This window comes from Lampris incognitus, chromosome 10 (assembly GCF_029633865.1).
Source record: "Lampris incognitus isolate fLamInc1 chromosome 10, fLamInc1.hap2, whole genome shotgun sequence".
NCBI classification, from domain to species: domain Eukaryota; kingdom Metazoa; phylum Chordata; class Actinopteri; order Lampriformes; family Lampridae; genus Lampris; species Lampris incognitus.
Window position 1 is genome coordinate 57,076,572 of NC_079220.1, and position 123,966 is coordinate 57,200,537.

The following is a 123,966-nucleotide window of genomic DNA, read 5'->3' on the forward strand; positions in this document are numbered from 1 at the left end:
GCGTTGCGCTGGCTGCGTCGCTCCCACGTAGAGCCACGTTGTGTTCGATGTGCTTCGTTATTTTTGCACTTGTTCAAAGTTTGGCACCCGGGACATTGTCGGACCAGCATTGCTTTGTGTTCTATTTGTAATGAATTATGGCGTTCTAATTTACGCTTGAATTCGCCTATTTCCTGCACTAGCAGATGGCAGTGTACGCCTTGTAGTATGGTGACTGACCGACTGGCGATGCTGTTTTTGACACGAAGAAGTCTCCAGTCTTCGTGACGCGAGGAAGCTGATGGCGGAGTGCCACGGTAGGCTTTTTTTTCTAGGATGAATCCGGAAAGTTCCCGCCCGTAGGCGTTAGGATTGGCCAGATATGCCTGTCAGTCAACTTTCCGGAGTCATCCTAGGAAAAAAAATATTCGTTTACCGTACACACAGTTAAGTTGTCACAGTTAGCTTGGTTGCAGACGTGGCTAATGACTAACAGCTAGCTAGCAAACGTGGCCAGAGTTAGGGTTGTTGCGCGTTCGCATCGGCCTTGACTGACAGGCAGATCTGGCCAATCCTGGCGCCTGAGGGCGGGAACTTTCCGGATTCATCGTAGGAAAAAAATCTTTGCCCACGCTAGTCTTCTTGTGTTCACGGTGTGGCCGACGTTTAAATCCAGTTTATCTCATCGGTCGTGGACCAAGTCGAGCTGCATTAATGTTTAAGTGGCGACACATTTTTCATTCAAACCTTCACTGCACTTGGACAGATGCGTTGCGCTAGCTGCATAGTTGCCAGACCAGAATTACTTTGTGTTCTTATTGGAATGATTTATATTGTTCTGATTTACGCTGGAATTCGCTTATTTTAATGTAAAGATAATTTCCACCAGGAGATGGCAGTATAGTCGTCGTGATATGGTGACTCACGATATTTTTTGACACGAAGAAGTTAGTCTTCGTAACGCGAAGAAGTTAGTGGCGATCGTGTGTGTAGACCATGCTACGGTAGTCTTCTCGTGTTCACGGTTTGAATAAAGTTCCGTCTTCAAAAGTGAGAATACTTGTCGTCGTCTCGTGTGTAACAGAAGCATTAATAATAATAACAGTATTAAAAATACACGAAGGAGCTTCCCATCGCTTTATAGTATGCTGCTTTTTCTTCTTCTATTAATGGCGGATGGTAACTGGCGTTTAGGGCGCATTACCGCCACCTATCGTGCTGGAGTGTGGGCCAGAGTACTAAAGCCAAGAAAGAAAGAAAACCTAATAATTCATTCACCACTCGGCCGTATATTTGCGCGTTGCTGTCATCCATGAATCTTGACCTACTGGGCGTGTCGAATTGCGTCATATCGTGTTTTTTGATGCTAAATGAATGTGCATTTATATAGCACCTTTTCCCAAAACGCTGTACAGTTAATGCCTCAAACACGCACACACTCACACACACACAAACATTATCTATTGCTTCTGGGGACCCATCATTTACTACATTCATTCTTTGGCCCTTCACCCCAACCTTAACATCATAACTACATGTGTAACTTTAACCCTTATACCCTAACTTTAACCTAATTCTAATCTTAACTCTAAACCCAAGTACTAACCGTAAAATAGACCCTTTTCTTCATTGGAGCCCCTAAAATATCCTCACAAGTTAAGTGGTTTCAAGTTACTCTAATTTAATAGTAATGTCCCCATTAGGATAGAAGAACCTGGTGTACACACACACACACACACACACACACACACGGCGGTGTCACCCGTGCAAAGTAACAACCAGCTCATCAGCGGCAGTTACGGGTTAGGTGTCTTGCTTGGGGACACCTCAGCATTTTTGCCAGGAGGAGCCGAGGCTCGAACTTGCAACCCTCCAGTTACCGGACGACCTGCTCTACCTCCTGAGCCACTGCCGACCCTTTTATACTACGTTGTGTTTTACTGTGCTGTGTACGGCACATTTAGTAGCTCGTAATTTAAGATGCTGCAAAATCAGTCCAACAAAAGCTTCGTCAAAATACTGTCTCCGCAGTTTAAAGTCCCCACAAACTGGGTTGTTGTAAAATCCAGGTTGTGTTTGTGTTCGTCGCCTCCACAAACACAATCTGTCGTTTCCTTTAGTTTGTCACTCCATGTGTCCCTGCACCACTGAGAATAGTTGATGCTCTGTATATCCATAAGCAAGAAGAAGGTTTAATCTTGAATTTGCATTTTTTTACTTACACGAATATGTGCTTGTGAAATCCGTTGGAAGCTAATCTCCATCCATCCTTAATAACGGCTGGTTTCTCTCAATTTCTGCCCAGTGGAAGTTTCTGCTGTAATTCCAAAGCTGTGACATTTACATCTAAATGGTAATTGATTCAGGGGCAGCTGTTAGTATGCAGCTACAATTTAACAACTTCTCTCTCGGGGCAGATCAAGCCCCGGAAAGAAGAGACAATATTTTTCTTGTTGTTGTTGTTGTCGTCACTTTGCAGGGTTTGACAAAAGCTACCCGTGTGGCTCTACACCTCAGAGATGGCGGTGAGGTTAAGGAAGGAAATGGAAGAGATCCACGTTTTGTTTACCGCCCGGGGAAGCTGGCGTGGTAAGGCCGTTATTGATTGGTGGCCAGTGACGGAACGGGTTTTGTCCCAGGCTGGGTTCACTGGTGCGTCACAGTTTCACCTGCAAAGTCGAGGCAATAAAAACAACAACAACAACAACGGCAGAAACAACAACAGGGACTGACAAGCAACAGTAATCCTCCCCAGATGCCGTCTGGCCCGGTGAACAGAAACAATGGCATTGCATCCTGTGCACCGACTGTGTGCAGGAACCCACAAAATTGCGCAGGTTGTCATGTGTGATTGCTGCTCGCGAGCCCTGGCCACAGACCGTTAGTATGATGACACGCCAGCGGAGAACAAACGATGTGATGATACTGCGGCCTGCAGCAGCGGTCGTCGTGTGAGCCGCTCCTTTAACGTGAATGGATGCTATCACTGAGCACGGGCGCCTCATTAAAACCTCTCCAGAGCTGCTGGCAGAGGACGAGCAGGTGTGGCACCTATTGCATAATCCCAAGCTAGACAAGGCACCGTCCTCTATTGTGTGTTTTTGGGAAAGCTAAATTCAGCTACGAGTTGTTTCACTATAAAACGAGCATCCATCCATTCATCCATCATCCAAACTGCTTATCCTGCTCTCAGGGTCGCGGGGATGCTGGAGCCTATCCCAGTAGTCACTGTGGGCGGCAGGCGGGGAGACACCCTGGACAGGCCGCCAGGCCATCACAGGGCACAGTGTCCGACAGCAGTGGCGTGGTGGAGTTCTGCTGTGAAGAACGCATTCTTTGGCTCCTCATATTTCAGGATCCTGACATAAACGCCCTCATGGTCTTGGCAGCTCTTGGGGCCTTCAAGAATGTACCCAAAGGTCATCGAATACAACCATGGCAAACCTTCGACAGGCCGTATTCTCATATACAATATTGACAGTTATGCAAGTCAGTAGCTGCAAATAAGCAATAAAATCCCCCAAGATACGGGTCCACTGGGACAGAATCTTACAACAAGGGAATCTACAGACTCATAAGTACATTTTAGGGGGTCGGTTAAATGAAATAATTTGAGAGCCAATGTTGCTTTTTTCTGTCAGATCTCCCCACAGTCATGAGAATTGAGAACAGTGAACAAGCAATGACAAGGGAAATTCATCCCACTTTGTGAGAACATGAACACCAGTTTTCTGGCCGGCTCACCAGTTAGAAAGACTGGCCAGTTTGATTTCATCCAGCGGTTTCCAAGAACCAAACCCAGACAGGATCTGGATGTGGGCCACTTCAGGCAGTGGTGCGGCACTGCTGGCCCTATTCGGGCCCTGACAAAATGGATGTGAGCCTGAAGTGGCCCACATGTATAATAGCAAATATGGCTCAAATATGCCAAATTAAATGTGGGCCTTTTTTGGCAAAGATGCGTTGCTCTGGGCAACATGTGATCTGGATGTGACCCTGAAGTGGCCCGTGTGGTAAATGGTGAATATGGCCCAAATATCACAAAACAAATATGGACCACCCTTGGCAAATGTTTGGCACATGTGGCTTGGTTCTGGCCCAGATCTGGCAAACGGGAGCGGACCGCCCAAGTGCCATCATTCCACGCGGTATGTGGGCCGGATGAAGTGTCGGGTGTGGGACGGGTCCGGGCCACAGCAGTTTTGCTATCTGGGTAGTGAACAGCAGAGGGAAAATGAGCCCCGCGGTGACAGCGCTCACTGAAGGATTTACCTCCTCTTAGAAAGGACCGTTCTCGTGTGTTTGGACCAGTCTGTGCTGCGGGACTTGGGTGGAACAGAGCTGCGGTGTGTCTGTGCTGCCGTAATCCGTTTTAGAACTCAGCCTCCTCTGCCGAAACACTGTCAGTGTGAGACACACACACACACACACACATACACACACACACACACACACACTTACCTTTGCCCCCCCCACACACCCCTGCCTATACATGCCCCCCCCAACCCACACGCATATCCCTGCCTACACGCGCCTGCCCCCCCACACAAACACACACATGCCTGCCTACACACACACACACCACACACACACATGCCTGCTCCCCACACACGCACACTAACACACACACGCCTGCGGCCTGCCTACACACATTTACGCACACACACACACCAAGCCTGCTCTCTCCTTCCCTCAACACTGAGTTTTTATCCGTGCTTTCATATTTCCATCTCCTCCCAGTAAACCTTCATTCATGACTTTCACACCTTCCACACTGCAGTACACTTCGTTACACACTTCTTCCACACTGTGTTACACTTCTTTACACACTCCTTCCACACTGCAGTACACTTCTTTACACACTCCTTCCACACTGTGTTACACTTCTTTACACACTCCTTCCACACTGTGTTACACTTCTTTACACACTTCTTTACACACTCCTTCCACACTGTGTTACACTTCTTTACACACTCCTTCCACACTGTGTTACACTTCTTTACACACTCCTTCCACACTGTGTTACACTTCTTTACACACTCCTTCCACACTGCAGTACACTTCTTTACACACTCCTTCCACACTGTGTTACACTTCTTTACACACTTCTTCCACACTGCAGTACACTTCTTTACACACTCCTTCCACACTGCAGTACACTTCTTTACACACTTCTTCCACACTGTGTTACACTTCTTTACACACTCCTTCCACACTGCAGTACACTTCTTTACACACTCCTTCCACACTGCAGTACACTTCTTTACACACTCCTTCCACACTTCAGTACACTTCTTTACACACTCCTTCCACACTGCAGTACACTTCTTTACACACTTCTTCCACACTGTGTTACACTTCTTTACACACTCCTTCCACACTGCAGTACACTTCTTTACACACTCCTTCCACACTGTGTTACACTTCTTTACACACTTCTTCCACACTGTGTTACACTTCTTTACACACTCCTTCCACACTGCAGTACACTTCTTTACACACTCCTTCCACACTGCAGTACACTTCGTTACACACTCCTTTCACACTGCAGTACACTTCTTTACACACTTCTTCCACACTGCAGTATACTTCTTTACACACTTCTTCCACACTGCAGTACACTTCTTTACACACTCCTTCCACACTGCAGTCCACTTCTTTACACACTCCTTCCACACTGTGTAACACTTCTTTACACACTCCTTCCACACTGCAGTACACTTCTTTACACACTCCTTCCACACTGTTACACTTCGTTACACACTCCTTCCACGCTGCAGTACACTTCGTTACACACTCCTTCCACACTGCAGTACACTTCTTTACACACCTTCCACACTGCAGTACACTTCTTTACACACTATCGAAAGGAATTGAATCAAGTGTAACTGGACTTGGTATATATCCGTGAAGACGTTTCACCTCTCATCCCAGAGGCTTCATCAGTTCGTACCTTTCTGACTAGACCAAGCTAGTCTGACTGGCTGGTTATGAAACTCAGATATTTAGCCTCTTTTGGGGTTGCATTGGCCTCTGGCCAATTCAGGGGCCAGTTTTACAGACAGAAACACAGCTGTGCGATGGGCTCACCAGTATCTCCCATTGTGGCCAACTTATATATGGAAGAGGTAGAACACAGGACCCTGAACTCCTTCAGAGGAACACCTCCGACCCACTGGTTCAGATATGTGGACGACACATGGGTCAAAATCCAAACACAAGAGGTGCAAGCGTTTACCAAACACATCAACTCAGTGGACAAGAACATGAAGTTCACAAGGGAAGACGTAAAGAACAACAGTTTGCCCTTCTTGGACTGTGACGTCCACATTGGGGAAGACAGGAGCCTCCACATTGGGGTTTACAGGAAACCTACACACAGACCAATATCTACTTTTCGACTCACACCACCCGCTGGAACACAAACTGAGCGTCATCAGAACTCTGCAACACAGAGCTGACAATGTGCCCAGCAGCACTCAGGCCCAACGGGAAGAACACAAACACCTGAGGGAGCTTTAAAAACCTGTGGCTACCCCAGTTGGACCTTTGTGAAAACTGCAACATGTTCCAGAAAGACCAACCGGGTGAGCGATGAGAAGAGGAACAGAAGGAATAACATAGTCACCCTGTTTGTTTCTGGGGTCTCCGAGAAACTCAGGAGAATTTTTAACACACACCGCATCCCGGTATATTTCAAACCCAGTAACACACTCCGACAAAGACTGGTTCATCCCAAAAACCGTGTACCACACACCCAAAAAAGCAATCTGGTGTATGCTGTACAATGCAATGAGGACTGCACTGACCTATACATAGGAGAAACCAAACAACCACTACACAAACGGATGGCCCAACACAGAAGGCCAAACTCCTCAGGACAAGACTCAGCAGTCTATCTACACCTAAAGGAGGAGACACACTCCTTTGAGGACAGCAACGTACACATTTTGGACAGAGAAGATAGATGGTTTGAAAGAGGGGTGAAGGAAGCCATCTATGAGAAACTGGAAAAACCATCCCTCAACAGAGGAGGAGGTCTGCGACACCACCTATCTCCCACTTACAATGCCGTCCTTTCATCTCTACCCAGGAGACTCAAGAAGCCTAGCCTCCAAGAACAACAGTCGGTCACTAACGGCTCCAACTACTCATGACCACTGAATGGAGCACTAACGAAGTCGAAACTAACACCTCCAACGACTGTCGTTGCTAAACATCGGAACACAAAAGAGCCATTGACATCAATAGCTCTGATAACGACTCCAAAGAGGATAAATATCTTGAGTTTCATCACCAGCCAGTTAGACTATCTTGGTCTGGTCAGAAAGGCACGAACTGAGGAAGCCTCTTGGATGAGAGGCGACACGTCTTCACGGATATATAACCAAGTCCAGTTGCACTTGATTCAATTCCTTTGGATAACTATGACCTGGATGAATGAGAACATTCACAGACTTCTTTACACACTCCTTCCACACTGCATTACACTCTTTCCAAGCTCATTGATCAGTATAGAGTGGTGCAGTGGTTAGCGCGGTTGCCTCACAACAAGAAGGTCCTGGGTTCGAGCCCGGGGTAGTCCAACCTTTGAGGTCGTCCTCTGTTTGGAGTTTGCATGTTCTCCCCGTGTCTGCGTGAGTTTCCTCCGGGGGCTCCGGTTTCCTCCCACAGTCCAAAGACATGTAGGTAAGGTGAATCGGCCTTACTGAATTGTCCCTAGGTATGTTTGTGTGTGTGTGTGCGTGTGGTCCCTGTGATGGCCTGGCAGCCTGTCCGGGGTGTCTCCCCGCCTGCCACCCAATGGCTGCTGGGATAGGCTCCAGCATCCCTGCGACCCTGAGAGCAGGATAAGCGGTTTGGATAATGGATGGATGGTCAAAATAGATAAGTTGTTTAAAAATACAGCACCAGCGCCTCACAATCTTAATTTTATTTTGTACAAAGGTGTTTTCTTTTTCTAATTTCCCCTGACTACAACATTACTTACATCATGTCCATTGATTTTTCTCAGGTGCGTCTCTTTCTTGAGTGTTTTCTAAAGGATGCCTCAAGTTGTGTTCCGTCAAATCATCGGAGTTCAGATCAATAGTCTGAGCGTGCCCCCCTTCCCCGCCCGCATCACAGGACATTCGGGTGTTTCAGATAGATAAGAGCTCTGCAAAATCAACAAGCACAACACAGACCGGCCCTCAGATTTATTTTTTTTAAGAAAAGAAAGAAAAACACTCCAGCTGTTGGAGAGCCAGCTGTGCACCTCTGCAGTGGTTGAGAAAGAGAGGAAGAGCCTCTGCAGCTTTGCTTTGTCAGGATCTGCTGTCTGTGAAAAGGTCACATAGCGCCCAATGGCAGGCCTCAACATCATCTACACACAGGCAGCATGCAGTCTGTCAAGGCGCTGTAAACTGGGATCACTCATGTAAACCAGTGCATCGCTTGAACTTATTAATGTAACCAGTGGCAGCTGGTGCTAAAAATGTGTGTGTGGGGGGGGGGCAATTTACCTTGACGCAGCACACCTGACAGCTGCTTTAATGTCCACACAGTCACAGAGTAATTAAGAAGGACAATGTAGCCTATAGATTTTATCAGGGTTCGTAGACAGTGGATGATTGACAGTTGAGATGAGGCGTCGTGGAGGGTGTGAACATGATTGACAGCCACGAGAAGTGTCCAATCATATTAGCTCAAAAAAGTCAAGTCAAGTTTATTTATATAGCACATTTAAAACAACCAAAGTTAACCAAAGTGCTGCACAGGCTTAAAATACAATATAAGATAAGTGACACATATGAATATAAAAACATGTGTAAAGAAGACAAAATAAAATAAAGAATATGAAATATAAACAATAAAACATAAGAGTAAATGTATATTTGCACAATAAAATCATGGTGTCAAGATCAACTTGAATTGAATGCCAGCGAGAAGAGGTAGGTCTTTAACAAAGATGTAAAAGTCTCTAGGGTCTGAGCAGATCTTATGTGTACTTGTAGATTGTTCCAGAGATCAGGGGCAGCCACTGCAAAGGCTCTGTCGCCCCTATTCTTAAGCCTGGATCTGGGAACATGTAAGAGCACCTGGTTTGTTGACCTGAGTGCTCTGACTGGTGTATGATGATGTATTAGCTCAGATGAATAAGGTGGTGCCAGCCCATTTAAAGACTTAAAACAAGTAATAAAATCTTAAACTGGATCCTAAAACAGACAGGAAGCCAATGAAGGGGGGCCAGTACAGGCGTTATGTGATCACATCGTTTCTTTTGTACAAGCTGCAGGTGACGAAGTGACGACTGAGCTACACCAACAGACAATGAGTTACAATAATCCAAACTGGAGGTAATAAATGCATGAATTACCCTTTCAAGATCATGTGGAGGGAGATAGGCCTTTACTTTTCTAAGAAGTCGTAATTGAAAAAAACTTTTTGATGACTGAGCTTATTTGTTTATCAAAGTTAAAAGAGTTGTCAAACAGCACACCAAGATTCCTAACAGAAGAGTAACTGTAGGAAGCTAAAGGGCCAGGAGCGCTATCATAACCATCCAGAAGATCAGGTTGTCCATATGCAATTATTTCAGTCTTATTTTGATTTAGTTTCAGGAAGTTTAACTTCAGCCATGTTTTGACATCCTTTAAACAACTCAGCAAAGCCTGTATAGAATCTCTGCTGTTTGTTTTTATAGGCAGATAGATTTGCAAATTATCAGCAAAACAATGAAAAGACGTATTATGTTTTTTAAAAATTGAACCCACGGACAACATAGAGACAATGAGAAGGGGCCCAAAATGGAGCCATGAGGGACCCCACAGTTAAGTGGGGCCGCAGCTGAAGAGAATTGGTCTATATGGACAGAAAAGCTTCTATTTGACAGATAAGACTTGAACCATTCTAGGGTAGTACCTTTAATGCCTACACACAGCTCAAGACGTGATAAAAGAATATTATGGTCAACCGTGTCGAAGGTAGCAGTCAGGTCCAAAAGCATCAAAACAGCAGAGTTCCCAGAGTCCACAGTTAAAAGAAGATCATTAAAAACTCTCAAAAGGGGCTGTTTCAGTGCTGTGACGTGATTTGAAACCAGACTGGAACTTTTCAGAAATGCCATTAATTTCTAGGTGTGTTTGTAATTGTACATAAACTGCTTTCTCTAAGACTTTTGAAAGAAAAGGCAGCTTAGAAATTGGCCTAAAGTTGGAAAGAACAGAGGGATCAAGATTGCTCTTTTTGATGAGGGGCTGTACTGCAGCATGTTTGAAAGCAGCTGGAACACAGCCTGAGAGAAGAGAGGTGTTTATCAAATTTATAATACAAGATGCAACAGTGGTAAAAACATCCTTTAACAGTCTGGGTGGAATACTGTCAAGGGGGCAATGTGAAGGCCTCAAATGCTTAACTAGCTCAGATATAAAGGAGAGGCACACGGGCTCAAACTGCTCTAAGACAGCTGGACACAGAATACGCAGCAGGATCTGAGGCCGAAGAAGATGGTGAGGCCCTAATAGCAGAGATCTGTAAAAACTTTAAGAAATTCTTTAGAGCATGGGTGTTGGCACAATGCAAGGAGAATCACACGGATTTATAAGAGAGTTAATAGTATTAAAAAGAACCTGAGGCTTATGACAATTGTTGGACACAAGGTTTGATAGAAACTGTGTTTCTGCAGATTTAACAGCTCTCTGGTTCTCTGATAAGCAGTCTCTTAGAATTCCTACGGAGACATGAAGTTTGTCTTTCTCCCACTTTCTCTCAGCGAATATACATGTGCGTCTAAGAGCGTGGGTGGTGTCATTGAGCCATGGCTCTGTCACTGGTTTTGGGCGTTTGGTTGCAACAGGAGCAACCAAGTCCAGTATGTCAGTACAGGTAGAGTTAAAAAGAATGGTAATGTCATCAGCACTGAGATTACAAGAGTCATCCAGGGTTGAAGCATAGAGTCTTTAAAAGCAACAGAAAACTGAGACGCACAGAACTGCGCCCCATGGAAAATCTGAAGAAACCAATTAGACAGCAGCCTCAGGTTACCTGCTTGCCAAAAGTTTGAGTGCTTACATAAGGTATCGTTTGACTGGCGCCCCTCACCCAGGAAGTATATGTATTCAGACAGAAATCAACCAAATACCATTTGGAACCAATATTTAATGCTGCTGACAGGCGCTCACAGACTGAAAACCCTTTTATTTCATCATTATCTGCATTATACAACTGCATTATATTTAGCATGTATAAGTAGATTTTCATCTCTTGATGTTTGAAGGGGGCGGCGCCCCAGTGCCCTGTACTGGCCAGCCGCCACTGCTGCAGACAGACAATGTTTAGGGAAAACACTGCTTCTAAGGAGTTTTTTTTTCTCTCGCAATTTTGTGCTCAGCTCTAGTGCTGAAACATGTTGCGACTGCCTGGCCCATTAACAAAGGCAACCAAACGGACCCTTGAACAGGGTCGATGTCAGAGGAGCGCAATTCCCCTCTGCATGAGAACTGGGGCAGGCCTTTTGGTTGGTGCTCTGAGCTAAGCCAAATCAAGACCCACATAAATTCCCTGATTGAAAGAGAAAATATAGACCGACTGGATAACAGAGAGAATGTGGGCCATATTCACCATACTAATCAACGTGACAATTATAAGACAAGTGTTTCAACGGCCTCTGTGTCTGTACTTTGGTGTCATGCTATTTTTTCAATCGCGAGGCTGTTTCACAATGCTGTCACAGAAAGGGCGACTCCAGGCGCCAAATCTCACAGCATCGTTCGTGTTTTCCCCCCATTCCTCCGTTTGGAAGTGTGGACTCATTATTCCTCAGCCAGTGTCAGCCCAGTCGTTACCTGTCAGCGCTTTCTGCTGAGGCCAGCTCTGTGCTCTCTAAGCTGTTAAACACAAATGGACAATCCCTCTTCCCTCTGCACCCCACACGCCATCTGATCTGCCATTTTGACTGACAGAGGAACAGAGGGCTAATTTGCAAATGCTGTCTTCGAGAGCATCCAGTCAGGGAAGGCATTCATCAAAAGAGTTGCTCCCTTTTTATTGCCCCCCACCCACCCTTGTCATTTTACATGCAAAAAGCTGTCAGAGCCATTGCAGAGTTTAGCCCATTTGATTCCAGAGACCACCCTGATTTTAATCATATAACTCCTTCCAATTACAGCATGTGGAGCTTCACAGGCCTCCCTCTCCCACTTCTGTCCATCACACACACTGCGCTGAGATTAGTGTTGCGTTCAGCTTCCACGAGCCACTTTTATCTGCAGGAAGAAGTTCTGATGTGTTTGACTTGGAAATGTCTCTACTATCTATCAAGTCAGGTCAATTTTATTTGTATAGCCCAATATCACAACTTACAAATTTGCCTCAAGGGGCTTTACAGCAACACAACAGCCTGTCCTTAGACCCTCACATTGGATAAGCAACAACTCCCTAAAAAAAAAAAAACCAACCCTTCAACGGGGAAAAAACAGGAAGAAAGCTCAGGGAGGGCAACAGAGGAGGGTCTCTCTCCCAAGGCGGACAACGTGCAATGATGTTGTGTTTACACAATTTACACAACACAACATTGAAAGAGGATAACACAATTATAACGGAATTATAAAATACATGAAGAATATGATGAGGAGGATGCCAAGCAGTGTCCAGACGCCACCGGAACAGCCCAGGACCTGAGCCACGCCACCACCATCACCATGTTAAAAAAAACAAACAGGATTTATAAGAAATGTGATGAGGGGGATGCCAAGCAGCATCCAGGTGGCGACCACCGTCACCACGGAGACCAGGGAAGAAGACAGACTGCACGTGCACACAAGGGAGACTCGCATGACACCATTCACACACACAGAAGAAGAGAAAGGAGAAGACGTTGTTCAGAGAGAGAGAAAAGACGTGAGAGAAGAGAACAGTTTGCAGTAGTCATACTCTATACGCTATAATCTATTTATCAGCGAGGGATTCTTCCTCTGTTATTGACCGAGTATGGGCAACCTATAGAATCATGCATCATCGTCATCATCACCATCAGCATCATCATCATTGACGGTAATTGTAGCTTTGAGGAGGAAGAACAAAACAACTATAATGAATCTCTCATTTCCCTGGCCCAAAAAAAAAAAAAAAAAAACGACATCGCAACATGAAAAATAGCAGATGGGGGTACAGATGTCTTTTGGGTAACCGTCACTTTATTCGGGAATAGTATGCAGGGCTTATTTGAATCGAAGTACATGCAAGATGAAATCAATAAGCATGTCAGTGCTTCACTGAGAGGTATCAATAGGAACCAAAGCTTGCCAGAATGTTTGAACGAGTCTATGTTTGGGAAAAGAGTCGGGATCAGGAGGTCAGTGTAACATTCTGATGTGCTACTCAGCATAACCTTGGTACCTTACAGCTTGCCATAGAATAGCGACATCGGCAAGTCCCGCGGGGTTGGAGCCGTCAGGTATGTGATCCATGAGGGTGGAGTGAAGAAGACAGTGCTGAGCCGGAATATGCATTTATCATTGTATTAAGTTGATCATTGTGCCACAGGGCAAATACCTCATGGTGTCAGAGTAGAGGTTTGACTACCCAGACGTCGCCGAGAAACTGGAATCTTAGGGCGTTCCAGCTCCACGGATGGGCTGGGATTCGGTGAAGCATGGAGACGGTCCCGGCAGCACGCAGTTGATGTTCACAGGCCCCCTGTGCGAGAAGACCGAGGAGGAGCAGTGCAGTTCCCTCCTGTTATGGATTGGGGGGGGGGAGGTGGGGGCGTGATGTGCACAACACCTGGACGCTCGCGGGAGAAGAAGCCAGGAAGCTTAACACGTGTTACGAGAAGTACACCACACCAAAGCCTGACCCCATTTATGCCAGGTATAAGTTCCATGAAACACATGCAGGGTGAGCGCGAATCGTTCGAGCAGTTTGTAACAGAACTGAAACTGCTGGTAAGACTGCGGCTACCCGAACAGCGAGGAAATGGTCCGAGACCGCACCGTGTTTGCCGTGAACTCACCCCGCGTGCGGGAAAAACTACTCAGCCAGGGTGCAGAGTTCACGCTGGAAAGGGCCATAGACATTGCGCGTACCCCGCCCAAGGGTAGGCTTTACTCTCTGACAGCCCCTGAAATGGAGGCCATGGACAAATATATTAGGGACGCTTTGTCTGCAGGCATTATCCGGCCATCCTCTTCTCCAGCAGGCGCAGGCTTCTTTTTTGTGGAGAAGACCATTCCCTCCGGCCTTGCATTGACTACCAGGGCCTCAGTGACATCACAGTTGAGAACCGGTCTGCATTGCCACTTATCGCCTCTGCTTTTGAGAACTTGCAGGGAGCGACCATCTTCACCAAACTGGACCTCCGCGACGCTTATCACCTGGTGAGAGAGACGAGTGGAAGACGGCCTTTATAACGCACCCAGTGGACAATATGAATATTTGGTCATGCCTTTTGGTTTAACGAACGCCCCTGCCGTCTTCCAAGCCCTTGTTAATGACATGTTGCGGGACATGGTTAATCAGTTTGTCTATATGTGTACCTGGATGATATTCTCTAAGTCTCCTCAGGAGCATGTGAGGCGGGTCCTGCAACGCTTACTGGAGAACTAGCTGTATGTGAAGGCTGAGAAGTGCAAATTTCACCAAGACACTGTCTTTTTAGTGTCTGCTGGGAGGTTGGAGATGGACTCCGCCAAAGTCAAGGCGGTGCTAGAATGGCCCCAGCCCACCACCCCGAAGGAGCTTCAAATGTTCCTGGGATTCACGAATTTCTATGACATTTATACGCAGTTACAGTTCCATTGCTGCCACACTGACCACTCTTACTTTACCCACGATTCCATTTTCCCGGTCAGCTGCTGCAGAGGAGGCTTTTTTTCTAACCTGAGGAAAGCCTTCACTTCCGCTGCTATCCTCATCACACCTGATCCTCAGCTCCAGTTTGTGGTTGAGGTGGACGCCTTCGATGTGGGAGTGGGGGCTGTCCTGTCTCAGCGGTCTCCCAAGGATAATAAGCTGCACCCCTGTGCTTTCTTCTCTCTATGTTTGTCTTCCACAGAAAGAAATGATGACATCGGGAGCTCTCATGTGTCAAGATGGCATTGGAGGAGTGGAAACACTGGTTGGAGGGGGCGGAGAAACCATTCCTGGTTTGGACAGACCACAAGAACCTGGAGTATATTAAGACAGCAAAGCGTCTCAACTCCAGGCTGGCAAGGTGGGCACTTTTCTTCTCACGTTTCAACTTCACCCTCTCCTTCCATCCAGAAATGTGAAGCCGGATGCCCTGTCACACCAGTTTGTCAAGGAGGGGGAACCCCCTGAACCTGACACAATCCTGCCCAGCCAGTTTCTCTTCACTACTGCCCGGTTCTCTGTTGAGCAAAAGGTACTGGAGCACCTCCGTCAACATCCGTCCAAAGGGAATGAACCTAAAAGGAAGCTGTTTGTTCCTGTGTCTGTCCACTCCCAGGTTCCCCAGTGGGCTCATGCGTCCAGACTGGCCTGCCACCCAGGGGTCTCACGCACTTTGACTAGTCTCCGCCAGAGGTTTTGGTGGCCCCACATGCAGAAGGACGTGTTGGAGTATGTAGCTGCCTGCCCCAACTGTGCCCAGCAGGACTACTAAACCTGCTGCCCATTCCACAACGACCCAATCACGCTAGCCCTGGACTTCATCACCGGTCTCCCGAATTCTGAGAGTAACTCGGTGGTCCTTACTGTGGTTGATCGTTTTTCAAAGGCCGTGCATTTACATTCCACTTCCTAAAATACCCACAGCTAAGGAAACTGCTCAACTCCTAGTGCAACATGTTTTTAGGATACAGGGCCTGCCTACCTCTGTGGTCTCTGACAAGGGACCTCAATTCACCTCTCGTTTTTGGAAAGCCTTCTGTACTCACAGGTGCTTCGGTCCAAGTGTCGCCAGGTTTCCATCCACAGACCAGTGGGCAGACTGAGAGGACCAATCAGCACCTAGAGAGCACCCTCTGCTGCATGGTCAGTGAGAACCCATCCTCCTGGAGATAGCGCCTCCCATGGGTTGAATATGCACATAATTCACTGCCTGTCTCCTCCACGGGGCTCTCCATTTCAGGTTTGTTTTGGGTATCATTCCCCTCACAAGAGGAGGAAACACTTGTGCCCTCTGCCCAGACTTTTGTCCGCAGATGTCACCGGATCTGGCGACGAGCCCGTGCCCAACTCCTGTGGTCCTCAGCCCGTCAAAAGTAACAGGCTGACCGCCATTGTCCGGCACTTCCCGACACCGGAAAGGACAAAGGGTCTTGTCGTCGTCCAGGGACCTGCCCCTCCGGACTGCCTCCAGAAATTTGACTCCCAGGTTCGTAGGCCCATTTCCGGTGTCTAAAATTATTAATCCCTCTGCTGCCCATTTACAGTTGCCCAGGACTCTTTGGAGAATCCATCCCACCTTTCGTGTTTCCTGTATCAAGTTAGTACGCACCTGTGTCCTTGCCCCACCCGCCAACCCTCCTCCCCGGCTCATTGAAGGTGAAGAAGTTTACACTGTCAATAAACTCCAAGTCTCGACGCCGGGGAGAGGCATTCAGTATTTGGTGGACTGGGAGGGCTACGGCCCTGAGGTAAGATCTTGGGTTTCTGCCAGGGACATCTATGATCCCACCCTCATCAGGGAGTTCCACCATCTGAACCCTGACCAGCCCAATAGGACGCCTGGGGGCGTCCGTAGAAGGGGGGTACTGTCATGGACTCTGCTGAAGCGTCCTACTCTTCTTAACCACCTCCCTCTGCCCATCCTCCAATCAGCATCTGCCAGCTGTTCCCACAAGTAAACTGTCTCCACCCATTGGCACTCCGTCAGCCTATCAGTCTGCCACACGTGTTGCTTGTCTGTTCGTTACCCCAGTATATATTCCGGTCCGTTGGCCCTTGTTTGCCAGATCGCAGTTCCTGCTCCCTGCCTGCTTCGTATCCCGGCTGATTGTATGTATTGCCTTAATCAGTAAAGTCACTCTCTTGCCAAACTCCTGCCTCTGCTCCGTGATTCTGCATGTCGGTCGTCTCTGATCTGTGACAGTTAGGATTAATAAAATAACTAAAGTACTACCGTTACTATCACGATTTTAATTGCAAAAAGATTGTTTTACCTGCTTGTGGATGTCCGCGAATCGAACCTCGCTGATGACGTCATGACCGTTCAATGTGATGCGTGGTATTTGGACGCATCAGCTCTCCACAGAAGAGAATGGAAAGGATTGGCGCACCATCTGCACGCAAAAATGGATTTTGGCGCATGCATTGCACGCAATGCGAAGGTGTAATATGGTGTTATTTGTACGCAGATTGGTGAGACCGGGCTCCTTTTCTAGAACCCTCTCTGACTACATTCATTCCCTTGCACTGTGCGCTCTAACCTCCACCCTGAACCCAACACTTAACCCTAAAATAGACCCCTGAAGAAGTGAAGAGCAGACAAAATGTCCGCAGTCTGGTTAAAACTCAAATTGGTGCTCACAAAGAAGTAAAAGGACACATGCACGCACACGCTGAGACTGGTGGTGTCAGCGCATGCACGCACACGCTGAGACTGGTGGTGTCAGCGCATGCACGCAGCTCGGGTGCAGCGCTGCGCGGATTGACAACCAGAGCAGCGACGTCGTCGTGCCCTGCAGGAGGACTCCTTACATGCAGGTCTGTGGAGGGTCCATCATAGTTTGTGGAGGGTCTGTCGTGTTGACTGTGGCCTGCAGGCGTGGCCGCACACCTGGCTGTCAGATGTGGATTGATAATGAACTGAGGTGTCGCCACCTGAAGTGGTGACGTAGAGGGCAGTGGTTGGAGGGGTGGTAGTGTATGTGTGTGTGTGGGGGGGGGTGAGAGAGAGGATGAGCTTTAGCGAGTGAGGCATATGTAGAGAGAGAGAGAGAGAGAGAGAGAGAGAGAGAGAGAGGGCGGGCGGAGCGGTGCGAGGTCTCGGCTCATGCCTTGCAAAGGCTTCTTTGATTCAGTGGCAGTGCTGAGATAACCCCCCCTTCCTCCGCCTCCTCCTCCTCCTCCTCCTCGGGCATCGTTACCGGGTAAGTGCTCATATCTCTTACTGTGTTCTCCTGAAAGTTAATATTTCTGTTTCTATGTCGGAGGTTGTAAACTAGTGGAAGAGGGGCGTGAAGCCCGCGTCTCTCCGCATGTGGCTGCAGGGTGAGGGTTGTCTGGGTGTCCGGGGGAAAGCCGTTTGATTCGGCATGGAAATGATGTGAAGGAAGCAGATCTGGCCACCTTCCAAACATCTTCCTCAACGGGCACAGCTGCGTTATAGCCATGCCATACTTTATGGTGACCTGTCAGTATACTGCAGGAAGACACAAGTGCAGGACCCAGCCGGCAGGGCTGCCCAGGCTAGTTTCTACTGTCTGTTTCTGGGCTGTGAGCCCACCAGTTTATCTGCTCGGTGTTTAGGAGGGTTTTGCAGTTTCACCGCGTTTCGACGACCAAAAAAAAGGCTAATAATGATTTGCACGTGTCCTCTTCCACAGGACCAACTCGGACGTGTCCTGCACAGCAGCTGCGCGGCTTTCTGCTGAATGCACATTTTAAGGACGTTTGTTTTTTGATCACGTGTCTGAAAGAAGAAGAAGAAGAAGAAGAAGAAGAAGAAGAAAAAAGACCACCGACAGACACTTGGTCAAACCACCTCCCCAACCCCCCCCCCCCCCCCCCGATGACCGCCAACTCCACGCGCCCGGAAGATGCGCGATGTGCCGAAACTGATGCGCGAGGCATCCACCCGACCTCCCGTCCATCCGTCCAGCCGTCCGTCTGTCCAGCCGTCGAGAGCGCGAGTTAAGGGCGAGCCGCTGGGAAAGGGAGGGCATGCATCTGCAATGAAGTCCCTGCAAAAACCGCCGGGAAGAAGACAAACCTGCAAGGGGGGGTCCGGGCGGTGAGACGCGAGGAACCGCAGGAGCTGGAAGAAGACGGCGGAGGAGAGCAGAGAAGAGAAGCGAACAGACGGAGCATCCGAAAAGCGGAAGAGAACGCGGGAACCATGGGGACCAAGCATCTTCTTCTTCTGCTGATCTACTTAGACCCGCTCGGCGTTCTGTGCGCCGACGCGCAGAAGAAGAGCAAAGGCGCGCCGAGGAGGAACCAGAAGATGCGGGAGGCGGGCGTCAATAGCACCGCCCTGCCGCCGGCGCGGGTGGTGACCCAGGTGCAGGCGCCCTCGGTGGGCGCCCACGACACCTGCCTGGGGTACTACGACGTCAGCGGGCAGTTGGACAAGGAGTTCGCCTGCAACAACACCGACCACCGGTTCTGCTGCGGCAGCTGCTTCCTGCGCTTCTGCTGCGCGGATAAAGGGAAGCGGGTGGAGCAGAAGACCTGCACCAACTACAACACGCCGGACTGGATCAAAACCCAGCCCCCGTCCCCGGCGCCCACGGGGGACGTCTACGACCCGGAACTGGACCAGACCAACACCACGGTCTACATCACCTGCGGGGTCATCGCGCTCATCATCGCCATTGGGATTTCCGCCAAAGTCGCCTACGACAAAGCCACCAAGCCCCCACAGGAGATGAACGTCCACAGGTGAGTCGGTGTCTCCCTCTTTCTCTCTCTCTCTTTCTCTCTCTCACTCTCGCTTTCTCTCTCTCTCCTTCTCTCTCTCTTTCTCTCTCCCTCTCTCTTTCTCTCTCCCTCTCTCTTTCTCTCTCTCCTTCTCTCTCTCACTTCTCTCTCTCTCTCTCTCTCTCTCTCTCTCTCTCTCTCTCTCTCTCTCTCTCTCTCTCTCTCTCTCTCTCCTCTCTCTCTCTCTCTCTCTCTCTCCTTCCTCTCTCTCTCTCCTTCTCTCTCTGTCAGTTCAGCTCAGCTCAGTCCAGGGAGCGTTGCTGACATGAGGCACATGTGCAACATGTTGCCAAAGCACAGATTTGAACATAAGTGAAATAACGATAAAAGAAGATGGAATAAAATGAATCGCATGATAAATCAACAGGTTCTGCACATAACTTGTCCTGCGTAGTAAGTGATGGTTCTAACAGGCACAGCACGTGCTTCTTAGACAATAGTGCAAGTGATCCCATTGTTGATGTGGCTGACGTGACGTCGTGCACTGTAAATACAATACCACGCTTCTGTTAGATTCACCCCAAGAAGAGTACACCAGCTTCCATCTGTACCTACATCTTTGGACCTCTGTCTCTGTCTCTGTCTCTGTCTCTCTCTGTCTCTGTCTGTCTGTCTGTCTGTCTGTCTCTCTTTCTCGCTCCCGCTCTCTGTCTGTCTCTCTCTTGCGCTCTCTACCTCTCTCTGTCTCTCTCTCACTCCCCCTCGCTCTCTATCTCTGTCACTCTGTCTCTCTCTCGCTCTCTACCATGCTGTCTCTCCCTGACTCCCCCCCTCTCTCTCACTGTCTTGTCTCTCTCTCACGCTGTCTCTCTCTACCTCTCTCTGTCTGTCTCTCTTTCTCGCTCCCGCTCTCTGTCTCTCTCGCTCTCTCTACCTCTCTCTGTCTCTCTCTCACTCCGTCTCGCTCTCTATCTCTGTCACTCTGTCTCTCTCTCTATCATGCTGTCTCTCCCTCACTCCCCCTCTCTCTCGCTCTCTCTCACTCCCCCTCTGTCTGTCTTTCACTCCCCCTCGCTCTCCATCTCTGTCACTCTGTCTCTCTCTCGCTCTCTACCATGCTGTCTCTCCCTCACTCCCCCCCCTCTCTCACTGTCTGTCTCTCTCTCACGCTGTCTCTCTCTACCTCTCTCTGTCTCTCACTCCACCTCTCTGTGTCTGTCTCACTCTCTCTCACTCCATCTGGCTCTCTATCTCTCTCACTCTCTCTACCATGCTGTCTCTCTCTCCCCCTCTCTCTCACTCTGTCTGTCTCTCTCTCACGCTGTCTCTCTCTACCTCTCTGTCTCTCACTCCCCCTTGCTCTCTTGCTCTTACTCTGTCTCTCTCTGTCTCTGTCTCTCTTTCTCACTCACCCTCTCTCTCTCTCACTCCGTCTCTTTCTCCCACTCTCTGTCTCGCTCTCCCTACCCCTCTTCTCCCCAACCCACCCTCTCTGTATCTGTTTATATATCCACCCAGCTCATGTCTGGTTAATCCTGAGTGCAGTTTTGCAGTATAGGGTATTGTTTTGCATTGCGTGCATCACTTTAGTTGGGAGGGAGGGAGAGAGAGATTTTTGATTTTCAAAAGTACACTTATTCAGCCCAGCAGCTCATATTCAGAACATATACATCTTATTATAATCCAATACATTTTACTGTCTCATTACGTAATTCAAAATAAAAGTATCCATACCAATAAACAGGTTCCAAACTCAAGTCAACTCTACATGCATGGCCCAAAATCACAAACACACATTAAATACAAGAATTAAAAAAAAACATAAGCCAAATATACAGCCAGGGCTCACCCTCGTTAAACAAATCAGAAACAGAAAACCCGGTCTTCATCATCACCCACTCAGCTCAACACTCCCCCTATTGCCCGTTTAAGGCTGAAAGCCTCTAAATTGTCTACCATTTTGTAGTAGGAATACTCCACCCTGAACCGAGCCTTCAGCAGACCTTTAAGAACCTGCACAGGGTCCACACAGCCCCGCCCGAGCCCGGTTCTTACGGCTCAGCCAGATGGCTGATTTGGCAGTGGCTGATATAAAATGTATAATTGTTTGCGCACTTTTCTTCCCAGCTAGGTTTTGGGACTATACACAAATAACTGAAAGGAAAAAGCCTCCCCCACGCCCCAAAACCAACGCCTTAGCAAATCAAACACACCTACCAACCTAGGACAATAGCACGAATAAATGCATTAGAGTTTCACACTGTGAGCAAAAAAGACTCCCTGTGATCAGGATCCAGGTGTGCTCTGAGAGAGACCGACAGACAGACAAACCGATAGACAGACAGACAGACAAACCGACAGACAGAGGAAGAGCGACGTCGTACTGCAGAAGCAAAGCTCGCCCACCCTCAACTTCACACCAGAGGGAAATGAGAGAAGACCAGGCAGATGTAGACATACCTCTGTATACCCCAGCATGTCTTTAAGCCTTGAAATATGTACTTACCTGTGTGTGTGTGTGTGTGTGTGTGTGTGTGTGTGTGTATGTATGTGTATATATATATATATATATATATATATATATATATATATATATATATATAGGATTTCTTTCAGTTTCCATGAAACTGAAGGAAAGGATTGGCAGCATAAGACATTTTTTGACCTGATCTCTGAATGGGCCCTGTGTGATGGTCTGGCAGCCTGTCCAGGGTGTCTCCCCGCTGGCCGCCCAATGACTGCTGGGATAGGCTCCAGCATCCCCGCCACCCTGAGAACAGGATAAGCAGTTTGGCTAATGAATGGATGGGTGGATGGACATATATATATATATTTTTTTAATTATATATATATATATATAATGTCCTTTTTTAATCCCCCAATAGAAAATCTGCCAGTGTTGGACTCTACACTCGGGTGTATTGGAAATGTTGTGGGTCGGTTGCTCAAAAACTAAAATTAATATTTCATTTTGCTGTTTTCTGTTTTTGAGAGTTGCCTTGGTACTTTTTGTTATTGCTTCCAACTCTGCTCTTTTTTCCCAAAGGGGATCCATTATACACATTTGCCACGAGTGAAGAGTTGACTGGTAGTTGGGAATAGACCTGCCAATTCTGATCATAATGACGTTCTAAAAATGTACACAGCAATCTCCTCAGGAGGTCCTTCTCAAATTGTGAGCGTGCTCTAGACCTTGGGAGACTATAGAGTTGTTTGCTCGATAAGTATTAAGCATAATTGATCGTACATTTAAGTATGGCATAAACTCTGTAGGAGTGGTTTTGTAGCTGCAGGGTTCTCAGACCAGCCGGGTCAACATGGCATCGACTTTGCCTTTTACACGTAAACAAGAGCAGACAGCAGACAGCTCTCTGTCCTGAGGGCTGATACGTCCCAAAACATTTCTCACACATCTCTCGTACACATTAAGCATCAAGTCGTTGGCCTTGCCAAGGATTCAAGGTTTTCAGAGCGTTCTGAGATAACTCCCTCGAGAAAAAAGTTACGTGGCCTTTTAACATAATCTGATGAAGTCTTTTGTTTTTGTCCCCCCCCCCCCCCCAGTACTTTTGTAGGGACGCTAAAGTGAACTGGGCATTGCTGTTATCCCACGTTAATAATTTGATTTCCACTTTGGCCAGAACAGAAGCAGGTAAAGCACTTTGTGGCCAGTGCTGGGAACCTGGCAGGACTGTATGAGGTTAACTGAGCATCGTCAATCTCGGGTCATGTAGATTTGGTGCCCGCTGCTTTCAAAATGTCAAGGGCGATTATTCAGTTTTTGTCGTCTTAGGGGGACACCTGTTGAGAAAATCCTTACACATTTATGAAAACGGACAATCTCGTCCACAGCAGGTCAGTTCATTAGCTGGTAGCTAATGGAGCGTTTTGGTCCCAAGGTCGGGAAGATTCAAATGGACTGATGCTATGAAAACATACAATGGCAAGCTCCGGTGACCATGACAATTGTCTTTGTGAAGCTAATACTCTTTCTCTCATGTCCATATGGACTCGTGAAACTTTATAGTATGCTATTTTTCATTTGAGACAACAGACTGAGGTCATAAAATGAGGGGAGGGCTGTAAAACTCGGATTGCTGCAGGTTCCCTCCCATCTCTGCCACTGGCACATGAAGAGAGCGGGAAGTTTATGTGCTCTTAATGCGCTCCTATCCCAGCCACGGGGCGTACTTTCAAGTGGAGCTACTTAATGCCACCACTTCAGTAGCCACGAAAGTTAGTCATTTGGTGGATATGGAGAGAAACGAAGGACAAATGAATGATGAGGGAATGCCTTGGTGGGCGCTCAATAGCTCTCTGACAATTTGTTTATTTCCACCAGACACTCGGCACGGTGCTGTCACGACCACGCTGGCTGGTGCTATAACATTTTCTGACTGCCCTGCAGAATCTGACTCCCCTTAGCGTGAACAGGTTACAGTTAGGGTTGAGGGGGGTTAGGATTAGGGGGTTAGGGTTGGAGGAGTTAGGGTTGAGGGGGTTAGAGTTGGGAGTTAGGGTTGGGGGGGTTAAAGTTAGGGGGTTATAGTTGGGAGGGATTAGAGTTAGGGGATTAGGGTTAGGGGATTAGGGTTTGGGGTTAGGAGGTTAGAGTTAGGGGGTTAGGTTTGGGGGGTTAGAGTTGGGGGGACTAGGGTTAGGGGAAATAAGGTTGTGGGGTTAGAGTTGGGGGGATTAGGGTTAGGGAGTTAAAGTTAATGTGTTAGAGTTGGGGGATTAGGGTTGGGGGGTTAGGATTAGGGGGTAAGGGTTTGGGGGGGGGCTTAAGGGATAGGGTTAGCCTAACCCAGCCTAGTCTCACACCAAGGGGAGTCGAATTCTGCAGGGGAGTTGGAATATTCTATAACACCGGCCGGAGACCTCCGCGCTGACAGCCATTTCCAAAATGCAGCAGTGGAACATGGGATTAGTGATATGCTTGACAAAGGGTTTGCTTCTATAAAAAAAGAAGAAGAAGAAAAAAAGAAGTGGAGTTTCTCTGTTAATTTCCGGTGGCTCTCTAAAGTGGTTTGGGTTTCTACCTCAGTGAGCAAGGGAGGACTGTGAATGGCATACAGAGATGTTGGCAGACCTTTGCTGTTTCATCTGTGACCTTCACCAGAAAGCGCAAGACACAGCGCATGAAAGCCAAAGCCTGTGATCAAAGCAGACCATATTGATCAAATTCTCCAGGAACAAACCAAGATGTCATTTGTGCTGTTATCTGTGGCTTTGTTCTCCGGTTGCATGCCGAGGTTATAAAGGCAAGATTACTTCATACTGGCAAAAATAGCAGGAGAATCACTACACGATTTCAGCATAAAAAAAGAGGGGAAAGAAGACACTTGTGTCATGGGAGAAATGCATTCTACGATGCTTTTCTGTCCACTCTTTGCACCACACTCTTAAATGGACCTGATAATTAAACAGTATACTTACAGTTTCCATGTCATTTGGGAAAAATAGCATTCAAGTGGTATAATTCTGTAAGAAAACGACAAACTAAAAGCACTTTTGGCTTTCTTTTTCTTGTTTGAAGGGAAGCCTGAGAAAAGCTCGATTCAGAAGGACTTTCTTATTAAGTCTTTTTTATTTGGATATCCCGCATAGGGTAGAAACTCCTTATGCACCTTATGTATCTTATGCAGCAGGAGGTGCATAAGATACGACAGCCAACTGGGACAGTTTAAAATCAGGTCGCCTCCGTCTGTGAAAAAGATATGGTTAAAGAAAGTGTGCTCATCCTGGAAGGGAAATGCTATTAATATACCGCATATCTCCCAAAGTCAGCAGCGAGTTCTGCAGAAGTGAACTGTGCAGTTGCTCTTAGTTGACATTGACACAGTTAAATTGCCCTTTCAGTTCCTTTAAGAAACAAAACAGCGGTGCTTCATCTTAACAACTGACACGCTGCTTTCAGCAGTTGAAAATGATGGTGGTGTGACATTTTACGAATTCAACAAAAGTGTAAGGTCAGCTCATGGGTTTTTTTTATTGCATGTCTTCAAAGAAAAGACCTCGGGTTTAGATCAGTAACCCCTACAAGTCCTCCATCCCATACGACGACATAGGTCGTATACCCTCTTCCCTCTAATACGACCCACGGGAGCGTTTCTTAAATTAGCGCCCCTACCGGCGGTAAGAGATATACCACAGATACTTTTCGCCTCTGTATGTGGGTTTTTATCTACTTGTTGACATTCTTTTTACAACGCCTCATAGACAGGCTAATAAAGGTACGTAGTCAGTAAATAGTGATTAAAAACAATGTGAGAACAATAGAATTTGTAGTCAGTGTGGTTTTGTGTTGTTTCGCCGTCTGGTATAGTAACTAAGATTGCTATTGGCAGCACTACCACTAGAGGGCGCTTAACTTTAAAACGTAACTATAGGTCGTAATAAGCCGCTTGTACAAACAACCTATGGTGTCGTTTTTTGGTCTTTTCCTTGCTACAGCCCATCGCAACTAACATGACCACCTTGTGTACCTCTGTAGGAAATATTGGCCTCCTTTGTGACCTATGGCGTTATTGGGATTTCCTGAGCTCTACAGTTCACAATCGAACCCAAGTAAAATATTGGGGTGTAAGAAAATATCAATACACTTGTGTATTTTGATAGTATCCTTCATAATGTTGTATCCGGTGTTGTAGTGAAAGGAACACGCATCTAAATTCAGTTTACCCAGCTTTTTATACGCAGTCGACATACATCTTCATTCCATAAATTCATAATATACATCAAGTTATATTGTAGCAAACTAATGTAAGTTATAGACAATAGTGTATTTCAGTGGGAAAATACATGAATTGATGCTTTTGTGAAAATGTTGCCCATATTGGCTGCTGGGCAGTTGGTTGCCTAATGATAATCACCGACTGGAGATAAATTACCCACCTTTTTATTTACCATTTCATCACGGGCTGTGTCCAATTTCAAAAACACTGCATCAATTTGTAATATTGCTCAACTCGCCCTTTTTTCGTTTTCCATTACTGGACAGTACCGGCATTTTGGTTAACTGGTACCACCTTTCTGGTACCACCTCTGTCGAAGTTCCAAAAGAACTGGAGCGGGTACCAAAATCAATGTAGACCTCTGATTGGTCAGAACCATGCGTCACTGCGCCATCCTGCGTCATACGTCATCAATGCGCGCCTGGGATATTTTCACATCCATCGAGATCAGCCGCCATTTTAAATTCCGAAGCGGAGTTATCGTAAAAGTACATTTTGAAATTGAAAAAATCGAGAGCCGAAAATCCAGCTTCACTGAGGGGCTACTGTTACGGTAATGGAAAACGGCACAGAAGCGAGTCGAGTCGAGTTGAGCCGGTGCCATGTAGTGGAAACGGGGCAAAAGAGACGTGTCGGCGGCGCTACTTCATTGTGTAGTTTCCATCTTTGGCCACTAGGCGACAGTCGCAGTATTGTAACGGGGCCGCGCAGAACCACAACAGCCCTAGGCGCTGTCAGTGCCACACTTGCTAGCTACGGCTCCGATTGCTCTGATTTGCTGAGTACCGAGGTGTTTTCGTTGACGTTTTTTTTTAAAAAAAAAAGACAAAACATTGCTATATATCGCAGTGTTTAGAGTATTGTGATATATCGCAATATACTGAATCGTGACGTTTCAGGCGACAGGCATGGGCACAAGTCCATGCCCCCATCCATAGGGTTAGTGGTTATGTCAGGAAGAGCATCCGACGTAACATTTTGCCAAATCCTTATGTGGATTGACTATGGATGTATTATAATACCACTATAACTAGTATACTGTACTATAATACATCCAAGGGATTGACAAAACCGTTATAACGATCGCTGCCTAGGCGTCCATTTTGGTGACGTAATGCTTCCGTTGCGGGGGAGCTCCGGTTTTATTGTGAAGGTCGGACAAGATGGGGGCCAGTGAACCCGTTGTGCATTGAGCACCGATTGCTTAGAAAAGAAGAAAACACCACGAGATGTTACTCAAAAGGACCACTGTTTGAGAAAAAGACACCAGTCTAACAGTGTTGTGGTAATGGGTAGACGCTGGTGTGAACCGTCGTCACCAAGTCTTATAATAATCCCCTTTTCGGTGCTGAAACCATGACCTGTATCACAACAACGTCTGTCCTCAATAAAACTACAGCTGAGGTATGAAGAGTTTTGTCTGGTGTTCATCCACTCCACTCTGTTGACTCTGCGGAGCTCACCCCAATCTACACCATACCGAATCGGTCGAGGATCCATACGGGATCGGCTGAGGCCCGGGTTAAAAACGACCGCCATTGGTGCTGTGCCCCCACAGGGTACCGATGGAAACTCAGGGGTCGCTGTGGTGACCCCTGAGAATCAAGGAACAAGCTGAAAGAAGACCGAATTGTGCCATTTGTACCGTGATACAAATCATATCGCCAAATTCATGCCAATACACGGTCTTATGAAATTTATGAGTTTTAAGGGGGGGGGAAGTTTGTTTGATGTTTTTTTAAAACCTTCGTTGGTTTGTTTCCCCCTCCAGAGCCCTGGCAGACATTCTGCGGCAACAAGGACCTGTTCCTATATCTCAGTATGAGCACGAAGACATCGCGATCGATGGGTCGCCCAAAGACGAGACACCTGTTCGGACCTCCAAGAACCATTACACCCCTGTTCACACCAAGCCATCAAATCACGGTGGGTACAAACACACTGTCTTTACACCGGGAACAAGGCATCTAGATGGTGAATATTGTGTATATACCTAGATAGCAAAATTGCTGTGGCCTGGACCTGTCCCACACCTGACTTTCATCTTTCTTTCATCCTGCCCACCTACCGCATGGGATGGTATTTGGGCAGTCCGTTCCTGTTTGCCAGATCTGGGCCAGAACCAAGCCATAGCAATGCCGCATGTGCCACATATTTGCTAAAAGTGGCCCATATTTGTTTTGTGATATTTGGGCCATGTTCACCATTTACCACATGCCACTTCAGGGTCACATCCAAGATTCAAGATTTAGTTTATTGTCATTTTCATTATGTACCTGCACACATAAATAAAAATGAAATGCCGTTTCTCCCAGCCCACAGCAGTGCAACAGAGAAGATAAAAAAATACACATTGAAAAACTTCCCTAAAAACGATACCACTAAAAACATAAAAACAGAGAGAACAAAACAAAAAGCATAAACAATTAACAACACGGATTACATGTTGGCGAGAACACCGCGTCTTTGCCAAAAAAGGCCCACATTTGATTTGGCATATTTGGGCCATATTTGCTATTATACATGTGGGCCACTTCAGGCTCACATCCATTTTGTCAGGGCCAGGTGAAGACCATCAGTGCCGCATCATTGCCTGAAGTGGCCCACATCCGGATGCTATCTGGGTAGTGAACATTTTTTAAAGGTCTATATCTCTCAACAGGTACCTCTTGCATAAGCAAACCATTTCCATGTGTTAATGTTCACAACAGTTAATACGGCATGCATTCACGAAACACGCAATGTTATTACGATGGTGGTAGGCTTAAGGGTTGTAAAGGGGGACCACTGGGTCCTCTTTATCCATATCAATTGCTTTTGACTGACATCCACTAAAATAGATGGACTGGCTGTAATCCTTCAACTTTTTTTCCCCTAAGCTTACTCAAAAGGGAATATATAGCAAATGACATGCAGGGTGGCCTCAGCTGACTCTCTGTTGCATAAGGGGTCCCATAAGCCAACTCAGCATTGGCTAAATTAACATCTTCTACGGGAGACACACGCTTTTGTCCGAAAGATAATTCTGTCATGCAGCGCTTTCCCTCCTACTTTTATCCAGTCTCTAGATCCCTGCTCCGGGGATCAGCTCGTTTGCTAAGTGCCCAAGTACGATGTCCCAGATTCAACAGTGTTATGTTTCACTCTTGTGTCTTGTGTCAAAGTCATCCACACACACACACCACTACCCCCATTGAGGGATTGTGTCAGAAAGGAGCTGTTAGATACTGCAGCGCGGGAAGAGTGAGCTGCTTTTCTCACAAAAACCAGAGGAAGAAAACGCTTTCTTTTTCTTTTTCTTTTTTTGGTTGTATAAGATTTATGTAAATGAAATGTAAAGGCTAGAAACTAGGAAAAGTTATTTTTACCTAAATTCTTGCTCTGCCACCCTATGGTTTGATTACAGAACACCCCATAGGCCTTAAAGTTGGACCGAAACTGAAACTTTAATTTTTTCATTACTTATTACTGCAATCGTCATGCATTTTTACTGCCTCATTCTGCTGGATATTTATATATATATATATATATATAGCGTTTTTTTTCCGAAACTGTCAATGGTGTTATAAGTGCTCAACTAATGAGGAGCGGAATATCAATACAGATGCAGGAAAAAAGTTTGCATTAAAACTTTTTTTCCTGCATCTGTATATATAAAAGTTTATATATATATATAATTATTATTATAAAATGTAGATTTCAGTTTTTCTATTCTCGTTTTAAAAGAATCAGATCAAGTCATCAAACTATGAAACCCCACCTACCCTTACCGCCATCCCCTGCCTGCACATGTCACTCAAAGGGTCAGCTCATGAATATCAATGAGACCCCTCCCTCACAACTCTTGAGATTATTGAGAACGATTGTGGATAAAGGTATAAAAAAACGCCACAATATTAGTCATTTACAAATAAAAAAAATGTTGCTGAATGTTTTATTATGCAGCGTTCAGGGTTTTTTTAGACATGAAAAGTCAAATCTGATTACTGATTCCAGGCCACAATGTGAAAGATCTCTCTACAATGTTGAGACTGATGATTAGAGTCTCCAACTCAATCTCTCTACGTCTTTCATAGAGTCTCAGTGAATGTAGCTTCTCCTCAACCCTTAAGTGAACTCGACTCATCAACAATCCAAAATGTCCTCCACCTGTGGGACGTGGTGGTACGAATGCCCCCCATGCGGCTCATACGTTTACCTGCTCTGTCACGTTCCTGAAGGCACGAAACTTATTTCTGTGGCCGAGCACATTTTCATTTATTCTCTTAAATGAGTTTTCAGTTTGAGGAATTATATTAGATCTGCTAAAAGAACGTAGTTGTCAAAATGGAAAACTTAATTGATCACAAAAAATAATTTTACATGTCTGAAGTATGAGTATGACTACGGAAAAGAAGCCCCAGCTATAAGGGCATAAGTATTAGTTTTGATGTGGTTAAGGTCACCGTAAGGATTTGGCAGGCCAGTTAAGTGTAATAATGAGCTTAAATCTGGATTAAAAGTGGGTCTGAGCAGATGATGTAGTATTGGGTTGGCTTTCCATAATACGTGGTTGAGCACCTGTGGTAAACAATCAGGAACAAAAAATGTCTCGCCGAGTTGCATTGTGACTGTTAACCACCAACACACGTCCCAAGACTCCAGGGAGCAACAACAGTTAATGCTAAACAACCAGGTGATTAAACCAGACTGCTGTGAAAGCAGTGACAATCAAATTCATTGAAACAAAAAATTCAATCCCTCCATTTATTCAGCTGCTTAACTGCAACCGCTAAAGGGAATTTGTTTCATGCAGAGATGGGCTCACTGACATTTTTTAATGTTAACAACTGCATGGTTAAAAAACACAACTCTAAAGGGCAAATATTACGACTTTCTACGGCCCCATGTCCAACTTTTGTTCCACTGTTTAGTTCCCACCATCTATTCAATGTAGACTACCGAACTGTAACATCTGCTGCACAACTGTGTGCTGAGTTGAATTTGAAATGGGAAATATTGATGATTATCTGATGTTTGCACAAGGATGGTAGATAGAGCTGTCTCGTAGTCCGCTCATGTAGTCTCTGTGTAAATATACAGCTTATTGAGGATGAATGGGGACTCTACATTAGCTCAGCGGCCAATCCCAAAAGTGCTTTGGCCAGGGGCATCCGGGTCGTGTGGCGGTCTATTCTGTTGCCTACCATCACGGGGATCCCCGGTTTGAATCCCCGTGTTACCTCCGGCTTTGTCGGGCATCCCTACAGACACAATTGGCCGTGTCTGCGGGTGGGGAGCCGGATGTGGGTATGTGTCCTGGTCACTGCACTAGCGCCTCTTCTGGTCGGTCAGGGTGCCTATTCGAGGGGGAACTGGGGGGAATAGCGTGATCCTCCCACGTGCTACATCCCCCTGGTGAAACTCCTCACTGTCAGGTGAAAAGAAGCGGCTGGTGACTCCACATGTATCGAAGGAGACGTGGTAGTCTGCAGCCCCTCCCCGGATTGGCTTAGAGAGTGGAGCAGGGACTGGGATGGCTCAGAAGAGTGAGGTAATTGGCCGGATACAATTGGGGAGAAAAAGGGGTGGAAAAAAATCCAAAAAACAGGTTTTTTGGATTTTTGTTTTGGCCAAAACCTTCAGGAAAAAATGCAATGGTGACCAGATAAGTTAATTAATAGCAGAAGTAAGTGGGCTACGATGATAGATTCTAAATAAGAGCTATGATTGTGTTGCTTAGTATGTGGATGATTAGCTTGGGGGACATTGGCTTCCTTACATGCTGCATGGTATAGTTATGTTGTCTATAATGATGGCCAGCCAACCAGTGTTTGGGTCTCTCATTGTCACTTAATCTAATGTCCATGATATCAATTACTCAATTACACACAACCCACACCCCCCCCCCCCGATCCAATCCAAATTACGTTGTTTGGTGCAATGAATCAAATCAACCGAGGTGACAAATGAAGGATGTAAGGATAGAGGGAGTCGTCTATCAGCGTTTACTGTTTTTGCTTGTTATTTCATTGTGTAAATGTAAAGCTCTGTGAGACTGTTTCTACAATTTAGCGTTATACAAATAAACTTGACTTGACAAATGGTCTTCCTGTGCAATGCACATACAGTGGTGCTTAAAAGTTTGTGAACCCTCTAGAATTTTCTGTATTTCTGGATAAATATGACCTAAAACATCATCAGATTTTCACACAAGTCCTAAAAGTAGATAAAGAGAACCCAATTAAACAAATGAGACAAAAATATTATACTTGGTCATTTATTTATTGAGGAAAATTATCCAATATTGCATATCTGTGAGTGGCAAAAGTATGTGAACCTCTAGGATTAGCAGTTAATTTGAAGGGGCAATTAGAGTCAGTTCTTTTCAATCAATGGGATGACAATCAGGTGTGAGTGGGCGCCCTGTTGTATTTAAAGAACAGGGATCTATCAAAGTCTGATTTTCACAACACATGTTTGTGGATGTGTATCATGGCAAGAACAAAGGAGATTTCTGACGACCTCAGAAAAAGTGTTGTTGATGCTCATCAGGCTGGAAAAGGTTACAAAACCATCTCTAAGGAGTTTGGACTCCACCAGTCCACGGTCAGACAAATTGTGTACAAATGGAGGAAATTCAAGACTATTGTTACCCTCCCCGGGGGCCTCATGTATCAATCGTTACTATGGGCAAATTTGTGCATACACACCCATGGAATTTTTCAGCCCTTAAGTTTGTCTGACAGTCAACAGCAAAGCATGATGGTTATTTGTAATTCCTTCCTGCTAATATCTATTGTCTACCTCTTTCACCCAGGCCTGCAAAGACATCAGTGTCTAAATTCAGGGGTTACCCTGGCTCTACACTGGTCTCTTGAGACAAACTTCAGGGCTAAAAAATCCCATGGGTGTGTACGCACAAATTTGCCCATAGTAACAACTGATACATGAGGCCCCAGGAGTGGTCGATCATCAAAAATCACTCCAAGAGCAAGGCGTGTAATAGTCGGCCAGGTCACAAAGGAACCCAGGGTAACTTCTAAGCAACTAAAGGCCTCTCTCACATTAGCTAATGTTAATGTTCATGAGCCCACCATCAGGAGAACACTGAACAATAACAGTGTGCATGGCAGGGTTGCAAGGAGAAAGCCACTGCTCTCCAAAAAGAACATTGCTGCCCGTCTGCAGTTTGACTAAGATCACGTGGACAAGCCAGAAGGCTAGTGGAAAAATGTTTTGTGGACGGATGAGACCAAAACAGAACTGTTTGGTATAAAGGAGAAGCGTTATGCTTGGAGAAAGGAAAACACTACATTCCAGCATAAGAACCTTATCCCATCTGTGAAACATGGTGGTGGTAGTATCATGGTTTGGGCCTGTTTTGCTGCATCTGGGCTAGCACGGCTTGCCATCATAGATGGAACAATGAATTCTGAATTATATCAGCGAATTCTTCAGGAAAATGTCAGGACATCTGTCCATGAACTGAACCTCAAGAGAACGTGGGTCATGCAGCAAGACAACAACCCTAAGCACACAAGTCGCTCTACCAAAGAATGGTTAAAGAAGAATAAAGTTAATGTTTTGGAATGGCCAAGTGAAAGTCCTGACCTTCATCCAATCGAAATGTTGTGGAAGGACCTGAAGCGAGCAGTTCATGTGAGGAAACCCACCAACATCCCAGAGTTGAAGCTGTTCTGTACGGAGGAATGGGCTAAAACTCCTCCAAGCCGATGTGCAGGACTGATCAACAGTTACCAGAAATGTTTAGCTGCAGTTATTGCTGCACGGGGGGGGGGGTTACACAAGATACTGAAAGCAAAGGTTGACATACTTTTGCCACTCACAGTTATGAAATATTGGATCATTTTCCTCAATAAATAAATTACCAATTATAATATTTTCGTCTCATTTGTTTAATTGGGTTCTCTTTATTTACTTTTAGGACTTGTGTGAAACTCTGATGTTTTAGGTCATATTTATGCAGAAATATAAAAAATTCTAAAGGGTTCACAATCTTTCAAGCACCACTGTACATAACCCATCTCTCCCCATGCGTCCAGTTTCTTCCTTCCCTGCTGTGAGTCGCCCTCTGTACGTCAGCGATCTCTTCCTTCCCGTCAGGCGCTATGAATCGTTTTAGTGGAGGGACCACGCTGTCAAAGAGTAATTGCGTTTATTCTCAGAAAAAAAAATAGGAATCTTCATAATTTATCTATTATCAAACAAAGTTAATGTGTTACAAATCCATTATCTTAACATATATGGTAATAACTCGGACATAGCTTTAATTCAGATGCTGTCAAAATGTAAAATGCATGAACTCTGTTCCGTGTGTTCTGTGTAATGAAGCTCTGTATTTCAGCTCTTTTCCTGTTCGGTCATTTTGTCATCGTAATTGGCTTGAAAAACTTTATCACAAGCTCATTTCATTTCTTGTTTCCACACAAAGCAGACGAGGCTATTTTGTTGAACATTTGTGGAGATATTAATAGCCACATACAGCATGACCACATGAGAGGCGTTCATATCAGACAGTATCTCAAAAACCGCTTGATATCTATCTATCTATCTATCTATCTGTCTATCTGTCTGTCTGTCTGTCTGTCTGTCTGTCTGTCTGTCTGTCTGTCTGTCTGTCTGTCTGTCTAATCAGAGAGAGAGAATTGTGAATTTACAACAGCTCTTTATTTAACGAGAAACAAACTTTATGAAACAATGACATCATCTAACAAAGTCGCTCCTTTACATTAACATGCACAGAAGAGTTCAACTTCCATCATCGAGCCCAAGATTGATTCAGACAGAGAGAGAGAGAGGGTGGGTGGGTGAGGGGGGATGGAGAGAGAGAGAGAGTGAGGGAGGATGGGTGGGAGGGCGGTGTGAGAGAGCGAGAGAGGGAGCGTGAGAGAGAGAGTGAGGGGGGAGAGAGGGGAGACGGAGAGATAGAGAGGGGGGTGAGAGAGATAGAGGGGGTGAGAGAGGGAGAAGTGAGAAGGAAGTGAGAGAGAGATAGAGAGAGAGAGAGAGAGGGACGACGGTTCAAGACTAGACTTGCTATCCACTGATAGAGTTGGACACAACACAGACAGTCATTGCTTCTTCCATCAGTATTTACTTTATTTGTCTTTGTGGAGGAGTGTCAGTGCAACAGGGATGATAATGGTTTGGTAACCAGATTACAATCATCCTTTGGGTTTAAGAGAAGAAAGAGGAAAATCACTGGGTCTTGGAGATCAGACTTGTGTCACTATCACCATAAGGAAGACCAGGGCAGACAGTCCCAGGTGTTTCCTCTCATGATGATGATGTGAAATGCTGTGAGATCTCGGCTTCCAAGGCCCAAAGGTCTGAGCGACGCTGTTGACTTTGAAGCGGTTCCTCGGAGATGGACATCTTTAATTGTTCACCAGTTAATGTAGGCAATTTGATGACCCCCCTCTGTGACAGACCAGTGGTGTTATTTTTTCATTTCCCTCCATGCCACATTGTTGTTGGCGAGCTGGCAGACTTGCTGTCTCGCTATTGTTTCCTTATCTTCAGACAGAAATCACAGAAGCCCAGAACAAACTGTTTCACAAGTAACTCGTTTCACACCAAACTAAAAATTCTGTGTTTTTACTGGGCTTGCCTTCTGTGCAAATGGGTCCGTGGCTCAAAATCCTGCAGAGCAGTATTCCTAAGAAATGGCAGTGATGTTTCTTTCTGTCAAGTTGGAGCGAAAAGGTTAAACAGAATTTCAGTATTCACCTGTCTGATGTGTTCTGTTTGACACATCATGTTGGATGCGCACGAACACACACACACACACACACACACACACACACAAATACACTATGAAAACACTGCATATTTGTGTCCTTCATATACATAATGCAAAGATGACAGCTTTGCATTCTGGAGGCCAAATATTGGTCCATACTCTGCAGCATCACAGCTGGTGTTATTACTGATGTAATAACACCAGCAATAAGCAACTGTGTGGTGTTTAAATACTGGCAAGATATGAAAATTGGCAACACATGGAAATAATCTAGTCCAATGGCAATTTTTCAAAGCTCAGTGTGACGTTACAGAGGACAGGATGGGTCTGCTGTATCTAAAATGAAGGGACTAGCTGGCTCTTTGTGAAACAGCGCTCTCCTTGAAAAAGCTGAAATTGACTTAGTGGTGTTTAAGGGGGTCTTGTCAAAAATGCCAGGATTTGAGACGCATTTGGTTTACATATCATGGAGAAAGGCAAATGGTGTCTTGAGATAAACGATACATTTCCCAAATCTCACAGAATGTACCTCTGATATTCTTAATAATGAAGTTCCTGATGATGCTACATGAGAGTCATATATATAGATGTAGGAAAAAACTTTTAATACATAGCAGTACAAGCTTGTTTCGTGTGCCGCACACTCATCAGCAACTGATGCACGAAACAAGCGTGTACTGCTATGTATTAAAAAAAATTTCCTACATCTATATTGATATTCTGTTCCTCATTAGTTGAGCACTTTTATCAGCACCATTGACGGTTTCCGAACCCCCCCCCCCCCCCGCTATATATATATCTACTACTACTTTTGGCTGCTCCCGTTAGGGGTCGCCACAGTGGATCATCCGGTTCCATTTCTTCCTGTCTTCTGCGTCCTCCACTGTCACACCAGCCATCTACATGTCTTCCCTCACCACATCCATAAACTTCCTCTTTGGCCTTCCTCTTTTCCTCTTCAATGGCAGCTCCCTATTCAGCATCCTTCTCCCAATATACCCAGCATCTCTCCTCCACACATGTCCAAGCCATCTCAATCTTGCCTCTCTTGCTTTGTCTCCAAACCGTCCAACCTGAGCGGTCCCTCTAATATAATCGTTCCTAATCTTGTCCTTCTTCGTTACTCCCAGTGAAAATCTTATCATCTTCAACTCTGCCACCTCCAGCTCCACCTCCTGTCTTTTCGTCAGTACCACTGTCTCCAGACCATATAACATAGCTGGTCTCACTACCATCTTGTAAACCTTCCCTTTAACTCTTGCTGGTACCCTTCCGTCACGAATCACTCCTGACACTCTTCTCCACCCACTCCACCCTGCCTGCACTCGCTTCTTCACCTCTCTTCTGCACTCTCCATTACTTTGGACAGTTCCCCAAGTATTTAAACTCATATGCCTTCATCACCTCCACTCCTTGCATCCTGACCAAGAAAGGGCTCAGAGCTGATCCTTGATGTAATGCCACCTCCACCTTGAACCCATCAGTCATTCCAGCCGCACACCACACCATTGTCACACTTCCCTCATACATATCCTGCACCACTCCTACATACTTCTCTGCAACTCCCGACTTCCTCATACAATACCACACCTCCTCTCTTGGCACCCTGTCGTATTCTTTCTCTAAATCTACAGAGACACAATGTGACTCCTTCTGGCCTTCTCTATACTTCTCAATCAACATTCTCAAAGCAAACATCACATCTGTGGTGCTCTTTCATGGCATGAAACCATACTGCTGCTCGCTAATCGTTACCTCTCCTCTTAATCTAGCTTCTATTACTCTTTCCCATATCTTCATGCTGTGGCTGATCAACTTTATACCTCTGTAGTTGTTACAGTTCTGCACATCGCCCTGGTTCTTGAAAATCGGTACCAGTATGCTTCTTCTCCACTCCTCAGGCATCCTCTCACTTTCCAAGATTGTGTTAAACAATCTAGTTAAAAACCCCACTGCCATCTCTCCTAAACACTTCCATGCCTCCACAGGTATGTCATCAGGACCAACTGCCTTTCCACTCTTCATCCTCTTCATAGCTTCCCTCACTTCCTCCTCGCTAATCCACTGAACTTCCTAATTCACTATCCCTACATCATCTAACCTTCTCTCTCTCATTGTCTTCATTCATCAGCCCCTCAAAGTACTCCTTCCACCTTGTCAGCACACTATCCTCGCTTGTCAGCACATTACCATCTCTATCCTTGATCGCCCTAACTTGCTGCACATCCTTCGCAGCTCAGTCCCTCTGTCTAGGCAATCAGTACAAGCCCTTTTCTCCTTCCTTAGTGTCTAACCTGTCATACAACTCACCATACGCCTTTTCCTTTGCCACCTCTCTCTTTGCTTTACGCTGCATCTCCTTGTACTCCTGTCTACTTTCGTCATCTCTCTGACTATCCCACTTCTTCTTTGCCAACCTCTTCCTCTGTATAATTTGCTGTACTTCCTCATTCCACCACCAAGTCTCCTTGTCTTCCTTCCTCTGTCCTGATGACACACCAAGTACCTTCCTAGCTGTCTCCCTCACTATTTCTGCAGTGGTTGCCCAGCCATCCGGCAACTCTTCACTACCACCCAGTGCCTGTCTTAACTCCTGCCTGAACTCCACACAACAGTCTTCCTTCTTCAACTTCCACCATTTGATCTTCGGCTCAGCCTTCACTCGCTTCCTCTTCTTGGTCTCCAAAGTCATCCTACAGACCACCATCCGATGCTGCCTAGCTACGTTCTCCCCTGTCACCAGCTTGCAGTCACCAATCCCTTTCAGATCGCGCCTTCTCCATAAGATATAGTCCACCTGTGTGCGCTTTCCTCCACTCTTGTACGTCACCCTGTGTTCCTCCCTCTTCTTGAAATATGTATTCACCACAGCCATTTCCATCCTTTTTGCAAAATCCAACACCATCTGTCCTTCCACATTTCTCTCCTTGACACCATACCTACCCATCACCTCCTCATCACCTCTGTTCTCTTCACCAACATGTCCATCGAAGTCCGCTCCAATCACCACTCTCTCCTCCTTGGGTACCCTCTCCACCACATCATCCAACTCACTCCAGAATTCTTATTTCTCGTCCATCTCACACCCAACTTGCAGGGCATATGTGCTGATAACATTCAGCAATACACCTTCGATTTCCAGCTTCATACTCATCACTCTGTCTGACACTCTCTTCACCTCCAGCACACTCTTGACATACTCTTCCTTCAGAATTACCCCTACCCCTTTTCTCCTCCCATTCGCACCATGGTAGAAGAGTTTGAACCCACCTCCGATACTCCTGGCCTTACTCCCCTTCCACCTGGTCTGTATGCCTACCTTTCTTCTTTTCATCGTATCAGCCAGCTCTCTCCCTTTACCAGCTATAGTGCCAACATTCAAAGTTCCAACTCTCACCTCCACACTCCTACCCTTCCTCTTCTCTAGCTGCCTCTGGACATGCCTTCCCCCTCTGCTTCTACTTCGCCCAACAGTAGCATAGTTTCCACCAGCACCCTGCTGGTTAACAGTACCAGTGGTGGCCATTGGTAACCCGGGCCTTGACCGATCCGGTATGGAAATCTTATTTATGATCCGCATATTTGATTTGGAAAGATTTTACGCTGGATGCCCTTCCTGATGCAACCCTCCCCATTTGTCCGGGCTTGGGACTGGCACTAAGAATGCACTGGCTTGTGCATCCTCAGTGGTTGGGCTCGCTTAGCGCAGTTGCCTCACAGCAAGAAGGTCCTGGGTTCAAGTCCCGGGGTAGTCCAACCTTGGGGGTCTACCCGGGTCATCCTCTGTGTGGAGTTTGCATGTTCTCCCCGTGTCTGCGTGGGTTTCCTCTAGGTGCTCCGGTTTCCTCCCACAGTCCAAAGACATGTAGGTCAGGTGAATCGGCCGTACTAAATGGTCCCTAGGAATGAATGTGTGTGTGTGTGTGTGTGTGTGTGGGTGGGTGGGCGGGCGGGCGTGGGCCCTGTGATCGCCTGGTGGCCTGTCCAGGGTGTCTCCCCGCCTGCCGCCCAGTGACTGCTGGGATAGGCTCCAGCATCCCTGTGACCCCAATTGGGATAAGCGGCTTGGATACTGGAATGGATGGGTTATATATACATGGACTAAATATGTCACTCTTCTTGGTCAGAACACAGTTATTGGTCCCATGTTGTGTTTCTTTTTTCATGCATTTATGCATATATTTATTGTGTTTTTCATGCATTTATGCATGTATTTACTGTATTTTTCATCTATCCCCACAGGGCACTATGGGAAGGAGAACTTCCGCAGCGCGAGTCAAGACATGCACAACTTCATCTCCTCTGGGTTTGTGACTGTTGGACGTAGCCACTTGAAAGGTGCAGATCATCATAATTATCGGTCTACTTTCATCATTCACAATAGATTTTGATGGAAATGAAAGTGCTCGTTTAGCTTGTGGTCATGCACCATTTGTGGTATGGTGGAAAAAACAGAATTGTGCTTAAATGCTACAAAAGTTTCTTTACATCAGAAAACATCAACAGAAGAATTTATTTAACAGTTGCTACAATTTGATAATACAAAAATACGACATGGTATAAATTACTACTTAATACTGAATACAATTTCATATGGAATTCTGTCATGCTTTTATATCTGTTAGATTGCTATGGGGGAGGGATGTACTTTGTGCTGAAACTTAAGATGAAGAATTTGTCCAGTTTTTTATATCTTACCAGATGCAGAGCATTACAATACGTTGTGGTTTTAAGTGACATCTTAACTTACTCATGGATAAATACATGTTAATTTTATGATAGGTGCTTTCACATATTTACATGCACATTTACTACCCATGATTCGAGCTCAAGCCCTCAGTGTTGATGTCACATTTTCCCAGTTGGTACGACTCCAGTGTGCGTGCAAGCCAGTAGCCGATTTCTCTGCAAAATATCTCATTATTGACGAGCTTCATGAAATTTTTCACAAATAACAGGCAGAGCTCGGTAGGGAATAAACTGCAAAAAAAAAAAAAAAAAGTCTCCTCCTGTGTCTTCACAGCGCAGCACTCGATAGATGATTTGGGGCAGATGTCCTGGCAAGGCGATCTGGACGTCCCTATCTCTTACAGTAGGTATTCTAACTGGTTAGCGCTTCTGTCTGCTTCCTGCAGCAGACACACAACCTGCTCTCTGCACGCACCTGATAAGAAAACTCTCTCACACACCTTAGACATCCACACCATGGAGAGCGGCTTTGACTGATAATCACACCACAGTTGCTGGATGCGTACTCTGTAAATACATACTCTCTATAAATGCTGCGGTCGTTACAGCTTTGCTAGCGGGAGGCGTTGTTTCCCAAATAGTTTGGTAAGACCGACATTGCAGTTGGAAAGCAGGATTCGAGTGACTCTCGCCACTTGTTCCCCTGGTATGAAGCAGTCACAGTTAATTTAGATCACTAGACAGACAGAGGATAGACAGAGGAGACTGTCAGACATCGACAGGGCTGCTGTTATGATTTGCAATGTAGGTCTTAGCCAGCCGCTGTGTTAAGGTTCTGCTACGTATGCATTCTAATAAAAACTTCTCTCACATACCAGGCTGCAGCCTGCAAGGTAAGTGAATATTCATCTGCGATGCTTAAAGGGAAACAATCATGACCTTCAACATTAGTTCTCTCTATGTTGTAGGGATAACACTCCATTGGCAACCATAACACTGAGCAGTCTTCTGTGTGTCTCTGAAATGACCCAACGGTGTCCACCGGTGACATCACTGGTGGACAATACGTGATGATGAAAACTTACTTCCTGGTTTGCACATACACTTCATTGTATAAGGAAATGCAAATAGCAACACTACATACAGCTGTATAATGTAGTTTTGTTATTTGCATTTTCTTAAACAATGCAGACTATCTGTAAACCAAAAATTAGGCAGCATTGCAGAGAAACGGAAGACTGTTTAGTATTATGGGTGCTAATGGAGTGTTATCTCATATAAACAGAGATCATGTTGAAAGCTGTGATTTTTTTTTCCCCTTTACGCTTGTCGCACCCAACTAATTTAAAGGACAATCCTGCTGTCTCTGTGTGTTTTAGCTCATTAACTTCAAATTGCATATATTTCACATTACTCCTGACCATTTTCCAGAGCATACTATAGTTTCTTTGATTTTTGTTTTTTTAAGTGTTATACCAAATGTCCAGGCAGCCTTTGGTTTGCATTCATTTTAGTGCAGTACTATGAAAATCAACTTGCAGACTCGAAACTTGCGTAAGATCTACTGTGTAGGTAATCCAACACAATGAACATTCTGTCACCTTGAATGAATGTTAGCCGCAGAAGCAGTGAATTTTACAGTGGGTTTTTCACCTAAACATTATAATTGAAAGAGAACAGGTATATCGGGTAATTCCTCGAAAATCCAAGAAATTATGGCATATTTTCGAAAATGGTTGGGAGTAGTGTAAAGTATACTCAGTTTGTAGTAAATGGGCTGAAACCTGAAAAAACACCAGTATGATCCTTTAATTGTTCAGTTCTTAACAGGAAATTTTGTCAGTGGTTTTGTGCATATGCTGTCAGTAACTGATGGGTAATCTAGTCGACTGAAGCAATGATATTCACACTGTGGACTACTTCTATATCGACGGCGAAATCAGTGTTGTCCTGCTCACTGAGCCTTTCCTGCTGCACCTGCATGTACCAGAATGCATTGCATGCAAACTTGTGTATCGCTGTCTATAAAATCCTCTGTGCCAGTGTTTTGGGATGTCGATACCACCATTGGCAACATAGCGTAGCCGAGTAGATGAGGATGTGTTATTTTTGCTGTTTTTTTGTTTTTTTTTGACAGTGTCTTTAGAGTAGGCTATGGTGGAGATTACAAACCCAAGCTAAGCTGTATCTGAAATGGCCTATTTGCTCTTTCCTGCACCATATTCCCCTTCCTCCATTTTGTTTGAGTGTCTACATTCTAACTGTGTAAATGATTCACTATTCAGCGCCCTCAAAGATTCCCACAATGCAACTGAAAATACTGTGTCCAAAGCAGAGCATGTACACTAATTTACACTGAAAATACCAACATGTAATTCCAAATGAGGTATAGTGACATCTTTTGGCAGACAGACAGACCCCCAACTCTGTTTTACTGCTGCCTTGGAGATACAGAAATGATTGGGAATAAGGTGTTCTTCATGCGCTACCCCTGTTGCAGATTGACAGAAACAGATTGAAAATCGGCAAATTTAGCCTTTTCAAATGTTCGAGCCCTGGTCATAGTATCTGGCAAAGAGCAGCTGAGCATTTGAGACAGTCTATAGCAGGGACTCAAACGCAGAGCCATCTTTATACAAATAGTGGCGGAAGTGAGCAACCTTCTCCCGGCCATACCTGTCCCCCCTCTCATCCTCCCCATTAGCTGCTGTGTGGTATCTGTCTGATGGTGGGAGTGGTATGTGTCTGATGGAGGGAGCGGTATGTGTCTGATGGAGGGAGCGGTATGTGTCTGATGGAGGGAGTGCTATCTGTCTGATGGTGGGAGCGGTATGTGTCTGATGGGGGGAGCTGTCACTTCAAAGCAGAGCTCTTGTCAGCCTCAATCATCGGTGTCTCGGTTTAACAGCTGGCTGTCAGCAGGCTCTCTGCTTCCTCCGCCTCCTGCCAGGACCAGACTGACAGATGTGCTCTCTGTCATTGCAGACTGTATTCTGTCCTTGCTCCGGCGCTGTTGTACAAGCAACTCATATCTCATGTCTACGCCAGACAGGTTGTGATTTGTTCCTCTTTTTTTTTTTTTCCAATCCGGGTTTTCACAGTTTGAAATATGTTTGTGTGAAAGACCATGTAGTTGAAAACATCGCTGCAGTTTGGATGTAGTGCGAAGTGTTTGTGTGTAAGTGTTGGCAGCTCGTGCAGATGTGACATAAGGTCGCCCAGCGGTACATCAGAGATCTGATAAGGTGAGGCGAATTTGTTTACACAGCACATTTCATACACAAAGCTCATTCCAAGTGCTTCACATGAAGGCATAAAAAGACATTGAATAAGATAAAACGAAATTAAAAAACAGATGAAAGGGTAAAAAGTTAAAGACATTTTAAAAAAGAAATTAAAAGATAAAAAGTGCAAAGGGTAAAATGGTCCAAATGTAGCTTTCAGTTACACTTCAGTTAAAGTTAAATCCTAAACCTAGCAAATAGAAACGTTTTTAATCCTAATCTTAAATCTAGTGTTTTCTGGAAGTTTATTCCAACAATATTAATGAGAAAAAACTTAAGTGAGTTCTTTGATTTGATGTAAAGCCACAAACGTCAGGAAATTCAAATGAGCAGTTTCAAAGCAGACGTCAGTCTTCATACTGTCAGGTGTCTCCAGTACTCGGTGGCGCAGTGGTTAGCAAGGGCAGGACAACCTACGTCCTTGTTGATGTCCGGTCCGTCCGCCTTGAACGAACTTGACCTGATGCTGATCATGTCGAGGCATCTCAGAGCAAATGAGGAGCAAATAAGTCAGGGTAATTACCCCTGAGTCCTATACACATCCATAATCTGCTACATAACACTTTCTTTTCCCACTGGCTAAAAAACCCACTGACATCTGCCTTTTTGCGTTGACCAGAGGCGGACATTAGTGGATTTTTTGCGAGCAGGTTTTTTGCTGGTTTTTTCGCCAGTGGGAAAAGGGTATTTGAGGAGCACAATAATTTGGGCGGCACGGTGGCGCGGTGGTTAGCGCTGTCGCCTCAGAGCAAGAAGGTCCTGGGTTCAAGTCCCGGGTCGTCCTCTGTGTGCGGTTTGCATGTTGTCCCCGTGTCTGTGTGGATTTCCTGCGGGGGCTCCAGTTTCCTCCCACAGTCCAAAAACATGTAGATCAGGTGAATCGGCCATACCTAGGTGTGAATGTGTGTGCGTGTGTGTGGGTGGATGGGCCCTGTGTGATGGCCTGGCGGCCTGTCCAGGGTGTTTCCCCGCTTGCTGCCCAAAGACTGCTGGGATAGGCTCCAGCATCCCCGAGAGCAGGATAAGTGGTTGGGATAGTGGATGGATGGATGTTTTTTATATCTGACTTACACATTGCTGGAGCTACAGGTTGCCGTGCTGTATTTCAAACAACATGTAGGCCTACTCACCACTGAGCACACGTTACTTCAAACCTTCTGCCGTGTTCCCCAAATGTAGCATGATAACTAAATGCTGCTTTCCCATGTTTTGTTTTAAATCTGGGAAAAGTTAGCAGACCGTTCTCACATGACCTCTGAGGTGGAGCAGGTTCACATGGTGAAGCAGGTCAGAGAGGACTTTTGGTTCTAAACAAAGAGAGATTTGCAGACAAGCAGCAGATAATGCACGCACATGCGCGCACACACACGCACACACACACACTTTTTTCCTGAATAAATAACTGTTCCTACAACTTCATATCTAATTGTGTATCTTAGTTCATCGTTCACGGGGGCAGTGTTGGGGCGGGAATTGATATTACAAACAGTGCAGATTTGAATGTGCGTCAGGGCGAGCAAGCAGCCAAACAAAGCTCCCAGTAATGTCGTCGTTAATATTCGTTAGGGGTGTAGCGATACGTGTATTCGTCCCGAACCGTCAGGGTATGGACGTTATGGTTCGGTGCATGCAGTCGTACGGAGAATACACGGTAGCCTATGTGCGAAAATTGGTGAGCGTAATCCGGAACGAATTTCACAAGCGTGAGTTCGACTCGGAAACCTAAACTGTAGGCCGTTAGCAAATTAGCAGCATGCCATGGTAACTGCTCCTGATGAGCAGGTTGGTGCCTCGCGTGGCAGCCTCTGCCATCAGTGTGCGAATGTGTGTGTGAATGGTTAATGTGGGGCTCTTACACTGTAAGAGCGCTTTTGAGTGGCAGTGGTGGCTGGTGCTAAAAATGTTTTGGGGGGGGGCGCAATTTAGCTTGGTGCAGCTGCTTTAATGTCCACACAGTCAGAGTTATTAAGAAGGACAATGTAGCCTATAGATTTTATCAGGGTTGGTAGACGGTGGATGATTGACAGTCGAGACGAGGCATGATGGTGGGTGTGAACATGATTGACAGCCATGAGAATAGTTCAATCACATTAGATCAAAACAACATTAAAACAATACCAATTCACTGCCGATAAGAGTGGGAGTGTCTGGGGTGCACAGAACTGCGCGCCCTGGAAAATCTGAAGAAACCAATCAGACAGCAGCCTCAGGTCACCTGCTCGCCACAAGTTTGAGGGCTTACATAAGGTATGGTTTGACCAGCGCCCCTCACCCAGGAAGTATATGTATTCAGACAGAAATCAACCAAATACCATTTGAACCAGTATTTAATGCTGCTGACAGATGCTCACAGACTGACAACACTTTTATTTCATCATTATTTGCATTATACAACTACATTATATTTAACATGTTTAAGTAGATTTTTATCTCTTGATGTTTGAAGGGGGTGGCGCCCCAGCGCCCTGTACTGGCCAGCTGCCACTGGTCGGTAGACTAGAAGAATGCTATATGAATGCAGTCCATTTACATGCTAAGGTTATTTCAAGCTGTTTGGTGTCTGAATGAGTCAGTCACACTAGGGCGAGTGCAAATGATGCACAGGAGCTAGAAGACCTGCCTGCTTCTTTCATATCAGCAGTGTGGGAACATTTCGGGTTCCCAGTAAACTATGACGGGCAAGTTGTGGATCAGACAAGAACGGTGTGTCAGCGTTGTTCGACAGTTGTGTGCGGAAACACATCGGACATGCTAACGCATATTCGTTGTACCGAACCGTGATGTCCAAACTGTGGTGAGAATTGAACTGTGACTTCTGTGTACTGTTCCACACCTAATATTCATGCATCTGCAGAAGAAGCTCGGCCTCTGTGCACAAAATCAAACCCTGCAGGTGCTCTCTTTACGGTGTAGTCCTGTTTTGGCCCATATAGAAAGTAGAGAGTGGCTGTGCAAGGCCACTGCCAAGGGCATAAGAGAGTGATTTATATGCGATGTAAGTGAGTGGCGGAGAAGAATGACATAAAGCTTGGCCCCGTTCGTCCATCTCCATATTTCATGATGGATCAGTTGCGCCATTGTGGCAATTTACTGACCATGGGCGGCCAAAGATTTATCGAACAGAAGGCGAGGCAGCTGCCACAAAGTTAATGCTTCAACAGAGTCCCATTCCTTCACCCAAATGACAAACGCTGCGTTGATAAAGAGTGGCTCAGGTCCGCCGTGTTTGTTGAGATGTCTATCTACCAGCTGATTTATCGACATGTGCACTGGTCAGGGGATCCGAGGAGGAGGAGGAGGGGGGTTTTGTGTGGCTTTAATGCTCTGAATAAAGATGTATTGCCCCCAAAATAAAATCGTAATAGAGCTGGGGCAATATATCCATATAATCAGTGTTGTCATATAAGACTAGATACGGTCTTTGGGTTTTGGTTCTGGTAAGATGGTGATATAATTTAAATGTGGTCATTCCCTGATCTTAAAGGCTGCATTATAGTAAAGTAACACAAGTATTTCCCTGAAATTATTTGACTCTTTAAGCTGAGTGAAATGAACAGTGAACGTCGCCACCTGCTTGGTCATCATGTTCACACTACTAATGATCATTTCTCAACATTTACTAGTGTGTAAATATGAAAGAGTACCGATAGTCATCCACAAAATTAGCTCATCATCCATATCGAGGTAGTCGGTCAAAAATATGATGGTGGATTTTACCAGTCATCATCTCCGAATAACCTGCCAGCAGGGCTAAAACCACGACGTCACCGACTTACTTAATGTCCCTTTTACTTTAGTGCGTCTCACACGAACCAAAGCACGTCTCACGTTGTGATGTATAGGTCTGATTACTCGTGTCTTAATCACCATTTGCCCTTTTGTCTAAAGCAGCTTTTATATAACCATGCTCCAGAAAATGTGCGAGGTTAAACGATTCCTACATTGCCTGTTTCAGCTGACACCTCCCAGATATCTGGTGTATAAACACTGGCCCCGTCCCTCGGGGGTTATTCATCTCTCTCCTTGCCTTCTCTGCCTGTGTCATCCACCGATGTGCATCCTGCCTAATTACTTTTTCATGAGTTGTTCCCTGTTTTCCTCCCAAGGGAATTACAACCCCCCCACCCCCCACCCCTCCGTCCCAATCCACTTAAGGTGACCTTGTCTCACTGGGACGCACTGCTGCAGAACTCCCACCTTCCCGCTCAGTAATCCCACCAGGCTCTGTATGTGTTGTGTGTGTGTGTGTGTGTGTGTGAGAGAGAGAGAGAGAGAGAGAGAGAGAGAGAGAGAGAGATAGAGAGAGAGAGAGAGAGAGAGAGAGAGAGAGAGAGAGAGAGAGAGAGAGAGAGAGAGAGAGAGAGAGAGAGAGAGAGAGAGAGAGAGAGAGAGAGAGAGAGAGAGAGAGAGAGAGAGAGAGAGAGAGAGAGAGAGAGAGAGAGAGAGAGAGAGAGAGAGAGGAGAGAGAGAGAGAGAGAGAGAGAGAGAGAGAGAGAGAGAATAGATGGGATGAGTGAGAGTTAAAGTAAGCCCAAAAAGATATCACTTGCACGAGTTACCTCCATCATTGAGCCCATTCTGAGTCTTGAGCCTTAAGGTACACAAAGCTGCAGAGTGATATACTGCCGCCCACCCGCCGGGGCCAGGAAGAGCACACAAAGAAAGAGCTGCACATTCAAACAAAGAAAAAGAATCGAAGAAAACTTTGGTTGTCACTGAGGGGCAATTAGGAGCCATGCATAGAAGGAACACAACTAAGACATCATGCATACAATTTAAACTGTGCGATACTGCACGGCGCCAACTGCAGAGCACGACCACACAACTCCGACACCCTATGATACAATAAGCTTCACACCACAAGATGCCACACGATAAGCTACTGCTACACTGTACAGTAACATACATTACAAGTTACACACCTCGGTATAATACAGGACGTACAGTACACAGCCACACAGTGCAAAACAACACAATGTGCAGAAACTCGAAAAAACTTAGCTGCCCTGCAAGTCCAGCTGCACGCACATACTGTTTGTACATGTGTTTTGGTCATGTGATGGTGAAGGATATGCATATGATTGTGTGTGTGTGTGCATGTGAGAGAGTCATTAATATTGCGTGCACTAATGTTAGGGTTGGACATCGTTTGGTTTTTAACGATTCTGATTCTGATTCTGCTTTTCGATTCCGGTTCTTAGTGATTCTCGATTCCGGTTCTTTGAGAGGCGGGGTCACAACAGGTCACATGCTTCTTTCACAGAAGACATTTTATTCAAAAAAAAACTTTATACAAGCTATTCTGTTTTAAGAACAGATCCTTCATGTGAATGTCTTAGTCTTATATTTACATTTACAACAACTGTCTTCACACATGAAGATGAAGACGTAAAGACACCGTCACACCCTGGTCGGGACTACCAGGTGTTAAACTCCTGAAATTACAAACAGTTCTTGTTTAGAGACATGAGCATATCTGCCTTCTCAAGCTGTATACGCGAGCGTTCAGCACAGAAACAATACACCTCAGTATTTGCATGCAGTTTGTTTGCTGTCTCACTGGTGTGAAGAAGACAAACGTTATTAATTTTCACCTACCCAATGGCGACGAGGTGCTGTGTGCTCAGGGTTGCTGAAGAGGATGCCAAGGCAGGAGATGGAGACCAGCGCAACGTGTCAAACACGGTACACTGGTTAATCTGTATACAGTGTAGGCGAAGGTGTTCGGCCATATTTGTTGTGCGTCCCCCCTTTGCACAAAATAACTTTGCCACAGGCATTGCACTGTGCCGACCCTTCATTTTTCAAGGCAAAATGAAGCCACACGTTCGACCGCCGCTTGCTCTGGTCCATGATGGCGCACATTGAACTTGCGGAGGCGGAAGCTACAAAAGCTGCATGCTGCCACCACGGAAACTGAAACTAACTTTAGCGCGAGTGAAATTGATGTAGGAACTGATGGGCAGAATTGAAATTTGAATTTCTTAACGATTCCTTTAGAATTGGAATTTTGGAACCGATTCCAATTGGGAACCAGTTCTCGATGCCCAACCCTAACTAATAATAATCATAAATCAATTTTATAAGTGCTTTTCTAATATTCAAAGTCGCTTTACAATAAGCGGGGTAAAACAAGACAACAGATAAACATAACACAGACGTACAGGGGTGGATGGGAAGGGGGACTACGAGAGGGAGAAGCGGCAGCCACACATGACGCCAGCAGTACTCTCCGAAATGTGTAATCCGATATGTGAAACTAATGTGTAATCCATGCTAAACTTTGATTCCATGTGCACCAGATGTGCCGGTTTGTTTTGTTTCGGTCAAAGTTGGTTCTTTGGCTGATGGCTGAGCAGACTCCGGTGTTCAGAGCCTTACTCCTGTACCATATTGTGCCACATCGCTGACCCTTTATTCTTTCTTCTCGTCTCCATTCCTGTATGGGACGACGGAGGCATGTCCTGCTTTGTCCAGGTCTGGCTCAAGCCCTAATGGGCAGGAGATGAGCACTCAGACACATTCATATCTTATAATGCTCCAGCCATAGCATCCAATTTTCTCCCCCCAGTGTGCACATAGCATCTTGATTTCCCACAGAGAAGAGGCACATTTTAATGTTGTGCTCCATGGCGCCGGTAAGATGAGGGATTCTTTAACACTGGCTTGTTTTTAGACAGGAGACGTGTTGTTTTGCTGTTGCTGTTCACTGAGCTGATTCAGTCATAAAATGTCTCAGTCAAACAAATTAGTAATGAGCCACATGTACTGTTTGTGCTTCCAGATATGTGACCTTTTGATTTGTATAAATCCAAGCAATGTAGAAGCTTTGACTTGACATTATAGGGAACAACAACAACAACAGTGAGATTTTTTTTGGGGGGGGTTCCCTGTTTCTCCCCAATTAGCCGTCCCGGTCGCTGCTCCACCCCCTCTGCCGATCCGGGGAGGGCTGCAGACTACCACATGCCTCCTCCGATACAAGTGGAGTTGCCAGCCGCTTCTTTTCACCTGACAGTGAGGAGTTTCACCAGGGGGACGTAGCGCATGGGAGGATCACGCTATTCCCCCCAGTTCCCCCTCCCCCCAGAACAGGCGCCCCGACCGACCAGAGGAGGCGCTAGTGCAGCAACCAGGACACATACCCACGTCCGGCTTCCCTCCTGCAGACACGGCCAATTGTGTCTGTAGGGACGCCCGACCAAGCCGGAGGTAACACGGGGATTCGAACTGGTGAGCTCTATGTTGGTAGGCAATGGATTGACTGCTTCACTACCCGGACGCCCACAACAGCGAGATTTTAACTGGACTTTATCTGGTTGTGTTGCCAGATGATGAGATAAGCATAAGCAGTGGGAAGGAGGTCCTCCTCGCTTAGTGTACAGCCTAATGCACAATATGAATTCAGTCTTCTCCTCATCCAGTCTGTCCATTGAATGGGAGGATAATGAACATGATTGGGTGGGCTAGATGAATCTCACATTACTGTCTCTGCTAGTCTTCCCTCAGTGTCCCTTTAATATGTGAATGAGAGAATGCAGGGATTTATAATTTATTTATGTCTCTCTCTCTGTCCGTCTCCCCGACCCTTGCTACGTCTGACATGCAGACAGATAGCCTCTTAACACCTCTTCTGATCCCCTCCACCCTCTCTTCATGCATTATGCAGAGCTGTTGGGTCTGTGCTGTACATTGCAATCACAGCTAGGCAGCTGGACAGTATGGAAAGATTATGCATGTGTGTTGCGTGCATGTGTGCGTGTGTGTGTTTGACCTAACACACCATCTTGAATGCTAACGTGCACTACCTTGAATTAACACACGGCATACATTTCCAGAAGAGGCTTTATCTCAAATGGAAATATGGTATATTATTTTCCTCCAGCTTGTACCAAGGCGACCACATAAACATCTCGAGAGCAGGTTTATGTCAACACTTCACAACATATATCTTCCACATTTTTTGTCCCATAAACTCTAATGTTGGCTGTACAGTATTATACAGTACACACTGCCATGTTGTATTGTCGGTTAGTATTTATTAACTTTAGTCATTATGATTTGACTCTGGTTGCAGAAGAATGAACTCTATTCTGTGTGTTATTGGACAAAAGATGAAGGAAACAGTAAATCACACAACATCACTGGGACTAGATTTATTGTGGAGGATTACTACCCTTCCAATAGAGGCTTAAAATTAGGCTTATTGATTTGTTTTCCAAGTTGGAGCTCTTCACATAGCAGGATCCTACAAATGACCCTGTCTCTAATGCCCCTTTTCCACTACATGGTACCGGCTCAACTTGACTCGCTTCTGTGTCGTTTTCCATTACCGTAACAGTACCCCCTCAGTGTACCTGGTTGTCATAGCGACGCCTGGTTTTTGATTTCAAAATGTACTTTTAAGATAACTGCTCCCATGTGCGCATTGGTGATGCAAAATGACACAGTGACCCATTTCTCTGACCGGTCAAAGGTCTGCATTAGTTTTGGTACCCGCTCCGGGTTTTTTGGAACCTCGACAAAGGTGGTACCAGGATAGTGGTAACAGTTACCAAAATGCCGGTACTTTCCAGTATGGAAAACGAAAAAAACGGCGAGTTGAGTCGAGCTGGTACCATGTAGTGGAAAAGGGGCATAAGTGTTTTGTGTTCTGTGATGTTGTGTTTGACTTGAAGGATATGTATTTCTATCAAACACTGTCATTTAAAGGACATCACTGGAACTACTTTTGCGGCGCAAGTATGAGCCATATTCATGGCCAAAAACAAGGTGCGCTGATTTTTATTTGTGACGAGTTGGGGATGACCACCAAACAGTAGCCAGGAAACTGACAGCAGAGGTACAAAGACCAAGTGCAACGATCGTCATCAGTAATCAGTGAAAAACATTTGTATTTATTGAAAATTTTTGTATTGAAGCTCATCAAATGGTAGTAATCCACCATCAAACCAAGCATCCCTACGTAATCCACCATCAGACCAAGCATCCCCATGGGACAACCCCGTTTACATCTTGACAAAATAAATCGAGCAAAGATAGCTACTTGGTAAGCTGGCCACATGCAATATTCTGTTCACAGTCTTTAAATGGCGCAAAAAAATAACTATGGCGGGTGCCCGGGTAGCGTAGCGGTCTATTCCATTGCCTACCAACACAGGGATTGCCAATTCAAATCCCTGTGTTACCTCTGGCTTGGTCGGGCGTCCCTACAGACACAATAGGCCGTGTCTGCGAGAGGGAAGCCAGATGTGGGTATGTGTCTTGGTTGCTGCACTAGCGCCTCCTCTGGTCGGTCGGGGCGTCTGTTAGGGTGGGGGGGACTGGGGGGAATAGCGTGACCCTCTCACGCACTACTTCCCCCTGGTGAAACTCCTCACTGTCAGGTGAAAAGAAGCGGCTGGTGACTCCACATGTATGGGAGGAGGCATGTGGTAGTCTGCAGCCCTCCCCGGATCAGCAGAGGGGGTGGAGCAGAGACCGGGGAGGCTCAGGAGAGGGGGGTAATTGGCCAAGTACAATTGGGGAGAAAAACGGATGAAAATCAACAAGAAAAAATAACTATGGTAATGGAACGATACTCCATTTGCCAAACATTTTTGGCAACAATAACCACAGAGTGCAATGAAACACAGAATGGTGACCTGACCGTTTTATCAGAGAACGCAGGCGTGCGAGAAGCGCAGCCTGCAATGGCAGATCCTTTCCTCTGAAGGCTGCAAGCTGCGCCACCATTAGAGGTTATTAGCGGCGCAACAATGTTGTGAATTGAATGCAGTGGCAACGAGAAGGCCCCGTAACAAGCGAAATCCTGTTAGGATGCAGATTAGTGTTATCTTGGCTCCACCTGTCAATATCTATTACGAAGGGACAGCAAGGACAGGGCAGTTATGGCCGTGGAAATGCCTCCGTCAGCATGGTCGTGCCCCTCGTGCAGTCACCGCAGCCGAGTTTGAATACTTAGCAGATGAGGACTCATTCAAATTGCAAAGTATTCCAGCTGGTGTGCCGTGCAAAAGGCAAACAGTGTTCATTCACAAGGGACATTATCTTCTAGTCTATTGAAAAGGTAGCGTGTTTTCACAACAACAGCAAAAAAAGGCTTGCACTGAAAGCATAAATATGTGAACAATGGGAGACAAGGCTGATTTGTGAAAGACGGATAAGCTACGTTAGTCAGAGATGGCTGTGTTGTTGATAATGACTGTGTTGACTGATGCATGCGTGGAGGGACAATGTCCTTGATTTGTTAAACAAACGGTTCAATATCACACACACACAATAACAATAGGCAGTAACATCTACACACATACACACATGCCCACTACAGATTTAGCGAAAGGGTGATGGTGGTCGCGTGGCTCCGGTCCTGGGTTGTTCCGGTGGCGTCTGGACACTGCTTGGCATCCTGCTCATCGTATTCTTCATATATCTTATAATTCCATTAAAATTGTGTTATCCTCTTTCAATGTCATATTTTGTGTAAACACAACATCATGTCCAGTTGTCCGTCTTGGGAGAGAGCTCCTCCCCTGTTGCTCTCCCTGAGCTTTCTTCCTAGTTTTTCTCCTTGTTAAAGGCTTTTTTAGGGAGTTGTTCCTTATCCAATTTAAGGGTCTAAGGACAGGATGTTGTGTTGCTGTAAATCCTCCTGAGGCACATTTGTAATCTGTGATAATGAGCTATACAAATAAAACTGACTTGACTTGACTCTATCCCACATAAACATACAAACTGAGACGTAAATGCAAAGATGGACAGTATCTTACCCTACCGCTCTCTCTCTCTCCCTCTCTCTCTCTGCACTGCATGCGGGAAGGTTGGGTGCGTTAGCATGAGTGAGGGCGTTGAATGAGCTTGAGCGTGTTTTTTGGCTTAATTCACTTGTTTTCTACTGCTTTCACTTTTCTTTTCTTTTCTTCTCTACATGGTAAGGTGAGAGAAGTTTAATTTTACTTCGTCGTTGGTTGTTGGCAGTGGTGGATCTAGAGATTTTTTCCTGGGGTGGCAAAGGGGTGGCAAGACTGTGTCCCAGAGGTGGCAGCTGCCACCCCTTACCACCCCGTAGATCCGCGCCTGGTTGTTGGGAAGTGACTGGAGTAGCTGGTGGGAGTTTGGTGGTGTGCAGTATGGCGCCCCTCCTCAGTGAGGGCTCGCCTCCCCTGTCTATCAGACACGGGGTTAGAGTGGTGGTTGACTCGCGGTACACTGTGGAACAGGTTCTCCTGGCTGCAGGAGAACAGGTCGGCTATGAGAACATCACCTACGGCTCTCGGATGAATAAAGCCATGGTGGCTTTTCTCCGAGAGGAGCGTTTAGTCCACCTGTTGGTTGAGACGCCTGGTGCTGGACGATTTGTTTGTAGCCGTCTCGCCATTGTTTGTGCCGTCGACACATGTTACCGTGTCAGGTGTACCTCCGTTTATCCCAAATGAGCTCATTGAGAAAGAACTGAGTCGTTTCGGGAAGTTTGCTAGCGGGTTCAGAACAGTCCGTCTGGGTTGTGATGACGCTAGACTGCAGCATGTTACCTCCCTGCGGAGACAGGCCTTCATGTATTTAAATGATCCCTCAGAACATCGACAAGTGTCATTTAAAGTCAAATACGAACACGGCTTCTACACTTTGTATGCAACTTCTGGCAGCATGAAATGTTTTGAGTGCGGCGATGTCGGCCACAAGTGTTCATCCTGCCCGCACAGGGAGCCCACAGCGGGCAGCAGTACAGGTGAGCCGCCGCCTGATGACGCCGCTGAGGGCGGTAGCCCGCAAACAGCGCAGCAGGCAGCAGGAGATACCGCAACCGGTGATCCGCAACCTGGAGGGAAATGTAACAACTGAGCAGGACAGCAATACTGTAAATGACGGTAATCTGAGTGGTACTGAAGCACAGGATGCGGATGTATACAGAGACAGAGGGCAGACAGAACCAGTGAGAGACAGTCGCCCAGCTGAGGCTGAGAGTCAGGTCTCTGCAGGCGAGTCACACTGTGAAAATGCTGGAAATGAAGATGAGGAAATGTTAGAGGATGATAGCCTATCTCAGTTTACTGATATTGTGTCACAAGGTGATCAGCAGTCATACTCATTGAAGGAGATTAATGACTTCCTTGATGAAACCTATGGCAGACAGTCTGTGGATGTAACAGATTTCTTCTCGGATGTGGACAGGTTTGTTAGTTGTTATGAAAATTGGAAAAACAGCTGGATATGAAGAGCTCAGTAAACAGAAGAGGTTTCGTCTAAAGAAGATTCTAACGAAACTCAGGAAAGAAAGGCGAGGAAAGGTTCCTTTAAATGTTCAAAACTGAAATATAGGTGATACACAAAAGGTGTTTTTTTTTTCTCTCTTGGAAAGGTTTCACTGTCTCATCCTTCCTTTTCTCTCTTCTTTTAATGGACAGTTTGCGAGTAGGGAGTCTAAATATTAATGGAGGACGGGATAGAGTTAAGCGAGGTGTTGTAGCTGAGCTGAGTAGAGCTAAGAACATAGATGTGCTCTTCCTACAGGAAACACACAGCTCTGTAGACAACGAGATAGAGTGGGGAATGAGTTGGGCAGGCCAGGCTTTTTTGAGCCATGGTACCAACTTTAGTGCAGGTGTAGCTGTTCTTTTCTCGCAGCGCCTCCTTTAACAAATGTTTTGACATGTGAAGTGGAGCAGGGCAGAATCCAAGTAGTTCAGGCAACAATCCGAGAAATACCTTTTGTGTTTATAAATGTGTATGCTTATAATACAGGCACTGATCGCTTGAGATTGTTTAGCAAACTGAGGGATAAACTTAAACAATTTAACAGTAGCTCAATCATAGTGGTGGGAGGAGACTGGAATTGCACTACACAACCTACAGTTGACAGAAACTCAGAAGAGCCCCATCCACCGTCAGCTTCTTTTCTGTCCACTGTGGTCGCAGAAAACAACCTTACGGATGTTTGGAGGACACTTAATCCAACAGCTAGGCAGTACACATGGCTAAAAGCTGCCGAGGGTAGTGTGAGGGCAGCCAGGTTGGACAGGATTTACCTCAATCAAACATACAGCAACAGGTTGATTAAGTCCACGATATCACGCGTGGGATTTTCAGATCACCATTTAGTTGTGGCAGATTTTTCCTTACAAGTTCAACTTCGACACTGTTCCTACTGGCACTTCGATGTGCGGCTAACGCATGATAAAGCCTTCTGTCAGCTCTTCTCTGACTTCTGGAGTCATTGGAGGCTGAGGAAGAAAGATTTTGAGAACTTAGCTCAATGGTGGGAGGTAGGAAAAACACAAATTAGGATTTTATGTCAGAGATACAAATAACACACTCTTGGTGTGGAGAAAATCTGTCTTGACGAACTAGAGAGAGAAATTAGGATATTAGAAGGCGAAGTAATTATTGGACATGATGGCAACAGCAGCACTTGGGAAAGTAGGAGGAAGGCTTTAGGTAGGTTCCTACATGAGAGAGCAAAGGGTGCTTTAATCAGAACCCGAATTGCCACCATCAAAGACATAGATGCTCCAACTTCTTTTTCTTTAAACTCGAGAGAAAAATTAGAAAGAGCAATGTGATGAGGCATCTCAAACTTCCCAGCTGGGCAGTAACAACCGATCCATCAGAGATGAGGAAGTTGGCCATAGACTTTTACAGCAGCCTGTTCAGTGCAGAGACCTGTGACTCTGACTGTGTGGGGGAGATATTGGAGGGACTGCCTCAGCTGGGTGAAACACAGGTGACTTGGCTGGAGTCCCCCATCTCTGACGAGATGTCTGCAGCAGTTCAGCAGCTCAGCTGTGGCAAAGCCTCCGGAGTTGATGGACTTCCTTCAGAGTTCTACAATACGTTCTGGGCTCTAATTGGACGAGACTTACACGATGTTTTTAAAGAATGTTTGAACTCTGGAACTCTACCTTTGAGTTGTAGAAGGGCTGTCCTGACACTGCAACCAAAAAAGGGAGATCTTGGCCTACTGAAAAACTGGAGGCCAGTTTCATTGTTATGTACTGATTATAAGATAATTGCAAAATGTCTTTCAAATAGACTCAAACAATGTATGGATATGATTGTACATTACAGCCAGATGTACTGTGTTCCTGACCATACAATTAAAGATAATCTTTTTTGATACGGGACATTATTGCCATATCTAAGCTCCAGGAGCTGGATGTTGGCCTACTTTCCTTAGATCAAGAGAAGGCTTTTGACAGGATTGATCATTGCTATCTGTTCAAAACACTTCAAGGTTTTGGTTTTGGGGATAAATTTATTAACTGGATCAATTTGTTGTATTCTGGAGCCAGTGTTCTGTTGAAGGTAGGAGGTGGACTCAGCCGACCTGTCTCTGTTAAGAGAGGTCTAAGACAAGGTTGTCCCTTATCTGGAATGCTGTACTCCCTGGCCATTGAACCGCTTTTATTTCAGCTCAAGCAGGGGCTCCCAGGACTAACTTTTTCAGGGAGCATCACCATTGCAGTTAGCTTATCAGCATACGCTGACGATGTCACGGTTTTCATAACAACTCAAAACGATGTGCAATTTCTCAAGCAGAAATTGGCCTTATACGAACAAGCTTCCTCTGCAAAAGTCAATTGGTCAAAATCTGAGGGTCTCTTGCTGGGGGAGTGGAACAATAGAGAAAAGCCGTCATTACCAGCGGGGCTGCAGTGGAATACAGAAGGGATAAGATGCCTAGGTGTCTTTCTGGGCAGTGACCGCTTCCTGAGCAAAAACTGGGAGGGTTTAATTGAAAAGGTCAGTGCCCGATTGTCTAGATGGACTTGGATCCAGCCTCAGTTGTCCTATAGGGGGAGAGTCTTGATTGTTAACAACTTGATTGCCTCGATGTTCTAGCACCGGATTACAGTTGTAGAACCTCCGGACACGCTCATACGGGAAGTACAGAAGACGCTGGTGGACTTCTTCTGGGGAGGCTTTCACTGTACCAAGTCTGCTGTACTGTTCCTACCAGTGCTAGAAGGAGGTCAGGGCCTGATTGACCTCCGCAGTCGTATCATGGCTTTTCGCCTTCAAACTGTGCAGCACCTTTTATGCCATGACCAGCAACTTTGGAGTGAAACAGCATCTGTGTTGCTTCGGAGGGTTATGAACCGGAACTATGACAAGAACTTGTTCCTTCTGGACCCGGCTGGCATGGATTTCACGACAACACCCTTCTATCAATCTGACCGCCGCGCTTTGGCAACGGTCTTACGCACCGACAGAGACTACTCCCAGCTCTATGGCAGTGTAGGGGAGGAACCACTGTTCCATAACCCACTGATACGCTGTAGGATGCTCTGCTCCGTAAGTGTACAGAGATCCCGCATAAGAGCTGGACTTACGAAGTTAGTGTGTCTCAGATCAAGATGACAGTGGAAGACGGCTAGCACTTTGAGCCAAGAGACTGGCTTTAAATCTCTTCATTTGGTGGAGAGGTTGTTGGGGGAAGTGATCAGTGCACTTCCTGGCTTCTTCAGAGAGGCACTAGGAGCGGAGTGTGGAGAGGATCAGCCAGCTATGCGGCCTGTTTTTCCATCTTTGTCAGTCCGTGCAGCAGTGGAGGAGCAGGAAGAAGTGAAGGGGGCCATTCTATCCTTCAGAACACCAGAACTACATGACTTCTTAAGTACATCACAGAAGGCCTTGTACGCAGTCGCTGTAAAGGTTCTCAACAGAACATCACTAGCCGGCGTGCAGGAGTCGAGGTGGTTGAGTGTGTTAGCAACACGCTCATCCCTCAGGGGCAGCTGGAGGTCCCTGTACAAATCCACCATAAAAAAAACGCTCTGCTGATCTACAGTGGAGGGTGGTACATGGGGCTGTGGCTACAAACGGACATGTGGCACACATTGATCTTAGGGTAGGGAGCCACTACTCTTTCTGTAATGATGAGGAAACCCTACAGCGCTTATGGCTCAGATGTCCCAGGTTGGGCCCTCTTTTCTCTGTACTGCAGCAGTGGCTCAGAGGTTTAGGAGAGGGTCTTGCAGACAGCCTGTTTGTCTTTGGTCCGAGGTACACGGCAGCGCAGTGCAGACGTGTCACCTTGGTTAATTTTTTGATAGGACAGGTGAAAATGAGCATTTGGCTTAGCAGACGGAACAAAATTAAAGGCACAGGGTCCACAGATGCCATGCTCATGTTCAGGGGTCTAGTGGCTGCTCGGCTGAAAATTGAATTCATGTTTTTCAAACTTATTTCAAACTTGGAAGGATTTATTTCTGTGTGGGGACATGGGGATGTGCTGTGCACAGTGGAAGACCAAGTGCTTCTTCTTAATTTCTGAAAAAAGGAAAAATAGGGGAAGGTCTGTATCTTTTTGTTTTTACTGTGTATGGCAATTGTTGTGTTTTTCCACTATGTATATGAGTGTTTGTGTTAATGTTATCTTGATGTGACTGGAGAATTGGAACATTAAAGGCTTTGTTAAAGGTCAAAGGTCTCTCTCTCTCTCTTTCCCTCATCTCTTTCTCTCCCCTTTTCTTTTTCTCTCCTCTCTCTCTTTCTCCTCCCTGTCTCCTCTCTTTCTCCTCTCTGTCTCCTCTCTCTTTCTCTCCTCTCTCCTCTCTCTCTTTCTCTCCTCTCTCTTCCTCTTCTCTCTCCTCCCTCTGTCTTTCTCTCCTCTCCCTCTTTCCCCTCTCTCTCTTTCTCCTCTCTCTTTTTCTCTCCTCTCTCTCCTCTCTCTCTCTCTCTCTCTCTCTCTCTCTCTCTCTCTCTCTCTCTCTCTCTCTCTCTCTCTCTCTCTCTCTCTCTCTCTCTCTCTCTCTCTCTCTCACACACACACTCACGCACACACACAGGGCTTGGTAAAAGGACAATAAGCTCATCACAGAGAGTGATAACACTGCAGTCCAAACAATGCCTGGTTGAGCTGTGATTTTTCTTTTTCCACATCAACCCTCCCTCCACATCCCCACTCCAAAGTGCATAATAGCATTGGTGGAGTATCGGACCACCAGAGACGAGCTCTCACTCTGGGCACAAATGGCTGGTAATTGCCGCCGCACCGAATGCCATGAGAGATCACAATTGCAACTTATCTGTAGGTCAATGACACAGCCAGAGTCCTCATCACACGCTCCCCACTAACTGATTTATTAGGCGATGCCTCCATGCAGGATGTTTTCTGTGAATGGGAGAGGCAGAGAAATATCACTCCCAGCCAGTTTTCTCTGACCCTTTTTAGACACCATGCATGATGATGACTCTGCCCTCCCACAAACCCACAATCCCTCTTTGGTGCATGTAAGTATGAATATGTATCTTGAGTTATTTATTCCCTCATTCCGTTTTAAAAGTCATACTTTAGCAGGAATTCCTTCAGGAGGAGCTTAAGTTAGTTTTACTTGTCTCCAATGCACCTTCATCTCTTTTGAGAATTCTCTTGGAGCCAGTATGAAGCAGATCACCTTGATAGTGTCATGGTAATAACCAAGTCAAGTCAGGTTTATCTAAAGAGCAATCAGCGTTGACCCCAGTGCTGTTCCATGTCAAATGAAAAAGTGGGGGAAAGCGCTGTACAATAGTAACACTGTTTGATTTGACAAAGTTCTTGGACAAATGTCTTTGTAATGCCCATTTCCAGAGAAACTGCACTGTGAATTTTTCTCAACACTCCACAAGATTCACCAAGTACAGAAAGTTGGCATGCAAACTGTGATGAAATTGAACTTCAGTCTGTAAGACGCCAAAACGTAATCCACGGTGAATTAGTTTTGAATCGTGCAAAGCTCAGCCTATACTGTGTTCATTTATGGAACAAGTATTAAAACAGAGCCACTGTTATCTGTATCGCTCTGCATTCAATGCCAGATGACTTGGCCCCGAGCTCAAGCTAATCTCCATGTTTTCCCTTCTCACTTTGGTGGCCACGTGATGGAACCGCGTCACCAGCCACGTCGAGTTGATGTTTGCCACCGATGACAGGGCAGTGCATCGAGACCCATCCATCCATTATCAGAGCCGCTTATCCCAATCAGGGTTGCGGGATGCTGGAGCCTATCCCAGCAGTCATTGGGTGGCAGGCGGGCAGACACCCTGGACAGGCCGCCAGGCCATCACAGCGTTGATACGTTCACAGCCCTGTTTTATTATGACAAGATAAATTATGACTTAGTCAACTTAATTAACTTTGCTGATAATAATGGCAGATACATAATTGTTGCTGGTAAACGTTTTGGTTCACAGATGGTTTTAGCTAACGTCTGTGGTCCCAACTGGGACAGCCCACAGTTTTTCCTCCCACTTAGCCAAAATACCAGCTCTCCACACACCGTCTAGTTTTGGGAAGTGACTTCAACTGCGTGCTGCACCCAGGCCTGGATAAGTCCAGAACTAGACCCGAAAATGCAATTTCCAAATCCAGTAAGGTTCTTCTGTCATTTATGGCTATATACAGACCCATGGAGAAACACAAATCCTACAGCTAAACAATACTCACTTTTCTCGCCAGTTCATCGCTCATATTCACGAATCGATTCTTTAGCAGATCTCTCCCATTCGTCACAAACTGAATGAATGTACCGCTGTTAAACTGCATGAAGGTGTGATGCGTTTACACTTTTCACGTGTTCCCCTGCGGCATTTCACTTGCCGTCAACTTGTCAGTCAAAAGGTCAGAGGTGAAAGAAGTAGACACGTGCACTTCTCGAGCGTGTGGCTAGATGTTAGTCTTACAATGTTACAATTTCATATCTGAGAGTTAACACAACACAAGCAAGGATCTAGTCACAAGGCGACAAGACAAGTAAGTGCCAAAATACCAGGTTCGAGTCTGATAGGACACAGGTGTCAACAGGCCGGTCAACAAAGGCAATGCGTAGGGTGCATAGAATTGATTCTTTTTTTTATTTTAAATACCATCAGGTGTGGAGGTGTTGGAGAAAGAGCTGGGTCTTTAGCTTCTTCTTAAAGATGGAGAGGGACTCAGCGGATCGAATGGAGTTTGGTGAAATTAGGTGATGTGGGGTGAGATCTTTTTATTTGGTGGAATCACTGTCAGATGTGTGGCTTCATGATTTATTGCTCATTTTAGGTGTTTTCCAAGGGACTGAATGAATTGGTCAAAAGCTTAAATTCATTTTTTTAGACTGTTTTAATGTTCACTACTACATTAAGTGATTAGGTGGGTATTTATTAGGGCTGTGTATTGGTGAGAATCTGACGATACAATACATATCACGATACAGGGGTTATGATTCAATATATCGCGATATATTGTGATACTGTAAGAAAGGCGATATACTGTTATCTAGCGGTCATGGGGTTACACACAACACAAAATGTTTGTCACGAACCTTTACATGTAAACAATTAGAGATCAATAGAGTGGTTTTGAGAATCAATACAGTATCACAAAAGATAATATCGCCATACCTCGAGTGTGTCAATATTTTCTTACACCCCTAATATTTATCGAGTGTACATGCTAACAGAATCTCACACACACACACACACACACACACACACACACACACACACACACACACACACACACACACACACACACACACACACACACACAGAGCACAAAATCAAAGAAGCGGTTGCCTGAGTACATGCAGAATCTAATATCCAGCAGAGCAGAATGTGAAAATAAGAGCAGGCTTACAAACAAGTGGATGTTTGGAGGAAGACGGAGGTGTGAGAGCTGAGAGTGGGTTGCAGTGATAGGCCTGTGGTGATTATTAGCACTGTGTTGTCCGGGGAGAGGAATAAGCTATTGCAGTCCTCCCTGACATAGAGGCAAATGGAGAAAAAGACATCATATGTATGGGGGTGGGAGAGAGAGAGAGAGAGAGAGACACCAATGAAAGGAAAGAAGATTGAAAGCTGGGGGTCTGGGGATTCTAATGAGTCTTGTGAGCTGAAATGGCAAACATCTGTCAGGGAGGTTTCCACCAGACACACGGCAGCTCTTTTGGCTGATGATTAATTGTACATCCAAGATGGGTACTTGCAAGAATTCAGAGTCTTTCATTATCATAGTTCCCCACTCGGCTCGCATTCATCACCACTTAAAGGTAGCTTGGTGAATGGTTTGGGTGATGGGTTGCAGGGAACAACATTTTGAGGCCAGATTTGAAAACAGCTAGCTACTCAGTTGTATAGTGAAAAGATAGTTGCTTTGTATATCTTTGAACTGAACTGAACTGAATGGTATACTGTGCTGCAAAGCCAAAGGAGACACGTGCAAGTTATGAGGTCAAGGCTACAGTCCGGTTCCTATCCAAGATGAGGTTTCTCCCAAGTCAGCTGTAGTGATAAGCAGAAAGTCGGTGAATGTATGGCACATCAACTGACAGAGATGATGTGGCTTAAACGCCTCTTTCTGACAAGCTTACGGCTGTTTGTTGAGATAGTTGGCAGTGCAGCAAATTAAATTATTGTTTCAAAAATGCTAATAACTTTTGTTTCCATTATGTTAGATAAAGATTATCGTTTTGGATGAAATTATTAAAAAACGATAACTCTGTGGGAAGGGTGTCTTGGTAGCACATTAGAACAAGGCAAACTTTATAAAGGCTGAATAACTTTATTAATGCATTATAAATCAGTAATAAGATGTTATAATGTATTAATAAAATGACTTTTTGGGTTGCCAGGTTGGGGGGCAAGGTGGGGAGAGTCCCCACCCACATTCTCAGGAAATTCAGGAATCAGGAAAAATTCATTGTCATCCATTTATATACTTGCATACACAAAAGAGACGAAATGTCATTTCTGCCAGCCCACAGCAGTGCAACACAAAAGGACAAACACACCTATCCAAAATCACACCATCAAAACATACAAAACCAGAGAGAACAAAGCAACAAAAAAAAAAACAGAAACAGTCAACAACACGGTCCATTCAGTAAATTTGCAACACAATTCAAAAAATTCACTGTCCAAGAAAACGAACGCCAGCCAAAATTACTGTCGGAACTGCCGGTCTGCATGGGCTAGCAGTTAGCTTAGCCTGCCCAGCTTCCATGTCCCTTCAGACCACCCTCAGTGTTTCCTCTTCGGGTACAGCTCCTGTCAGGGCCATAGTCTTTGGGCCCACAGGATGCAGTGGACCAGGCTCCCTCAGCCGATCCAACGCCGTTGTCCCAGCCAGACACCTTCGACACACCTCCCCTGCACTCTACGTGACGACATAAATGCAGACACACAAAAACACTGCACAATCGACGCTAGGTGAGACTGCAGCAAGACCACCGTCAGTGTTATCTTGGTGTTATTGGAATTGCATGCCGGTCTTCATTGGCTAGCAGTTAGTTTAGCCTGCCCTGCCCTCCCAACCGATCCAACACCAGTTCTCCCAGCCATCAAACGAAAATCGACGATCAAAGACATAAATCCTCGTAAAGGTTCTTCACACGATGACACAAACTGGGTGAGGCAGCCGCAAACGTGAGCTTGTGCCGCCATCTTCCCACACCGAATTGGGGTACAGGGCAACTTTCTGACAGAGTATTCTCTCAGAAAGCACATGAACACAATGAGGTTAACGGAGCCACAAACCACAGCCTGTCCTTAACCAATGCATCAACTTAACCTCGAACTGAACCATTTTAGTTGCAGTTGCTGTGCCTACTTGTTTTGAAAATCAATTTTTGCATAAACGTTGCACAACATTTTCAAGTCACGTTGTTTGTAATGCACTTGCTGAGGATAGGACTCAGCAGGACTTGCTGGTCATGAGGGTTCAGAGGCAATGTCTATGGAAACTCCGTTATTCTGAAAAAAATGTAAGCTCCCAACCTGGCAACCAAAAAAAAAATCATTTATAAATGCATTAAAACATCTTATTATTGATTTATAGCACATTAATAAATGATATATTAGCATTTATAGAGAAATTAGTAACTACTTGTAAGTCTTCTACAGAGTAGGCGTTATTGTAAAGTGATACTGATATCTTCAAGAAACAGTACTGACACATGCTGCTATCTCATCTGCTCCTTATCACCGTGTATTGATGTGTGCTGAAGTTCGCTGCAAAGCAGTGGTCTGATCCGACCAGAACTCACCCCAGGCAACGAGAGCCTTCATGGGTAGAGGGGCTTGAAGGCTGAAGGTGTGTGTGTGTGTGTGTGTGTGTGTTGGGGGGGATGGCAAGGGGTTTACATTCTTGCCATTTCTGCCCAGTTCCAGACAACAGGCCCTGGCAAAATGACTGCAGGTGCTGCCAACTGTGAAATTAATTGAACTTGTGATCCTAGGGGTAGGGACCAGCATCCACCCCTGAGGAGGCGTGTGTGCATCCATGCTCACATTAGCCCGTGACAAAGGAATGGCCAAGCCCCGGGGGTGCCGACTGGATCCTTGGTCAGTTTCCTCTATGTTCAGCATTCTGTATACCTGCGTCTCGGTACCTATAATAATGATTATTGCTTCAGGGACCTACGGTCAACCAGTAAGTCAACCGAAACATGGCACACTTAAAGGTTAAGGTTAAGGTTAAAAACATCATATGTTTGCGCGTTGTTTCCACAACTGTTTTCCATCCACTGTAAATGCATGGACATGACCTGAAATGCAATCTGCGGGGACTCAGGAGATCAGTTTAAGTAGCATCAGGTGTGGATATAAGTGCTGGCCAGTGTGGGAAATGGATAATTTTACACAGTGTCAATATATATCATGACATCAGTTTATATATGTCGAAATACCTTCAATCCAAGAATCCAGAAGGTTCATCACCTTGAACTGTTTTGTAATGTTAAGTATAACCTCAAAGCCAAACTTGTTTTCAAATAATGCCCACTCAAATATTTCAGACCTCACTTTGTGAGAAATTTTAGTTAATAGATTTTCTTTATCAGTAATTCAGACAATAAAACTGTGCAACAAATATAACAACAACCCAATTTCATCCCTATATACCACCACTGAGCAACTATAAGTGACAATATTGAATTACAGCCCAACCTTAGTGGGAACAGCTTTGCAGGGCATGGTAATATATCCATAGCAGAAATAGTGCATTCTTTTACTAGCTTGAATAGAAACACAGGTTGTGGATGGAGGCAGAGAGGAACAGACTGAAAGCACGTGGAGCAAACCGGGTGGCTCCTGTCTACCGGTGCATGGCTTTAAGCACTTTGTGTCCCTGAAGTTTTGCAGCGATGCGGGCCCCGGACCTGTAGAGCCAATGCAATCTGTGGTGCCCCACATAGGACGAGTATCCTCCAGCTCTCATCCAGGTCACATTGCATGCGACAAGGCTGCATTATAGATGGTAAAGAGACTGCATATACTGCGATAAAGTGCTCTTATGTACACGTTTTGTTACTGTGGCTGAACAGAGTCATTACAAGTACATTTCCATTCAACATTTTGATGAATCAATCAGGAATATGTAGCCGAGTTTCACGCCAAGCATTATGTCACCCTGAATGTAGGCACAAAAAAAATGTCATTATAAGGTTTAGTTTGGTCATTTATTCAAAAAACCCTGCAAAAAAGTAAAGGAGTCTGTAGTAACTGAGCTCCGAGTGTTTTTGCAACATAATCTTTAAAAAAAGAAAAAAGGAAGATTGAAGACCGTTCTGCCTCCCAGACCTTTCAGCCCTTTGATAAAAATGAAATCTCCCACAGATCATTTGTCAAAAGGTATTTTCATGTCCTGTGCTAAAAAGGGCGTGCACATTAATCAGCTGCTGACACTTTAAAATACATTTTGGTTTATTTTTCAAAACTGTTGTCAATGGATTGCTTTGCCAGGCTTAGTACGGCTGCCTGGAGGCGACTGTGATAGAGCATCATGCTCGCCGTTGCTTTCCAAGAATAAAATAGAGTGTGACATTCATTTATTTAAAGAAGTCAAAAGTGATATTTAATTAGAGGTTTTTTTTAATACGGTGTTAAAATATCATGACCTTCAAAAGCGCAGCCAGGGCCTCCGCGTTACAAAGTGTTGCCTGCCTGTTTGGCTTAATCAATTAAAATGTGCAAGCTTTTAAGACCATTCCCCCTGGTATCTGTGATATGCATTATAATGACTTCATTTCAGAGACCTGGGCTTAGTGTGGGGGAGATGGCATGCAAAACACACTTTTATCACTATCATTTCTGTTTCAGAGAACTCGGCACTGCAGTAGAGTCAGATGGAAAAGGTAAAAAGCTGGCTGTGATTTGAACAAGAGAGAAGCCGTCTGTCTCGCTGTATGAAACAAGCCACTTGCTGCAAAATCAAAAGCAGACTAAGTCATTCCAGGCACGAAAGCAGTTCCAGCCACATGTGGTATTTGTGATGTGGTCTCATTGCATGGTCTGTTGCAAGGTGCACGAAAAGTCACTTTGTCAAGGACACTTCCAAAAAAAATAAAATAATCGGCTGCTAGCATTCTTGAAAAAGCATCAAGGAGACAGCAAAACAAGAAAGAAAGAACTTTTTCAGCTGAGAAGAAACCTTGGACATATCCATTATGATCTTAGGTTGCTCCCTCATCAATAGTCTGCCCTTTTCTCTGCTTTCAAGGCTGCATCAATGCGAGGTTTATTTGTTAAAGGACAATCTTGGTGCAATCATGAGACATTCCTTTGGTCTGAACATAGCCTTGAACCAAGTAAGATTAAAATGCATGGGCTGTTCCTCTGGAATCTGTATTCCAAGCTTCAGCAAAATGGAGCCACTACACAAGGTGCTTAAGAAGGACTCACATCAATAGGGGCTGATTGTGTCACATTTTGAGGAAGAATTATCTATATTTAGCATAATACAGGTTCAGGGGTTATGAAATATAAAAAGCTGTTATCAAGCAATTATGAGAAAATAAATATTAAATTTGATCTCAGCCGAAAAAAACCACTGATTAACAGTTATGTTCTGTAGAAGCCAAATAATGGCAAACCAGGGCAGGTACTTAAAAAGGGATGAAGAAAAAAGGGACTGGCTGTCTATTTTTGCGTGCATTTGAATGACAGCTAATGCCTAGTCCACATGTACACGGGTATTTTTGAAAACGGGTTTTTCCTCCTTCACTCTTAAAAAAAAATCCTGTCCACACAAGCACTGTTTAAAAAGAATCCGTCCAAATGAAAACCTCAAAACACATGCAACTCAGCAATGCTTTTTTATTTTTATTTTGATATACTTTAATGATCCCCATAGGGAAATTAGGCTCTTCATTTAACCCATCCTAGCTGTGTAGCTAGGAGCAGTGGGCAGCCACCATGCAGCGCCAGGGGACCAGCTCCAGTTGGTCTTGTCATGCCTCGGTCAAGGGCACAGACAAGAGTACTAACCCTAACATGCATGTCTTTTTGATGGTGGAGGAAACCGGAGCACTCGGAGAAAACCCACCGCAGACACGGGGAGAACATGCAAACTTCACACAGAGGACGACCTGGGATGACCCCCAAGGTTGGACAACCCCGGGGTTCGAACCCAGGACCTTCTTGCTGTGAGGCGACAGTGCTAACCACTGGGCCACCGTGCTGCTACTTTATTGAATGCGCTGTCAAGAGCATGCCAAACCAACAGAGGGCAATATAGCCCTAACCCTAAATGCACATCAGCCAATCAGAAATCTGAGAAAAAGCCAACAACAAACTAAAAACTCCCGTTTTCCCAGTCTACGCATCAACACTGAAAACGGAGTTTCTGGAAATCTATACCCTGGAAGAAGTTTTCCGTTTTCAGTGACCTTAAATGCAGTTTGCGTGTGGGCGAAAGGCCAAAACGCAAAGAAAACGGTATGTTTTCAAATGTACCCGTGTATGTGTGGACCAGGCATCAATTAGTTCTTTAAAATGTTGCTCTGCAGACTGTGAAGACAATCCTCCAACTTCTTCAAAGTTAAAAGAAAGTTTAGGTTGATCCTGTTGCATAAAACACTGAAGTTAGGTCAAGTTAGGTTTCTCTGTAAAGACAGGCTACAGTGTCTGAGGACATCACAGTCACACAGTGAAAAATAGGAAACGACAAGGGATGACACCATCTGTTGTTCAGCCCTTGATTCAACTATATTTGTTGTCTGATAAGGACTCTGATGTTTGAAATATTGATAATAATATAAATTCGAAACAAAAGAATTTTCATTCTTCGAACCAATTTAGTGTCTTATCACTTGAATTATTTCTTTTAACTCTGTAAAGTGTCATTTACATCATGTTTAATTATTTAGTAACAATTCTTCTGATTTCTGCTAATGAGAGATGCTCTCAGATGAACAGTCATGATGCTGGGCTGTCAGATCATTTATGCGACCACACACACGTTACATTAGAGACAAGGTTAAAGTCGGGGTTATGGTTAGCCTCAGATCAACATATGAAATGAGAACATTATCTGAGAACATCTCTCAATTGCAGCTATCAAGGAGTGAGACAGATTACACTTTGAAAGCTGGACCGTTTTAATTTAGGACAATGTAAGAACTTATCCAGAATTTCTGTTTGCACTTGTGCATCACCACCATCTGGTAATGTTCACATCCATGGTTCTCTGTGGACACTCTGGGCAAAGTGGAGATGAAACATAGCATTGGCAAATTAAGCTGAATGAGCCAAAAGCCTACTGGGTTATCCAGCCAAGCATGCTAGCAAGCAAGATGCTGCTGCACACAACGACATGAAACTCTGACCTTGCGCCACTTGTCACCTCTTTGTAATTAATTTGTTCACACATAAACTTTGACTTTTGCTAAAATCAATCACTGTTTAATTATTCACAATCCACCTTGTACTGTTTGAACCAGCATAGTATTCTCTGTTTTACATTGCATTTTACAGGATTTAAAACCCACCAGGAAGAAATTTGGAAGCCTTGTATTACAGTGATAACATCTGTATTTGTCTAAGATAAAAGCTTATAGAGTATGTTGCAGTTGAGACAGAAAGCATGGAGGAAAGGTTACACATGAACATGAGGGACGCAAACAAAAGAATAACCAAATAAGAGTGAGGATGAAAAGAAGAGCCCTAGTTTGGCGAAGGGGGTAAGAATTTGTCTAAGTACACCTTTGCATGTGCCGATGGGCATCAAATATGAACATTGGTTAAGTTAAGGGACCTGGTTAGGATACAGATCTTTGTTGGGGTATGAGGGAATATGGGAAAGAGAACTGAGAATCTTGCAATATAAATAGATCACTGTTTGGATGCTGTGGCATCCAAGGTGGGCTTTCTTTAGCAGAACAAAAATCACTTTGAGCCAAATGATAGCTGCATTATGAGGCTTTCACAATCAAAGTAGCAATTATTTTATCTGATACAATCCAAAAGGCTCATTGCTTGGTTCTGGACTGGAGTATGTAATATGCACCTTCCAGCCAGAGGCCATGAATTAGCCTCAGTGGGAGCTTCTCCCATTACCGCACATATTGCTGCACTCGATCATCAAGGCTGCTATTTGAAATTACGTATTAGCGCTTATTAGACTGGGAAGGGAACGATCCATCTGCTTTTTTTTCCTTTCGACTAAGCATCACATGACACGTGGTCAAGGCCGCATTGTAAATGGGCTCAACATGTGCTCAGGTGAGAAAGTTCCCCTCTTTTATTTCTTATGCTAACTCTTCACATATTTTCATTCCAGCGGCTTCGTCAGCACAAGGTTTCATCACCGTGCCCTTCTTGTACGCGTCCCTTGATTTAAAGTGTTCAAATGTCAGCATCCTTTTCTTGCTGAGTCGGAGAGAAGAGATGGTATTATTATGCTAAAAGGTGTCCCCCTCATTAAGTGAGGCATCTGTTTTTCATTTCGTTATCTTTAATTTTCCTCATATTGACTCGATGGTTCCCTTCTTCTATCACTCACACCTGGCAATGCACCTGGTAGCATTTTTGATTAAGTGAATTTAGGAATTATACTAAACTCCTTAGTCAGGGAAGTTGTTGTCATTAATTCAAACTAAGACCACACAACGACAGCGGGAATGAAGACAACCCTGACACAGCGCACAATACATGCAGCTATTTATTTTTACTTATTTTTTGTTAGGGCCATGACAATAGCACAAAAAAATTACACAACTAAAACAAAATCATTAAAGTTGCACATTAAAACGAGACAGCACATTCACAGTGTACAACGGCATTCAAACATGAATAAATAATGTAAATACAGGTCAATAAATACCACACAACATCCAAGGAAACACAGTTCTGGGGAAATCAAAATGGAATGAGGGCTAAATGCTAAATGAAACACAGCCAGCTCCTATTGGAGTCAGCCTCCTAAAGTACTTTTAATTGCCCCAGGGTGACCACTTCCCTCAGCTTCAAGTCAATCTGCAGAAAATTCAGAGTTGCAGAGTGTATTACAGGTTCTTCTACATAATTCAGTTCACACATTAGGATCAGACACACAGCATGGCTTCTTGAGATATGCATAAGTACGTAAATGGAAAAACCCAAAGATGGACTTGCAAATAAAGAGATACCAGTGAAGAAGTATATGCGTGATCAGAGAGGGCCTGCTGACTTTTGGCAAACAATATGTAATGATGAGTGAGAGCTTCATGTCCACTTAAATACCTCAGCACACCATAGTGGACATATGCAGAGACTGTACAAGAACATTGTGTTAGATCACCATAGTCAAACAGGAGCAGAAAGGAGCAGCAACCAGTTGTTTTCATGTAAGCCCTACACCTAATTTTACTTTGAATTTTCTCACAAGATGTTCAGTTTGATTTCTAAAACAAACTGTCATCAATCAAGATATATTTTTAACCCGATACAGCCTTTATTGTTTGCCCAGTGTGTATTCAGTGAGATCTTCCATGGAGAGTGTAAATCATACTAACTTAGTTTTAGCTGCATTTGGAAGCATCTCAAGCTAAGATAGTTGTGGCTGATGCAACCTCTATATTTGTTTACCCAGTGTGGCTGTAATGATCGAATGATTAGGAATGATTTTCTTGGAGACTGCGAAAAACACCCAGTTTTTATATGCATTTTGAACCGGCTTCAGCTGAGCTAGTGGAAATGGTACCGTGTAAAAAGCATTCTGCAGATACTGAACAGTATTGAGTAATATTGTGTAGATGCATAACAGTAATTGGTCGTATCATCAGCATAGAAGTGAAGCAGAGCATAAGTTACATTTTGACCCGATTGTTAGTGTAGATGGGAAATGAAATTAGACTTAAAACTCAGCCCGGATGGGCACCTTTGTATACATTTAAAAAGCCAAATGTTGCCCCATCAGTTTTCACGTATTGCGTCCCATTTGACAGGTAACTTCAAAAGCACCTAACAGTTTGTTCTGAGAAACCTATACTTGCAAACATAAATTTCAGTTTGACATGGTGGACCCTATTGAAAGCCTTTGAAAGGTCAATAAATAGAGCTGCACCAAGTTTCTTTCTGTCCAAGGATTCAATGTCACCATTTATCAACTTTAAGACTGCAGCGATATTATTGTGCTGCCTCCTAAAACCTGATGGATGGACTCCGTTGTTCCCCTACCAAGTATTCCAGGACCTTAGCCAAAACAGACAATTTGTAAATAGGTCAATAATTGTTCGATAGGGAATTAATGGTCACCCACTTGTCACAAAGGGAAGACATAACTAGATTTCTGTAATCATAATGTTTTATTTTTCTCAAGTGAGATTAAAAATAAAAGATAAAGGTTTTGCAGTAAAAATTGCAGCATAACGAGAAATAAGATTCCAGATTATTAAATCCTGCAGACTTCCTGTGATCCAAATATTTGAGGACTTTGTAAAACTCAGCAACATAAAAGGTTTAAAATGAAATCACTGACTGTCATCAATTTTATCAGTAGAAGTCACAGGTTGCACCGTGTCAGAGGACTTTACAGAAGCCAAAGAGTCAAACAGAGTACCCTACATTTCCATTGCCAGATACAGATACTATGGTTTTCCTAACTTACTTAACCTTTTTTTTTTTAAATGTTTTTTGGATTTTTCTCCCCAATTGTACTTGGCCGATTACCCCACTCTTCCAAGCCGTCCCGGTCGCTGCTCCACCCCCTCTGCTGATCCGAGGAGGGCTGCAGACTACCACATGTCTCCTCCCATACATGTGGAGTCACCAGCCGCTCCTTTTCACCTGACAGTGAGGAGTTTCACTAGGGGAATGTAGCGCATGGGAGGATCACGCTATTCCCCCCAGTTCCCCCTCCCCCCCAAACAGGTGCCACGACTGACCAGAGGAGGCACCAGTGCAGCGACTAGGACACATACCAACATTCGGCTTCCCATCCGCAGACATGGCCAATTGTGTCTGTAGGGATGCCCAACCAAGCCGGAGGTAACACGGGGATTCAAACCGCCGATCCCCGTGTTGGTAGGCGACGGAATAGACCACCACGCCACCTGGATGCCCGACTTACTTAACTTTAACAGTTAACGGTTAACTGGGATTACTCAGATATTCTGAAGTTATAAAACTTTTGAATTCTGATTTGGCTCTCTCAAATGGACAACAGACGGCAGTTCTCCTGGCTTTAAGCCAGCCGGGCTTCCTCTTCCCTTCATGGAGCAATCTAGCCTAATCAGAGGAAAAGCCATGCCCATTCATGACCTTTCACCCTTCACCTACCAACAGAAGCATGTGTACCCGATTAAATGGAGTCCATATCACGTGACCACCCCTACCGAGTTTCACTAATAGAATCACCAACAGAAATAGTTTTCACACACAGTAGCGCAGGATTTGTTCACCACGCAGTATTCTCCGCTCCGAGAGATTACAGCTATTTTTGGAGATGTGTGCCTGAATGTTGAACACAACGAAATGAACACATTGGACCCAACATGAAACTTTTTTTTTTCATGTATTTGTTGCAGTATCAACACGGCATGTCAGAAGTAATACATGGCATGTACCACAGAGCTTTAGCAAACACATCCCAACAAAGCATAACTCACTACAAGCTAAAATACATTTGACAATGGATGAGAAAAAGACAAAAGTAAATGCAGTTTCAGTGTTTTCATGGTTTTTAAACAAGCATACCACTGGCTCATGTAGAGAAAATCTAAAGTATATTTTTAGTGAATTAGTGTTGTACTGAAATACCTTCCAGTGTCCCAGATCGTGACCACATAATGCTGGATGAACTTCACCATCTGTTTCTGATGATAGTTCACCATCAGTGGGTCATTCTGGGAACTGTGCCCAGCATTTAGCTACAAAGATGTGTTCATTTGGCGGCACGGTGGCGCAGTGGTTAGCGCGGTCGTCTCACAGCAAGAAGGTTCTGGGTTCGAGCCTCGGGGTAGTCCAACCTTGGGAGTCGTCCTGGGTCGTCCTCTGTGTGGAGTTTGCATGTTCTCCCTGTGTCTGTGTGGGTTTCCTCCGGGTGCTCCGGTTTCCTCCCACAGTCCAATGACATGTAGGTCAGGTGAATCGGCTGTACTAAATGGTCCCTAGGTATGTGTGTATGTATATGTACACTACCGTTCAAAAGTTTGGGATCACCCAAACAATTTTGTGTTTTCCATGAAAAGTCACACTTATTCACCACCATATGTTGTGAAATGAATAGAAAATAGAGTCAAGACATTGACAAGGTTAGAAATAATGATTTGTATTTGAAATAAGATTTTTTTTACATCAAACTTTGCTTTCGTCAAAGAATCCTCCATTTGCAGCAATTACAGCATTGCAGACCTTTGGCATTCTAGCTGTTAATTTGTTGAGGTAATCTGGAGAAATTGCACCCCACGCTTCCAGAAGCAGCTCCCACAAGTTGGATTGGTTGGATGGGCACTTCTTGCGTACCATACGGTCAAGCTGCTCCCACAACAGCTCAATGGGGTTCAGATCTGGTGACTGCGCTGGCCACTCCATTACCGATAGAATACCAGCTGCCTGCTTCTGCTCTAAATAGTTCTTGCACAATTTGGAGGTGTGTTTAGGGTCATTGTCCTGTTGTAGGATGAAATTGGCTCCAATCAAGCGCTGTCCACTGGGTATGGCATGGCGTTGCAAAATGGAGTGATAGCCTTCCTTATTCAGAATCCCTTTTACCCTGTACAAATCTCCCACCTTACCAGCACCAAAGCAACCCCAGACCATCACATTACCTCCACCATGCTTAACAGATGGCGTCAGGCATTCTTCCAGCATCTTTTCATTTGTTCTGCGTCTCACAAACGTTCTTCTTTGTGATCCAAACACCTCAAACTTGGATTCATCCGTCCACAACACTTTTTTCCAGTCTTCCTCTGTCCAATGTCTGTGTTCTTTTGCCCATCTTAATCTTTTTCTTTTATTGGTCAGTCTCAGATATGGCTTTTTCTTTGCCACTCTGCCCTGAAGCCCAGAATCCCGCAGCCGCCTCTTCACTGTAGATGTTGACACTGGTGTTTTGCGGGTACTATTTAATGAAGATGCCAGTTGGGGACCTGTGAGGCGTCTGTTTCTCAAACTAGAGACTCTAATGTACTTATCTTCTTGCTCAGTTGTGCAACGCGGCCTCCCACTTCTTTTTCTACTCTGGTTAGAGCCTGTTTGTGCTGTCCTCTGAAGGGAGTAGTACACACCGGTGTAGGAAATCTTCAATTTCTTAGCAATTTCTCGCATGGAATAGCCTTCATTTCTAAGAACAAGAATAGACTGTCGAGTTTCAGATGAAAGTTCTCTTTTTCTGGCCATTTTGAGCGTTTAATGGACCCCACAAATGTGATGCTCCAGAAACTCAATCTGCTCAAAGGAAGGTCAGTTTTGTAGCTTCTGTAACGAGCTAAACTGTTTTCAGATGTGTGAACATGATTGCACAAGGGTTTTCTAATCATCAATTAGCCTTCTGAGCCAATGAGCAAACACATTGTACCATTAGAACACTGGAGTGATAGTTGCTTGAAATGGGCCTCTATACACCTATGTAGATATTGCACCAAAAACCAGACATTTGCAGCTAGAATAGTCATTTACCACATTAGCAATGTATAGAGTGTATTTCTTTAAAGTTAAGACTAGTTTAAAGTTATCTTCATTGAAAAGTACAGTGCTTTTCCTTCAAAAATATGGACATTTCAATGTGATCCCAAACTTTTGAACGGTAGTGTATATGTGTATGTTTATGTCGGCCCTGTGATGCCCTGGCGGCCTGTCCAGGGTGTCTCCCCGCCTGCCGCCCAGTGACTGCTGGGATAGGCTCCAGCATCCCCGCGACCCTGTATAACGGATGTGTTCATTTGTTCCCCACTGCAAAAAAAAAAGGTGCTCGTCTGCTTTGAACCGTTTTTTCTTTAATTCGAATCTGAAAAGTGAATCGCCAGAAACTGAAAATGTGCGTGCTTTCCAGGAGAATGCGCAAATGTGGCCTTAGAGATCCTCACTGTCAATATGTAATTTCAAATCCAGACATGCATGTGTAGTTGTGAGACGGGAGACTTAGAGACCATGCAGTTCTCTTTATCAGTTTTTTGTCTTAATCAATTTTCATATCAACTTAAGCTCTTACACATCTGTGCTTTCTAGAAACTGCAGGAGTGGTTTTACATGCTGCTGTTGTGTCATTACTGCCCGTTCATGCCACAACAAGTTTAGCAACAACTGTGGTGCAGAGAAATGCCACTGTAGTCAGTTTTATGTTAAGAAGAAACCTTACTGATGTTGTGCTGGCAATAATTTTACCCAGTAGAGGTGGTGTAGACACTAGCTGTGGGGGCAATTAAAATGTCACAGGGAGAGGGGAGAAAAGCTTAAGAACACACTGCCAGTAAGGCACAATGCAGCCTGAGCCCAGATAATGAGATCAGAGAAAAGGGAAATTAAATTTACTGCGAGTGCGCATATTTAACACTTGACCCCATTATGGAAAGTGAGGAGAGAGTTGTGTCTCTGCTTTATTGCCCTTTGCACTGACTGTGTTCATTTCAGAACGTTACACGATGCTCGCTCGCTCGGTCTCTGCTTGTGGCCTACTTTCTGGCCTGATACGCAAAGAAATTGACCAGATCAGACATTCAAAGTAATAACCTCAACACTTCTGATGTGTCTCCTCTCAAACGCACAACTCTCTGTGATGTATTAAATGTGTGTGTGTGTGTGTGTGTGTGTGTGTGTGTGTGTGTGTGTGTGTGCGCACGCTTGTGCGCGTGTACATGCTTTCACTTTTTAATGAATGATGTTAACATATACATTTTAGGCTGCCATAAAATGTTGCAGCATGGGCGTCTAGGTAGCGTTGCGGTCTACTCCGTCGCCTACCAACACAGGGATCGCCGGTTCGAATCTCCGTGTTACCTCCAGCTTGGACGGGTGTCCCTACAGACACAATTGGCCGTGTCTGCGGGTGGGAAGCTGGATGTGGGTATGTGTCCTGATTGCCGCACTAGCGCTTCCTCTGGTCGGTCGGTCAGAGCGTCTGTCGGGGGGGGGGGGTACATGGGGGAATAGCGTGATCCTCCCACGCGCTACGTCCCCCTGGTGAAACTCCTCACTGTCAGGTGAAAAGAAGTAGCTGGTGACTCCACATGTATGGGAGGAGGCATGTGGTAGTCTGCAGCCCTCCCCGGATCAGCAGGGGGGGTGGAGCAGTGACTGGGATTGCTCGGAAGAGTGGGGTAATTGGCCAAGTACAATTGGGGAGAAAAAGGGGGAAAAAATCCCCCCCCCCAAAAAACAATTGTTGCAGCACAAATGTATTGGCAAAGTTTATCAAACAGTGAAGGGGCAGTTAGGGTGGAGGGACACAGCATTGTAATTAAAAAGAGAACGCCAGTATTTAAGGATTTTATTGGTTAATCCATAGTAATAAAGTGTACATTTTCCACCCGGCAGTCCTCGCTCATGAACGGTAGTTAACCAGCAGGTTGGTAGGCAACACGTGGCTCGGGATATGGATCGTGGTTTCCTGTTGAGACTTGAATATTTTGCTAATGTGGTTTAAGGCATGTCTTCAACTGCTGTTTGACTTTGAATGTGACTTGGCTACAATTTAGCTCTGTAAATATATGATTTTGTAGTCATCACTGGGCCTTATGTCATAACCATGGCAACAACACCTCTGTAAATGAAGACGCATTTTACTCCAGTGGACCAGAGGGAGGTCTAGTAGGATGCACACATTGCGTGGTGTTGCCATGTGAATGTCCCTTTGGCCCAAGGCGGGTGGTGCGTGCTTACAAAGCCCGGCGGTTAAACCTCCCCCCAGCAGCTGCAGACTGAGTCTGTTGACAAGGTTTTCCCATGTCTGGAGTGGATGTTGGATTCAAATGAGGCGATGAAGGTGTTTTCCCCCTCGTCGTGTTGGAGGAAAACAGATGCTCCGTGGCCAGACGGGGTGCTCGCCTGTCTGTGCATGCAGAGCCGGGGCAGGAAAAGAGAAAGAAGCATTTCAAAGCGCACAGAATGAATCATTGATCGGGCGGCTGTCGTCTGAGGGAGCGTCAAGCTGGTTGAAAATGTTTACCACATGAAATACATTCTCATTAAGTCTGGGTTAATGGAAGACAGAGCACGCATTGATGATAATTGATATTCATGTCATTTGCATGCCATTGGCTGAACTGTTGGCAAAGGGTTGTTCACTGGGTGAGCGTCAGGCCGTTTCAAGTCTTCAGTTAATTGAAACGATTCCTGGTTAAGCCCAATTAGCAGCAGGAACGAGACCAATTTACAAATGATAGGATCTGTTTTTTTTTTTTTTCTACATTCATATTTTGGTCACTCCTGCCCGAGCAATGTTAATAGATAAACTTCTGTGCTGTGATTTGAACATGTCACTGGACGATGATGATGCTTTGTTGATACAATTCTCCAATGAATAATAAGTCAACCTGCGATGTTAACTCTTCGAATGGTGAGTCTGGGCATGTGTCAAACTGAGGTGTCTTAAAACACATTCAATGGGACATCTAGGGGGTGTGGCGGTCTATTTCATTGCCTACCAACACGGAGATCGCCCCGTTCAAATCTCTGTATTACTTCCAGCTTGGTCGGGCGTCCCTACAGACACAATTGGCCGTGTCTGCGGATGGGAAGCCGGATGTGGGTATGTGTCCTGGTCGCTGCACTAGCGCCTCCTCTGGTCGGACGGGGCACCTGTTCAGGGGGGAGGGGGAACTTTGGGGAATAGCGTGATCCTCCCACGCGCTACTTCGCCCTGGCGAAACTCCTCACTGTCAGGTGAAAAGAAGTGGCTGGTGACTCCACATGTATCGATGGAGACGTGGTAGTCTGCAGCCCTCCCCGGATCGGCAGAGGGGGTGGAGCAGTCTTTTTTTTTTTTTTGCTGTTGCTGCATTGCCCAACCATCGCACATTTGGTTTATCGAGATCACGTTAGTTCTCTTGTACTGAAAGCAAAGCGAAATCACAGTGAATAACTACCATTAAATTTTTTTGCACAACATTGCCAGTACTGCGTTGTGTAATGCTGACCATTATTTGGAACTACTGGAGCCTACGAGACTATCATGACTCACTTTAGATTAGACCAGGCTTCTTTCATTGTTCCCTGGGGACACATTCATCTTGTGGCAGTCACCAAATATTGACTGTAATGGTGACAAATGTGGCCTGCATAGTACAACACTTTACAATTTATATTGTGCTCCCCTGTATAAGGCCAGTTCATTACTGGAATTCATTATTTGCACTGGACAGAGTAGGTAATATTGTCGGAATTGAAAGGCTCCAATTTACTTTTAACAATATGCAAGCCTCCCCTAATCCCTCACTATAGACCTCATCAATGAAACAAATGGCTGTGAATATATGGCCCATGAATCTTTAACTAACCTCCCTCCACTTATAAAAGGGCCGAATACAGGCGGTGCTGAAATACAGAATGGATGCTCCAGCTTCCATTTCTGGGCCTTATACTGTTAGTTCTCCAAGTCTGCAACTCAGTTGTGTGTGTGAACTGACTTAGAAATGTGTGAGGTGTGGGGATAAAATGACTTCGGAGTGGCAGCGATCGCTCATAGCCCTTCAAGCATAGCACTTCATCTCATCCTAACCATCTGGACGTCAGGATGCTACCAGATCTGTCTTGTGTTGGTTATCAGAGCCAAAAACACTGGCAACATTGGAATGTTTGTTTTTTTGTGACGTAGATTTCTGCATTAAAGAAAAACAAGGCTGACATAATTTCACCAGATATATGCAGCTTTGGGGGAAAAAACTGTCACTCTTGCAGTGATTTGCATCATTTTAGAGGGAAAATAAGGGAGGTGGCCGATATTCTGATTGACTCAGCATGACCCCATATTATTCAGTTAATACTCAGCCATCATCAATCCAGGCTAGTCCATGACCAAGGCAGTGTTTGTTATTGACTTGTCTTGACCTTTTGAGAAGGGAGCTTGTCTGTGAATGAGTGAAAGAAAAACTGGTGGTGTCTAGAAAAGGACTCAGGAGAATGCAGGAGGCTTCGTATCAGCATCCTCCACTTTAAAATATTACATTGGCTGGTATGAAGATAGCGTGGTGATCTATTCCGTGGCCTACCAACACGGGAATTGTCGGTTTGAATCCCCGTGTTACCTCCGGCTTGGTCGGGTGTCCCTACAGAAACAATTGGCCGTGTCTGCAGATGGGAAGCCGGATGTGGGTATGTGTCCTGATCGCTGCACTAGCGCCTCCTCTGGTCGGTCAGGGTGCCTGTTCGGGGGGGGGACTGGGGGGAATAGCGTGATCCTCCCACGCGCTGTGTCTCTGGTGAAACTTCCCACTGTCAGGTGAAAAGAAGCGGCTGGCGACTCCACATGTATGGGAGGAGGCATGTGGTAGTCTGCAACCCTCCCCAGATCAGCAGAGGGAGTGGAACAGAGACCGGGACGGCTTGGAAGAGTGGGGTAATTAGCCAGATGCAATGGGGAGAAAAGGGGGGGGATCCCAAAAAAAATTACATTGGCCTTTACTTAAAGGTGCAGGCTATACTGGCCTGTGCTGCCATGTATATGGGGAGTACTGCGACAACACGAGCGCTCAGCCGACAACAAGAAACATGACATATGTCACTCTCGGATCAACATTGTGAAGTTCTTGGAGGAATTGAGACAACTGAAAGCCTCAAAAAGAAGTGAAACCGTTGCGGCATTGGCTGGTTCTTTCATCCACGAGTAAATAAGCGAACAGCATTTACTAAGTCTGACCAAAACAACAGGAGAAGTGGGGTAGACAGCTGTTACATGCACCAATATAGTTGCATTTTTTTTATGCACACTCAATAATCAAGGGAAGAAAATTAAAGAGGCTTGAATCAGATTCAACCCTCTTTGATTAAAGTTGCAGTATCACTTAAGGGAATTAACATGACAGAATAGGTAATTCAATATTTTACTGTAAAAATACCAATCACTGAAATTACAAACTTCTTTTAAATTACCAAAATTAGCAAATAAACAAAAAGCAACTATATATCAGTTTCCTAAGCAGCTTTTAAATGAGAAAAATAAGTATAACTACAAACCTCTTGCTAGTTTTTGTTTTCAACCAAAATTATTAATATATATATATATATATATATATTGGATCCCCCCCCCTTTTCTCCCCGATTGTATCCGGCCAATTACCCCATTCTTTCGAGCCGTCCCGGTCGCTGATCCACCCCCTCTGCTGATCCGGGGAGGGCTGCAGACTACCACGTCTCCTCCGATACACGTGGAGTCACCAGCTCCTTCTTTTTACCTGACAGTGAGGAGTTTCACCAGGGCAACGTAGCACATGGGAGGATCACGCTATTCCCCCCAGTTCCCCTCCCCCCCGAACAGGTGCCCCAACCGACCAGAGGAGGCGCTAGTCTAGCAACCAAGACACATACCCACATCCAGCTTCCCACCCACAGACACGGACAATTGTGTCTGTAGGGATGCCCGACCAAGCCGGAGGCAACATGGGGATTCGAATTGGCGATATCTGTGTTGGTAGGCAACGGAATAGACCACTATGCTACCCAGGTGCCCCTATCAAGCAAAATTATAACGTTTTAAAGTCACATGGCTGATGGACCCAATTTGCCTCAAATTGCATCCTTTGCAGTATGACTATTGCACATGCGTACGTTGCGACACCGTTGATGTTATAACGACATTTTGTTCATCTGTTTACCAGGTGGTGATGCTTATCAATGTCAGTGTTGGTTGTTGTACATGTAGACAGGTTCACATGTGTAGGCTGCAGAAAGGGCCACAGCTCGAGCCTTCCGTGCAGTGCCCTAGTTAAAGCGGTATTTTAAGACTTTTCAGACAGACTCATTTGCCCTCTAACAGTACCCCATCTCCTTCTCAAGTTCAGCTTCTTCCTCCTCAGGCACCCTTTTTCTGTCACACTGAAGGGATCAGCTCAGGACAGTCATCACACCTCCTCTTGCTGTTGTGAATAATGCTGCAGGAACTGAATCCAAGATGAAAAACAAGACATACTTTGTTTAGTTCAGGTTATTTGTATGTCATTTTGAAATGCAGGCAATATATATATATAGTATATAGGCACCTGGTGATTGCTTATGGCATGAAACAGGCTTGTACTGTCTCAAAGAATTTACTTGACTCACTGGATTATTTTGCTCCTTATTTGTTGAGCACTTTACCTACTGTTGAGTGTTTCTTTTAACCTTTTAACAACGTTTATATATATATGTATATACTGTAATGTTTTGTTTTTTTTGGAGGGGGGGTTACACCTCATTCCTCCCCAATTGTATCCGGCCAATTACCCCACTCTTCCAAGCCATCCCGGTCGCTGCTCCACCCCCTCTGCCGATCCAGGGAGGGCTGCAGACTACCACAAGCTTCCTTTGATACATGTGGAGTCACCAGCCACTTCTCTTCACCTGACGAGTTTCACCAGGGGGAAGTAGCACGTGGGAGGATCACGCTATTCCCCCTAGTCCCCTCCCCCGAACATGCGCCCTGACCAACCAGAGGAGGCACTAATGCAGCAACCAGGACACATACCCACATCCGGCTTCCCACCTGCAGACATGGCCATTTGTGTCGTAGCGAAGCCCGACCAATATGTATATGATTTTAAGTCAAGTTTAGTCAAATTTATTTGTATAGCCCTCAGTTACAGATTAGACCGACCAAATTACAAAATGTCAATTACAAATTACCTCCGACCAAGCCGAAGTTTACACGGGTATTCAAACTGGCGATCCCCTTGGTGGTAGGCAATGGAATAGACCGCTACGTCACCCGGACGCCCCCGGTACTGTAATGTTATTCTCTCTGTTGTCTTGAACTCTGTAGGAAATATAGAAAATAATAAAACCTCTTTGATCGGGTCTGTTCACAGTGCTGTATGCCAGAGGTATTAAGATATTTATTGGCCATTGTGCGTATGCTAGCCTAGAGTTGTCCGTATGCTAGCCTAGAGTTGTCCGTGTGCGAGCCTAGAGTTGTCCGTGTGCTAAACTAGAGTTGTCCATATACTAGCATAGAGTTGTCCATGTACTAGCCTAGAGTTGTCCATATACTAGCTTAGAGTTGTCCGTATGCTAGCCTAGACTTGTCCTTATGCTAGCCTAGAGCTGAATTAAATTCTCACTGAGAGAAAAGAATAAATAAATCATTTCACTTATGGCCGGTCTATGTTTTGATGTTGGCAGTTCCTACAACACATCCTTTAATAGCCTATGCCCAACCTGTGTAGGGGTTTTAATTTGCATGTTAGCCTGTCTGAAATTGCGTTTTACCACCCTGCTCTGTTATTTCCGCCTTTTTATTCTGTTTTAACAGACTAATGCTCACAGACTAAGAGGTCTTTTTTTTTTTACTGATGATCTGCCGTCTAGTTTTATTTCATTGAAAGTTGAGATCCGGAAATGAAAAATAGAATCTCCATATCTGCACCATATTGTTTTGATCTGCCAGGGCGATAATAGTTTTTCTAATATTGTCGACGGGAAAGGCGATGTCTGTCAGTTCATAATAGGGGGCCGATTATCTCACACACCTCTGACCAGCGTTTCTTTTAAGGGTTGGTGGCGGAAGAAAAGACTTATTGTTAATTGCATTTTTTTCTCCCTCTGCCGTTGTTTCTTCTCCTCCCTTGGGGTCATTTGCAGCAGTGTAACGTCTTCAGACGGCGTGTCCTCCCCTCGTCTCCCTCCAACTGCTGACCAGGACACCGTGTTCTGTTTCCTGTTCCTGTTTCCACACAGATCACACAGATGGGAGGCTGAATGACTACATAGATGCCAGTCATTTCAAACCTATGAGCCCCCCCCCAACACACACACGTACACAAGTCTGCAGATGAATGTGTCTGACATCCAAAATGAACAAATGGTTCAAGGAGGACAAGTGAGGCCCACTCACAGGGCTTGTTAGCACATCTGTCTTTTTTTTTTTTTGGGTGGGTGGAGGGGGGGTGTCTTGTATGTTCAATGTTCTCCATTGTTACAGAGGTGTGAGTTAAATCTCCAATACATCAACTCCGCAAGCCCATCTCATCCCGCCTCAACTTGAGGTCTATTATGCTCGATTTTCACTTAGCTTCCATGGCTGTGAGGTCTTACAGATGCAGTTTTCCCCCGGTTCCACACAAAGCACCGGTTCTGCGATCATGGACAGTGTTATTAGCCATGGGCCCGTGTCTGCAGTAATCTAACAGAGACGTTTTTGCATCCGTAAATATGGTTGAATAATGCCTTCGAAGACCTTGCATATGGCGACTGAAATAATAATTTCCTCAGTCTAGGGCTGAATGATGTTGGGGTGGAAAAAAATCCACATCGCAATATTTTTGGGTTATTTGCGATATGCATTGCAATAATTGAGAGTGAAAAGGAGTTCCATAATTTCACCAAATATACGCAGCTTTTTAAGATTCATTTGCAAAGACTTTATTGCTCTAGCAATGATGAAGGGGATTTTAGAGAGAGAAATAAGGCAGTTTGTCCAGGAAGTCATTAAGTCAGGTTAAATTATAATATTCATGAGATATGTTGAATATTTTCATTTAAGAGTAGTAAAAGAAGTAAACTTTACTAGGTTTTGTTTTCTACTGAGAAACGAGAGTTTCAGTTTAACATGACTGATGGGCCCAGTTTGCCTTACATTGCATCCTTTGCAATGTATTGCTCATGTATTGCAATGTCCATTCTGAGGCTGTACCGTATTCAGCCCTACCTAAAGCCGATCTGTTTTAATGGAGGGAGAGAGAGAGACACAGCAGACATGAAGGTGAAGATCAAAATGTGACCGACGGGCTCGCTGATGTCAGGAGTCCTTCCATAGGAAGAAAAGCGAGGTAGCGAAGGCCGCAATTATTCTGACACGTAAAGCTCTCAAAGGCACAGCTTGGCTCCAAACACGTCGATTGCATGGATTGTTGTTTGATTTCCCCAATTCATCTGCATCTGCAAATGAGCGCTTTAGGGTCTCCAAGTATACATGTCCTTTTAACACAAAGATGGCAATGCTGGCTGATGGCCAGTCATCGCTGGTTGTTTTCGTTCTCTCTCTCTCTCTCTCTCTCTCTCTCGCTCTTTCAAGTGGCTGCATATGTGAAATTTCCATTAAAATGAAAGTGTTCTTCTGTGATGCCCGCAGGTTGCCAGGTCCAATCCAGTAAAGGGAGGGTGGGGGCGGTGAATGGGGGGCGCTTGAAAAGCTTTTCTCGCTCAGGTCTGAGACTTAAACATTGAATCTCCACATCAGGTATCTGGCTGCAAGAGGACATGCTTTGTGTGCGTGTGTGTGTGTGGGGGGGGTGAGGGGGGCTTAGGAGGCAGGGGGTGGTACAGTAATGGCATTAGAAATGCCACTACAGCAGGTGGTATAACAGAGGATAGAGTGTGAGTGTTGCTTATTGACCATTTTCAAAATCAAACCTTTTCAGAGAACCCAGGGTTATAAAAAAAGACCCTTTCTTCTTTTGGCGATTTTAAAAGGGTCAAACTGGCCTGTGCATCTTGTTCTTCACTGGTAATTTTACAAAGTGAAAATGTTCCTGTGCAAATTTTGAATCTGATACTTGGAAGTTGAATCTGAAGTTCGTTTCTTTTTAGACCAATTCTCTCCGTAGAGAGACTCTGCGGTACATTCTCCCCGCTCATCTCCATCACATTGATGTTACCCGGGTTCAGAAATATATTGCACCCCTTGGAGGTTTGCATCCTTTGACTCACTTTTTGTTTGACATTTGTCACCAGTTGTATAAATGACAAATGTTCCACACCGATGTGATGCTGAAATCACCGATTTATTGTTTTTCAGACACTGCACTCTCTTGTCACTCCTGACAAGCACACTTCTTTTACTTCATCATTTAAAACCTCAAGACAGTTATGCTGCTGACCTTCCAGTTAGCTTGTTAGCATTCCCTTGTTAGCATGGTGCCTCCTAGCAATGGGAAATATAAACAGGTTAATGACTAATGCTGCACAACTGTGAATCATTATAAACCTGCTGCAAGTGGGTAAATGATGTGACAGAGCCACTCCAGATTTGCTAGCCATGTCTGAGTTGTTTTATGTTCTTACGTAGTGTATACAGCATACTATTGTAGCATGCTATACAGAATGTCGAATGCATTATGCATTATTTACATGTATGGACAGGGACTCGCATCCAAGTGGAGGTGCCCCTTCATAACAACAGAAGAACTTTGTCGCTTAAGAAGTAGAACATCATCACGTTAGCTAATAACTACGTACCTACAAGGTATATCTCATCAAAGGTGGCATACACGATGCTAAAAACACATTTTATCATGAACTTATTCAAACTACATTTGAGTTTACCGACGCCGGCTGCCACTTCTCCAGCCTCATTGTCCACCGTGTTGCTTTGGAAATTTTTCCCCTGGCCAATGGTGACCATAGAAACCACAAAAGCACAAAGAATTATAATTTTGATTGTTTAGTGACCATCAGCTCCATACTTAATATTTTCCTCTATGTAGAATGTCTATGGATACCGTTTACATCCTTAATTTGCATACTGACATAACGCATACTAAACTTTTGCATATTAGTACATAGTATGTGATATATGTTGTCTCTTTCTGACACACAAGCCACATCAAATTGCCCCATACTCCCACCTCCTGTGTAGGGCCAGGTAGCCGTCAGCTGACAGCCTTCCTCCCCCAGCTGCAAAGCCAGGTATCAACACGTGAACTGTTGCACATCAGTGTCCTTCATGTAGTGGAGCCATCAGGGTGAATTGTGGTCCAAACAGAAGGTGAACAGGCACCCCCAGAGGTGATACGTGATACATAGCAGAGGGTGCTGATCCCACAGCAGATAGCCAAGCGCTTTTTCACCATCACACTGTACTTGGCCTCCAGTTTGGAGAGTTTCCTACCAATGGGATGACCAACACCATCCACCTTCTGGGATAAAACAGCACCCTGCCCTCTGTGTTCACCACATCACTCTGGACAAAAAGAAGAAGAAGAAGAAGAGTTAGGAGTCTATAGATGTGACTTTCCACAAAGAACTTTACTCACACTCTCAGATCGCTGGTATCGCTCCGTTCACTGTAATTATCTTCTGAGGGGACCAAACGCCATCTACAAAATATCGTCATAGTATTGACATCGAGGTTTTCAGTCAAAAATATTGTGCTATACCAACATGGGGATCGGCAGGTCGAATTCCCGTGTTACCTCCGGCTTGGTCAGGCGTCCTTACAGACAAAATTGGCTGTGTCTGCGTGTGGGAAGCCGGATGTGGGTAGTCGGGGCACCTATTTTTGGGGGGGGGGGACTGGGGGGACTGGGGGGAATAGCGTGATCCTCCCATGCCCTATGTCCCCCTGGTGAAACTCCTCACTGTCAGGTGAAAAGAAGCGGCTGGTGACTCCACATGTATCGGAGGAGGCATGTGGTAGTCTGCAGCCCTCCACGGATCAGCAGAGGGGGTGGAGCAGTGACCGGGATGGCTCGGAAGAATGGGGTAATTGGCCGGATACAATTGGGGAGGAAAGGGTGGGGGGATATTGTGATATTTGATTTTGTCGTTATCACCCTGCCCTATTTCCTGCCGCCATTGAGGAGTGGCTGCTGCGGCAGCGACTGTTGTGTCTCCAGGCAGTGATGAAAATGTCTGGGCAGGACAAAATGCAGCGCCACAGTGCTGTTGACCAGCCAGGAAACATTTATCAGCCTCCTCGGCCAGAGCACGACAGTCAGTGGTGGCGGTGTTGGCTAAAGCAGCCTGTACCTGAGAAGGCAGCTGGATGAAGAGGAAGTCGGGCTTGTGCTCTCCCAGAAGATCCAGCATCCTGTCCTCGACGTTTGTCTGCTGGACGTTTCCAGAGACAACTCTTTATTAACATGACGACTAATGCAGTTTCTCTCAAGCTGCAGAAGTTCTGGGAGTCGTCAGCCTCGTCTTGGTTTTCCCCAGACAGAAGCGCAGTTCGCATTGTGGGAAATCACTGCGGATGCCACAAAATACTATTATGTGGTGTCGGCTTGCCATCTGTGAATATTAAAAGCAACGAGATTTTTTTTGTTTTGTTTGAATTTCACTCCCAAACATAGTATGTTAACGTGGACACGAGTTATTCCACTGAAAGTTTGACAGCGAGCCTCGCTTTTCTAGCCAATCAGAGAAGCTCAAATGGAAGGGGTGTACCTCCTGGCTGTCAATCAACTTTGTGGCTGTAATTCAGCACATATGCTCAGCAATTCTTGGGTGAAGCCTTGTTTACTATCGGCTTGTCTTCCCTGACGACACATAAATAGCAATCTTTACCTTTACCTATAGGTAAAGCAGCACCTCATTATTTGCATAGGGCATCAATACATCTTTTCCATTGCGTCACTTGGGTTAGAGCAACAGACTAAGTGCCAAAGCTTTGCAACTAGTGATTAAGTACACAAGTGTTTCATAACAACAGTGTTGGTAAGATTCACTGAAACAAAAAAAAAATTTTTTTTACATGCGTATATTATCTACGACAATTCAAGTTTTACCAGGTATAACAGGCAAAGCCATGCATGTGTACAATGCTAGTTTGGAGAGAGGGGCTTAGGGGGGAAAGTGGGGGATTTCTTTGGTTGTGTGCATTCAAAATCTAACCCACTCTTGCTCATTTCCCCAAAGTTGCATATTGTAGCTTTTTTTGTTGATTCCCCCCCCTTTTTCTTCTTAATTGTATCCGGCCAATTACCCCACTCTTCTGAGCCATCCCGGTCTCTGCTCCACCCCCTCTGCCGATCCGCGGAGGGCTGCAGACTACCACATGCCTCCTCCCATACATGTGGACTTGCCAGCCGCTTCTTTTCACCTGACAGTGAAGAGTTTCACCAGGGGGACGTAGCACGTGGGGGGATCACGCTATTCCCCTCCAGTTCCCCCTCCACCCAAAACAGGTGCCCCGACTGACCAGAGGAGGCGCTAGTGCAGCGACCAGGATACATACCCTTATCCAGCTTCCCACCTGCAGACACAGCCAGTTGTGTCTGTAGGGATGCCCAACTAAGCCGGAGGTAACACAAGGATTCGAACCCACGATCCCCGTGTTGGTAGGCAACGGAATAGACTGCTATGCTACCCGGACACCCGCATATTGTAGCTTTAATGAATGTATCGTAATAGCTTCTAAATGCCTTATTACTCATCTATTAATCACTATTTACAAAACTGTAAAGTTAATGATGACTGCACTACTGTGAGTAATGATGACTGACGCCCTGAAGGTGGGTCACTAGTGCTCAAGAGCCTCTCCAACTGACCCACAAACTACCCCCATCTCCCACTGTATCATGATCCCCCCATCACCCCCCATCTATGACTGACCACCCAGTCCATTTTTATCTGTCCTCTGACATCTTTATTGTGTAACACTGACTCAGACAGCGACACAGCTCTCCAGTGCCCACATAAAACCACTTGACTTTCATTCATTTGTTCCCTTTCATTGCTCCTTTTCATCTCCAGCCATCTCAACCCCATCCCTCATCTCTCTTGTTCCCCCTCGCTTCTTATCTGACCACCACCTTTTTGATTCAGCCATTCAGATTGCACAGTAAAAGTCCCGATTTGAGCTCCACCCGAGTTGTCTAAAGTACTCCCAGAAGTGTTCATGAAGTCAACAGACAGTAACTTTATACCTGTTCGTTTCTCTCTTTCTTTTTTCTTTTTCTTTTTTTTTTGAATATGAATAGAAAGTTACATTTTGGGCCAGTCGGTGTCTCAGCTCCACCCTCATCCACTGAGATAAAGCCATGTTGTATGCTGATAACCTGACCTCATGTCATATCTTACTAGAGATGCTAGAGAAACAATTTGGCACATCGATCAATGTTTCCCACCAACAATATTTCCCACCATCAAATTTCTATTCTCAGTAGCAACTCTCTTTACTTCTTCCATCTCTTCCACATCCACCTGCATCAGATCAATACCCAATTTTGATTCATTGAATATCTCATTTCACAGCACGGTGGCGCAGTGGTTAGCACAGTCACCTCACAGCAAGAAGGTCCTGGGTTCGAGCCCCGGGGTAGTCCAACCTTTGTGGGTCATCCCAGGTCGTCCTCTGTGTGGAGTTTGCATGTTCTCCCCGTATCTCTTTGGGTTTACTCCGGGGGCTCCGGTTTCCTCCCACAGTCCAAAGACATGTAGGTCAGGTGAATCGGCCGTACTAAATTGTCCCTAGATATGAATGTGTGTGTGTGTGTGTCGGCGGCCTGTCCAGGGTGTCTCGCCGCCTGTCGGCCAGTGACTGCTGAAATAGAAACAGAAATAGGCTCCAGAATCCCCGCGACCCTGAGAGCAGGATAAGTGGTTCAGATTATGATGGATGGATGGATGGATGGATGGAATATCTCATTTCATGCGTAGGAGGACAGAATAAAGTTTTGTTTTTGTATTTTTTTTTTAGTAAATTTACCAAGTAAACACCCATCCAGCCATCTGAACCACTTATCCTGCTCTCGGGGTCGCGGGGATGCTGGAGCCTATTTCCAAAAACATAATATTACAAACATAAACATAATTTAAACATAATATTACAAAATCTCTATCCTCAGAACTAATATTGGCTTGTTAAGCACTGAATACGCAATGCAATTGTATACGTGATCAATGCATAATCCTATAATCTCTGCATTATATTCATATTTTTAATTGCACAAATTATACAAGGGAGCTGGTTGTCATTTTTGTACCCTCTTTAAAGCTTCACTGTGCAGGTTTATTGCAAAAGTGGTGTTTGTTGGCTGCAAGCACAACTTTTTTGGCACTCTCAATCCAAAGCTGCAGTGGCATGCAATAACGAAGGCTCGATGTCGAAACATCTATTTTTTTGTCTACCACCATGTAGTAACCTATTCAAAACTACGTGAAGACACATAAGAGCTTGTCCTTACTAAGTGAAGACACATAAGAGCTTGTCCTTACTACGTGAAGACACATAAGAGCTTTTCCTTACTTCATGAAAAAGAGCTCTTTGTTTGTTGCTGACAATAATGAGCCCAGACATATACAGGATATGAAAGATGACTACGAGAAGGCTGGTCACGCCAGACCCCTTAAGGCTCCAGCAGCAAAACTACTTGATATGGTTAACTGCCAATGGGTGCAATTTGCCCTATATAAACTCAAAAACAGTTAATTAATTAAAAAATATTGCATAGTGGTTAGCGCGGTTGCCTCCCAGCAAGAAAGTCCTGGGTTCGAGCCCTGGGGTAGTCTAACCTTGGGGGTTGTCCCGGGTTGTCCTCTGTGTGGAGTTTGCATGTTCTCCCCGTGTCTGCGTGGGTTTCCTCCGGGGGCTCCGGTTTCCTCCCACAGTCCAAAGACATGTAGGTCAGGTGAATCGGCCGTACTGAATTGTCCCTAGGTGTGAATGTGTGTGTGTGTGTGTGTGTGTGTGTGTGTGTGTGTGTGTATGTGTGTGTGTGTGGGCCCTGTCATGGACAGGCAGCCGGTCCAGGGTATCTCCCCGCCTGCCGCCCAATGACTGCTGGGATAGGCTCCAGCATCCCCGCGATCCTGAGAGCAGGATAAGCGGTTTGGATAATGGGTGGGTGCATAGTGTATATATAGCTCTATCTTAAGTTTTCATACTCTGAGACCTTTGGACCCTCTGGTGCAACCCATTGACATCATAACACTAACTATAACCATAGTTATGTTGTATGCATAGTTATGACTATAACTACATGACAACTGTGGTTTTAATATTCATTTAGGTCCATGGTCTCTGTCGTGGTGTGCAGGGCTTCTGCCTCTCCGTCACCCTCAGCCTGCTATTGTAGCTGGCGCAGATCAGGTTCTGACTCTTATTAGTGTCGTATTAATCATAAGCCTCCAAATAAACACTATTAGACAAATGCCATAATAGCGTCTGAGCACGTACCAGCTAACAGTGCTCAGCCACTATTAATTAGCATCATCCTCCCCGAATGTTTGCTGTTGATCTTGTCATTATCTCGCCATAATATTGGGGTGCTCCATCTGAGTTTCCCTAATTAATTGATCATTCACAGTGAGTAAACACCTCCAGCAGTGGTTTAAGCACGCATTACTCACGCGGACGAGTATCAATCACGTCCATAAGTAAACAGATACAATTATCTGCTTTAATCATCACACACACCTCCTCGCATTAGTTCAACCTGCTCACGAGCCTGGCGTGGGGAGAAAGGTGCTCTCCTTACCTCAATTATGAAACTGGTAGAAGTGTAAAGCAGGCCTGGAAACAGATAAATCCATGTAGCGCTGAACCCAAGAAATCCCTCACTTGCCGAAATGACTACAAATCAGCGCCCATTTTCATCAAAGTTACTGATAAAAGATTCATCGTGTACTCATTATGGTATGAAATAGCGATGGTATTTCATGCTGTTTCTTTTTCATTTCTTCACCGTGCAACAAGGTTAAATTAACCAATTTTAGGGGCTAAGACATTTCCTATGAAAACAAATGGCTCTGTAAGTATGGAAGATTGTTGTCCAACTATAGGGGTGTCATATGTTGCACTGATTGTAAAGCCCTTCGGGACTACCTTGGGATTTTGAGATATACAAATAAACTTAACTTAGCTTGTCAAAACAAGCCATCCATTCCCATTCAACCTAAAGCATGTTTCTAACTAGCACCAGACATTTCCTGCATTATCCATCCATCCATTTATCCAAGCCACTTGTCCCAATCAGGGTCACGGGATGCTGGAGCTTTTCCCAGCAGTCATTGGGCGGCAGGTGGGGAGACACCCTAGACAGGCCACCAGGTCATCACAGGGCCGACACACACACACACGCACACACATTCACACACACACACATTCATACCTAGGGACAATTTAGTACGGCCGATTCACCTGACCTACATGTCTTTGGACTGTGGGAGGAAACCGGAGCACTCGGAGGAAACCCACGCAGATGCGGGGAGAACTTGCTGACTCCATACAGAGGACGACCCCTAAGGTTGGACTACCCCGGGGCTCGAACCCAGGACCTTCTTGCTGTGAGGCGACCATGCTAACCACTGCGCCATCATGCCACGCATTTCCTGCATTATATAAAATATATATATATATATATGTTCTTTGAAATGTTGTCCTCATGCCCTCACATCTGTCTCCTCCTTGCATCCATAGATTTTCCATTTAGCACCGTACCTTTGCTCTATAGAGTTTAGTGTTTGCTTTGGGTTTACCTGTTAATTGAATTGAACTGAATTGAATTAATAACCTGGGCAGCACGGTGGCGTAGTGATTAGCGCGGTTGCCTCACAGCAAGAAGGTCCTGGGTTCGAGCCCCAGGGTAGTCCAACCTTGGGGGTCGTCCCAGGTCGTCCTCTATGTGGAGTTTGCATGTTCTCCCCGTGTCTGTGTGGGTTTCCTCCGGGGGCTCCGGTTTCCTCCCACAGTCCAAAGACATGTAGGTCAGGTGCACTCACCCCCTTTGCCATGAAGTGCTTTGAAAGACTGGTTCTGGCTCACATCAAAAACATTACCCCCCCCCACATTCGACCCACATCAGTTCGCCTACCGTCCCAAAAGGTCTACTGAGGATGCCATTGCCACTGCCCTGCACGTTGCTCTGACCCACCTTGAACTTAACAACACATACATCCAGATGCTGTTTATAGATTACAGCTCTGCCTTCAACACTATCATCCCCGCCAAACTAACCACCAAACTCCTCTCCCTTGACCTCAACCCCTCCCTCTGTAACTGGATCCTGGACTTCCTGACCAACAGACCTCAGTCTGTTAGGTTAGGTGACCACTCCTCCTCTACCCTGACCCTCAGCACAGGTGCCCCTCAAGGCTGTGTTCTGAGCCCCCTCCTTTTCTCCCTCTTTACCCACGACTGCCTGCCAACTCACCCTTCAAATGCTATAGTTAAGTTTGCAGATGACACCACAGTCATTGGCCGTATCACCAACAATGATGAGATGGCCTCCAGAGACAAGATTGAGCACCTCACATCATGGTGTACTACCAACAATCTTGTCCTTAATGTGCAGAAGACAAAGGAGCTGATTGTGGACTTCAGGAGGTCTAGAAGCTGCAGCCACTCCCCCATACACATCAATGGGGTGGAAGTGGAGCGTGTTTCCAGCTTTAAATTCCTTGGAGTCCACATCAGCGAGGACCTTTCGTGGACATTAAACACCCAGGCCCTTGTGAAAAAGGCCCAACAACGCCTGCATTTCCTGAGGAGCGCCCGTCTATCCCCCAAAATTCTCACCAACTTCTACCACTGCACCATAGAGAGCATCCTGACCATCTGCATCTCAGTGTGGTACGGCAACTGCACCTCAGTAGACCAGAAAGCTCTGCAGCGGGTCGTCAAGGTGGCCCAGCATATCACCGGTACCCAGCTCCCAGCCATAAAAGACATTTGTCACAAACGCTGCCTTCGAAGGGGTCTGAGCATCAGCAGAGATCCCACCCACCCCAACCATGGACTGTTCTCCCCCCTGCACTCTGGGGGGCGCTACAGGAGCCTCAGAGCCCGCACTACCAGGCTCAAAAACAGCTTCTTTCCACAAGCTGTTGCCCACCTGAACCTGGCTACCCACTGAATGTCTGTAGATATTTTTAAATATTTTGTACTCCAGCTCTTTTTTTTTTTTAAACTTACTTTTAGCTTTTGGTCTTCATGTGTGTATATCTCATACTGTGTTTGCTGTGTTTGTCTGTGTCTGTCTTGCACTGTTTGGTGAAGCCACACCCCTCATTTCATTTTTAACATGTGCCTGCACATTGTTTTTAATGACAATAAAATTGAATTGAATTGAATTAATAACCTGGGCGGCACGGTGGCGCAGTGATTAGCGTGGTCGCCTCACAGCAAGAAGGTCCTGGGTTCGAGCCCCAGGGTAGTCCAACATTGGGGGTCGTCCCGGGTCGTCCTCTGTGTGGAGTTTGCATGTTCTCCCAATGTCTGTGTGGGTTTCCTCCGGGGGCTCCGGTTTCCTTCCACAGTCCTGTGATGGCCTGGCGGCCTGTCCAGGGTGTCTCCCCACCTGCCGCCCAATGACTGCTGGGATAGGCTCCAGCATCCCTGCAATCCTGAGTAGGATAACTGGTTTGGATAATGGATGTTAACCTCTTACGATTGATTTCTGAGCCCAAGGGCAAAAACAACTTCCCCCAAACTAAAATGTCCGTAGCTGGTAACGTTTGTAATTTGTTCCTGAAGTGTCGGATGTAACTTAAATGTTACAGAAATGAAGTTGTAGAGGCTGAAAACACAGCGTAAACTGAATTATATCTTCGCCTAAAACAGAAAACATTATTTGAATGAAAATAACTTCCTTTGTCTTTGTGTCTTGAGCTCATGGAGCTATAGCCATAAGTTTTACCAGTTGCCTCTTCAAATTTGATTATATAGCACTAAAATATGAGTATTTTATATTTTTTTAGTATGGGTATGCATATGCAGGTTCCAAAATGCCCATTTCGGGACTCGAAATGTGTAAAACGATGTTATAGGCCGTTTGTCTTGCAGACACCTCATCATGTTTTGTACCGTTCATCGTGACAGTTCGAGATTTTTGTACCTTCTCACACGGGCCGTGTGTATGGGGAGAAGGCACATGGTTGCCCTGGGGTGAGGCGGTGGGGGGGGGCATCAGGTGGGATGGCTGAGGGGTACAGTGAGGACTGGCTTTGCTTGACTGGGAAAGACACGTTATCATTGCACGATGCACCCAAGCGCTGCGACATGCGATCCCAAATCAATTAGGAAGAAACAAAGATCCCGGGTCTGCGGCCCCCCCCCACCCCACCCCACCCCCCATTGGGAAGATATCATGTGTTATGCCAACCCAGCCCTCCTGTCTCCGTTCTCCCTGAGCAGGGGAGGCTGTCTGAATGCTTCAGAAGCCGCAGACACACAGATCTATCCACCGACAGAGTGTGTGTGTGTGGTGTGTGTGTGTGTGTGTGTACACATATGATACAACAGACGCCAAAGGCCTTGAAAAGCTCTCGAAAGCTCCAGCTCCATTTTGTACAAGGAGTTTGCAGCTATAAAACCGTGTCCTCGTTCGATATCAAAGTGAGCACCCGTAGTAAAAGAAGGAGCGGGAACCTGAATTTAGTGCAGTATGAATTTTTTAGTTCAGCAAAAACTTTACATTATATATGAACCACCCTGATCAAAGTTTGAACCTCTGGGTGAACTCAATTTAACCAGCGTATCAAGGAGACGCTCGCTCAAATCGAACCGAACAAGTAAACATTTAGAGTCTGCGTTTTGTGTACTTTCAGTTAAATGGCAGCGAGGCAGCCAAGCTCATCTCCCAACTGCAAAGCTCTTAACATATCTCAATTGTAATTTTCCAGTTTTTAGTGCCTTCACAAAGCCTGATATTTCTCCTTCGTTGGACCGTTTCATCATCCTGCTCGTGAACAGCCTGCTTTGTGCCCAAATACCGACGCAATTACGAGGAAACACACAGTGTCATTCTCCACAAACAGCATTGTGAAAAATAACTCGATTCACAGTTCATTTCCTGAATATTTTATCGCCTTTCTTACACTGTACATAAACAGAGAAGTATTAAAATTCATGATGTAGTTCGGCTGAATGAATACCAACACAGCTTCCGTGTCCATTCTCAAGTCTTGCAGCACGGCTGGTGGTGAACGTTGGCATACGTAGTCATGAAAGCTAAAAAAGGAAGGCGTAAGTTCACCAAGCCAACAAATGTTCAACAGATATCTTCAGTTGTATTCCCTTTTGGTTGCAATTGACAGCTGGAAACATTTTAGAAAAGTAATGACTTTGCCAAATTCAAAAAGTGTTATGTTGTTGATGCCTGAGGAAGGCAAAATATTAGCTTAATTCCGTCCAGCGGGAGCTGAGTGATGTGAATTACAAAAGCCAAGCTATCAATCCATCCCCCACTTTGTCACAGACCTAAGGTGCCATCGATGCAAATGGGCAGTGGCGGCTGGCCAGTAGAGGGCGCTGGGATGGCGCCCCCTTCAAACATCAAGAGATGAAAATCTACTTAAATATAATGTAGTTAGATATAATGTTGTTGTATAATGCAAATAAAAGTGAGCGTGAGCGTCTGTCAGCAGCATTAAATACTGGTTCAAATGGTATTTGGTTGATTTCTGTCTGAATACATATACTTCCTGGGTGAGGGGCGTTGGCCAAACCATACCTTATGTAAGCCCTCAAACTTGTGGCAAGCAGGTGACCTGAGGCTGCTGTCTGATTGGTTTCTTCAGATTTTCCAGGGGGCGCAGTTCTGTGCGCCTGACACTCCCACTTTTATTGGCAGTGAATTGGTATTGTTTTAAGGTGTTTTGATCTAATGTGATTGGATGATTCTCATGGCTGTCAATCATGTTCACACCCACCATGACGCCTCGTCTCGACTGTCAATCATCCACCGTCCACGAACCGTGATAACATCTATAGGCTACATTGTCCTTCTTCATAACTCTGTGACTGTGTGGACATTAAAGCAGCTGTCAGGTGTGCTGCGCCAAGCTAAATTGTGCCCCCCCCAAACATTTTTAACACCAGCCGCCACTGAAAATGGTGCACTTTTTATGAATGATGCCATTCATAGTCATATATATTGTTTTTAAAGGGTCTTAGGGGAACTGCTCAGTAGGGGTGCACGATATGTTGGTTAGCTAACGCCGTCAGCGAGTAATTGCTTAACGATGTGTGATGTCAAAATGGCGCCTGATATATCACACCGAAAAGATGACCATTAATTATGCGCTGATCGCAATGAAAGGCATCGATAGAAAGAAAGGTCCCGTTACAGCTTACAAAGTGATGTAGGCCCTTTCGACGGCTGATGACTACAGCATGGAAAGTAAGACACTTGTTGGTACTGCGATGAAACGAAAAAATATCAGTATCAGCTGAAATGACCATGGAAATCATCGGTTATATCGGTAAACATGTCAATTTGGGGGCGTGGTGGTCTACTCCGTTGCCTACCAATGCGGGAATCGCCGGTTCGAATACCTGTGTTACCTCCGGCTTGATCAGGCGTCCCTACAGACACAATTGGCCGTGTCTGCGGGTGGGAAGCCGGATGTGGGTATGTGTCCTGGTCGCTGCACTAGCGCCTCCTCTGGCTGGTCGGAGCGCCTGTTCAGGGGGGAGGGGCAACTGGGGGGAATAGCATGATCCTCCCACGTGCTATGTCCCCCTGGCGAAACTCCTCACTGTCAGGTGAAAAGCGGCTGGCAACTCCACATGTATCAGAGGAGACGTGGTAGTCTGCTGCCCTCCCCGGATCGGCAGAGGGGGTGGAGCAGTGACCGGGACGACTCAGAAGAGTGGGGTAATTGGCCAAAGTAAATTGGGGAGAAGGGGGGGTGTCAGTATGGTGCATCCTTACTGCTCAGTGATAGTAAGTTGTTAAAGGTTCCTGGCTGTTCCTTTCCCTCGCCAGCTGATGCCTCTCATAGCGCAGGTTGTCTCCCTCAGGATGCCGGACATCATCCCTCGCCTGACGTTTGTTTTCAGCTTGGATTCTTCAGCCTTCCCCCACGCTGTCTTTTGGGCTAGGTCGAGGAGTCCTAATCACTACGGCAAGGATAACGGCAGCTTTGTATGATGTTACTTCTGACATTGAAGAAGACATCAGATAAATCTGTGCTTATCCTTGTTAGCAACTCACAGACTCTGGACAAGCTGTGGTCTCTTCCAGACACCGTCAGAAAACAGCGTGACTTTGGGTAAGGACGAGCTACGTATCGCTGTTTACACTTAGCGCTGGGCGATATGGAAAATATTATCATCATGAGAATCGTAGGGTGTTTTAGACAATATCGACATGACAATATCTTCTCGCATATGCAAAAATACCATGTTTAAGAATCCAGATGGTGCTCATCATGTTGAGCTGTGTGGTGATGCAAGGCATAACATTAAACCGGATATAATGCCCACAGATATCTCAGACCACATTTTGTGGAAATGTTATGTAATAGATTCTCATTATCCTTCATTTAGAAAACAAACAACGTGAATGATAATATTGAATTATTGCCCAGCTCTACTTACAGTTCAGTAAGTGCACCTGTAGCTTGTGTTGTACATCTTTACAAGATGTGCAGTTGTAATTTCAGCGTAAATAAATAAAAAGTGTGGGCATGGATTGTATGACGTTTAGTTGCAGTCTGTCATATGAAACAATGCTAGCTTGGCATCACCTCTGCATGTCATCGTTGACTAGATTTAAATCACCTTTTTATACAGATGTTTTGATTCTGAGATGACTCACTTTGGACTTTTAGTTCAAGCTCTTGTCCATGAGTGCCTCTCATACCACCTGCATTTATGTTTGGTAAATGAAATTGCTGTGTAAATGTGTGTAATCATGTAGTGTGTAATTGTTGTTGGTGTTTTTTTCTGATTTTGGTTATTCATCAATAAATCTCTGCAAGCGGTGTTTGTTTTGTTGTCGCAGATCCGTCAGGTTTGAGAAGTGTGATGTTGGGAGGCGTGTAGATGAGTCACCGGCATCTGCAACAAGCTCCCTTCTCTCTCACTTTCTCGTTCTTTCTCTCGCCATTTTCTCACCCTCTCTGTCGGACACAGACAAACTACGATCTCGACACGTCTCACCCTCTCTTCATGCATTATGCAGGTCTGTTTGGGCTCTACGCTGAAAATCACACCTGAGAAGTTGCACATCTCTCTGTCTCTCTGAATTCAAAAATTCTCTCTCTCTTGCTCTCCGTCCTCTCTCTCTCTCTCACTCTCTGAATTCAAAAATTCTCTCTCTCGCTGTCTCTCTGAATTCAAAAATTCTCTCTTGCTGTCTCTCTGAATTCAAAAATTCTCTGTCTCTCTCTCTCTCTCTCTCTCTCTCTGTCTGAATTCAAAAATTCTCTCTCTTGCTCTCTCTCTCTCTCTCTGAATTCAAAAATTCTCTCTCTTGCTCTGTCTCTCTGAATTCAAAAATTCTCACTCTCTCTCTTGCTCTGTCTCTCTCTCAATCTCACTCTCTCTTTCTCTGAATTCAAAAATTCTCTCTCTCGCTCTCTTTCGCTCTCTTGCTCTCTCTCTCACTCTACAAAACACAAATTTACTCACACAAGGGCAGCACGAGGTGAGCTGTCCTATCGGGCCACTTTGGCACCTCCCACTCCAACATAATGAAATAGCATGGGCCGTAGCCATAGCATGCATCTGTCCATCAGCCTCTCCAGAGTGAGCCATTTAAAATGGAACTGGGTCACAGTGGGATCCCCTCTGTCCACCCTGCCAAACCTGGAAGCATTTTAGTCACTTGTGAAGGAATTTGCCTGCATGATTACATTCGAGCCAAGTAACATGCTGAAATGATATCCACTGCATTAAAATGTATTTTTCTCAGCAGGTATGCCCTCTGGCAACACACTTGTGATACCGCTGAGGACCGTATCACTTGGATTCATGATGGAAACGCTTCATTTTGGATGATAATACACACTATGTAAAACGTCGATGTCCGTGACGAGCCAAAGAAATGTTGTGAGATCCGCTGTTTGGCCACTGCTGGCGCTGAAGCAGCTGCAAGTGTTAATTTATGCTTTGTCACTTGACGCTTACTCAATAATGACGCATTGTTGACGACTAAAAAGTCATTCAAAACCTTTCTCAAACGCAGATGCCGTCGTTGTTGCCGTGTCTGATAGCATCTTGCCACCAGTGGGTAAAACAAAGCGTAGATGCTAGGTTTCTCTCAGCACTTTTGAATCCGTCGAGCATCATTTTGTCAAAAGTTTCGAGTGACCAATCTAAAAGATGCCGGATGCAGTGGAGCATATGGAGAGCTTTAACTATACTGATGCCCCCTCACTTTAAACAATATGGAAGAAGCAAATCTCTCTCACTGGGATGTAATGTGATGTTGGAGTGGCAGTATAGTGGTTAAAGAGCCTGTTTCACAATGACATGTTTTCAGGTATAATCCCAGCAAATGCACTGTATCTTGTTAAAGTGCCCTTGAGCTAAATGTCCCGCATTTTTCGTTCTTTGTCGATAGTTCTCGTTAACAGCATTGTTCTAATGGCCTTAAATTCCAACATCAGGACCACTCGGCAGTGGCGTTAAACAGTATGGCTGCATCATGTGTCCCAAACCCTTCCTCTGTTTTCTCTTAACGGCTGTGTGTTTATATATTCCCCCTACTTCCGATTTCACAGAAAATCAAATTAGCAGCGCGATAGCCCTCCTGAACTTAAATTAAAAACCAGGGGTGCTTTTTAATCCCTGACAGGTAGGTAGTGGGTTATTTCTTTGTGATTTAAAGAAAGGCTTTCTGCAACCTTGGGAAATAATAAAAGGTTGTTATTTATTTGGTGCAAAGCTATTTTCTTTAAAAGCTCGTTGCAGGTTAACTCAAGCCATTTTTTTTCTTTTCCAGTGTAATTGGTCCCTTGACCAAACCTGTGTAATTGGAAAACAAATTACGTCTGTCTTTGGCAGTCTGAGATCGGGCCAAAGGCATGTTTTATATTTGTAATAATGGAATAAAGCTGCGTAAGACCATTTAACCGGATAGGTTTTTGTAATCACTATCCTACCACATTAAATTTCCATTCATTTGAGGGTAACAAGGAATCCCGGCAACACTGCAATGACTTCTATTAGATGAATGCTCTTACTGGCGAGCAATTTTCCCCCCGTCTGGTCCGTTTCAGTCATGTAGGTTATTATCAGGAGTCGGAAATTTAATGAGGGACAATGTCTTCCCACAACGCTCTCTCAGAAATGTCACGTGCTGCCATTAGGAAAGCTACACAGCTGAGAGATAAACACTGAACTTTCTTAAAAAATGGACCAAACCTCTTGTTATTCTCACCAAGCTTTCTAAAGAGCTTATCAGAGTTCTGCCACATTTCCGTTTTCTGTTTTTCACTGTCTTAAGAAGTTTAATAGGATGATAGATGAACATATTTAAATGCAAATAAGGCAGCGCTATCAAATATTCTGTATATTCTTCATGGAACAAAACTGCCTCGCGAGAAGTGAACCAGGTAATTGAATAGATTGAATGTTTTCATACTTTGAAGTTATTTGAAGTCCCATCGCTGTCAAGTGGCGGAGGTCTCAGATTGTCCCACTTTGTTCCTAATCCTTTTCAGTGCGGAGTAATATCGTGCACTGTCTCATTGAACATCATAATTATGGCGAAGATGGATTATCAACAAGTGTATTAGCTTCCATTCTTAAATCTCGGGAGAATATATGACATCACATTAGCAAAGACGCTGTGTGCTCTGAAATTTGCGGAGGAGACGCGGTGGACATAGTTGCTGAACTTGCCAGAGGAAAGTCACAGCGGTCGCTGCTAAGAAGGCCTTGTCACTCTCCATGCAAACACATGGCTGGATTTAGCGTGCCACCGTCACGTGAAACTGCTCTTTCAACCAGAAACTTCTCTTTCAGTCATGAGGAGGGAGGCCTCTCACTCATATGCACACATTGGTTGGTAGTTGGTCATATTTAGAGCCCATACGGAGACTTTCAGGCATTTTGTGTTTTTTCTCCCCAATTGTACTTGGCCAATTACCCCACTCCTCTGAGCCAGGAGGGCTGCAGACTACCACATGCCTCCTCCCATACATGTGGAGTCACCAGCCACTCCTTTTCACCTGACAGTGAGGAGTTTCACCAGGGGGACATAGCGCATGGGAGGATCACGCTATTCCCCCCAGTTCCCCCTCCCCCTTGAACAGTTGCCTTGACTGACCAGAGGAGGCGCTAGTGCAGCGGCCAGGACACATACCCACATCTGGGTTCCCGCCCACAGACACGGCCAATTGTGTCTGTAGGGACGCCCGACCAAGCTGGATGTAACGCGGGGATTCGAACCGGCGATCCCCGAGTTGGTTGGCAACGGAATACACAGCTACGCTACCCGGATGCCCTGAGCTCTTTATTTTTAATCAAAAGCATGAATAATTAATTAACATCAAAATCTACCCTCCTAGCTGTGTTTTTACCATGGGTTTATGTTTCCTTTAAGGTGGAGGAGTCTGTGTAACATGCGGTGTCATTTTCAGACTCTAGACAATAACAGTGGAGTGGAGGAAATAACATGCGTGTGCATCAAGTGATTCGCTGGTATGCTGTCAGAGGACGTGACCATCGTAACTGCAAAGTTAATATTTTGTTGTTCTCACAATAGGTAACCATCAGCATGATTACCAACACAGCCATCTGGATCTCACGGCGCTCACACCGAAACTGGGTAAGCAGACACACTGAGAACCTGCTTAATGGAGACTTGGCTGGCTGTGATTGTTATTTCTAGTGAATGTGGTTCCTTAGAGATTTCACTGCTGCAACAACGGTGTGAGTTTGTGGAAAATAAGCCACCAGTTTGGTGCACCGGTTCACAGGTGACCCAACAGATCAGACCTCATCATAGCCGTGATTAGAAAAAATCAGTTTCATGTGTGATTCGATTTGAACTTGCCGTGGTGCCCAAGTGATAAATGAACTGTCCTTTAAATGGAAGGTAAGCTGCTGTTTCCAGATCTTAGTGTAATTTTAGACTATTTTGGAGTCTAAAGGAGAAACTCATTTCTCTCGGGGGGGAATTAAAACCTTGGCTGGTGATAGCAAGTCCGTGGGGCAGAGAGATGGAAAAACAAAAACTGTCTGATAATCAACGGATTATCTACGCAGGTGGCTGGAGTTATTGAAAATCCAATTACTGTTATTGCAACCCATCTATTTTTTTCTAAATGGGATTTTCTGTGAAAGGAGAGCAGCTTTTAGCGTGGAATTATAAGAATAGTCACACTGAAACGCCGTGTAATCAGAGAAGGAATCAGCCACACTTGCTCCTGCACCCCACTCCATTTCTTATAAGTAATAAAAAAAGACCGCGGAGGCTAATGCCTGTGTTTTCAGGCTGAAGCTGAGAGGTTGTCATGGAAAGACTATACAGACAGTTTCAACGCTAATGGAGCGCTGCAGTCAACCTAGCGTCAACGCATCTGTCCCTCTTAAAACAGGACAGCCCTGTCTGTATGTGTGAGAATGGCTTACTTTCTGCACCAATTAATGCTCTTCAGCCAGCCGCTCCCACACATCTCTTTAGCTCCTTCTGTGGATATGGTGATGTGATGCATTATTCAGCGGTGTCGTTGTCCCACTGATGTATGTAATGTGTGCTAACCCCTTGTCAGTAGATGCACTGGCGTTTAAGGAAAAACAAAACAAAACTCTAATGTGGGCACTTTGCCACCTCGGTCTGATGAAACATGCTGTGCACATTGTTTGCTATTGATCCCTTCTCTCTCATTTGGCTTTGTTAGCCCACAGACACATTAGATGCGGTAAGTAATACACATGTACTTGGTGTATATGTGTATCCCTTTCGTGTTTCCTCTCACAAATACTGTGGATAATCTGAAAACCTTTGTGTATCTGAACACTGGGGGTCACCATGACAGGAGGACACTTTTTTTTTTAACCAAGGTCTTTCCTTCTTTATTTCTTTACTTCCTTTTCCTTCTTCCATCCCTCCCTTGTTACCTTTCTTTCTTACCTCTTACTTAGTTTCTTCCCTCCTTTTTTCTTTCCTCTCTGTAGTTCTCTGCCCCCGATTGCTAAATAGGTTCACGTGCACTTTTTGCATTAAAAACAAAACACCCACATCGCTATGGTGCAGCGTGTTGCCCTTGTAAGACAAATCTTATATAGTGCACTTATACAGCTCACCCCACTGCACGGTAGCCTACAGATACACACATGCATGCACGCATGCACACACACACCTCTGCAACTTATCGAAAGTCTCCTTTCTACAGTACGCCATATGTTCCTGGGTGTTGTGTGTCGCTGTCCTCTTTGACGCAGGAGTCACCCGACCCTATTTTTAAATCCAGTACCAAAGTCCCTGCTCTGCCGCACCCCGTGCCTCATGACCCATGACTGGCTGTCCTATATACTGTAACCACAGGAGTACCACGCAATGCAGCGAATTAAAAAAATCCCAACACCACACACACCACTGGCCACCATGATGATGAACTCCAGGTCTGCTCTGTGACGGAGAAGGAACCTACTGCATGTTCTGTGAAATAAGATCATAGATAACAGCAGAAAGCTCAAAAGGAATAAAATCCCCCCCCCGAAAAAAAACAACCCTCTTCTCACTGCCAGTCCCCCTGTTCATTTCTCCTCATCCAGTCCTCCCAGTACACCCTCATAGACTCCCCGTTCCTCCTCTAGTAAGGACCCTCAGTGTGCTAGCTTCATCTTTCTGTCTGCTGATTGGCCGTTTGTCGACTGATTGCGTTGCACCATTCTCTCCTGTGTCGTTTGTAGAGAGACCCCAGCGGATGAACAACATACTGACCTCGGCCACAGAGCCCTACGACCTGTCTCTCTCCAGATCCTTCCAGAATCTCAGCCACCTGCCGCCCTCCTATGAGCTGGCCATGAAGTCTGACATGAGTAAATATTACTCCTCTCTCCACAGGATAAAGGGAATAATAACGGTTTTCAACATTATCTCTCCGTAAGGGTGGCACGGCGGCACAGTGGTTAGTGTGGTCACCTCACAACAAGAAGGTCCTGGGTTCGAGGCCCGGGGTAGTCCAACCTTGGGGGTCATCCCGGGTCGTCCTCTGTGTGGAGTTTGCATGCTCTGCCCGTGTCTGCGTGGGTTTCCTCCGGGTGCTCCGGTTTCCTCCCACAGTCCAAAGACATGTAGCTCAGGTGAACTGGCCATACTAAATTGTCCCTAGGTGTGTGTGTGTGTGTGGTGGGTGGGGGGCTGTGATGGAGTGGTGGCCTGTCCAGGGTGTCTCCCCACCTGCCACCCAGTGATGGCTGGGATAGGCTCCAGCATCCCCATGACCCTGAGTAAGGACAAGCGGTTTGGATAATGAATGAATGAGTCTCTCTGTATGTGTAGGGGATAACACTCCATTAGCAGCCCTAATACTGGGTAGTCTCAGCTTTGTGTCGATTCAGTTGCCCACTGGGGACTGGAATTCGCGCCTCGGTCTTGCCAGATCTGACCATGGCCAGAGTCAATGAAGCAGCAACATTGGCAAATGCTGCTTCGGGAGGGGGGAGGAGTTGGCTTGTGTTTGTCACATGATGTACATCTTTGTGTGTGCTGGAAAAACAGGCTTTGGCTTGGGCTGCCTTGTCACGGAGGTGGCGAGGCAGTTCCTTCGACACTGCCGGTCTGAGAGATGCAGTTGGCGAACGCATACAGTACAAGAGTAGGTGTTTGATCTAGAATAGGGACCAATTGGCCACTAAATTGGGTGAAAAAATCAGAAATAAATTTTTAGAAAAATACTGGGTAGTCTTCCGTGCATCTCTGAAACACCACCAAAATTGTGCAGAAGTTTTTTTGTCCGTGACGTCAAATGGAGACAATCCATTAATCTCATTCTTAATGTGGCATTTAGTGGCATCCGCTACAGTAGATGTATGTAGCATTGTTATTAGCATTTTCTTATACATTAACTCCTATTTCAATGCACTTAGCCCCTTGAGAGTAGCATCAAACCAGGAAGTAAGGGTTGTAGTTTTTACATCCACAGACTGGCAGACATTTTTCGTTCCGCACAATTTCATCGGCATTTCAGAGACATGGCTGAAGACTGCTCCATTACGGCTGCTAATGGAGTGTTATCCCTTCACCATATATCTGTAGACACAGATAATGTTGGTGCTACTTCATGGTGATGGTGGTACTTCATTATATGTGCCAGTGCGTTTTGTCTGATTTCCTGACTGGACGACAATAATACACAGAAAGGCAAAGAAATTAGGCTTATCTTTGCCCCTGTGCATTGCCTTTAAAAACAGGTGAAAGTTGGCTTTTTTTAAACCTTGTTAGCTCATTTCTCCAGTCATATTATGCACCTATTCAACAACTTATGTCAAACAAATCACAACAATTTGGTTTATACTTAATTTATATTAAAGTCTAATCTAATCACTGTAAACTAATCACTTTAAACAGCCACGTTTTTGTGATTGGCACCAAGGACAACCGGATGGGCGAGCGCCATTCCAACCAATAATACATATGTTAAAATATTTTGCACCATCCAGTCAAATTACATCCCTCCCCACATTTTGTCCCGCCCTAATATCCTGTTTTACTTGTGGAAATGTGTCACATTACGGAAGCAAGATATGCTCTGAATGCCGTTTCATGATGTCATTAAGGATTGCTCACAAGCACAGTGACATATGATCTTAATATGGACATCAGTTCCACATCAGTTACACCTGCTCGCTGAACACACCGAGAGTCCTCTCGACTTCAACCCCTCACTGAGATAAACCCCGCCTTAAAATGCACAACTATATGTTTAGAGCTGTCATACTTATTCTCACCATCTCCATCCATCGGCCCATTGACTGACAACAAATTGGCGTGTAATTTGGCTCCATCTGCATCCCATGTCATGTCGCTAATGTCTCTTAATGACCATGGGAGCCATTTCTTTAGCTGAACGCCAACAAGATGGTGCTTTAATGTCTCAGCAAAGCTATCTGGGTCAGCTCCATTATATTCACTATGACATTTTTGGCCCTAATGATGACGTGACGTCAAACACTGTATTTTTCTCTTTCACGGCATTTGCGTGCTCATCTGTGTTAATCTGTTCAGCTGTGATCAGTCGCACGTGTCACGTTCGAGCCGCGGCCCTCGCTACTGCAGTATTCATCAGGCTGCAGGCCTCCCTAGAAGAGGTTTGAATGAAGTAACAAGGGTGACGAGGTCAGCGGAGAAGGGGCTTTTAATAGCTCGCTTCTCTGCTCCCGTTGTTGGAGCATGAGACGTTCAGAGAGGTTCACAGTCACGTTTACAGTCACTGAGCTGACGCGTTGCGCTCCACCTCTGGCACCTCCCTCCAGATGTTTGAGTGTTCATCCGGCTGCAACAGGAATGAGGCCTTGCGATGTGATGCAGCCTTGTTGTTTGTCACTTCCAGTTTTGGTGCAGCAAAATCATTGTGTGCAATTGGATTACATGACTGACACTGATCATCTTTATATGAGCTGCTCGACAGACAGCAGCATGCCGATTCCTCACGCTGCTCTGTTGAAATGTGCTGATCGTGGCACACTTTCCAGTAAATTTAAGGCACAACATGCCACTCTTGCAGATTAATTTGGATTTTCCTAAGGGGAGCCTTTGAGATTTTAAAATGGAAAGTACTAACATTTTAGCCGACTAACTTCACCCAAGATTTCCCCCTTGGATTTATTCATTTGAAGGTTGGAATAAATACATGCACATTTTGCACCAGATGAAGCCCAGCACATACATTTAAGTAACAGTCCAGAATAACAACACGCTAAAGTCAACGATTTATTTCCACTGTGGTTCTCTTAAGAACAAAACACTACCCTTTGGACCTTTCCACTCATTGTGCATCGATGTATGAGTCAAATCGTCCTTAGAAAGACTGAGGTGTGTGAAGAGGCTGTTGACGTTGCCAGAGAGCAGCTCTCGCAGCAGACTGTTTCTCCACTCTGGTTGTTTTGGGCATGAAAATATGAACCCCGCATCCGCTTTCAGAAACCCTCAGATAAACCAACACCATACAGGGGAGAGTGATAGAAAGGTTTTGCGCTCACTGTTGCGTGTGATATCTGGTGTGTCGTCGACATATTCTGCCTGCTTGTGATTTATTGTAGGCGCCATATTGGAAATAACTCACCCTGAAACATTGCTGGTATGTTTCATTTTGATGTGATCGGTCTCACACTGTCGATGCTAATATTAATAGATGATAACTAATGGTGCACTCTAATTTCTTGTTAAATGGAGATACAAGCTTATGGTAACTCAGTGATTCCTGGTAAATGGACATATTTTGCCCCCCCACACACACATACACACACACACACACTCACCACCTAGCTGGCTAGAATTAATTGTAATCAATACATCTGCAAAAAAATGGCATTTCTGTCTAAAAATAATAATGCAACTACAGTTCTAACTATATATAGTTCATACTATTGTATTGTGTTGAACATACAAAAAACAAGTGTAATGAATATAGAAAATGATTCGCCGCTACAGTGAAATAATGAATTTGAAAAATTTTGATAACATTTATGCCATTTCAGGAGCTCATGTAGTCATGAGATTTGCTTTGTGCTACAATAGTGCGCATTTTTTCTTACGTTAAATGCGCTTATTGTAAGTCGCTTTTGATAAAAGCGCCAGCTAAATGACTGTAATGTAATGTACATTTTTGAAAAAAGGAAAAAAAACATGCCACCAAACAAGTCTACCAGTTCATGGATAACCTCACATGTCATAGACCTCATCATAGACCTCATCATAGCCATGATGAAATCAGTTTCATGTAGCCTAAAGTTTGAGGAAGATTCAGCGACAGCAGCCTTTGAAAATCAGAAAAGGAAAATGCTCTCTTTTGAGAACAACATCCATTTTTCGAGAGGTTAACACGAATCCATTCCTCAGCAACACCAGAAACATGTAGAATCTCACATGTATCCACATCCTGACACCGTTTGTTCTTGTACTTTCACGTCATCATCAACACTTCTGCATAAAATCCAAAGCAGAGATTTCCAAACTGTCTGCGTCTTTATTTTATGCTAACGCATCACAGCAATGCCGGCTGACCTTTTCAAGTCCCCAGGATCAACCTGCTACTGACTGTCTCCTGAACATGTTTTTGGTGAATGCTGCACAAAATTGCCACACACTTTTCCTGAGTCACCCAAACAAGGCCTCCCATTGGGCCTCATTCATCAGTCGTTCGTACGTACAACTGTGTTCTTACACACCCATGGGATTTTTTAGCCCTGAGGTTTGTCTCAGAGACCAGTATAGAACCTGGGTAACCCCTGAATGTGGACACCAGTTAGATAACACAGATGTCTTTGCAGGCCTGGCTGATGGCTCGTTGCAAGAGGTAGACAATAGATGTTAGGGGGAAGGAATTACAGATAACCATCAGGCTTGACTCTGACTGTCAGACAGACCTAAAAAAACTCCATGGGTGTGTAAGAACAAACTTGTACATGAGTGCAGCATACTAAAGACCCCTTCTCATAAAACGTGGTGTTAGGAGGAAAACATTGCATCGGTCCAATCTGGGGTTTTTTATGAGATTCTTTTTATACATAAACTTTTTTTTCTCAAATTTTCTTATCAACTGGGCGTCCAGGTAGCATGGTGGTCTATTCCGTTGCCTACCAACACGGGGATTGCTGGTTCGAGTCTCCGTGTTACCTCTGGCTTGGTTGGGCGTCCCTACAGTCACATTTGGCCGTGTCTGCAGGTGGGAAGCCGTATGTGTCCTGGTCACTGCACTAGCGCCTCCTCCGGTCGGTTGGGACGCCTGTTCAGGGGAACTGGGGGGAATAGCGTGATCCTCCCACGCGCTACATCCCCCTGGCGAAACTCCTCACTGTCAGGTGAAAAGAAGCGCTGGTGACTCCACATGTATGGGAGGAGGCATGTGGTAGTCTGCAGCCCTCCCCGGATCGGCAGAGGGGGGGGGAGCAGAGACCGGGACGGCTCGGAAGAGTGGGGTAATTGGCTGGGTACAGTTGTGGAGAAAAGGGGAGGGAAAAAAATCCAAAAAAATAAAATAAAAATCTTATCAACTTATCATCTTGCTGGAGCCTCATACACACAAACAACATTTCCTAGAGAAAGTGGGAAACCCAGTGCATCAACACCAAAGAGGCCTCCAGCTTGAGCTTTGGGACCAGTTTGTCCCACATAATTTTTTCAAACGAGGGTGACCTCACTTTAAGAAAGCTCTTCCAGTTGTGTACCCAAAAAGTCTCTTATTCAGAGTTTGGGGGCGGTCTTTGGAAAGGAGCCCAAAAGTAAAATAATTGATTTTTTCCCCTCCCTTTTTTAATTAGACCATGTTATATTTTGAGGCTGTGTAAGTGTGTGTGTGTGTGTGTGTGTGTGTGTGTGTGTGTGTGATTCCTCCTCTTTCATCCTGCCTGTCCTTCGGTGGCGTCTTAGAGGTGGAGATGGAGGACACTTGTCTAAAATAACCTGCTCGGCTCCTCATCGGAGAGAAGGGAAATCTTATTTGGCTGTGTCTCTCGCCTCCTTAATCACCCTAAAAGGGATCAGAACACCCTTCAGAACAGACCAACCTCCTTAATCCTGCCAGCCAGGAAAATCCAAAGTGATGCTACCGTTTTTTTCCCTCCAACCTGCCCTCTTCTTCAACTGTATCTCAGCACCCAGGTCAGATTCCCTCTTTAAATATCGCCTTATAATTGATGTTTCGCAAATGTGACGAGTGTTCGTGCATTAGTTGATTGCAGTTCTTTCTTACAGACCGAATCAATAGCCGACACATGAATATACCGACTAACTTGGATCCAATCTGGGAGAGTGGGGGCCGCTGTTTTTAATCAGCCACCGTTAGTTAGCAAGTTTCCCGTGTTTGCGGTTCCACTTCATGTTTTGGACCCCTCGGCCTCTTGCAATCATGCTGATTGCGAAGCGCTATGATAAATCAACGCTGCATTGGAAAGATGTAGCAGTAAGCATGGCCCCTCTTAAATCATCAAAGTCGCTTCAACAATAAACACCATCACATGAAGCACTCATCAGAACTGCAGCTCTTCAGCTGCCTGCAAGGGTAGATTTAAGGAATCACATTTTAAGAGGGTTATTTAGAGACCAGTCGTAAAAAAAAAAAACCCTAATGGGTATTTCTAGAATGCAAATAATGGTCGTTTTTCTTTTACTTCTTTCACTTGTAAAAACATAGATAAATATTGTGTGTGTTTTCACAGCAGCACATCATGTGTAGTATTCCTCTCCTATGCCCCCGGAGCCGAAGGGGAAGGCTTCCCTGTTTTCTTCAGACTGTAGTCGTCATTTTAATAAGAACGCTTCGTTTAACAGTTTGGGTAGCTCTTCTGTGCTGTTGCTGCCATCTCTTCCCCGTTTCTCATTGTATTTTCCAGTGAGTGAAACAGCGCCCCTCTAAATGTTAACGTGTGATGAATGTCAGTCAGCGTGTGTGCTTAAACACTGTATTGCACTCGTATTCTTCTTCCTTAAGGCTTCCTCGTTAGCGAGGGTTGTCAGCACCATCAGGATGACATGCTTGCCAGACAAGTCTCCTCCAGTTCTCTCTGTCCTGAGCTGGTCTTGTTGCCTCCGGTGTTTTCAGACCAAGTCATTCTCTAACGTCATCATGATACTGCCTTTTTGGTCGGCCTCTCTTGCACTTTGCTGGTGTAGTTCCCAAAATCGCTGTCTTGGTTAATGTACTACCACCTGGACGACAGCTATGCCCAAAGAATGATAGCTTTCTTTTCATTATATGTGCCATTAGTCCTCTTTTTGTTCCTACTTCATCAAGGATGCTCGCGTTCGTTCGTTTATCTGTCCAACTTATTCGAAGCATCCTACAATGAAGCCACATATCTGCAGCCTCCATCCTGCTTACCATCGCTTTCTTCAATGTCCAACTTTCAGCTCCGTATGACAACACTGGCCAGACGAGCGCTTTAAGTAGACTGACTTTCACTTCTTTTCTTGTTCCCCTATCTCTCCATATTGGTACCATCTCCATCATTCTTTTCTTTGCTAGGGTAATTCTGATTTTTATGTCATCTGTACAATCACCGTCACTGCGCTCCCTATTTTAGATGAATCCGCGAGGAGGCCAGGCCTGAGTTGGTTTCCCTTGGTGAGAAGAAATTGAAGGATTAACCAATCAGATGAGGCTACCGTCATGGACTATGCTAAGGAAAGCCAAGGGAAACCAGCTGCCCTTTGACCTTTCACCAATCAAATCATAGCATGTTAGCAACGTCAAAAAAACAGGAGATTTAGCCGTTAGCTATTTTCTATATTGATATCACCGTTAGCAAGTAGGGGCATGCAGTTGTGGGGGGTGGAGATTTGACATTTTTAGTACAACTATACCAAACTACCTCTGCAGCAGCAATTTAAAATTAGGACTGACGGCAGACCAACGCCAAAACTAGAGCTAAGTATGGACAGAGATAGAAAAAAAAGGAGGGCTTTGGACTTTAAATGAAGAGAAGTATGTGCGGCGTGGCTAGCTGGTAGCGCTAAACTTTAGCGGCTATTTTGCCAGCCTTCACTATAATGGCCTTTCTCTTCAAATAGGGTGAGTGAAATGCACACCCCCTTCTCTCTCTGTGGCTTTACTGCTGACGGAACTGCCCATGTCAGCTGTGTGCGGTTTGTGATGTGGTTATATTGCTAAGATGTGTTGTGCCTTGCTTGACTGGATTTATCTGCATGTTAGTCAGCCCACTGAATTCCAGCAAGAGTTAAAGGGAAGGTTTACAAGATGGTAGTGAGACCAGCTATGTTGTATGGTTTGGAGATAGTGGCACTGATGAAAAGACAGGAGGTGGAGCTGGAGGTGGCAGAGATGAAGATGATAAGATTTTCATTGGAAGGGATGAAGAAAGACAGGATTAGGAACGAGTATATTAGAGGGACAGCTCGGGTTGGACGGTTTGGAGACAAAGCAAGAGAGGCCAGATTGAGATGGTTTGGACATGTGTGGAGGAGAGATGGTGGGTATATTGGGAGAAGGATGCTGAATATGGAGCTGCCAGTGAAGAGGAGAAGAGGAAGGCCAAAGAGGAGGTTTATGGATGTGGTGAGGGAGGACATGCAGGTGGCTGGTGTGACAGAGGAAGATGCAGAAGACAGGAAGAGATGGAAACAGATGATCCACTGTGGCGACCCCTAACGGGAGCAGCCGAAAGTAGTAGTAGTAGTAGTGGTAGTACTAGTAGTAGTAGTAGTAGTAGTAGTAGTAGGTAGTCAGCCCAGTTAGTCAGCCCACTGGATTGCGGTTGTTTCCACACAGAAAATCAGCACCACAGACAGACAGCAGCCATAGGGCCAGGTTACCTGTTCAGATGAGCTCGTGACTGTTCACAGCCTCCACAGCTCTGGTACTTGGTTGTTAGTATTTTAGCTCTTGTTGTGTAGTGATCATTTGGCCTAGTTTTAAACGAGAATTATGGAAAGTATTTGTGCATGTGAAGCACATACAGTGGGGTTTGTAAGTCGTGTGTTTGATACATATAGCCTACTGACTGACTTTATGATGTGAAGGTAAAACTTGAAACCTCATCTGATTGAGTTTGTGAATGAATGCTTCTTAAGTTCATTATAGAATCTGTACTGTGAATCTACATTTTGTGCAGCAAGAAGGTAGATAACTAGTGTGTGCAAGTCCTGCGTCTGTATGATACAATTTTGTGTAAAATAACAAGCGCTGTAATAGCTCAGCATTACCTTGGCTGTTATAGCAGCAATGCACTCATGTCAATTAACCCCCCCCCCAAAAAGCACATAGATTAGAGGTCTTGTTTCACTTGGCTCCCTCAGAAAAATATCCCCATGCCACGCCACCGATCTTTATTACCATTTGATCAGCTAATCCCAGCAAATCTCTTAAGAGCAAGTGGGTACTTGAGCTTGACCTATTAATGGAGCCACAGGGCATGGCGTGTTGATCGTCTGCATGTTTGTAGCCTCTGGTTAAGTTGGAATGACATTTTCTACCATAATGTCACGTATAAACCAACCCTCGGAGGGGGAAAAATGCTGGAGCATGTTGCCACCGGCCAAAGTTGGGACCCCCTTCTCCAGACGTGGGGAGTCCGTATGGAGGGACAATAAGGTGACCTTCTGTATGTATGACGTCTCTCCCCAGGAAATTAAAATTGTGCAAGCGTCCCATTGAAAGTCACTGAAGGATAGTTTGGTCCTAATATGGCTGTTGGACCAAAATTGGAACACCAACATTTTCTAACATCACTTATTGCTTTAATCTACATGTATTTTATACTGTCTCATTGTCCTGAGAAAAAGTGTTGCAGTATTCAGTGTGCAGGAAGGTAATTGTGGCCTGTGGTTGATACACTTGTAGTGACTTTACCATGAGCAGCACACTGGCAGACAGTGGAGAGCTCCTCTTGCTTTCTGGCAGAAGAAATAACTGATCGGTCGCCCATGCAGGCATCGCTGGCGGCTGAATGGTTCAGTATTGCCACCGAGAGCCTCATCCACACTGAAGGGCAGCTCCGCTGATGAGTCACTACATCCCCGTGGAGAAAAGGTTAAAAAAACTCAGCGGTGTTTGAAAAGGACTCCACAGCCATCGAGGCATGCTAATATTCATTATCGGACTGCACCTCCAAAGGCAGGGTAGACAAATCTCTCTCTCTTTCTCTCTGTGGTGTGTGTGTGTGTGTCTCTCTCTCCCTCTCTCTCTCTCTCTCTCTCTCTCTCTCTCTCTCTCTCTCTCTCTCTCTCTCTCTCTCTCTCTCTCTCTCTCTGTCTCTCTTTCTCTGTCTGTCTCTGTCTCTCTCTCTCTCTCTCTCTCTCTCTCTCTCTCTCTCTCTCTCTCTCTCTCTCTCTCTCTGCACAATAACTCAATTATTTTGTCAACCGCCCCTTCCATATCATGCCCTTAATGTGCCCCTACATGAGTTTCTCCTCTGTTATGAAAGCCTGAGTCTGGGTTTCTGTTGCAGCCATACCAGTTTTGGTCAGGATAGTGACAATTCCATTTTCTGGCTCGCTCTTAAAAATACTGATTTAATCATTTTTTGGTAACACTTTAGTACTAAAGTGTTACCCTTTTTTTTTGCTTTTGTCACTTGTCAGGTGGCAGCAAGTGTCAATAAGAGTCACAACAACTCTTATTGAAAGTAATGCTTGGTGATATGGAAAATATCATTACAACGATACTCAGAGAATTTCACGTTACTGATATGTATATGCCGACATCTGCCTACATATGTGAATACCGTAATCAAGAATCCAGTTTAGGATTAAGTTCAAGTGAGCGCTTAACTGTTTGGCAATGTGAAGTATAATATCAAATCAAAACGAGTTTTCAAATGATACTCCCTCAAATATGTCAGACCTCATTTTGTGAGAAGTCTTGGGCAACAGATTCTTGTCATTATGAATTTAGATAACAGAATTCTGCATGACGATATGAAAATATCCTAATTTCATCCAGACAAATCTGAACACAGTACTTGCTTTGATAGATGAGTAGAGGACCTCAACCAGAACTTCAGTATGCACGTAAACGGAAGTCACTTTCTCATTATTTCTGTCTCTCCTGCCTGACTCAGGTGATAAGGATGTGGAGGACTACTACATGAGGAAACACCATCATGACTTTGGAGGACGGGGACCGACCCACATGGTGAAGCTGAACGCTGACCCCTCGCAGCAACAACAAAAACACCAGAAGCCCCGCCGCGTCCAGAGGGCCATGTCCCAGGACCACGTCCTGTCGCCCCCCAGGACACCGCGCCGTGGGAACTATGGCCTGTCATCATACGGTGTCATGGCGGCGGCCGCCTACGGGAGTAGCCGCCACCTCTCAGAGGAGCAGCTGCTGTCAGCGGATCGCCTTCACTCCCAGGACCCCTTGCTGTCCCCCGCCATGCGGCGTGACAAGTTCCGGGAGAAGGCCATGGCAAGGGCATTGTCTCACGCAGATATGCTCATGCCGACCACGCCGGTTATGGACCGCCACAAGATGACCAAGATGCACTCTCATCCCAGTACCTCCAGTGATTCCCACAACAAACTGACGGTTAACCACCAGACCACCTCCAAGAGGCAGGCGTTTGCCTCGCGACGAACACACACGGTGGATCACCTACAGTTCATCCCAGGCCACCACCATAACTACCGCACTGCCAGTAAAAATGAGGTAACTGTTTAACGACACCCCCTCCCCCAAACACGGCGGCCGGCACAGGATCCCTGAGACAGACCGCCGCCAAGATCGGAACTCCAAAAAAAAAAAAAACGAACAAAAAAAAAAATCAGCAATCTTCTCAGCATTGCTCAGACTTTGTTAGGTCTTCTTTTAATGTGACTGCCTGTATTCAAAACTTCTTTCCCTTCGCTTTTTAGCACAAGCTTCCTGTGTGTCCTTCAGATCTGGGTCAACGTGGCGAGCGGCAACACGGGCAAAGACTTGCCTACTTTTCTCTTAACAGACCAACATAAGGGCTTTGCACGTTGACACGTGGGGAACGCTTCAAGTCGGAGGTTTCACAGCGTGAAGAAAATATTTTTTAACCTGGGCACTGGACTACAAAGCTATTGTATCGACTTTATAAATATATAAATATACTATATTTACTATTTGTATTTTCAGTCCTTGTTATAGCTATAGAGATTCTCATCGGAGTTGACTGACGTAAGCACTTCCAAGTGTTGCCTCGTGAAATGGTCCCATTTCGACTATGAAGTGGAATTTTTGGGTTAAAAAGCACAATTAATGATTCCCTTGTTTCTCTTGTGTTCCTCTTCCTCTCTGACATGTGGCCAGAACATATCAGCTTCGTAGTGAACACACAGGCTCTTTGTGTTGCAGAAACTAGAATATGTAAATAGGCTACGTTAGCGGCGTTAGACATGGCGATGGCTGGCCCCTCTGGCTTCGTTGGTTTATTAAGGTTTGTTTTTTCTTCCCGGTCAGAGAACGTCAAGGACTCACGCGGTGATTTCTGTTTTTTTAGATAAGTCAAACTTCCCAAATTTACGCTATTTCAACAAATGTCTACAACAATGTGTGGGCATATGTATGTTTTTCTTCTTCTTCCTCTTCTTCTTTTCTGACCATGTATGTAGAGCGATTGTGATTGGCTGTGGATGAGTAAGCTCTTCCCACCGCCAGCGGGCAGCTTCACAGTGTGAGCACGGCGTCCGCAGGCCAACCTGTACACTAATGGATGCTGACGTCCGTACACGCATTGTCTCGCTTTTGTGTCACCTGTGTGAGGATGACTTATGATGTGTGTTGTGTCGCCTGTGTGAGGATGACTTATGTTTTGTGTTGTGTCGCCTGTGTGAGGATGACTTATGTTTTGTGTTTGTTTGGATTCGTTGGCCAGGAGCGGCTGCCTCCATCTACATATCAGTTACTCAGTGTTGTGTGTTTATGGCGTCACAACTGAGGGGTGTCGTCGTAGTGATGTGGTTGTACTGGCTCCATTATTGCAGATGTGTCGATGTGACTGAAAACAGTAAAGAGGAAATCTTCCTAATTTCTAGTCAAGCGAGGATTAAAACTGAATTGTTTGTCCGAATTACAACTTCTTTCCTCGTCAGAGCGATGCCTTACTGTGTGGAACCCATACGCTCCGAGTTGTACAATCACGCTTGTGTCACATGTCTTGTGCCTCGGCTTTTGTGCAATATTTTGGACCATGATGTACCCGCGGACCCGGCGGCAGCAGCAGAAGACGTGCAGTGATGAGTGCTACGGTTCATATAACTCACAAGTACGTCAGACTGACCCCGGTTTACGGTAGTGACACTGACTTTATCCAAGAAGGGGAATCAAAGTTAGTTTTGTGGACGGCAGGAAACGTGCGAGGCCTCAGGCGGAGGGGTCGTTCACACTGGGCTGTGTGGTTGCACCTAGCTGGTCACGTGACTTGTGAGAGTCCAGACTGCTGTGTGAAATGGGAGTGCATCATGACATACTGTCCCCCAGTGCAGGCAGTACAGTGTTTCATGTAAACATATCCCGGCAGTAGTTCGGTTAACTCGGGTCCCACACTGCTGCAGCATCCGATGGCCGGTGCATTGGCACCGGCGTCGTACCTGCCAGGTCACTCGTCAAAGCGTCCCAGAGGTGGCAACCGCAGTGTCGGTTGCAGTGTGAGGGGAAGGTGGTCGCTGGTGGGTTTGCTGTGCAGACTAAAGCAGCGGCAGTGTGTGCGTTTGTTGAGACTTGGATGTGATGTTACCACAGATGAAGCGAAGGGGGCAGTGTGACGTGTCGTTGCTCACCACACTGTGATTACGTCTCGTTGCGACTGTCGCCCATGTCACGCCAGCAGGCGTGTGTCTACCGTCATGGCGGGTGTGGTGTAGCGGTAGGGCTGTTGGACAGGCCGGGCGAGACCGAGGGCGGCTGGAGCACTTGGAGCTCAGCCGGGTGACTGACGTTACCGGAGTCACGTGAGCCCTGCGTTAAATGATGTCAACTTAAGATCTCTACTGCACACATTTGTACACACAATAGAGGCCAGGACAGAAATTCAAATGAAGTGGAAATACAGCTTGGCTTTGGTTGTTGGGGGGGGTTTCCCTTTATTTTGGGGTTTTGCTTGTTTCAGTTGTCGTCTGTAATGACACGTATTCGATAGCCTGTGCTGTTGCAATGGAGGGGGATTTTGGCAAGCGTTGGTAGACTGGTGAAGACAGGTCTCTGCTGGTCTTCAGCATCCACAAAGTCCTGGTCCTGTTTTCCACCTAATCAATGATGATGTCATTCTGAGAGCCTTTTCCTCGATGTGCAATACGTCCTGCTCACGCAGTATCACGCGACAGCCACTCGTCCCTTCGCTGCTGTCACTTTACCACACACGTGCTTCATACAGGGTTTATAAGCGGCTATTCATCACCATGTATTAATGGTAGAAATTTATTAATGTGAAATTTATTCAAAAAATGTATTTACCAAATTATTAAAAAATATTTTAAAATTATTAAATGTATTTATTTATTTAGAAATGTATTAACGGGTTGCTGCGGTGATAAGATGCTGCAATGCATTTACCAAAAGACTTTGGGTTGCCAGGTCGGGAGCTCACGTTTTACCGGTTCGAGAGAAACTCCATTGACGGTCTCCCGGAAACCACGTGACCAACGAGGACCGCCGACTCACATTCTCAGAGAGCAGCGTACAGACGACACCGTTTGAAAATGCACCGCGTACACAGGAGTTGATTTTCACGCAGAGGCGACGGCGGCAGCGGTTACGGTGGTCAACCTCTTCGTCGCGTGGTTTCTGAAAGAACGTCACTGGAGGCTCCTCGCACGTCAAGTCAGTTTTATCTGTACAGCCCAATATCACAAGTGTGCCTCAGGGGGCTTTACAGCAACACAACATCCTGTCCTTAGACCCTCACATCGGATAAGGGGCAACTCCCTGAAAACCTTTAGCAGGGAGAAAAACTAGGAGGAAACCTCAGGGAGAGCACCAGGAGGGATCTCTCTTCCAAGACGGACAACATGACATGACGTTGTCTTTACACAATTTACACAATACAACACTGAAAGAGGATAACACAATTATAATGGAATTATAAAATATATGAAGAATATGATGAGGAGGATGCCAAGCAGTGTCCAGGTAGCGACCACTATCACCATGGAGACCTGGGAGGACAGACTACACATGCAGACAGGGGAGACGCACAAGAAAAAACATTCAGAGACAGAAATGTTGCAATAATCTATATCATCTATACTCTATCATCTATAATCTATACTATATAATATATATCATATATACTCTCATCTCTATAATCTATACTCTATCATCTATACTATATACTCTATCGTCTCTAATCTATATACTCTATCATCTGCACTCTATAATCCATATAATCTATACTCTATCATCTATACTCTATCATCTCTAATCTATACTCTATCATCTGTACTCTATAATCCATATAATCTATACTCTATCATCTATACTCTATCATCTCTAATCTATACTTTATCATCTGTACTCTATAATCCATATAATCTATACTCTTATCATCTATATAAATCGGTATCGTCTATACTCTATAATCTATACTCTTATCTATACTCTATCATCTCTATTCTCATCTATACTCTATAATCTATATCATCTACATTCTATAATCTATATCATCTATATTATATCTATATAATCTATACGATATTGTCTATATAATCTATACGCTATAATCTATATAATCTATACTCTATCATCTCGTTGGCAGAACAGTGCTTGGTAAATCTGAGACGGAAACCGACCCGGCATGCAAGTACAGGTTGTAGGTTCTCAAACTTGGCAACCCAAAGTGTTTTTGTAATTCATTATAACATGTTATGACTGATTTATAACACATTCATAAATGATTTACTAACAACTGGTTAAGTAAGTAGCAATGATTTATAAACCCTTTGTGAAGTGCTCTGTATTTAAAGTGTTCCTCTCTGAAAAAAGATTGTGAAGTTACTTTGCTGCCATGAAAGCTCTTTGATGTTCTGTGATTGTTTTTCATAGTTGGAAAGTTTTTTATATAATACAGCTTAATGTGGTATGAATGAGGTGTCAGTGTATTTGCACAAACAATGGAAGACTAATTTAAAGGTTTCAAAACAGCAAAATATGTGACTGTTTTCTGCGTGTTTCTTGTCACTTCCTTTCATTTGTGAAGAATAACAGCGTTCATGGTATACACGCATCGATATGGCCCACACTTTATCATCCCCGTGAAATAACTGACCACAGACAGCCAACAAATACATACCATATTTAAAACAAGTGTGTTGCCACGAGCTTCGAGCTATTCACAAATCAACAAGGTTTTTACCACGGTGTGAAAAAACATGTTTGAAGGCATTAGTCAGGCAGCGGAGGACTAAAAACTCCAAAACCTCCTTTACTTTTTACACTTAAGTCATCCACTACTACTACTCCTACTACTACTGGTACTACTACTACTACTGCTACTACTCCTACTACTACTCCTACTACTCCTACTACTACTGCTACCACTCCTACTACTGCTACTACTCCTACTACTCCTACTACTACTGCTACTACTCCTACTACTGCTACTACTCCTACTACTCCTACTACTACTACCACTACTACTACTACTACTGCTACTACTACTACTGCTACTACTACTCCTACTACTACTACTACTTTCGGCTGCTCCCGTTAGGGGGCGCCACAGCGGATCATCCCTTTCCATCTCTTCCTGTCCTCTGCATCTTCCTCTGTCACACCTGCCACCTGCATGTCCTCCTTCACCACCTCCATAAACCTCCTCTTTGGCCTTCCTCTTCTCCTCTTCCCTGGCAGCTCCATATTCAGCATCCTTCTCCCAATATACTCAGCATCTCTCCTCCACACATGTCCACACCATCTCCATCTTGTCTCTCTTGCTTTGTCTCCAAACCGTCCAACCTGAGCTGTCCCTCTAATATACTCCTTCCTAATCCTGTCCTTCTTCATCACCCCCAGTGAAAATCTTATCATCTTCATCTCTGCCACCTCCAGCTCCACCTCCTGTCTTTTCATCAGTCCCACTGTCTCCAAACCATATAACATAGCTGGTCTCACCACCATCTTGTAAACCTTCCCTTTAACTCTTGCTGGTACCCTTCTGTCACACATCACTCCTGACACTCTTCTCCACCCACTCCACCCTGCCTGCACTCTCTTCTTCACCTCTCTTCTGCACTCCCCGTTACTTTGGACAGTTGACCCCAAGTAGTTAAACTGATACGCATCCGTCACCTCTACTCCTTGCATCCTCACCATTCACATTCACACTTAAGTCATCTAACGGACATTTTAAACTGGTGTGACTTGACATGAGTCGATAGTGATTCAGTGCCTTGCTTAAGAGCTCTTCAACAGCACACAGCTGCTGACAGGCTGAAACCAGAGACTCCACTTCAGTTGTGATGTAGAACCTGCAGCAACATGTAGGGTGTCTGTAAGAGTCATACTGCAGACCTGGCTGGTCATGCAGATTCATGTCCGTCATTACTAATTCCCAGTTTCCAGAAATGTTTCAAAGCTTTTTATCAATTTGAGGGTTGTTGTTTGTTTTTTTTAATCGATCGGCACTGTTGCCTCAAAGTGATGGTGTGCAACATGTGATCTGCAGGGAGCTGGCATGGTC

At 45.2% G+C, this 123,966-nt stretch overlaps 1 protein-coding gene across 1 annotated transcript; it reads left to right on the forward strand.

Annotated features, from left to right (window-relative positions):
* The first annotated feature begins 18,982 nt into the window (after nucleotides 1-18,982).
* LOC130120060 (protein shisa-6) lies at nucleotides 18,983-117,986 on the forward strand. Its single transcript, XM_056288678.1, has 8 exons — nucleotides 18,983-19,527; nucleotides 28,015-28,169; nucleotides 40,231-40,326; nucleotides 41,012-41,080; nucleotides 104,405-104,467; nucleotides 105,543-105,563; nucleotides 106,558-106,686; nucleotides 117,385-117,986. Exons 1-8 carry the CDS (start codon nucleotides 18,983-18,985, stop codon nucleotides 117,984-117,986), a joined length of 1,680 nt encoding a protein of 559 aa, XP_056144653.1.
* Nucleotides 117,987-123,966: the final 5,980 nt, after the last annotated feature.

What these genes read in the sequence shown, in the direction of transcription:
- LOC130120060 (XM_056288678.1), top strand. Translation starts at nt 18,983, where the DNA reads ATGGGGACCAAGCATCTTCTTCTTCTGCTGATCTACTTAGACCCGCTC. An exon ending in CACCAAGCCATCAAATCACG is followed by an intron (nt 28,170 to 40,230) that starts GTGGGTACAAAC and finishes CTATCCCCACAG; the next exon opens with GGCACTATGGGAAGGAGAAC. An exon ending in TGGACGTAGCCACTTGAAAG is followed by an intron (nt 40,327 to 41,011) that starts GTGCAGATCATC and finishes GTGTCTTCACAG; the next exon opens with CGCAGCACTCGATAGATGAT.